This window comes from Schistocerca americana, chromosome 2 (assembly GCF_021461395.2).
Source record: "Schistocerca americana isolate TAMUIC-IGC-003095 chromosome 2, iqSchAmer2.1, whole genome shotgun sequence".
In the NCBI taxonomy this organism is placed as follows: domain Eukaryota; kingdom Metazoa; phylum Arthropoda; class Insecta; order Orthoptera; family Acrididae; genus Schistocerca; species Schistocerca americana.
Window position 1 is genome coordinate 613398749 of NC_060120.1, and position 144179 is coordinate 613542927.

Sequence of the window (144179 nt, forward strand, 5' to 3'; positions counted from 1 at the left end):
TTTGAGCCATACAACGTTTTATACTTAACCTCAACGAGGTCTCAGTCATTTGAAGGATGAGAATGATATAGTCCAAAAGCTACGCTTTTCTCAAGTACGTTTTTTGTGTTAGTTCAACTTCAATTCAACAGAGGAAGCTACTGCGAAAATACTTTAACTTTCACTCACTAGGTGGCACAGTAGTTCATACTTGTTTTCATAAGTGAGAAAGTAGTCTTTTTCGTATGTGACACAACCCAAAGCCCCAGTAAAATGGGCCCGCATCTCGTGGTCGTGCGGTAGCGTTCTCGCTTCCCACGCCCGGGTTCCCGGGTTCGATTCCCGGCGGGGTCAGGGATTTTCTCTGCCTCGTGATGGCTGGGTGTTGTGCGCTGTCCTTAGGTTAGTTAGGTTTACGTAGTTCTAAGTTCTAGGGGACTGATGACCATAGATGTTAAGTCCCATAGTGCTCAGAGCCATTTGAATCATTTTGAACAGCTGCTCCCAGAACCCTAATAAAGTGTACTTCGAGCATGACATGTCGATTTCTTCAATATACCAAGAGCATTATTTGAAATATTGTGAAGAAAATAATGCACTACAAATAAAAGTTTCGAATTTACGAGATATTGACGACATTTGCCCTGTTGTACAGACATTTTCAATGCTAATACAGTTACAGAGGTAATTGAGAGTAAGAAATCACACAAACTGCAACTACACTGTGATGGGTCACCGGATACCACGGGTTCCATACACAAACATGTTCAGAAAATATCCCTGAGAAACCTAAATTTTTTCAGGAATAATCTGGTTCACCAACTGCAGTGCTGTGACCCCGTTTCGTCTCCTCTCTACCTTACTTATTTAATCGTGTAGCTCACACCTGGGAGCGAAACTATGTCAACAGGTCACGTGTTGGATGTCTTCAGTGTCAGTCTAGGTGCCTGCGTCATTGATGACGACGACGGAAGAAAACAGATGGAACATCAGTGGCGGCACGAGGTCTCCTCCGTCAAATGACAGTCAAGCGACCCAAGCCTAACATGGTCATTTGACAGACACATAAACATGAACGTACCGCAGTTCCATGAAATGTTCCCTGTTCCACTCGCAAATAGAGCGCGGGAAAAGCGACTGTCTGTATGCCTCCCTATGAGCCCAAATTTTTCGTATCTCGTCTTCGTGGTCCTTATGCACAGTGTATGTTGGCGGCAGTAGGATCGTTCGGCAGTCAGCTTCAAATGCCGGTTCTCTAAATTTTCTCAACAATGTTTCTCGAAAAGAATGTCGCCTTCTCTCCAGTGATTCCCATTTAATTCCCCGAAGCTACTCCGTAAAACTGCTCGAACCTTCGAGTAACAAATCTAGCTGCCCACCACTAAACCGCTTCTATGTCTTCCTTCAACCCGAACTGATACGGATCCCAAACACGCGAGCAGTACCCAATAACAGGTCGCACCAGCGTCCCACATGCGGTCTCGTTTACAGGTGAACCACTCTTTCTGAAATTCTCCCAATAAACCGAAGTCGACCATGCGCCTCCCCTACCACAGTTCTCACATGTTCGTTCCATCTCATATCGCTTTGCAACATTATGCCCAAATATTGAAACGACTTGACTGCGTCAATCTGGACACTAGCAGCACTGTATCCGAACATTACGGGTTTATTTTTCTTACTTACCCGCATTAACTTACATTTTTACACATTTGGGGCTAGTTGTCATTCATCACACCAACTGGAAATTTTGTCTAAGTTTTTCTTGTATCATCCAACAGCCGCTCAATTTCGACACCTTACCGTACAACATGGCATCATCAGCAAACAATCTCAGATTGTTGCACACCCTGTCAGACAAACAATTTATGTATGTAGAGAACGACAGCGATCCTATCACACTTCCCTGGGGCACTCCTGACAATACCGTTGTCTCTGATGATCACTCGACGTCGAGGACAACATACTGGGTTCCATTATTTAATAAGTCTTCGAGCCACTCACATTTCTGTCAACTTATTGCTCGTGCCGTTGTTAACAGCCTACAATGGGGCGCCGTGTCAAATGCTTTCCGGAAATCTAGAAATATGGAATCTGCCTACTGCCCTTCATTCATTTTTCTCAGTATGACATGTGAGAAAAGGGCACGCTGAGTTTCGCACGAGCGATGTTTTCTAAACCATGCTGATTCGTGCACATAAGCTTCTCAGTCTCAGGGAAGTTTATTATATTCGAACTGAGAACATGTTCAAGCATTATGCAGCAAACAGAGTCACCTGCGCTTTCTTCCAGTCGCTTGGGAATTTGCGCTGGGCAACTCTAATAGCGGAAATGAGTAACCCCTCCACCGAGAATACACACACGGCAATCTCAATCCATCTTTCGTTTCCTGATGGCCCTTGCCTTCTTGAAGTTGCTTATACTACTTGCAGCTCATTGTCGCACTGTAGATCTGCCTGTTAGTTTCTTAAAATGGTTTAAATGACTAAGCACTATGCGACTTAACATCTGAGGTCATCGGTCCCCTAGACTTAGAACTACTTAAACCTAACTAACTTAAGGACATAACACACACATCCATACCCGAGACAGGATTCGAACCTGCGACCGTAGCTGCAGCGCGGTTCCGCACTGAAGCGCCTAGAACCGCTCGGACACAACGACCGGCTCAGACGAACTGCAGCTGCAGCCAGTGAAGCGATAAGATACAGGACAAACAGTTGCAGTTGAGCAAAGGGGCATATCACATCTTTGATAGTTAACTGTTTGCGAAAACTTAAGGTTGCAGATAGAGATAAAAGTGCAATTAGTGCAATCAAACATTCGTGGAAGAAGTGATTAGGAAAAATTCCATTAAACTGGGAGAAGTGGAAACACGTGGCGGCAAAGTGTTAGTGACACAGCAAGAAAACGAAATATCCACGTCCCCAGTAATCGATTAAAAGTTAGTTACTAGCTAAACTAAACACAATACACGAATATATTGAAAGCCACGTAAAGAAGATCAATAACGAAGCGATGAATGTACGGAGAACGTGATTTCCGATTTTTCATTGGTGACAGGACTGTAATGAGATGCATGAAGCCTTTCGAAGCCAGTTGAGAAGCTACTTGAGTGAGAAGTAGGTGATCCGTGGTCTGGGAAGCCGACAGTAGCCAAGAGATCTCGCTGCTCAACTCAGGCCCACAGGCATTTAGAAGAAGATGACACAGCGATCATCACCACTGCATAGTCCTTTTGGCCTAATCGTGCGGTTGAATATCAGGACCTCCAGGATTGCGCACAAGGACTTTAATGTACTATATTATTTGCAGTTTATTTTCAGACAAGTAACATGTTAACCAAGAGATTCTTCTCTATACAATCTAGTTTACTCCACTGTGTTATTCAGTTCCTGTCCTGCGTATTGTACAGTTGCTCTTGCATCATCCGCAAAAAAAAAAAAAAAAAAAAAAAAAACACTGCATAAAGTTATCCGTCACTGTTGCAAATAAGTCATTACTGTAGATCAGGAAAAAAAGTGTCCCTAACTTTATGAGCATGTTGGATGGGAACAGTCCTTTAACGCCAGAACCATTCAACAGTTCATATCAAGCACTGAGAGTTAGGAGGGCGAACTCAGCGCGGTCTCTTTAGCTTTTATTGCTACCCCAGTTCATTTTAATTGAATCAACAGTGGTTTCTTGAAGAAACATTGTACATTAAATAAACAAACACTGTTTTCTTTGCCTTATTTCGCAAATTTTATTGTGGTTACTGCACAATATAGGTTTCGGGTTGTAAGCCCATTTTCAAATAAACTTATGTACTTGAAAATGGGCTTATAACCCGAAACCTAAGTCGTGCTGTTCCAAATCTTAAGAAAATGAATGCCCTGTTGTGTAGTTTTACTTTGTTGAGTTAGTTCTTATTTCCAACGGAAAATAAAGTTTGGTACATTGAACGATAGGTCAGCGGGCCAGACAGGCGAAAGCCAGAACCCCACACCACTATTGTGTTGTATAGTGGGATAGTCTGCATGCCACAAGAGTGAACTCCATAGCCCACTTGGTGTTCCAGCTGTTCAGTAAAGTTTGTGTCGTATGAGCGTTCTGCGGATCAGTGATGCACCTATTTTTGTTAGCTATAATGCACAACGAGGTTGGGGAAGATCACCCTCGGAAAAGACTTTCAAACTGCGGCTAGTGGGTTAGAACACTATTGAAGAAGAATCGGATTGATAGAAAAGAAAACACATCTTGAAAGACTAAATAAACCCAATAGACTGTCGCATTGGTGAACCTTGCTTGGGTCTACGAGGAATATTTTTTCTTTAACTTCGACTGGTCGAGAAATTTAAACCACAGTGAAAAACCGATGAAGCTTCACGCAGACGTGTTGCGCACTGTCACTAGTACGCCCGCCGATCACGGCACGTCACAGTTTTTAGTTCTGGGAAAACAGCGGGAGGGTAAAGATGCCTAGAAGTATGGAACCTCCCGGCAAGTGTGAAGTGCCTGATGAGAGGTTCTGTCTGATTCATGCAGCCCACTAACATAACTGTCATGTGTTTCCCTCTTCACGACAATTCTCAGCCACATTCTGCCCTGCAACAATGATGCTCCTGCAACATTTTCGGTGGGAAATGTTTGATCTGCCTCCACACGGGCTGGACCTGGCTAACTCTGACTCCCGTACCTTCACTCACATGAATCGCTGACTCTGAGGACAGCTTTTTGGAACAGACAACGAACTTCAGACCAGCGTATGGAACTGGCAGAAAGTACAGGTGGCTACCTTTTGTGACGAGGGTACTGGGAAGCTGTACCACCAACCGATAAATGTCTACGTCAGAGCGACGACTGTGTAGAGAAGTTGCTGGAACGTGTAGCTAAAGTTGCAAGTAACGCATTTTTAATTTTCACTGAGATTTCCTTTTCGCGACGATTGGAAGTTGAAAAATAAAATAGCCCTCATACTAATATTCAAATTATTCAGACAAAATCTGGTGTTTGTAAAACTACAATCTGCAAAACTCACACTTTTCTATACTTTTGGAAAGCACTCATGTGAAAAGAATGTACGATATACAAAGGCCAAATCGAACGTTTTGTCACATTCGGTACAAGGTACAAATTAATTAATACCGCGCGTTTTGGCGTGTGCCATACTGCGTTCTACAACATTCACAGCACCAGTGAAAAACTCGTTTGAACTGTGCTTAACAGGAACCAAGAAACAAGGACCGCCAGAATAGACTGAGGGAGAAACATAATCCTGAAAATAAAACTGTCTAATAATAGGAGATAAAGATAGATCTTCGCATTTGGTCGTCGCCTCTCAAGCTACTGCAGTCGGGCGAAAAGTTCATACACAAAACACCTTTCTGTCGGTCTCAATCTGAATGCTCTGTATGAACTCTATGTACAATGGCAGGCGTAGTTTATGTACCTGTTGTCAAATGTTTTATCACAACATATAAAACAGCAGTTACAATACTGGGTTACACCCCTTTCAGATATTATACGTGAAACTTATCCGTTAAAATTGATAATTCCATGAGAAACCTAAACACCAGCGATCAGCTGATTTCTGAAGAAGTGATGAGGTTATAATAAGACAAACAGTTGCACTCGACTCTCGCAGAAGTTCCACACGTCTCATCAAGATGACTACGTGCTGGTTACAGCGTTTGACCTACATCATACGCTTCCAGTTCCCAAATTTACGACCGGGATGTAGTTTTACAAAAAGAAGCTTTGAATCTACAATTTCAGCATACAAAAGCTTAAGGGTAGGAAGGCAATCGTGTATTTATGGGACTTAACAATTGCAAAACGTTAGATTGAAAGTGGTTTCAGTCAATTACTTGTCAAATGCAAATGTTAAGTATGAAACGATTGCGATGTTTTTGGATAGCTGCTTTGGCCAGAACAAAATCTCAGTGTTGTTTTGGCCAATTTATGAATCGTCAATAACGATATAGTCGAAGGAACGAAATATTATTATTGATACCTGGCCATTCGTCCGTCCCGCGAAATCAACACTTACAGGGTGTGAATTTTTAGAAGTGAGAAATGTTCAGTGCAGCACATACAGTAAAGCGAGATTTTACATCCACAGCAGTAACAGCAACGGCGATAAAAAAATGAAACTTGAACTTTATAAGGGACGGGAGTGAACTCTAGGGATGGTTAAAAGGGACCGGTTAAAACCGATGCCGATATTTTAGTTTTGAATAACCGGTATTTTTCGGTATTTGTTTGGTGTAGGTTATAGCTAGTGTTCTTTTTTTATTTTTTGGTAATAGCGGGGTAAAAAAAAAACAGAAATGTTGGTTAGCCATAGCAGCAGTGCTAAAAGTTTTGGTTTTTAAATAAACTTGTTTTTAAAATGGTTCAAATGGCTCTGAGCACTATGGGACTTAACATATGTGGTCATCAGTCAGCTAGAACTTAGAACTGCTTAAACCTAACTAACCTAAGGATATCACACACATCCATGCCCGAGGCAGGATTCGAACCTGCGACCGTAGCGGTCACGCGGTTCCAGACTGAAGCGCCTAGAACCGCACGGCCACACCGGCCGGCTGTTTTTAAAGAACGAGTAGTTTTTATTCGTAAAATTTCCATTGATTTGAAAATATTGCGTCACTATAGACAATGAGAAAAGTGATCAGTGCTATTTTTTAACAATGGGATAGAAACGTGCAATAAATACTTGGCCTGAGAACTGGTACAACATTGCTGATACAATAATGCACTTATTACCATGTTGTGGCCTATCAGATAGAACTCATGCACATTCATTGTGCAAGAGTTGCCACGTCGGCCAAATATGAGAGTTTCTCGGCTGTCGTGGTCGGACATCAGTTGTATTACAGAATGGCACCATACCAGTCTGGAAGTATTTTTCAAAGCGCAGTATCAGTGGAGTAAATTGCTCCATTTACTTTAAAAGATTAAAAACTGGAGGAGCTACATGAAACTTGCGACATCATATAAGGAAAAAACGTAAAACCTAACAGTCCACTCATAGTTTACAATAAAAATACATACTAACTGACCTGCTACTGGTGTCTATATGCACTTATCTGCTTGTAGCTCTTGAAAACGGACAAATTAACACGAAAAATAGAGTTCTTCTACCTCAGTTTTCACCCTTTAGGATTATCGTAGCCAAGGTAGACGTTCCAACGTGTGTGAAATCTTATGGAACTTAACTGATAAGGTCACCAGCCCCTAGGCTTACACACTACTTAACCTAAATTATCCTAAGGACAAACACACACACCCATGCCTGAGGGAGGACTCGAACCTCCACCAAGGTAGACACTAAGCGCACACTCAGAACAGTAGTACAAGTTTATATGCCACCTAGCTCTCCAAATGATGAAGGATTGAGGAAATATATGATTTGCTAAAAGAAATTTTTCAGATAATTAAGGGAAGCGAAACTTTAATTGTGATGGGGGACTTGAATTCGTTAGTAGGAAAAGGAAGAGAAGGAAAAACTGTAGGTGAATATGAACTGGGGTGGAGGATTGAAAGAGGAAGCCCTCTGGTATAATTTTGCACAGGGAATAATTTAATCATCACTAAAACTTGGTTTAAGAAACATGAAAGAAGGTTGTGTACGTCGAAGAGACCTGAAGTCACCGGGAGGTTTCAGATTGATTGTATCATGGTAAGACACAGATTTCGGAACCAGGTTTCAAATTGTATGACATTTTCTGGGGCACTTGTGGACTCTGATCACAGTATACTGGTTGTGGACTGTAGATTAAAACTGAAGAAACTGAAAAAAGGTAGGAAATTAAGGAGATTGGACCTGGATAAGTTGAAAGAACCAGAGCCAACTGAGACTTTCAGAGGAAGCGTAAGGCAACGGTTGCCTAGAACAGGGGAAAGGAATACAGCAAAAGACGAATGGGTAGCTTTAAGAGATGAAGCAGGCACCAGAGAACCACATAGGTAAAAAGACAAGGCCTAGTGGAAATCCATGGATAACAAGAAATGCTGAGTTTAACTGATGAAAGAAGAAAAGGAAAAGAAAATGAAGCAGGCGGAAGGGGATATAAATGTCTAAAAATGAGATTGGAAGGAAGTGCGAAGTGACTAAGCAGGAATGGCTTGAGGACAAATGTAAGAATTTAGAAGCATATATCATTGGGGGACAAATAGATCATGCGTATAGAAAAATTAAAGAGGCCTTTGGTGAGAAGAGAATATCAAGAGCCCAGACGGAAAACCAGTTCTAAGCAAAGAAGGAAAAGCCGAAAGGTGGTAGGAATACATAGAGAGTCTATAAAAGTGAGATGTACTTGAAGGCAGTATTAAAGAAATGGAAGAGGACGTAGATGAAGAGAACTTAGGAGATATGATATTGCCAGAAGAATGTGACTGAGCACTGAAACACCTAAGTCGAAACAGGACCCCGGAAGTAGATGACATTCCGTCAGACCTACTGATAGCCTTGGGGAGCTAACATCGACAGCGCTTTTCCATCTTGAATTGAAGATATTTAAGACTGGTGAAATACCCTCAGACTTCAAGAAGAATGCAGTAATTCCAGTTCGAAAGAAATCAGGCGCTGACAGGTGTGAATATTTCCGAATTATTGGATTAATAAGTTATGGTTGCAAAATACTATCAAGAACTCCTTACAGAAGAGTGGCAAACTGGTAGAAGCCAACTTCTGGGAAGATCAGTTTGCATTCCAGAGAAATGGAGGAACACGCGAGGCGATACTGACCTAAGAAGATAGGTGAAGGAAAGGCAAACCTACGATTATAGACTTGTAGGCTGAGAGAAAGCGATCGACAATGTTTAATGGAGTACTCTCTCTGAAATTCTGAAGAAAGCAGTAGTAGAATACGGGGAGCGAAAGGTTATTTACAATTTGTATAGAAACCAGAGGGCAATTATAAGAATCTAGTGGCATGAAGAGGAAGCAGTGATTGAGAAGGGAGTAGCATGTCCCCAATGTTGTTCAATCTGTACATTGAGCAAGCAGTAAAGTAAGCCAAAAAAAATTTTGGAGAAACAATTTAAGTTCGGGCAAACAAAATAAAAGCTTTGAGGTTTACCAATGACATTGTAATTCTGTTCAAAATGGCTCTGAGCACTATGGGACTTAACATCTATGGTCATCAGTCCGCTAGAACTTAGCACTACTTAAACCTAACTAACCTAAGGACAGCACACAACACCCAGTCATCACGTGTAATTCTGTCAGACACAGCAAAGGACTTGGAAGAGCAGTTGAACGGAATGAACAGTATCTTGGCAACAGAAGCAAAACAAGAATAATGGAATGTAGAAGAATTAAATGAAGTGATGCTGAAGGAATTAGACCAGGAAATGAGACACATTTAACGTGATAGATGAGTTTTGCTTGTAGTCGGTTAAATAACCGATGATACCCGAAGTAGAGAGGATATAAAATATAGACTGGCAATGCCAAGAAAAGCATTTCTGTAAAACAGAAATGTGTTAACATCGAATATAGATTTACGTGTTAGGAACTCTTTTCTGAAAGTGTTTGTATAGAGTATAGCCATGTATGGAAGTGAAACATGGACAATAAACAGTTTAGACAAAAAGAGAATAGAAGTATTTGAAATGTGGTGGCACGGAAGAATGCTGAATACAAGATGGGTGGATCACATACCTAATGAGGAGGTACTGAACGGAATTGAGGAGAAAATAAATTTGCGACACAACCTGACTAGAGGGAGAGATCGGTTGGTAGACACATTCTGAGACATCAAAGGATCACAAATTTAGGGTGAGGGGAGGGGGGAGGTAAAAATCGAAGAAAGAGATCAAGAGATGAATACAGTTAGCAGATTCAGAGGGATGTACGTTGCAGTAGTTATTCAGAGATGAAGAGCCTTGCACAGGATAGAGCAGCATGGAGAGCTGCAGCAAAACAGCCTACCACACTACCGCAGCTGCAACAGCACTGACTATTCGTAATGCCCAAATGGTGGTATAATGTTATGATGTCGATTACAACGTGATTTTTCCGCACCGTTTCAAAAAATTAGAAATAATAGGAGGATAGTGGTGATTTTTTGTAGTACTCAACAACTCATCACGTTTAAAGAAAAGCAGCGAACTGTACACGGATTAAGTTTTCTTTTAATTACCTATTAAAATTAATATTTTAATTCTATGAGGTAATCAATTTTTTTTCAATCCATATTCGATTTATATTAGGTGAAGTATTTTGTCCTGCATACAAGAAATTGATATGAGTTGAGTTGTGCCTGTCAGCACTGATAACTTAAGTCCTTTGTCGTTTGTGCGAGCCGCTCTTGCCTTCCCCTGCACTGAGCTTCCCTGGTGCCATACTGAAGCAGGCAGAATAGGGCACTTCTTCTTCACCTTTCGCTCGCAATAATATTGACGATATGTTCTGAATAATAACTACTGAATAGGAGCCATGGTTATGGCTATGACCTTTTAACATTGTTCACCTGATGAGGCGGCTTAAAGCCGCGAAACCGATCATGTTTTTATAAACAACAATTTTGCCATCTGTGAGCGGAGTTCTCCATAATATCATGCCTTTCAGCAGCTGCAGTTACCCGGAATATAAAATAGTTTGAAACTCCTATGTGCTGAATGGTAAGACTAAAAACTTTTTTACTTGTTGCCAAGAACCCGATCAAATAATAGAATTGAAATCGCCTGCCACTATTAATTAACAATTTCCAACACCCACCATGGTCGTGCATATAATCCATGTTGGGCCATTTGAAGAAATCCCATACGCACAGCCTCCTTTTCTGACAGCAGCTCTTGAATGGGGCTTGGGAGTGCCTGGAAGAAAGGAAAGGAGAGGGTAAGATTAGACAAGATAATCAGAGTTCATCTATGTAACCACTCGTATGCCTTATTGCAAGAGTTTTATGTGTTTACTTGCTGGGGTTATGTCTGTATGTACGATATGTTTATGTTTAAGAAGTGCCAAATCAGAGAGGGTGTTGTTTTTATGAAAGAGGCTCTCAAGTGAGCGTAGAGGAAATATTTTGTTTGTGAGCTAGTTCAAGGAACTTTTGGGTAAAACTTTTATTTGTAATGTCATTAATGATAGTAGAACCTTAGTACTTAGGCTGGCAAGAAAATGCGAGTGCTACATGGTATGATATTCTAATTCTTATGTGAAGACTGTATGTTTGGAGGATGTTAAATTAGTCTATTCTGAGCAGGCTTGACCAGTAAAGAGATTGTCACTAAGTGCAAATGTGTATGTATGTGTGCCTTTTTTTCTAGGTCAGTTTATTCATGAACAAGGGAGGGTAGTACTGGACAGGAAGTCTCATGCCCTGATCTCCATGCAAGAATTACTCCACTGCCAAATGTGACAGTCACATCTGCCCTACACAACAGATACATACCATCACAAAAACGTGTGTATTGGCCCTATTCCAGACTCTTAAATCTACGATGGAATGTCCTATAGAAAGAATCACAAATAAAATGGAATTTTTCCAAAGAATAGGATTGCATTGATTATTCTCCATGACTAACCCAGTGGTCATCATTTTTACTTGTTACAACTACGGACATTACAATGACGAACAGTGCGTAGAGCTAAGGAACAAGGGTTATTGATCAGTGGCACCCAATGCTATATTTATGGCCCAATCAAGCAATTACCCACCACCATCTCTGGACCCAGCACCCTAAATTTTACCCAGACATTAATTTACCTATCTGACCTACCCTTCGAGGTCTACCCACTAAAGACCTGACCTACCTGAATAACATCTCAGACCTGACTCTGGTTGCCTCCCGAAATTAGATGTTAGCTGCACAAAATGGCTACAGATCTGTGGAGAAACAATGGTGAACCAAAACCTCGGTGTGTGGGGCAAATGCTAGTGAAACAAGAAATAACTCTAAATAGCATTGATACAATTGAGGCTGTGAGTGAAGTATAGATCACGAAGTTTAAATATTTATAAATGTATCACAACCAGCGTACAACAGGAATCCATGAGCCCAGATTTTCTTAGGTGGAAGGAAGTGTAACAGAACGAGCCACAGTCACAGCCAAGTACCGAATCTGAGACATCCAAATGTGACTGCAGTCGCTGACCTGCCGATGCAGCACCCACGAGGAGCAGGGTGCTTCCGGAGTTCCACCCACCATGGTGTAGCAAAAGTCAAGGCTAAGTCACTGGCCCTTGTTCGAAATGTTTCCTAGTGACATAGAAGTATGTTCACTTCCACGTAGTCAGCCAGAAGAAGCTACATTTAAACCTCCATGGCCAGCCCAACTTGGTCGAATAGCTGGGCAGTAGTATGATGTCCAGCCCGTGCTGCGCAGCACCATACAGACGATGCTGCCATCACCATCGTTGCCAGCCTCGAACCTCTGTCTCTCGCCAGACCACCCAGGTACCTGAGCAGCTCAACATTCTGCTGCCTTCACGGGGCTTTGATACTGTGGACCAGCTGCTATCATACATGCCAAGATTCCATGGATGACTGCTTCACCTTATGTCTTTGGAACCAGGGCACAGTCTGCCACATTCGCGGTGACAGCCACTGATGCAGAGCCATCTAGCTACAGGCCCGGCAGTGCGAGACGTCCCTTGGCACATCAAGCACGAACAGCATTGTACGGTCTGCACTACAACTGACAAGGTGGGTTGGGAGGTGAACACACTGGGTGATGCAATGTCGGTGTATTTGCCACACTCTCTTGGAATCAACACTAGGAGCAAAACAAACTGACCGAAGTTTCTTGTATCTATTAACTGCCTTCGTTGCCATCGCTGGTAGAGAACCACCACCCACACCAAGCCATCTTAGATATCCAATTATAAATGAGGCCACAACGTAACCATGGAAAACTTCTACAAACTCTAAGACCAGCACCTCCATATTACGCTGTTGGCATTACACATGATGTTCTCTAGGCATTTGTTAAATCCAAACCCTTCCATCGGTTTGTCACAGAGTATAGCATAATTCATCGCTCCAAATGACTAGTTTTCAGTCCCACTGTCTAGTGGCGTTGCCCTTTCCACTGCGACATACGTCGCTTAGCATTGACTATAGAAATGTTTGGCTTATGAGGAGCTGCTCATCTATTTTGAGCCACCACGATGTATGTGTTGCTCAGGTGACATCCAATGACTACCCCACATTCGAATTGACAAGCTTCACCCGACTGACCGCCGGCCGCTGTGACTCACTACTTCACCTTCAATGTTATAAGACAATTACACTTTTCTGTGGGTTTGTACAGCGTCAGTCCGCTTTAGCACCTAATAGTACAGATAAAATGCAGCTCTCACAGCTCTCTCTTTCTCTCTCTCTCTCTCTCTCTCTCTCTCTCTCTCTCTCTCTCTGCATTTGTGTGTGTGTGTGTGTGTGTGTGTGTGTGTGAGAGAGAGAGAGAGAGAGAGAGAGAGAGAGATAGAGAGAGAGAGAGAGAGAGGGAGGGAGGGAGAGAGAGAGACTTTTGGTAAGTCTTCGTATAAAGGAAATGAAAGACGGAAGGGAAGATAGTGTTCAGCCTCTCGTCTACAGTGACGTCACTAAAGACGAAGCACTGCGATCTCCCCTGAGAGTCCACGGTGCTACCGGTTAGCAGGCGTTAGCGACCTGGTTACCGCATTCGATGTCGTCGCTTTGACTGTCAAGTCCTGCCTGCTATATCTCAGCATTACTAGGTAAAATTTTCAGTGATAACAAAACACTATCTAACTGAAGCGCAAGACGAACACGACTGACTGATATGTCTCATGTTGCTTTTCCACCCAGCATTGTCATTTGAAAATTATCCGTCAGCCATGTGAAAAGTTGAATTGTTTATCATTCATATCTTTTGTGTACTTGTGTAAGAATATTTGTGCAGAACATTCGAGGTGTACGCGGTATTACTGCTGGCAGACAAAAACTGCGGCTTATGGTTAACATTTTCAAAATGTCAGGAGATCAGTGTTTCAGTCACAATATGGAAATACTAAAAATTAAAAACGACAGTGATAAATTTCGAAAGGTCAGCAATGTTACAAACTGTAACAACTCAGCCCTTCTGAGGGATTAAATCTGAGACAAAGTTAAAGGCATGTTTCCTTAAAAATTTAACTGGTAATTTTCATTAAAATCTCCCGCGTATGTGAAAACGTCGTGTTACTAAATGTTCCAATGTGCCGGTGTTTAGTGTCGTATATTCAGAATTCTTATACCTACTACTATTTGCATTATCGCATATTTGATAACAGAGTATTCTCTTATTATAAGGTAGCACAGTGTTGAGTTTATGTGCAACACACGCCTTAGCATCTTTAGGCGTCAATGGAGGCTTTCATTATTTTGAAAAAAGATTGACGTATAAATATGGAAGAGAAATAGCAGTAATATGGATTTCTATACGCGGTATAAAGGACAGAGCAGGGTTTAGCGAGACAGGAAGAGAAGTCAGATATTCATCGAATCCGTAAGCTAGATTAACGACTGTTGTTCTGTCACAGGGTAAACCTGTTTTATGTGGCTGTACATGGTTGCCCAAATCGGGGTAGTGAAATGCCGAGCGATCGGCATCATCGCTTGTGAACGACCTCGAAGTTAAGAAATCCTGGGAAAGCCACTGTCCATTTCCCGCACACCCTAAAAAAAAATAATGTCAAGAGGGAGCGAATTTCACCTCATGACCATAGTGCATTTTCATTACGCGACATTACTTTATTTTACAGTTTTGGCTTAATTGACTGAATTTGTCTTTAATTTATGCACACACGACGAGTAACAATCTGTTGGTTACAGGAGAAGGATATCCTGAGAACGGATACTGAAGTTATACCGTCGAATTTAATAATTTTGTTATGAAAAACCATTCACTTCGGATGTATTGTAGACTAAGCCATATAAATTGTAAGGAGACAAGACTAATTCACAGGAATAATTTTAACTACCGTACAGTGCTCAGTAAAGAGAAAACTGACCAAGGACACAGAACAGAAAGCGCACACACGCAAAAGAACCACTTCCCCATCACACACGGAAATATACATCTATGTCTACGTGATTACTCTGCTATTCACAATAAAGTGCCTGGCAGAGGGTTCAATGAACCACCTTCAAGCAGTCTCTCTACCATTCCATTCTAGAACGGCGCTCAGGAAAAATGAGCACTTAAATTTTTCTTTGCTAGCCCTGATATCCCTCATTTTATCGTGATGATATTTATCCCTATGTTTTTGGGTGCCAACAGAATGCTTTCGCAATAGGAGGAGAAAACTGCTGATTGAATTTTCATGAGAGGATCGCGTTGCAACGAAAAACGCCTTTGTTTTAATGACTGCCACTCCAATTCACGTATGATGTCTGTGGCACTATCTCTCCTACTTCGCGATAACCAAAAACGATCCGCCCATCTTTGCACTTTTTCGATGTCATCCGTCAGTCCCACCTGATACGGATCCCACACCGCACAGCAGTACTCCAGAATAGGGCGGACAAGCGTGATGTAAGCAGTCTCTTTAGTAGACCTGTTGCATCCTCTAAGTGTTCTGCCAATGAATCGCAGTCTTTGGTTTGCTCTACCCACAACACTATCTATGTGATCGTTCCAATTTAAGTTATTTGTAATTATAATCCCTAAGCATTTAGGTGAATTTACAGCCTTCATATTTCTGTGACTTACCGCGTAAGCGAAATTTAGCTGATTTCTTTTATACTCATGTGAATAACTCCACATTTTTCTTATTCAGGGTCAATTGCCACTTTTCGCGCCATACAGATATCTTATCTAAATCATTTTGCAATTCGTTTTGGTTGTCTGATGACTTTACAAGACGGTAAATGACAGCATCATCTGCAAACAATGCAATACGGCTACTCAGATTGTCTCCTTTGTCGTTAATATAGATCAGGAACAATAGAGGGCCTGTAACACTTCCTTGAGGAACGCCGGATATTACTTCTGTTTTACTCGATGACTTTCCGTCTATTACTACGAACTGTGACCTTTCTGACAGGAAATCACGAATCTAGTCGAACAACTAAGGCGATATTCCATAGGCACGCAGTTTGATTAGAAGCCGCTTGTGAGGAACGTGTAGAAAGCCTTCTGGAAATCTAAAAATATGGAATCAATCTGACATCCCCTGTCGATAGTACTCATTACTTCATGAGAATAAAGAGCTAGTTGTGTTTCGCAAGAACAATATTTTCTGAATCCGTGCTGACTGTGTGACAATAAATTGTTTTCTTCGAGATACTTCATAATGTTCTATTACAGCATATTTTCCAAAACCCTACCGCAAATCGACGTTTGTGATATGGGCCTGTAATTCAACGGATTACTCCTATTTCCATTTTTGGCTATTGGTGTGACTTGAGCAATTTTCCAATCTTTAGGTAATGATCTTTCTGTGAGCGAATGGTTGTATATAATTGCTAAATATGGAGCTATTGTATCAGCATACTCTGAGAGAAACCTAATTGGTATACAATATGGACCCAAAGCCTTGCCTTTATTAACTGATTTAAGCTGCTTTGCGACAACGAGTATCTTGGCAGTTGTTCTTGATTTGAATTCAGGAATATTTACTTCGTCTGCTTTGGTGAAGGAGTTTCGGAAAACCGTGTTTAATAAATCTGCTTTAGCGGCACTGTCATCATTGACTTCACCGTCGTTATATATAAATAAGGAACAGAAACGCAAAGGCTCTCTTAAAAAACATCACACACACCTTGACACAGAACCCTCAAGTTCCACTCTTAACGAGCCTGCCAAAGGTCCACAAACTTCTCATCCCAGTCAGGCCAGTGTTGGAGTTCAGGGAAGCCCCATCTTACTTACTAGGGAGACACATTCCTACAGGAAACATACATATACGCAAATAACAGAAGCCTCAAAAACACAGCAGACATAATGGAGAAAACTAAGAATGGGAGCATCTCCCAAACAGCAAAACGTATATCTTTTGACACTGTATGTATTGTATTGTATTGTATGTTAACCGGGGGCCTAGAAACGACGGAGAGGCTCCATCCCCGTAGCAGAGGCAGTGGTCCACAACCCCACGACGACTACCGCAGTCCAATTCACCCCTCCGCCACCCCAAACCGAACCACTCTTTCAGCGTTATTGTGCGGTTCGTCGGCCCCCGCTGGACCCACCAGGAAACGTCTCACACCAGACGAGTGTAACCCCTATGTTTGCGTAGTAGAGTAATGGTGGTGTACGAGTACGCGGAGAACTTGTTTGCGCAGCAATCGCCGACATAGTGCAGCTGAGACGGAATAAGGGGAACTAGCCCGCATTCGCCGAGGCAGATGGAAAAGCGCCTAAAAACCATCCACAAACTGGTCAGCTCACCGGACCTCGGCACAAGTCTGCCGGGCGGATTCGTGCCGGGGACCAGGCGCTCCTTCCCAGTCCGGAAAGCCGTGCGTTAGAATGGACATTACATTCATGTACACAAACATACCCTCAGAAGAAACTATAAAGAACAGCAGCTAAATTGCAAGAAATTCCCAGACATACAAATAAATGAAATCTCATCCATTCTTAGGTTAATCACAGAACAAAACTACTTCACTTTCAACAACAATTTCTATTTGCAGCAGGAGGGGCTACCCATGGGGTCCCCCGTCAGTGGAATGTTAGCCAACATTTTCTTGGACCATATAGAGAACGCGATACCAGAAAACTACACACAGTAACAGTAATCAAACAAATTGCCGTTGAAAACGATTACGAAACAGACATCATAAATAAACTCAACAACAAGGTAAAAATGAAACACAAAAATAGCGGCCAGCCACTCAAGAGCACAATCAAAGAATCTGAAAACCCAGAGGCAGTAGACACAGACAACACAACAGACCACACCACATCAGGAAAAAGAGACAGATGGTACACACTAACACACAAAAACAAAACATCACGTAGAATGTGAATCATCTAGAGAAAGAAATGGATCCCAATAACATTCAGAACAAACAACACAGTTCAGAAAAGGCTAAGACCAGTCAGAAAAACCTCTGACAAATTCAGCAACGCTGGAATATATCAACTCACATGCAACTCCTTCAGGCTTAATACATAGGACAAACAAGCAGAAACTTCCGAACGAGGTACACTGAGCACATGAGAGCTCTAATGAGTGACAGTACACATTCAGTTTTCGCAGAACATCTAATGAACGAAAACAATAACGTCACTAATACCGAAAATGATCTACACATTCTGAAACACGACAACAGTCTATACCGACAACTAACAATAGAAGAAAATCACTACTTACAACAGGCTACAATGGAAGGGAAAAATGTAATAAACCAAAACACAACACTTTGCAACAACACACACTTTACCGATCTGAGAGAACAGACCAAGGTCACAGAACAGAAAGCACACACACGAAAAAAAAACCTTTCCCCATCACACAAAGAGATATAAATAAGGGACAGAATTCGTCGTAATTCCTGCTACAGTTTTCATAACCTTCTCGCAACATGCGATACACATCTCGCGACACACGCGAACACCAAAATGGTGTAATGTTCTTGATCATAAGCAAAGTGAGAAAGTTTTGTACTTCTGTGTGTAGAATCAGCTGCATGCCGTCCAACGAAAGTGAGTACACGAATAACTAAGTGACAGCCCAGCACACACCAAAACTGAATTCCACAACACTACCGCAACCCCAAGTGTATAAAGCTTTTAGATTTTAAAAACCCACTGATGATGGTGATATTTGTTGCCGAAACTAGTTTAGGAAATAAATAAGTAAAAAAATAACAAGGTGATTTGCATCAAGACGGAGTCAATCCTGACATTGTTGAAAGAATAATCTCGTTGCTGTGGTAATTTCAGTTGCTGTTAGCGCTGCGGAATGCTTTGTATTATTTTGGATAAGGTGCAATACTTTTCATGAGTTTTATAATACTTTCTGTTTAATAATCATAATAAAAATATAGTGCTAGTAACTTTTCATTCATCTCATGTTTACTGTCCTAAGCAGTTGCATAATGTTTACATTTTCGCGTTTAGTCCACCTAACATCTAGCTTTCCTGTGCAGCTCGTCGGTAGGAAAGTACTGCTTCTTGTCGAGTATTCAGTAGTTCTTTCTCGATAGCAGTTTAGTTACACGTTACTGTTTCTCCGTTGCTATAAAATTAACGTTGTGTCTGATAAATATGAATGCTGTCATAAGTCAGTCAGTCAGGGAGAAATATGAGAGGATTAGAATTTGTTTTTAAATGGTGTGAGTTTAGTGGGGAGGCTAGTAATGTACCAGATGAGGTTCTCCTATGAAACTGAAGATTATGCAGGCGAGACAAGAAAACCATGGAACAGGGAAAAAGGATCTGTGCCTTCAGGGGTAGTTTGACTTTTATGGTCGGAGTACGACGGGTCGGTGGGAACTGAAAATAAGTAAGAACTAAAACCTGAAAGGGGAAAAATTCATCAATCTCGTTGAATTTCAGATAAGCAACCAATTTGATCTCTTGTTTGAAACAGGAACAGAAGAGCCTCGGCTAGATTTAGACCAAAGTAGGAAGCAGCAGATTCATAGGAAGCATCACATTAGGGACAGGTCGAAAGAAAAAAGTCCTGCAGCTGGGTAGCAGATATTGGAGGCGTGTACGTCAGATGCTATAGGAGAAGCTAGGTGTAGAACCCCTGGTCACAAGAATCGTGAAACCCAGTGCCAAACTTAGCCAGGTCACAGAGAACATAGTGGCTTTGAGCACAGAGCTTTACGATAAATATCTGGTACTCATAGTAGAAGGAGCACAGAACAGCCTTCCTAGCGACTTAGTCTATAGTATTAACACATTAGCGGCAGTATGTACTCCCGAAGGCTGACGTTCGATATTTCCACACGCTACCAACAGTGCACTATTGTGTGATGTATTACCTGTCAGCCGGGCGCAACGAACAGCTGTGAATGCAATTTCGTGTTACCCTTCAACGTGGGAGCTTTCTGAATAAACGATCATTACATAATTTGTGATTAATTTAGTGTAAAATAATTTTATGTCATATCTTATAAAGAGAATGGACTTGAGCCACTTTCAAACCATAAGATCAACGCAATAGTAATCTAGGGCGTTTGAATACTACCGCGGCTTCACGGCGACAAATAGGAAAAGCAGCGCCGCCAGTGAAGGGAAGAATGAACATGCGCGCCACTCCACAACGGGAAACAGAAGTAACAACACAGACACACACACACACACACACACACACACACACTGTGAGCGAGTGGGTGCTATTCTGTTATTCTGCGCAACGGATTAATCTGAGATGTACCCTTTTCCCTGTGGCTCCTGCAAGATGCAATTTCCATCCCCACACTACTACAGAAGTCAGACAGACGCTCCTAACGTTCTAAAGAGAAATGCCTGAAAAACTTTCAGTAATAAATATCTTCTGGAGTCGTCCGCTGTAAGGAAATGACACAAAATACACAAAATTTCTTACGTAACTAATGGGATATTTAGGTACTGGAGTAGTGCTAGTTAGTGTAAGAAAAACATGAAACTAACGAAAATTATTATTTATCTTGCAAAAATTCTGAGAAAATCACAATGGCACTTTTAATTATGAATCGAACACGTTATTTCCGGGTTCTTTTCGGAATGTGAAGTTACCTCTTAAGGATAGGATTCGCTAATGAAATTTCTATACAAAGTTTAAGATTGTTATTGACTTGGCAGAATGGCTGAGAGCCGCGCCTACTCAACTTGAATAATCACCCGTTAGAATGTTGCTAGGTACGGTCGAGGCTGTCGCGTGTGAAATGCAGTGAAGTGTCCTGTTGTGGAGGAAATATGGGGCTCGCAAGAGCTGTAACGCACAATACCGTAAGCTGCGGTGGCTGCAGTCTGCGCCGCTCGCTGCTGACAAATAAGATAGCTCTCGTTCTATCTGGATTGACGTTTCGTTTAAGGCGACCAATCCAGAAATCTGTAGCATCGGCGTTTGGCGTTTGCTGTCTCCCTGTGAAAATCTCTGAAACTGTGTGCTATATTTGTAAAGAATGCGTAGGGTGGGCGCTCCCACACAATGTAGCGGAATTTGCTTTTAAGCCGAACACGGGGTCGTTCCCCCTTACACTCGGGCACACGCTGTCCGCTCCACGGGCGGCCGCCAGCCGACGTAGAGAGCTCCCTGTGAAAACCTCTGAAGGGACCGGCGTCCTGGCGTGCGGTGTTTGACTCTCCCTAACTAAAAGCTTTTGTGACCGTCGTGTCTTGAATGTGTGTGTGTGTGTGCGCCAGCCTCGAGTATTTCAACCACGGTGCGCACTTGCGATTTATTAGTTATTTGCATATCGTTTACATGAATTCATACAGCCGGCCGCGGTGGTCTCGCGGTTAAGGCGCTCAGCCCGGAACCGCGCGACTGCTACGGTCGCAGGTTCGAATCCTGCCTCGGGCATGGATGTGTGTGATGTCCTTAGGTTAGTTAGGTTTAAGTAGTTCTAGGGGACTGATGACCTCAGAAGTTAAGTCCCATAGTGCTCAGAGCCATTTGAACCATTTTTTTGAATTCATACAACATTGACTTTATCTTATCGAGTTTGGGTTCGAATGAAGCGTCTTGATGTGCGGAATATGATTGTGAGGGCGGAATATGTAAGCAATGAAGGTCAGGAGACCACGACGTCTTACAACACAAAGACGCGTGCGCGTGTGCAAACACGCATACACACGCCTGTCACTTTTGTGGAGATTTTCAGCTCCGAGAAATATAGCTGTCAGTCACATAAATGAAGAACTGAGTGGGTTGCTGCTCACTGCAAAAAGGTATCATTTATTTGTTTTATGGGGTGGTGCAGCTACTCACGGAGGTCCAGTATGGGCTGTAATTATCGGATGGCAGCGAAACTTTGTAGATATTCTAATGAGTTTATGCGGAACTGATTTACGTTGAAAAACATTTCTTTGACGTTTTCCCCACGTTACGTTCCTAATCAATTATATATGGTAACATTTGTACACGTCTTTATCGCATTCACAGGACCAAATTTGCACCTAGTGGCCAAAATTGGAACTTATTTCTTTCAACGTAAATTAGTTCCTCTTTAACTCATTAGAATATCTACCAAGTTTCACTGTCATACGATAATTACAGCCCTCACTGGATCTCCGTGAGTTGCTGTACATTACTTATAAGCACCTACTTATTTTTGCTGGAAATAGGAGATGGTCATTGACTACCCGTAGGTCGCACCTGAATAGGAAAGGCAAGGTGAGATTTGCTGAGCTTCTAATATGAAGTACACATGGGGACGGAAGCAAGCACATAAGGGAAAATCACTACTGGAGTGAGAGAGGCACTTGAGCCAGGTACAGAGGTAGTTTTGACAAAAAACAGAACAGAATATAACCACAATTTATTTAAAAGTTTACACAATAATAAAGTTATTCTTTTTCTTTTTAATGAGAACGTTAGTGGATTGCAAAACAAGACACATGAGTGGGCTACCTATATAAGCAGAAGACTTTATGAATTATGAAGAGAGAGACGTTTCGTGCATAATTGAACATTATGGAACCAAGCGGATAGAGAAATTAAATTTAAGTGGATATAACCTGGTATAATTTGCTACTAGATTTAACATAGAAAAAGGAACATTTACAGACGTGAACCCAAATCAAAAGATATTGGAACAAGCTGTTGTTGAGTAGACCAAAACCTAGAAAGATGTCCTTGCGAAATGTTACTGCAGAAAAACTTTTCTTGTAGTTGTAAAAGTCTACAGATCCCAGAACACAAACTTTCAGCTATACATGAAAAATCTAGATTCAGTGTTGAGCTACCGAACGTTATTTGGCTATGAAAATTTGGTTTCAGTTGTGAGCTTTCCCAATCATGAACAGCGAGATGGCAGGACCCTGACAGATAACATTTTCATAGACAGAGTTCAGGTCGAGACAGAATGTTTGCCCTGTTGTCAGAGCACTATGTGCTCACGGTTCACTACTAGTGATAATGAACCATACCCAGTGATAATAAACAATGTAGCACCATACAGCTTTGTGACATATTCAGACAAAATTTTGCTAGGAAAGAATTATTAAAAATGAAATAAAAGATGTGGAGTCATAAAACGTACACGGGAAAAGAGGTCTGACGTGAAATTCTATGTATTGTAATACAAATTTCTGCCAATATTTTGAAGTGGCCTTCCTGAAGAGTTGTCTTGAAACTCTGTATTTTAAGAACAAGTCATTGAGGGTTGCAGGTATTAAAACATCGTTTAAAACGCAAAAGGAAGTTTATATAACAAGCGGGAATAGTACAGATCGCTTTTTTCATCAAAATATTGTTAAGGCAGTAGGTCGTTATATTACGAACGCCTGACACTAAGATGATGATTTTAAAAAAAAAGGGAGTTTTAGCTTTCTTTGTGGATGACATATTTGACCTGAATGAAGACGCTTTTCAATGCACTAAGCGTAAAAACAGTATAACTTTTTGAAACAGCTGTATTTCGTATCACACTAACTAATGTAAACCGTATACAAATACATAAACTTATATTGTAACTGTCCCTTAGCATAAAATGACAAAATGATGTTTCTCTGAAAAGTTATGAGATTTTTGTAGCAGTTATTGCTTTTAAGTCAATTTGTTGATTTGCGTACAGCTGCCAGCGTAACCTCTTCGCCTTGCTCGTATCCCTTGAGACATTAAGAGACAACGATCACATATCTAAACAGTTCAAAGTATTTATTGTAAATAAAGTAAATTTGTTTGTTCAGTACCATTTTATGAATCCTCCAATATACACTGACCGACAAAAGAGTGAAACACCAAGAAGACGTGATCGGATGCTAGTATAATTTCGTAAATATACATATATATATATATATATATATATATATATATATATATATATATATATATGTGTGTGTGTGTGTGTGTGTGTGTGTGTGTGTGTGTGTGTGTCGGCGAATATGTAAATGATTAGAGTTGCAAGTCTCTGTGACAGGTAGAACGACCACCAGATCACATTAGTGTTGTTCGTATTTAATGTTGTTCCCAGTCCTGATAGGGTATATAAGGGAAGAGAACACCGTCAGATACTGAGTGATCTCTAAGAAGGACACGGAGATGCTGCGTACTCGTGAGAAACAAGATTATCAGCAGCTGATGCAATCTGTCACGGGCTTATTGTCGCTCTCTGTTTCGTCAGCCGGATGAATCGTGCAATATCCATGTTCTTGCCGCATTCAGATGTGGCAGTAGCCGGATGTTAAACTGCATGTAAACGTGAAAACAGGCATACACGTCGTAAGTGTGCCAGTCCATCACGTCTAATCACAAGGAAGGACCGTCTTATTGGGCACGAACCACATCGTAACCCCGTCTCGTCTGGGCCTGCCTTCGCAGAACAAGGAATGGACGCTATGCAACGTTCTGCGTCATTCTGCACCATCGGAAACTAGCAACAGCCTGCATAGGTAAATACCTCCCCATGTATATATACTGCCGTTAACACCACGACACAAACGGCTGCGATTAGACTGGTACAAATAACCTTATACGTCTCGCAACAACAGCTAAAGAACTTGTACGTAATGTGATGGACAGTCAAACAATTCAAAATCAAAGATGATAAAAACAGTCTACATTAAACTGAGTGAAAGTCCAAATCCGCACTAGCTGTTTATTGTGTTTTTCCCTGTATGCCGACCGGTTTCATACCCTGGAAGTACATCCTCGAGTCATATAAAACTAATATTTCGTGTGACACGACTTAAAGGTGCAAGTACATATAAAAACGTGTGACTCCTTGATAAAACCACGGATGAACCGGCAGAGGGCATCCGATCCGAACAGTGCGCAATCAGTAAAATAACTCCAAAACACTGTCAAAAGACGATCCCAGGCAGCACATGACAATCTATGCCTGATAGGATAAAACCATCGTCAAAAACTGCGGAGGAAACAAAGAATTAAAAGACACACAATCCTCAGGAGTCGTCAACATACTAAAATATATTGGCAGGCGTCAAATAGAACTGATGTTACATAGCTGGCCTCACACTGAATACTAACTGAAAACTAAGATATATTGGCAGGCGTCGAATATAACTGCACTTTACAGCGCTGGCCACACACTGAATACTTTCTTAGTATTGAGTGTGTGGCCAGCGCTGTAATATGCAGTTCTATTTGACGCCTCCAATATATTTTAGTATATTGACGTCTCCCAAGGATTGTGTGTCTTTTAAATCTTTGTTTCTCCCGTGGTTTTTGACGATGCTTTTACCGTATCAGACATGGATTGTCATGTACTGTATGGCATCGTCTTTTAACGGAATTTTGGAGTTGTTTTACTGATCATGCACATTTGAAATAGGATGCCCAGCTGCCGGTTCATCCTTGGTTTTACCAAGGAATGACATGCTCGAGTGGTCCACGGGTGTACTGCAGGTCCATAGTGTCCAACGGGCACAATATTTCGGCGATCAAACATGTCACCATCGTCAGGTACGCTGACGACCTGAGCTCCTGAGGGCAGGCGGCCGTCTTAAAACCCCTCCCCTCGCGAGGCGTTCTCTCCACGGTCCACGCCCACTCGCCAGCAGTCGCTGAGACGCTGGCGTCGGCGTCTGTGGTGGCGTCGGTGTAATTGCCTCGTCCGTGCTAGCCACCCGTTCGTTTCCTTTGCTGAGCGTCTTTTTAATTAGACTCAGTGCTGGTTCCCATACCCTGCTGAGGTTGTAGTCGCAAACTCGGTTGGTGAGTCCGTCCCTGGTACGAATTTCGATAGCCTCTCTAACGACACTGTCCCAGTATTTAGATGCCTGTGCCAAGACTCTGGTATGTTGGTAGTCCACTTCGTGATTTACGGACAAACAGTGCCCTGCGACCGCCGACTTGTTGGGGTACCCATGTCGAATGTGCCTCTGATGTTCTCGGCAACGATCTCCGATGGTGCGCACTGTCTGTCCAATATAAGTCTCCACACATTGACACGGAATCAGGTATATGCCGGGCTTCTGCAAGCCGAGATCGTCTTTGACACTTCCCAATAAGGCTCGTGTTTCATTTGGTGGACAAAAGACAGTTCCTACTCACTGTTTCCTCAATATTCGTCCTATCATCCCCGATAGCGTGCCAGTATACTGTATGTAGGCAGTGGCTATCTCTTCCTCCGTGACTTCTTCCGTCTCCACACGCTGTACTGTAGAGGTGGGGCGGAGAGCGCGTCTCATCTGCCATTCTGAATACCAGTTTTTCTGGAATACAGTTTTGAGGTGTTACAGCTCCTGGGGCAGACTCTCTGCGTCAGAGATGGTGCGTGCCCTGTGCATCAGTGTTTTTAGCACCCCATACCTCTGCACAGGGTGGTGGCAGCTATCCGCATGCAAATACAGGACGGTGTGCGTTTTCTTCTTTCATACCTTGTGGCCCAGGGTGCCATCCGCTCTTCTTTTGACCATGACGTCCAGAAATGGTAATCTTCCTTCTGCTTCGGTCTTCGTAGTGAATTTGATGTTCGGATGTATGGAGTTCAGATGTGTAAGGAAGCCTAGGAGCTTGTCCCTTCCATGGGGCCAGATCACGAACGTGTCATCCACATAACGTAGAAAACAAGTAGGTTTCAATTTGGATGACGCTAAAGCTTCCTCATCGAAGTACTCCGTACAGAAATTCGCGTCCACAGGCGAGAGTGGCCTCCCTATTGCGAGTCCTTCTGTTTGTTCATAGTATTCTCCCTTAAAGAGAAAATACGTGGCGGTCAGAACGTGCTTGAAAAGGTCGGTCGTCTTCTCGTCAAATTTCTGTGCAATAAGCTCAACTGACTCTCGAAGAGGCACCCTGGTGAATAATGATACAACGTCAAAACTCACCAGGATATCTGAGTCTTTCAACTTGAAGTTGTCGAGACGTTTTACGAAGTTCACAGAATGACGAACGTGATGAGGGCATTTACCCACATAAGGGCTTAGTAATTCTGTCAGGTATACGACCAGCAAATATGTAGGTGCCCTAATGTTGCTGACAATTGGCCGCAACGGCACCCCTTGTTTGTGGACTTTAGGGAGTCCATAAAGTCTTGGCGGTACAGGTCCTTGAGGTGCCAATTTCTTGGCGACACCCTCTGTTAAATCTGCGTCCTTGAGAAGAGCTCTAGTCTTGCTCTCCGCCTTCTTTGTGGGGTCAGCGTTGATCTTCCTGTAAAATTCGTCATTTAGCAGGCTCTGCATCTTCTCAATGTAGTCCTTATGGGAAAGAACAACCGTAGCATTGCCTTTGTCAGCCGGTAAGACAACAATCTCACGGCTCTGTCTCAGGTCTCGAAAGGCCGCCCTCTCCCTGCTGGTTAATATTCGACTTGATCGGTTTAGTTCTCGTCAGAGCACGGCAGGTTTCCGGGCGCACTTCTTCAGCTGGTTCAGGCGGTATTCGCGCAGCAACCTGTTCAACTGCATTCACAATGTCCGCTACCGGTGTCACTTCTGGCGTCATTGTGTGGGGAGCCATCGGATACGACGTCGGGTCACAGCTGGTAATGACTGAGGGAACTCTGACGGCACAACCCTTTGTAAGGGGTATCCTATGTCCTCATGCGTTACTTCTCTTGTGACAGTATCGTGGTGCTAGTTTTCAACAGGGAAATACTCTCTATGAACTGTCTACATGATATAGAGGTATTCCTGTAAGGTCGCCAGACCTGTCTCCAACAGAATGCGTGGGATCAGCTCGGGCTACAACTCGTCCCAGTGTCAGTACCATGGAATAGTTACACTAGTTGTGGGCCAGAGTGTGTCAGGAGAGGATGCAACGGCTTCACGACACCCTTCCCGACAGACTCAGAACGTGTATTCAGCTCAGAGGGGGTGCAACGTCATACTAATAACTACGTTCATATTTCCAGGCTATTCATAAATTTGACCCGATTTCGTAAACGCTCCAACAATATTACATAGCCTGCCAACATGTGAAGTTTCGTTTCGTTTCCTGCTCACCTTTTGTGTGACTGACTTTTTCTAGTAACGCAGTGTACTTAGCACACGACGTTCAGTAGCACAGAGTTCAATCTTTGTACTCTGCTCCATGTTCTGGTGAATGGACACTGTTTTCACAGTTCTGATGATGCTCGCCGAGTGCTACTGTGCTGTTAAACCATACACACTTCTTTTAACGTGTTGCAAAATTGCTGTCAGTTTCTCTCATATAGTACATGGAAGAACTGGCGCACTCACTCACGTACACTACTGATGCTGGAAATAGTTTGTTAACACTTTCATTTCATGTTTCAATCTATGTTGTAACAGTCCCCTTGTATAAAATAATACAATGAGGTCTTAAGCAAAACACCTCGCGATTTGTTTCTTATTGTTACTTTTTTTAAGTCATTTTTTTTTTAATTAACATGTCTACTTAAATTTCTGTAAGTCTGCGTACCCTTTAGCTATTGTCTCGTTACTTTAATTACGTGATTTTTTCTCATCACCTCCTATCGAAACTTTCAATAGCCGAGGTGCCACGGAGTAAAAATATATTTTCTTGTACTGTTGCGAAAGGCGTTTAAGGCTAACTGCAGAACAATTCTGCTAACATAAATTTTCGCATAAGGTTCACGAGCATAACAGCAATTAGCGTTCGGTCGTAGGTATAATGCAGTTCTCTGTCTCTATTTGCTGGTGGAACAGGAAAGGAAATGACTAGTAGTGGTGCAAGGTACCCTCGGCCACACAGCATACGCTGGCTTGCGGAGTATGCATGTGAATGTAGATGTAATCATGCCTTGTAAGTGTGGGTTCCAGATTTCGAAGGTATACTTTATTTTTGAATGCTGCTGATCGAGATAAATGAGTGGTGATTTCTTATTTCCCCTCAGTATCGTGGAATTATGGCAGCGTATCGTCTACAAAGTAATAATTTTCAACTTAACCCATAATATGCACTAAAAAATTATTTTCAGTTTCTTAAACAAAACATCTGGCAGACAGTTGCCCATACATAGACCATTTTACTGTTACGTCTCCCACTAAACGCAAAATAAGTGAGGATGAGGCTAAATTCCTCTAGATCAATTAGTTCAAATATTTCACCTGCATCAATTATGCACATACATATTAAGTTCCTCCGAGTGATAACTAAAGCGCTAAGTAAATCATTTGCTTTGATGACCAACGAAATTCATTATACAGCGACCTTAAAAAGCGTTTCAAACTGTTTTGATCATCAAACCCATCTACATCTGCATATATACTTCGCTGGCCACCAAGTGTTGTGCGGCGGAGGGCACTGTTCACGCCAAGTCGTCATATTCCCTCCCTCCCCTCCCCCTACCCCCCTTTTCTGTTCCACTCGTGGATCACGCGAGGGAAAAGCGATTGTCTGAACGCCCCAGTACGAGCTCTAATTTCCCTTACCTTAGAATGCTGATCACTGCGCGATTTGGAAGTTGGTGGTAATAATATAAGCTCTACATCCTCAGCGAAGATCGGATTTTGGAATTCAGTGAGCTGCCTCTTCCGTTTAGCGCGTCATCTATCTGCAAGTGTGTCCCACTTCAAATTTTCTATGAGATTTGTAACGCTCTCGCGATGGCTAAATGCACCAGTCACGAATCTTGGTGCTCTTCTTTGGACCTTCTCAATCTCTAGAATCAGACCCAACTGGTAAGGGTCCCACACAGACGAACAACACTCTAAGACTGTGCGAACTTACGTATTGTAAGCAATTTACTTTTTTGAAGGACTGCGTCGCTTCAGGAATCTAGCAGTAAACCGAAATCTAGAGTTCGCCTTAACCGTTACTTGTGTAATCTGATTGTTCCATTTGAGATCATTTCGAATAGTCACACCCAGATACTTGACGGATGTTATCGCTTCCAAAGACTGGGCATTTATTTTGTACTCGTGCATTAATGGGGGTTATCACCTTGTTATACACCGTAGGTTACACTTACTAATATTGAGAGATAACTGCCAGTCATTACACCACGCATTTATTTTCTGCGAATCCTCATTGATTTGTTCACAACTTTCGTGTGATACTACTTTCCTGTAAACTACAGAATTATCAGCAAACAGTCTGACGCCACTGTCAATACCATCAACCAGATTGTTTATGTTAATCGTAAAAAGCAGAGGATCTATTACGCTGCCCTGGAGCACACATGATGTTACGCTTCTTTCTGTTGAAGTCTCCCCATTCAAGACGACTTACTGCTATCTGTCTGTCAGAAAATTTCCTATCCAACCGCAGACATCATCGGATAGACCGTAAGCGCGCACCTTTTGGAGCAAGCGACAGTGCGGTACTGAATCGAACGCCTTTCGAAAGCCGAGAATAAGGCATCAACGTAGGAGCCGGTATATAGAGCCTGTTGTATATCATGCACAAAGAGGGCCAGCTGTGTCTCGCATGACCGCTGTTTCCTAAAACCGGGCTGGTATCTGCAGATGACCTTCTCAGAGACTAGAAAGGCCATTATGTCAACACAAAATATGCTCCATGATTCTATAACAAATCGATGTCACTGAAATTGGCCGGTAATTATGTGCATTCGATTTTCTACCCTTTTTATACATTGCTATGACCTGGGCCTTCTTCCAGTTCCCTGGAACTTTCCGCTGTTCCAATGATCTCCGATAGATGATGGATAAGAATGGTGCTATATTTGTAGCATAATCAACATAAAATCTTACGCGGATACCGTCTGGGCCAGATGCCTTCCTGGCGTCTAAGGATCTTAACTGTTTTACAATCCCAGATACACTAAACACTATGTCAGCCATCCTTGCGTTTGTTCGATAATTGAAAGGGGCAATAGTGCTGCAGTCCTCTACCGTAAACGAGTTTTTGAAAGCTAGGTTTAGAATTTAGGCCTTCTGTTTATCATCATCCGTTACATTACCCGTCTGTCAGCAAGAGAAGGTATTGAATTATTTGTAGCGTTCATAGACTTTACGTACGACAAGAATTTTCTGGGGTTATTTTTAGAAACTACAGGTAAAATTGCTTTCAAATTCGTTACCCATGGTACAACAAAATGTTGTTAAACGTAGGCAAGAGAGAATTTCTCTCCAGAGTAGATACATAGGTATGTCGCACGGTCAGTCGAAGTCATCAACACTAGGTTCTCTCCCAAAGGACGCGCTGTCTTCCACAATCTGTCTAAGTTCCTCTTAAGCAACTTCTAATTTATTATATTAATTTTTGTAGAAACCAGTACTGTTATCCTTATATGTGAAAGACTTCTCGTCAGTTCTGTTTCCCCTTAGCATCGTTCTACTCTGACGACCGTCAGCTTTACCTAAGCGTCACACCTGAAGACAACTTTACTGCCATCTTCCAAATGGATAACGACATGTCTTCAATGTTCAAATAGGCGCAAAACCTGAACTTCAGTTAGGTGCTGTAAAGCACCAAGTAATTTTAGTATTCTATCAGAAAGTAATTAGTTCCGAAGAATATAAACAGTTGGCTCCTATTCATCTCGACTGTATCTCAGTACCCTAAGAGAAAACAGTGAATAATACGGCTGTAACTTGGGATGAATATCTCAAGTGAGCGGAAGAGACCGTCGTCATATGCAAAGAGACTTCTGCTTGTTTCTATGCCCTCCTTAAATTTCAGAACATATTTCCGCAGTGCGATAAACGTAAACTTTTTCAATCACTCGTTCTATCGAATCTCCACAATTACGATGTAAACCAACGACGGCTAGAACTACCCACGAATACTTATGTACGTCACATCTTCAAGATCTGTATATTTGACCATGTGATCATACATGCAGTTAGAATGCCTGTTGCCAAGCAACCTACATGACTACCACACAATACGGCTACTTCCTCGGCTCCTCAGTGCGGCTGCACACCAGTAGCTCGCATAAGAGATCAACTACCTGTCATCCCGTCACAACTGTAACACAAGATATCCCTTATCTGTTATCTTTGCTGCGCCCACCCACAAAACAAAAACAGTCGCAGGCTCCTTCTCTGTTGTCCGTTGCCTGTTTCCCGCATCTGGAACAAACCACTCTTCAATTTGAGCACAATTCGATGCCCTGTTGCATTTTTAAAAATTATTCAAGCTCTTCCTTCCATCAATCTCATAACTTTCCCTCCAAAAACATAACGTACATGCCCTATGTTCCTCTGTCATATTGAAAAGAAAATGCTCCCATTTTTATCACAGTTACTGTTATTTCTGTATTCGTTTCTCAATGAGTCACGCCATTTTCTTTTCCCATATCTACGTTCTTTGCGTTATACTACGTTCGTCTTTTCTACTCCCATCCACCCCTCCTTTCACACTCCTAACTGATAGCATTTCGCTTGTGGTATATTTAAATCTACATGGCTGTAATTTATCTTCAGTGTTCTACTCTTCATGAACGAATAGAAATTGTTGGTTGTTTTCTGTTATAGATACAAATGGTTCAAATGGCTCTGAGCACTATGGGACTTAACATCTGTGGTCATCAGTCCCCTAGAACTTAGAACTACTTAAACCTAACTAACCTAAGGACATCACACACATCCATGCCCGAGGCAGGATTCGAACCTGCGACCGTAGCAGTCGCGCGGTTCCGGACTGAGCGCCTTAACCGCGAGACCACCGCGGCCGGCTTATAGATACAAATGTTTCCTCTAATTATTTAAGTTTTAATGACTTCTAAATGTTATGTTCTATATTAGATGTACCCTTTAACATGGGTGTCTAATGAAGGTAATGAAAATTCACTAATTATTTATGAAACATCGCTGGAGACAGACAGCGATCAAAATAGTATATTTGAAATTAATTATATAACAAAGGTGATTGGTTTCGATAATGAGATGATCACCTTCAGACCTTCAAAACCAAAACTGATGGACAATGGATGTACATGGAGCCGGAGCCGTTCAATGACGACTATCAATTGCTGAGTACAGAGCAGTTGAGCAGTTGATTATCCTCATTCAACGGTTCCTGCTCCATGTACAGCCATTGTCCATCAGTATGGTTTTTAAGGTCTGATGCTGATCATTTCATGATCGAATCTTGTCACCTTGTGATAAATGTGCAATAGCGATCTAGAATGTTTTGTACTTAATTTGGAAAAATGCACTGCCTGACAAAAAGCTGAAGCACCCGGAAGGGAAATGAAACTTCATGGGCTGAAGGTACGTGAGGTGTGTTTTCAGTATCGAGTCATACTTATAAAGAGCACGGCACCTTGAGCCCACTTATGGATATGACGTTGCGTGCCGTGATTCTGGTGGAAAGGGTGCCATAAAGCTGGTCTACAACTATTGTCACTTTCTGTTGGTCCATCATGAACAGAGGATATTAGATGGTTAAATAATTGTCAGTATCAATTAAATTTTCCATCAGCCATGTAACTAAGATGTTATTTTATTTTATTTTGACGACAACCAGTTTCGGCATTCCACTATGCCATCTTCAGGCCCCGTATGCATCTCTCAAAATAAACAAAAAATGCCATACAGTGCCATACGTCCTCGATTTTTTAAATTCAAACAGTTACACAAGTGCTTCGTTCGAAGACTTGGTAGCAAACAAGAGTTCGAATGAAGCACTTGTGTAACGGTTTGAATTCAACAAACCCAGGAATGGCACTGTATGGCATTATCGTTAATTTTGAGGGATGCGTATGTGGTCTGAAGATGGCATAGTGGAATGCCGGAACTGGCTGTCGTCAATACAAAATAAAATATTATCTTAGTTACGCGGCTGTTTAATAATGTCATTGATATTGACAATTACTGTTGTCACTGGTTCTTGATATCCCGTATACTGGCACAGGGACAGAGTTGATGCCCAGACAATTCATAGGAACTCATTGCATCTATAGACAGGCATTTTCCTGTTGCATGGGAGGTAACATCTGAGCATGTAGGATGCCTGTGATGTGCCGTTGTGCCCCGAGAGTTTATAACACTAGCTACTCGTTTGCTATGACACAAACTAGTTTACCCTCTGAGAGGATTTTTCTGTTTTGACCGAGTGTTTGTGTAATGGATAAAGGGTGTCGGACAGTAATTTTGTATATGTATCCATTAATAGAAAACTAAACAGGCTTTACTTTGGGTTAATGAAAGTAGAAAAGTTCATACAAATGAAAGAATAAACGGTCACCAGCCTAATTAAGCACATTAATTTGAAATATTATGTTTAAGAAAATTGAATATGAGTTGTTGAAGTGACTTTCATTAAGATTCCCTTTGAATAGCACATTGGATGCACACAAATACCGGGCATTTTAAGTTGTGGGTAGCAGTAGTTACCATTAATGCACCAACCAGTAGTCATAGAAAGCGAGATTGCATCCCACTCATGATTCAGTACTGAGATGTTACTACAGGCAATACTGAACTAAAGTTGGGCATGTTAAGGTTTCTAACTTAACTTACATATAAATACCACAAATTAAATAATACTACATATACACTTTTCATACTCCCATTTACAGAAACGTATCAGATTTCTTTAGTAGTGATTATATTCCAAATATCTTTCTAATATGAAAAGAATATGGTGGGAACCCAAAACTGATGCTGTCTCAAAAGGCAATTCTATGATTATTTCAGGAGCAAAGTTCAATTCAACCAAAATTAATGCTTAGCCCCACTTACAATAATTTATGTTTTCATCCTTTAAAGCAATTTACTCAACACTGAGATCGATTAACCTCAAAAAATAATAGTTCATGATAGCAATAAAGACTAAACTACATTTCAAATAAGTTTAAGTGCGTTTTTCATCACCTGTGAAGCAGGTATTTCAGACAGTAACATTTACACTCTCTGGCACTGAATTTTTGCACATTTAATACACAGAAACAAATCACTAGTTAGTTACAAAGACGATACTGGATTTTCTGCACATTCAGGGAGGGATCCTGCTTCGGTTCATGATTAGGATAAAGTTAGGGTTCAAAACATGGGTCTTCAGCACTTGGATTATTATTGGAAACACTCACACAAATTTACTTCTCCGTGCTATAATACGAGGGCTATTCAGAAAGTAGGGAACGTTATGGCATTAAAAAAATCTAAGTACAAGAAATACATTTTATTATATAGCCTACATCCTAATGAGCGACTGACATACTTTTCCACATAGCCACCAAACACATTGAGGCACTTATCATAGCGGTGGACAAGCTCTGAAAGAACTTCGTCGTAAAATTCTGCCGCCTGAGACTTCAGCCAGTGAGTCACGCCCGCCTGGAGTTCCGCGTTGTCATCAAAGCGCTGCACCGCAAGCCAGTTCTTCATCTCGGAAAACAGGTGGAAGTCGCGTGGTGCAAGATCAGGGCTGTAGGGCGGATGAGGGAAAATTTTCCATTTGAATGAATTAAGGAGTTCTTTAGCGCAGTTTGCCGTGTGAGGTTGGGCTTGTCGAGCAAAAACAAAATTAGTGCTAGCCTAGATTTTGAGTGACAATTTCAAACAACAAAGTCCACGAAGCTTGTGGAAAAGAAAGCGAAAGTCCCGTTATTGTGAAGCGACGGTTCGCAACGAATTTTTTTTTTATTACTGTTTCTCTGTTTACCGAGGCGTCAACTGCCCGAAATTTTTCAATTAGAGCATTGTATGGTGCTGTCTTTTTGTCTCGGTCACTATATTCTTTACTTTTAATCTTCTACAAACATGGGTGGTTTCTATATACACTCCTGGAAATTGAAATAAGAACACCGTGAATTCATTGTCCCAGGAAGGGGAAACTTTATTGACACATTCCTGGGGTAAGATACATCACATGATCACACTGACAGAACCACAGGCACATAGACACAGGCAACAGAGCATGCACAATGTCGGCACTAGTACAGTGTATATCCACCTTTCGCAGCAATGCAGGCTGCTATTCTCCCATGGAGACGATCGTAGAGATGCTGGATGTAGTCCTGTGGAACGGCTTGCCATGCCATTTCCACCTGGCGCCTCAGTTGGACCAGCGTTCGTGCTGGACGTGCAGACCGCGTGAGACGACGCTTCATCCAGTCCCAAACATGCTCAATGGGGGACAGATCCGGAGATCTTGCTGGCCAGGGTAGTTGACTTACACCTTCTAGAGCACGTTGGGTGGCACGGGATACATGCGGACGTGCACTGTCCTGTTGGAACAGCAAGTTCCCTTGCCGGTCTAGGAATGGTAGAACGATGGGTTCGATGACGGTTTGGATGTACCGTGCACTATTCAGTGTCCCCTCGACGATCACCAGTGGTGTACGGCCAGTGTAGGAGATCGCTCCCCACACCATGATGCCGGGTGTTGGCCCTGTGTGCCTCGGTCGTATGCAGTCCTGATTGTGGCGCTCACCTGCACGGCGCCAAACACGCATACGACCATCATTGGCACCAAGGCAGAAGCGACTCTCATCGCTGAAGACGACACGTCTCCATTCGTCCCTCCATTCACGCCTGTCGCGACACCACTGGAGGCGGGCTGCACGATGTTGGGACGTGGGCGGAAGGCGGCCTAACGGTGTGCGGGACCGTAGCCCAGCTTCATGGAGACGGTTGCGAATGGTCCTCGCCGATACCCCAGGAGCAACAGTGTCCCTAATTTGCTGGGAAGTGGCTTTGCGGTCCCCTACGGCACTGCGTAGGATCCTACGGTCTTGGCGTGCATCCGTGCGTCGCTGCGGTCCGGTCCCAGGTCGACGGGCACGTGCACCTTCCGCCGACCACTGGCGACAACATCGATGTACTGTGGAGACCTCACGCCCCACGTGTTGAGCAATTCGGCGGTACGTCCACCCGGCCTCGCGCATGCCCACTATACGCCCTCGCTCAAAGTCCGTCAACTGCACATACGGTTCACGTCCACTCTGTCGCGGCATGCTACCAGTGTTAAAGACTGCGATGGAGCTCCGTATGCCACGGCAAACTGGCTGACACTGGCGGCGGCGGTGCACAAATGCTGCGCAGCTAGCGCCATTCGACGGCCAACACCGCGGTTCCTGGTGTGTCCGCTGTGCCGTGCGTGTGATCATTGCTTATACAGCCCTCTCGCAGTGTCCGGAGCAAGTATGGTGGGTCTGACACACCGGTGTCAATGTGTTCTTTTTTCCATTTCCAGGAGTGTATTTCAATGAATTGACTAACAAACTCTCGAGAACATTGACGGGTTATCAGCCATTTTAATGCCCTGTGCGCACAAATACAAACACTAGACTGAGCAAACAGCTGTTTCGCGCCAGATTTGTGGTGATCTCCTGTCCACACGCTCCAACTTGTCTGCGCAGATGTGGTTTGAACCCACAGATTTGAGAGGTTTCGCTCAAACCTCCAACTCCAACTTGCAGGTTTGCACACACCTCACGTTGGTGCAAATCTTCTGTCCACACGCAACGATCTGTCTGCGCAGATGTGATGTGCGCAGACATTTGCGCAGGCAGGTCGTTGCGTGCGGACGGGCCTTAAGATTACCTGCACTGCTTTTAGGTCACTTGTACTCCTTTTTTATGTTTAAGTTAACGCTCAAGATGGAAGAGGAATCTATGTTGAATACTTACGAACGAGCTGATGTTACTTCACACCAATTGAATGTAATCAGTATGAACAAAACTTTGGCACCAGGAAGGGCATCTGGACGCTGACAAAAATGGTTCAAATGGCTCTGAGCACTATGGGGCTTAACATCTGTGGTCATCAGTCCCCTAGAACTTAGAACTACTTAAACCTAACTAACCTAAGGACATCACACACATTCATGCCTGAGGCAGGATTCGAACCTGCGACCGTAGCTGTCACGCGGTTCCAGACTGAAGCACCTAGAACCGCAAGGCCACACCGGCCGGCGGACACTGACACTATCACTGCCAGAACACGTGTAACAATTCCAGCTCTCACTTTTCCTCTCCTCACTTTTCGACAAGGCTTGATAGATGATTTTATAGTTAATTATTATTATTGGTTAGTTTATTAAAAATATTCTTTATTTATTTATTATTATAAATATTCTTTGTGTGTGCTTTTATTTTAATTATGTGGTTTAGTTACTGATTTTAGTTGATTTTAGATTAGTTCCTTATTTTCTTTTATCTTTACTCTTCTGAAAACCTGGAAAATATAAACATTTCGTTTTAAATACCACAGGATAGCAAGAGATCATTCGACACAATTGTGTGCTATGTTGATTGATGAGTCTGAATGATAGGTCAACAATTTAGCAAGTTAATGTTTATTAATTTGGAGATAATCTCTCGACGAATTCTGACCGTGGAAAATGGAAGTTCGCACTATCGTTCCAAACTTCACCTTCGAGCGATCTACGTCTCGTAATATCTGTACCGTGATAATTAACTAATTTCGGTACTGAGATATACAGGTCTTGAATACATGATGTTACTTATTGGGTCTTATTTTGTACAAAAAACTATTTGAACGTTTACTATATACCTTAATGGCGTCTCACGACAATGCAATCTTTCTCCTCCTCTCACACGTCCGATCTCTCCATTTTCTTCACAAAGAGATCCTAAAACAACATCTTTGGTTCGGTAAGACGCAGAGATGCGTCCGGTGCACGGAACGTCCGATTCTCGCAGTCGTTACATGGCGTTCACCACAATATCAATTCGTCGCTTGAAACAGGCCATGTGTGAAAACTATTTTATTACGTAGATTGTATATACCTGTCATTTGGAGTGTAACTAGACATAATGAATCGTACGAGATCAGGTCATTTAAAGCGTACATTAAACAGACATAATTGTTTCTTTAATTCTAGCTGTACTACCGTAAAGTTTCAAATGGCTCTGAGCACTATGGGACTTAACATCTGAGGTCATCAGTCCCCTAGAACTTAGAACTATTTAAATTTAACTAACCTAAGGACATCACACACATCCATGCCCGAAGCAGGATTCGAACCTGCGGTCCCAGACTGAAGCACGCACAACCGCTGGGCCACACCGGCCGGCTACTGTAAAGCTCAATACATGTTATAATACACTTTATGTAGGCTGTGTATTCCTAAGTGTCATCTAGATTCTAACCAGACAGAATGAATGGCACAAGGCAAGATCGTTTAAAGCGTATGTTAAACAGAAGTAACTGTTTTTCTTAATTCTAACTGTACTACCGTATAATTCAATACATGCTATAATGGACATGTAAGAAAGGAGCGGGCGAAATCGCACAGAAAAATAAGGGGAAAGTTGTGACGCATCAAAGAATCTGAAACGTTGTTGGGAAAGAAAAGCAAGCTCTGTGATTACCAAGTGGAGTGTCGGAATAGATACAGTATGTCAGTTCTTTCTGTAGCCAACTACAGCTCGGAAATCGACATGGAAGCTATTGCAAATAATGCTCGACAATCTGATTTGATCCATTATAAATGGTTTTTGAAAGCCTGCGACTGTAAAAACAATATGTTTATTTATAAATAAATTTTTTGCTACCAGTCACGATTTTTCTTTATTTAATCCTCGCACGACGCGTTTAGGCAAACGATTTCCATTTTCAAGTGCGTTTTCTGTGTGTATTAAGCCATTTCTATTGATGTTGTCAATGTGTGAGAGTCTGCTTGAGTTCGTTGACTTAAGTTTCCTAATGGTCCATTTGTGCAGATTTTCGGACACACTAAACACCACACACAACTTGTACACATATTTTCGATTTGTAAAGTGTACCCCAAAATCATATGCAGGTGATTTTATGTATCATTCTCGATTTTTTTTCAAAAACTGTTCCCTAACTAACGGAATAAATACGTGTTATATACTGGCGTGCTAATTTTTTTGACTCAACAAATCCTATGCGACTCCTTGCTTTGTAAAAGAGGCAAAAAAATCCATTTATAACCCGCTGGGGCCGGCCGGTGTGGCCGAGCGGTTCTAGGCGCTTCAGTCTGGAACCGCACGACCGCTACGGTCGCTGGTTCGAATCCTGCCTCGGGCACGGGTGTGTGTGATGTCCTTAGGTTGGTTAGGTTTAAGTAGTTCTAAGTTCTAGGGGACTGATGACCTCAGATGTTAAGTCCCATAGTGTTCAGAGCCAATTGAACCATTTAACCTGCTGCACTTATATAGTAATTTATCGACCTTAATCTTGAATTGTGTAAGTGACGTATTACCTAGCAGATGTGAGGCACTTTATCACTGGTACTCCAAACTGTACAAAGTCTTCCCGATAAGTGTTCTAAGGAACGTCTACTTGACCGACTGTATAAATAGACGCCGAAAAGCTAACCTGTCATTTCATTTCAAGATGAAACTTGTGCTTGCTTGTCTCCTACTCGCAGCGACGGCCGTCCAGGTGAGTCACCACATGACGAACTTGTCTTTTGTTAACGAGATAGAAAATTGTACAGAATTCTAGAACACGTTTCGTCCTAAAATATTACTGTCCCTTAGGCTGTATGACTGTGCTATCAAAACCAGCTTAGATTACTCCTCGTTGTGACATCACGAGCGTACCTGATGGTGCCTCCTCGTTCTAAACAGCATACAAGTATCTACCGTTCCAAAAAGCTTCAATCCAGTCGCCTACATGAAGGGACATTGCGAAAGTGCATGCTTTAGTTACTAAACCACAGAGTGCCACAAGATTTAAAACCTTTCGAAGACCGAGAAGCACTGCTGGCATCTATCCACAGTTATCTGTAGGCTTCGGGTTATCTGTAGGCTTCGGTATCTCTTGAACGAAGAGACTGATAAGTGTCTCAAGGTTGTTGAAAAAACATTGTTGTGAAATGTAAAAAAGTTTGTAGAAATGTTATTGTTATAGGCAGTAAGTCGCAACTGACCGTAAATGCCGGCCGCAGTGGCAGAGCGGTTCTAGGCGACCCAGTTTGGAACCGCGCGACCGCTACGGTCGCAGGTTCGAATCCTGCCTCGGGCATGGATGTGTGTGATGTCCTTAGGTTAGTTAGGTTTAAGTTGTTCTAAGTTCTAGGGGACTGATGACCTCAGCTGTTAAGTCCCATAGTGCTCAGAGCCATTTGAACCATTTTTTGACCGTAAATATAACAAAATGCGAAGAAAGAGAGTAAACATCATCGAATCATTTGAGTACAATAATAAAACGACAGAGCCAGTGACAGTGAGCAATGCTCATTTAATGCTACAACACTAGTTAACAGAGGTAAGTTACAGCCGAGCGTACGGAAAAGGCATGCCACGACATCTGTCTGATCCTGCATGAATTCTGTCAGAGTAGACATCCGTCGCAAATGGTCTCAGTAGTTTGACATTAATTACGTTCATGAAGAAGAAAAATACACATGGACAGTTCAGTATTGGTAGATGTGACGAACAGTTTCGTTCTTCAAACAAAATTATTCCAATGCTCAAGATATAAATGTCAAATATAGCCTACGTTCGGTTGTCAAAAATACTTTCGTCTTCATTTTGCTTCCGTGTATCCGAATACCACATTAGAGAAATTCCAAACTACTAACAGGCCGAATTTGGGGATTACATCCCTCCAGTATTCTCCACACCTATAAAATCTTGATCCGAACCATCCTCTGTTATGCCAGATCCGCCCCACCCAATTTCTGTTAAGTCCCTCCAGATCCTCGAACGCCGTGCACTCCGTCTCGCTTTCTGCATCCGTTTACCTTCCTCCACGTGGATCCTCTACCATCTAATCAAATTCCCACCTCTCCTTACTCACATCAAGCACCTCTGCATTTCTTACACTATCTGCAAACTAGATTCCAAGCATCACCAACCCTTGTATGCTGCCGTGCCTACACAAACACATCCCTCTATCCTCACATTTACACACACACACACACCATATCCTATGTCAACGCAACTTAACCAACTCCCTCTCCCAGACAATGACATCCGACAGGGTATTTATTTCTCCTACCAACCTGAACAATTCCCCATCCATCCCACGCCACGTCAGGGCTCCTCTCTCCTTTTCCCCCCTACACCCACCAGTGTCCCTTTCTTCTTGTGCCATTAGCTTCCCTACACACCATTACTCCTCCTCATCCTCTGTTCTCCCACTGTCTGCTTCCCACTATCCGCTTTCCCTTCTACATATCATCCCCATAGTTCCCCCCCCCTAACAGACCACTGTCTCCTTACCCCCCCCCCCCCCCTTTCCCGCCTCTGCCCCCCGACTTCTCTCCTGAACCTCTATGGAACATACTCGCTCCTCCCTGGATACTGTTTCACGTAGCGCAACTCCTTCAGACGTTAGGTGAAAGTGGAATGCTCCACTGTTTTTTTCGTAGAAGAATTTCACGTCATCGCAATGGTGGTCTTAAATTGTACATGTTTTTCGGCGTTTTAGCTGTCCGTCATTAATCTTTTTAACTAAAAACGTAAACAGTCCTCACACTTTTATCATTCTGTCACCTCTGTTATTTTTTATGAATACTCTCGGCTGAAAAGCGGAGTATTGTATCTTTGACAGGCCACCTCCCGCCCGTAGGAGGATGAAATAACAGTAAAGAAAAAAAGAAAGATAGTAATCTTATTAATATGAAACACTTGAAAACATTGGAGAGCATGCTTAAACATAAATGAAATGACTAAGTGCCCCAATGTTGCCAAAGTTCTGCTCGATTATAGTTATCTGTCAGTATTGTCGACAGCCTTTTGCACTCCGGGAATGAAAGCTGTAACCAGTGCTACCAGGTGTCATGGATCCTCTTTCGCCGGATGAAGTATACAGGTTCCTTTTGGAAGGAACCATTTCGAATTCGCCCTTTATCGTTTTAGGTAGCAAAAAACCTAAAAATGGATGGTCAAACGGTTTCAAATCTCACTCTTGCCAAAAGCGAATCCAGTGCGTGAACCACAGTACATCGGTTCCTGCTAAATTTTGTTATGTTACATATCCAACTTTAGTATCAAAATCATTGATTATATCAGTTATGGCATAAAACAACCACAAGAAAGAGTTACAGAAAGCGGAATGAAACCATGAACGGATGGAAAAACTACTTCATAGTGGATACAATATGTTTTTTTTTGTCGATTTCAAGTCATTGACTTACTACTGTACATCCCGTTGGTTATATTGTGTTTGTCATTTTGGTTTTTTTAATTACGTCTGTCTGTATGTTACAATTCTCACATTGTCATATGATATTTGTATTTCTGTTCTTTGACTATTGTTGTACTTATTGTATGATGTACGGTGTTTGCCCTTTAATGTTTTGTCATAATGTTGCTGTATAGTGCTGTTTATAATTCTGCTCCAATGTCAGTGTCATCACTGCCGTTGACTGGCTGGTGTTTGTCTAATTGCGCTTTTATTTTACTGTAACAGTCTGTTTATGTGTTAACTTCGTAATTTTGTGTTATTCTCCTTTTTGGCAATTATGTATCTTTGGCACTTTATAACCGTTTTAGCTGTATGGTCGTTATAACCCAAAGCCAAAATAAAGAAATTAAAAAAAATCATTCACGTATGATACAAGTTCACTCGTTTAATCTTCTAAGGTTAGCAGTGTAGTGCTGTCCACTAATAAAAACTACATGCCAAAATAAAATGTTCCACTAACGGCTAGAAGTAATACGTTATGTGTGTTCACTACAAATGGAGAAAAGATACGTAAATAGTAATCTAAAACGTAACATTCATAAAACTATCTCATCGACTGTAGGAGTATGTAGTTTAACTTGAAGAATACTGTACGTTTCATATTCAAAAGAAATCTTCGAACATCCGCAGTTATTTCAGTTAAACGAAGCAGTTATCCACTACACGACTCCATTACCAATTATTACCTTATCACATTCTCTCACATTTAGTTTTTGGCGAGTTCAACTTCAAATACACGTCACTAAGAAAATTTGGTAGCATGTTGTCAAAACCTTAGAGTTGGCGCGGTTCTTACGGTCAAAAATCGTGTTAAAGAAAAGCACTGTATGCAATAACGGAACTAAAACAACGATTCATGCTTGAAATAAAAAATAAATGGGTGTCAGCGTTGCATAGAAAATTTTATATTGTTGCCGATAAGTCGAAGTTTGTTTTAGAACGATTGATACTATATCTAGTAACATAAAATACGATGAACAGCAACTCAAGCAACAACTGCAAAATACACATCACAGTGTTGAACCCTCGATTAACATAACACAGATGAGCCAACAGAAGTCGAAACAATCCCGAAGAGGAAAAACCAGAGATACTGCAATATGGACATAAACATTTCGATACGAAATTAAAATAATGCAGTAGTTAACTTACAAGGGTAAATAAATTGCTTAACGCAATAATACCAAAATTATGTATATTTTCATTGTTCACTGCGCTCTGGTGACTCTGCTGTGAAATACGCTTTTAATATGCGATAGACTACAATAAGGATTAAGATACGATGGCGTGTCAGATAGCGACAGCTTGAAAAGTTCATAGCTTTGCCCAGAAAGAATGGAGTCTCAGTTTTGAAAGTACTGCTGAAACCTCCCTTTTCCTAATGGCCTACTGGATTTCGATATGATCGCGTATGCCTAATGAAATCTTACAATGAGTAAGGCTATCGTTCTCGAAGGAAAGTAATACCTGTACAACAGACACTTCTGAAGGAAGAATCTGATCTAAACCTAATCTAAATACTGAAGATAATTTTGAAATGGATAGAATATAGTGCAATTGCTCAAGAACCACACAGACTGCAAAAGGGTATCGCATAATGTTTAATACACAGAAAATACTGCTAATGCAAGAAAACTAATTAGCTAAAAAGGGGTAACTAAACGGTCGCCAGCCAACTAGGGCAATGAATCTCCAGAATGTTAAGAAAGGTAATGGCAAAGAAATTTAAGCAAATAATCACTAGCGTGGCAACAGAAGGTTCTAAAGTTTTTCCACAACACAGCAGTTCATGAGAAAATAAATGAATCATAAAGTACTGAGTTTGCAGTTTCTTATTCTGAAATATTAAATTTTGAAAACAAAGTTAGATGAAGTTACTGGTTAAACAAATGACTGGCTTAACTTGAACTTCGTTATGAAAAAATTATCTTCAGTAGCCTCAGTGTAACGTAAAGCAAAACTTAGAAAAAGGCAAGCTGTTTACTTTTGATTACTGAAATATTAAGCTAAATACAGAACAAATGAAATTTCGTACTCTTAATTTGTGCTGTATCTTTAGTTATTAGCTTTGCCAGTGAAAATTTACGTTACTTCAAGTGAGTGAAGTTAATACTCAAAATTGTAAATTAGTTAAGGCCCTGTTATGCAATACAAGACTGAACAGTTACTGAGGCAGAAAATTTAGACTGAAATTGGTCATTAGCAAACAAACAAAACTTGCAATAAATAGTTAACCAATTTTCATATTTTTACGACACTCAGTGACTGCGTGGAAAGGAAGGGACCCCGGCCGATAATAATGTCTGAGGACAGTGACAAAACAGGAACCCTACAAGTTTTAACTATTGCAGGTTACTATTCAAGTTAGGCACACTTTGTGAAAGAAATTCCACTGGGTAATGCCTCTACAGTGTTAGTTATATTTCGCCACTTTACAGTCTTATAATGTTGTAGATGTGCGTTGACGAAGAATCTACCTGACGACAATGCTGAGCGGCCATTGTTGCTGCTGTTGGTTGAGAACCACGCGTCGTCTCCAGCGCCACGGGTAATTATGGGACAGGCAGTAGTTAGAACTGGAGCTTCCTCCACCTGTCCACTGCTACCCAGCTAACAATGCTCGCGGTTTAACGAATTAGGTGCGCCTACACTGTTGCGATCATAGCTGCACACCGCGTCCGCGGAAGCGCGCCACAGAAACTTCCACACTCTTTCATGACTCAAACTGGTAAGCTTGCTCTCTGCTCGCAGCGAAACAGAGTCCATACGCAAATATGAACAATGGCACAGCTACTGCCATCTCATCGTTGCTATCGATACATTGGCTATTGCCCAGCAATTTACAATACAATGCTTTATATATATTCACCAATAAATACACTATTACGTCCATTACATAATAACTATAGTGCGTGTAACAAATCCTACAGTTGCGTAAGAAGTACAAGTTATCGACGGATATTACACGCCTACAATGTTTGAAAAAAATGGTGCAGAAGGTACTTTATTTGCATTTCTGGTGTTACACAGCTTTATTCGACGTATCCTCCCGCCTGCATCCCCCAAATCGATGCATTGTTACAGTGTTAATGCCTCTCTCAAAGTCTATTAAAAAATAAATGTGTGGCACGATCATACCTGTTCTCAGCAGCACGTTTGGCGTCTTCAGTGTCGTCAGAATGACGACCCTTCGATGTTTCTTCAGGCTAGGAAACAGATGGTAGTACAAAGGAGTCAGGTCTGGTGAACAGAGAAGGTGGTCGACCTATTAGGAACCCAGGATCTCGGTTTGTCCGTCACAATTTCCGATGTGCGCGAGGAGCACTCTATTGCAAGAAAAAGATCACACGAAGATTTCCTTGCCATTTTCTCTTAATTGCCTCCTTTGTCTGGTCCCTGGTTACTCTACTTTCTTGGAGCGAGTAGTCCGTTGTCCGAATACCTAATTTTTCCCAGAAAACTGACGCGACGACCTTTTTGGCCTGAATATATTTTTTCTATGCTGTTCTGCAGCTATTCATTGTACAAAATGCATTGTAGTGATAGCCCACCCCAGCTCCTTTTTTGTATATGGTTTTTATTTATAGCTGTCCGCCTCCGTCGCTGAGTGGTCAACGCTACTCACTGGCACGTGGGGACCTTGGTTTGATTCTCGGTAGGGTCGGAGATTTTACCCGCTTACGAACTGGATGTTGTGTTGTGCACATCATTATTTCACTATCATCGACGTTCAAGTCGCCAAACTGCTGTTAAATAATATTTGCCCTAGGCGGCCGAACAACCCCGGACGGGGTCTCCCGGCCAATAATGTGCGTTGTTTAGCACTGGCAACGGCCTTGCCGCAGTGGATACACCGATTCCCATTAGATCACAGAAGTTAAGCGATGTTGGGCGTGGCCGACACTTGGATGGGTGACCATCCAAGCCGCAATCCTCTGTTCCCATTTTTCTGAGCGCACTCAGACTCCTGATGCCAATTGAGGAGCTACTCGACCGAATAATAGCGGCCCCGGTCAAAGAAAACCATCATGACGACGGTGAGAGCGATGTGCTGACCACACGCCCCTCCTATCCGCATCCTCAGTTGAGGATCACACAGCGGTCGGACGGTACCGATGGGCCACTTACGGCGTGCAGACGGAGTGCTTCATTTAACACTACCGGTCTCGAGCATGGCTCATTTTCAAGCGGTACGCAGCAAGACCGCAAATGCTATTTTTCGGATAAGATGTACTTTTGTTTTATGATCAGGGGCGAGCAACATGTATTCGTCTGAGGACGTTGCTGCAGCGTATATGAAGTGTAGCGGAATTAAGCACCGAAAAGTAGGCAAGGGGTTAGTGTGGCGTTAGTGTCTTTATGTCGAGCGTGCGGTAAATACGGAAACGTCAACTACGGCGACGTTATTATCAAATGTGGCCAAACAGGACGAACATGGTGTTATTCTTTCCTTGGGTGACGAAGGGGAAACACCAGTAGGCATCCATCGGAGAATGACGAACACGTATGGAGCAGTAAGTCTATCCAAACCATCATTATGGAACGGTGCGACAAATTCCTTGCTGATGGCGATTCAACGCAACACGTCGGTCGATCTGGGAAGGATCAGGAATTACGCCTACTCAAGAGGAGGACACTCGAGCGCATGCCCTATAGTCCTGATCTCTCCCCATGCCATTATCAGGCTGAAGGTCCCTTTAAAAAGGCCTTGAAGGATCGACGAATCCTGTCGGACGGGGACGTGCAGCAGACGTTTACGGACTTCTTCACGCAGCAGGACACGGCGTCTTATCAAATAAGTATCTTCTACATGGTGCGACGGTGGGACGATTGCGTCAGTGCTCACGGCGATTTTGCCTGATTGGTTTACCGATTCTGCTCTTTTGTACTACGAACGGAAACTTTCTAATAGTCCCTTACATATTTGTACATGGTCCTTATATTATAACGGCCATATACAAATATAACATAGAAGTGCATCCTATTTGAAAAAACAGCGTTTATGACTTATTTCGTATGGACCAGGACGATGACATAGAATGGCAAGATGAGTAAAGTTAAATAAAAACGTTAAAAATTTTATTGAGCTCGTATCAATATAAAATCCGAGTGAACTAAGAAATGAGAACAAAACGAAAGAAAACACTCTCCAAGCTTAAGTGGAAAGCGGTGCAAAGATAGGAATGCGATCACGAGCATGTGTAACATTACACGTGAATAGGCAATGCAACGAACCAACATAAACACCAGAGTAAGTAAATCGCTGTGTAGGGACTCGAGAGGTCTAAGAAAGCGCCGAGTGGTGGCGCTAGGAGCGGAATAGAAGTACATAGACATACGTTTAATAAAATAGAGGGGGAAGCGGTTAAAATAAATACAGATAACATCATAAAAAATAAACAGGTTGGATTTTGGACAGCCAGTGGTAATGATACACGTAAAACTAAAACTAGGTATAATACTTAAAAAGGAAGGGTAATATAGAAAAGTGGAGTATATGAATGTGCACTAAACCACCAAAGAAACTGACATAGGCAAGTGTATTCAAATACAGAGATCGTGTGTAAACAGGCAGAACATGGCGCTGCGGTCGGCAACGCTTAAATAAGATAAGTATCTGGCGCAGTTGTTAGATCGCTTGTTGCTGCTACAGCGGCTGGTTATCAAGATCTAAGTGAGTTTCAACGTGTGTTATAGTAGGCGCTAGAGCGATGCGATACAGCATCTCAGAGGTAGCAATGAAGTGGGAATTTTCCCGTACGACCATTTCACGAGCGTGCCGTAAATATCAGGAATCCGGTAAAACATTAAACCTCTGACACCGCTGTGGCCGGAAAAAGACCTTGCAAGAACGGGACCAACGACAACTAAGGAGAATCGTTCAACTCATTCAACGTGACAGAAGTGCAACTCTTATACAAATTGCTAAAGATTTCAATGCTAGGCAGTCAACAAGTGTCAGCGTGCGAATCATTCACCGAAACATCGTCGACATGGGCTTTCGGAACCTAAGGTCCACTCGTGTGTCCTTGATGACCGCACAACACGCTACTTTACGCCTCTCCTGGGCTCGTCAACACCGACATTGGACTATTGATGACTCTAAACATGTAGCCTGGGCGGACGAGTCTCATTTCAAACTGTATCGAGTGGGTGGACGTGCACGGGTATGGAGACTACAACATGAATCCATGGATCTTGCATATCAGTAGAGAACTGTCCAAGATGGTGCGGCTCTGTAATGGTGTGGGGCGTGTGCATTTGGAGTGATATGTGACCCCTGATATGTCTGGATACGACTCTGACAGGTGACACGTATGTAAGCATTCTATCTGATCACCTGCATCCATTCATGTCCAGTGTGCTTTCCGACGGACTTGGACAATTCCAGCAGGACAATGTGACAACCCACATGTCCAGAATTGCTACAGCGTGGCTCCAGGAAGACTCTTCCGAGTTTAAACACTTCGCTGGCCGCCAAACTCCCCAGATATGAACATTATTGAGCGTATCTGGAATGCCTTGCAACGTGCTGTTCAGAAGAGATCTCTCTCCCCCTCCCCCCCCCCCCCCCTCCCCTCGTACTGTTACGGGTTTGAGGCAGCCCTGCAGGACTGGTGATGTCAATTCCCTCCAGCACTACTTCAGATATTAGTCGAGTGCATGTCACGTCCTGTTGTGGCACTTCTCTGTGCTCGCGAGGGCTACATGATATTAGGCAGGTGTACCAGTTTCTTTGGCCTTCAGTGTATAGTAAGAGTATAATAAAGTAAGCAAAATTAAATGCTCAGCATAAGAAAACCATTGAATAGTGAATTTAAAATTTTTGAGACGAAAGGAAGGTGTTACCGGGAAAAAAATGTAGACGGGAAGGAGGAGGGAGAGGGGAGGAGAAGGGAAATAAGGAATGGAGGGAAGTGAGTAATTTGTTATTAAACACCAGAAACGCAGTTCACCTGCAAAAAGTAGCAGACTTAGTATTTAAAATTAGAGCACGATCGTAGTGTTTGTTGGAATATCGTTTGAATTGAAGCAAGTTCTCTATAATTATCAATATTGAACGGCACAGATACCTTCATTCATTCACTATATGACGCAGTGATTTCGTGTTGTGTACGTATACCTCAACCGCAAGCTGCATAATTACGTGTGTGTGCAGGACGGCCACGGCAGATATGCTCGCCGCCTGCCCGCTTCCGTGGGCAGTGGAGCGCGGGCGGTCAGGCCGATCCACTACGTGAAGATGGACAACGAGAAAGGTGAGTGTCCTGGCTGGCAGCAACAACTCCTCGCCACAGCACAGGCGTGGGAAACTGTACTATAATAGGAAAGAGTAACGTAAAGTCGCACGACATAGTTCGCTGGGAGACCCCAAGGGATAAGTTCAGCCAGCAAGTCGGAAAGGGTTGACTTCCGACGCACATGTGGCCCCTTTCTTGCGGATACACTATGTGGTCAAAAGTATCCGGACACCTGGCTGATAATGTTGGAATTCAGTATGACGTTGGCCCACCCTTAGCCTTGATGACAGCTTCCAATCTCGCAGGCATAGGTCCAATCAGGTGGTGGAAGATTTCTTGGGGAATGGCAGCCCATTCTTCACGGAGTGCTGCACTGAGGAGAGGTATCGATGTCGGCCGGTGAGGCCTGGCACGAAGTCGACGTTCCAAAACATTGCAAAGGTGTTTTATAGGATTCAGGTCAGGACTCTATGCAGGCCAGTCCATTACAGGGATGTTATCGTCGTGTAATCACTCCGCCACAGGCCGTGCGTTATGAACAGGTGCTCTATCGTGTTGAAAGATGCAATCGTCGTCCCCGAATTGCTCTTCAGCAGTGGGAAGCAAGAAGGTGCTTAAAACATCAATGTAAGTGAGAAAACGTTTAGGAAATGTTACCAATTACGTTCAAAGTTTATTGGAAACCGCTAAGTGCTCTCATTAACAAACACTGGGTGGATGTAGTAGTCTGAGTAGTTTCCGTTCCGATTTGAGCAAAAGCTAGTTTTTCACGCATTTAGATGACGCCATATCTCCTGAATTATGTGTCGTACAATGATATAACTTTGCTGGTACGGTACATTCAGCGGTACTACCTACAAAATGAGTTGCGAACAGAGTTAGTAGTAAAGTAAAAAATTAAAAACTTCTTACGTGTTACGAAGTTTTATTGCATGAACAGCAAAAATGTTCGATAAACTTTATTCGTTTCACCATTTTGGGGGGAATGTCAGCGAGAAAAAGATTCGTATAAAGTTTGTTGGAATTCCCTAAGTCTTCTCACTCTGGAATACTCGGCGAGTAAAGTCCATGTATTTGCGCGCCATCTGTTACGCTGCTTCGAGACATATACACACTTTCTAGCTGTTATACTTGTCTTAGGTACTGTGTTAGATCTTTAACAAAAGATTCTACGTCTTAATGAGTAGTTTACGAAAGCATTTTTCATTTTTAAAGTCGGTCAATACTTGTATAAAAATGAACATGAACAGTCACAACAGCAAGAAACTCCTTTTTTTTATGAGGTTACCGGTTTCGGTCTGTTTCAGACCATCTTCAGACCTGCCACCATGATAGTAGCCGGTGGCGGTGAAAAGAGCAGGCGTTATGTTCCACGAACTCCCCAAGTGCATGAAGATAGCGTTCGTGGGGACATAGCGCTTTCTCTTTCTACCGCCACCTGCTACCATCATCGTGGCAAGTCTGAAGTTGGTGTGAAACGGACCGAAACCGGTAACCTCACAAAAAAAGAAGTTTCTTGCTGTTGTGACTGTTGATGTTCATTTCTACGCAATAAAAAAATCGCTGTTCTCCAAGAGTATAGTTCTCAAAAATTACCAATAATTTTATGAAATAATGAAAATCATATTTTTTGTGGCCCCATGGAAACCATTAGATAGGCAACCTGCAACTGGCACCCTGAGCTGTGAACCGGTTTAACTGTTTAGTACTATAGATCTCGCACTTACGTTTACACTGCTCTTGTTATCAATGTGTAACCTCTTGCTGAAGCTGGCTACGTAATGTCACGAAGTCGGCACTAGAAGCTTGGTCTGTTGGGAGAAGTCAACAGATGTCTTAAGACAGGAAAAGAAAGTCTGTAGTTTTTGAGTCATAGACCGACGAAAACTAGGCGAGTCACTGCCACGAAGAACATAGCGTATAGAAATTAAGATCGACGCCATGTCGATAGTCGAAAACGTACTAGCGTGTTAAGGAGCGAACGATACGTCTTGCATGTAACGTTACATCAGATCAGTACCGACGAACAAAGACAAAAGTGTCTCAAACATAACGGACACAATCAGATTACCGATTCAAAGTCCAGGTTCAAGTTGTATTTGAGAATCGGAGTACGGAGGTTCGAATGACAAGCTACGTACCACTCCTTCAGCTGCAGGATGCCATATTCATCCCGTAGCATGCCAGCGGCCATCCCCACATGATGTTTTCGAAGTACGACTGTTAATATTTTTAAAAATATCGCGAATATGATATATCGATATGTAAAGGACGTAACTATCGCCCCCCGATATATCGAAAAAATAATCTATATACCAGAGTCGATGGAAAAGATATCGACGTACCGGCCAATAAAAATATCGGCTGCACGTTGAAAATATACTGCCGGTTTTAGAGCTGTACATTTAAGTAATGATTTATTATTAGATGTTCTGCACGTCAACAAGCTAGCATCCTGCTTATCTCCACTGGAGCAAGAATTCAAAGGAAAACGATGCTGGTTCACGCTTGGCGACATTCACTTTGCTAATAATGGCAACTGCATGTAAGTGGCACAATAAAAGGTGATCGATAAGTATATCGTTCCGCTTCGTCACAAATCGAATTTGTTCGGAAACATCATGTCGACTTCTCTGTGTTTCCATTTCTGCAAACGCCAGGACTTAGCAGTGGCAGTGTTAAAATTGTGTGGTGAAGTTAAACGATGCAGTTTCCGTTGGTAGCGCCGAGCGTCGATTACGTCAGTATTTTCCCTTGCACGTCTCTGCCCACAGCAAAGACCAGTCCTGTAATTTGGATTTTTATTTATCATTTTCAGCAACTGTTTTGAAGGATACTGATCTGAAGAAGCAGAACACTAATTGCATTAAAAATTGTTTCAAGATTTTAAACATGGCTGAAACAGCAACAGTTGAAATTCTTTAAGTTCATACCCGTGGTCTATGGGTAGCGTCTTTGATTCATAATCAAAACGTCTTCGGTTCCGGGTTCGATCCCCGCCACTGCCTAAATTTTGATAAATAATCAGCATTGGCGGCCGAAGACTTCCGGCATAAGAAGTCAGCCTCATTCTGCCAACGGCCTTGTCAAAGAGGGCGGAGGAGCGGATAGGGGTTCAGGGCACTCTCTTGTCCTAGGGGTGGGAAATTGTCCCTAAAGGCGGAAGAATCAGCAATGATCAACGACATGAGGATGCAGAAGGCAATGGAAACCACTGCATTAAAGACACTTAACGTGTATCCACAGGACATGTGGCCTGTAATTGAAGAAGTGTCATGATGATCTCTCCATTGGCAAAAGATTCCGGAACAGTCCCCCATCCGGATCTCCGGAAGGGGACTGCCAAGGGGGAGGTTACCATGAGAAGAAGATTGAATAATCAACGAAAGGATAACGTTCTACGAGTCGGGGCGTGGAATGTCAGATGCTTGAACGTGGTAGAGAAACTAGAAAATCTGAAAAGGGAAATGCAAAGGCTCAATCTAGATATAGTAGGGGTCAGTGAAGTGAAGTGGAAGGAAGACGAGGATTTCTGGTCAGATGAGTATCGGGTAATATCAACAGCAGCAGAAAATGGTATAACAGGTGTAGGGTTTGTTATGAATAGGAAGGTAGGGCAGAGGGTGTGTTACTGTGAACAGTTCAGTGACCGGGTTGTTCTAATCAGAATCGACAGCAGACCAACACCGACAACGATAGTTCAGGTATACATGCCGACGTCGCAAGCTGAAGACTAACAGACAGAGAAAGTGTATGAGGATATTGAAAAGGGTAATGCAGTATGTAAAGGGGGACGAAAATCTAATAGTCATGGGCGACTGGAATGCAGTTGTAGGGGAAGGAGTAGAAGAAAAGGTTACAGGAGAATATGGGCTTGGGACAAGGAATGAAAAAGGAGAAAGACTAATTGAGTTCTGTAACAAGTTTCAACTAGTAATAGCGAATACCCTGTTCAAGAATCACAAGAGAAGGAGGTATACTTGGAAAAGGCCGGGAGATACGGGAAGATTTCAATTAGATTACATCATGGTCAGACAGAGATTCCGAAATCAGATACTGGATTTTAAGGCGTACCCAGGAGCAGATATAGACTCAGATCACAATATAGTAGTGATGAAGAGCAGGCTGAAGTTCAAGACATTAGTCAGGAAGAATCAATACGCAAAGAAGTGGGATACGGAAGTAATAAGGAATGACGAGATACGTTTGAAGTTCTCTATCGCTATAGATACAGCAATAAGGAAAAGCGCAGTAGGCAGTACAGTTGAAGAGGAATGGACGTCTCTAAAAAGGGCCATCACAGAAGTTGGGAAGGAAAACATAGGTACAAAGAAGGTAGCTGCAAAGAAACCATGGGTAACAGAAGAAATACTTCAGTTGATTGATGACAGGAGGAAGTACAAACACGTTGCGGGAAAATCAGGAATACAGAAATACAAGTTGCTGAGGAATGAAATAAATAGGAAGTGCAGGGAAGCTAAGACGAAATGGCTGCAGAAAAAATGTGAACACATCGAAAAAGATATGATTGTCGGAAGGACAGACTCAGCATAAAGGAAAGTCAAAACAACCTTTGGTGACATTAAAAGCAACGATGGTAACATTAAGAGTGCAACGGGAATTCCACTGTTAAATGCAGAGGAGAGAGCAGATAGGTGGAAAGAATACATTGAAAGCCTCTATGAGGATGAAGATTTGTCTGATGTGATAGAAGAAGAAACAGGATTCGATTTAGAAGAGAGAAGGGATCCAGTATTAGAATCGGAATTTAAAAGAGCTTTGGAGGACTTACGGTCAAATAAGGCAGAAGGGATAGATAACATTCCATCAGAATTTCTAAAATCGTTGGGGGAAGTGGCAACAAAACGACTATTCACGTTGGTGTGTAGAATATATGAGTCTGGCGACATACCATCTGAATTTCGGAAAAGAATCATCCACACAATTCCGAAGACGGCAAGAGCTGACAAGTGCGAGAATTACCGCACAATCAGCTTAACAACTCATGCATCGAAGCTGCTTACAAGAATAATATACAGAAGAATGGAAAAGAAAATTGAGAATGCGCTAGGTGACGATCAGTTTGGCTTTAGGAAAAGTAAAGGGACGAGAGAGGCAATTCTGACGTTACGGCTAATAATGGAAGCAAGGCTAAAGAAAAATCAGGACACGTTCATAGGATTTGTCGACCTGGAAAAAGCGTTCGACAATATAAAATGGTGCAAGCTGTTCGAGATTCTGAAAAAAGTAGGGGTAAGCTATAGGGAGAGACGGGTCATATACAATATGTACAACAAACGAGAGGGAATAATAAGAGTGGACGATCAAGAACGAAGTGTTCGTATTAAGGAGGGTGTAAGACAAGGCTGTAGTCTTTCGCCTCTACTCTTCAATCTGTACATCGAGGAAGCAATGATGGAAATAAAAGAAAGGTTCAGGAGTGGAATTAAAATACAGGGTGAAAGGATATCAATGATACGATTCGCTTATGACATTGCTATCCTGAGTGAAAGTGAAGAAGAATTAAATGATCTGCTGAATGGAATGAACAGTCTAATGAGTACACAGTATGGTTTGAGAGTAAATCGGAGAAAGACGAAGGTAATGAGAAGTAGTAGAAATGAGAACAGCGAGAAACTTAACATCAGGATTGATGGTCACTAAGTCAATGAAGTTAAGGAATTCTGCTACCTGGGCAGTAAAATAACCAATGACGGACGGAGCAAGGAGGACATCAAAAGCAGACTCGCTATGGCAAAAAAGACATTTCTGGCCAAGAGAAGTCTACTAATATCAAATACCGGCCTTAATTTGAGGAAGAAATTTCTGAGGATGTACGTCTGGAGTACAGCATTGTATGATAGTGAAACATGGACGGTGGGAAAGCCGGAACAGAAGAGAATCGAAGCATTTGAGATGTGGTGCTATAGACGAATGTTGAAAATTAGGTGGACTGATAAGGTAAGGAATGAGGAGGTTCTACGCAGAATCGAAGAGTAAAGGAATATGTGGAAAACACTAATAAGGAGAAGGGACAGGATGATAGGACATCTGCTAAGACATGAGGGAATGACTTCCATGGTACTAGAGGGAGCTGTAGAGGGCAAAAACTGTAGAGGAAGACAGAGATTGGAATACGTCAAGCAAATAATTGAGGACGTAGGTTGCAAGTGCTACTCTGAGATGAAGAGGTTAGCACAGGAAAGGAATTCGTGGCGGGCCGCATCAAACCAGTCAGTAGACTGATGACAAAAAAAAACTGATGACAGCCAAAACAGTTGCAGGATAAAGGTTTATTAAAATTCTTGACCACGGTTTCGGTATATCTAAATATACCTTCATCAGGAGTAAAACACACTAAAATCACATCCTGCAATGGAGATTCATAAAACAATTGTGCCAAAGGCGTCATCAGTAGTTAAAACATCATCTCTATTTATACAACATAATTATGGACAGAGGGTCGATGCGAACACAGCTTAGCATCAGTACTTCGCCTATGAATCTCCACTGCACTGATTTTAGTGTATTTTACATCTGATGAATATATATTGAGATATACCGAAACCATGGTTAATAATTTTAATAAATCTTTATCCTGCAACTATTTTGGCTGTCATCATTTACCGTAAAAATTGTTTTTTATCGCAACTAGAGTGCTGTTTCTTCACATCGGAAATCTTGTTATTTCATTCATCACCGCCAGCCTCCCAGTGCATTCGGACTACTTCTTTCTACCACCTAACCTTACTCCACACAGTCAAAGAGGAAGACTGGACGTGATGAAAACTCAAAAAGTAGTAAGACTTCTTGGCACAGTGAAAGTAAAATTATGTTCTACTGCAATTTCAGAAGAACATTTCCAAATATTTACAGAAAATTGCAAAAAATATATAATATAAAATAAAAAAATTGGGATTCGATTTTGCTGATTCGAATCAATATATCCATATATCGCTGAAAATGATGTCGCTGACGTATATCGATTGTTCTGGAAGAAGTGTCGATATATCGATATTCTATCAACAGCGCTAGTCCGAAGCTATCCCTCGAGTCGCAGCCGCTGAAAGCAGAAATATGTGCCACACATAGTGCCGCAACTCTGTGCCGTATTCCGTACAGCTGGAGGGAGGGATACTGAACTTCACTGATGAATCCCACTTGCATGGAAGTTCGTTTATGTCAAGAGCAGGTAAATCTACTAGAACTAAGTATTATTGTAATATTTTTACTACAGTCTATTATCGCCGCGTTTGTCTTTACAATGTTAACCAATTTCGTTCATATTCCGAACGTTTTAAAATCCATTGTAGTTGCAAAACAGCCTGTCGTATTTAAGTGCTGTCTGCAGAATAAGAACGAAACCTGTTATAATTTTACGCAGAGACCAATGTGCCAATGGAATGCAACAAAAATATTCAAATAACCATCACCCTTGTATCTACATAATGATTCTCGAGGCAAACTGGTATGGAGGAGAAACGGTAACCGTTATTGTAACAGTCCATAAGTGCGGAAACAATCTGGTGCTAGTGGGGTTTCTAGTATGGAGTCTAATCACGTTAAGGTTGTGTTCGGAACTTGGTACTGCCCTCCATTCGGCGATTAAGAGAATTACAAGGCCTCTTCACGTATGACATATACGGCTCAAGACATTCTTGTCACAGGGCTATCAAACTGCGTAGATGTTCCACCCGCTGCTGCAAATAGAACAATATCTATAGGATTAATACTGGGCGATTCAGTGGGGTACTCTAGTTGCGACAGGGTTCCTGAATTTTCGACAAACCAGGAACATATACATGGAGCCTTGTCAACATGTCTGTTGTCATCCTGGAAGGCTGTAGTAGTTAAGGCGACTACTGCAGTGGCCGTGACTCGGGACAGCAACTGACGAGGCAGTTGGCTGTCCAATAATTATGTGTGATTAATTTATTGCACAAAGCGTTACACCGGTCCGGAACATGAATGCTACTCGTCACATGAAACAGAGAAGCTGCGCTTTACCCCTGGGTGGCGAAACAGCGTGATGACCTGCGTTCCTGCTGGACACATGGATACCAACAAAGCAATGCAATCCCTTGTCTCCGTTCTAACATATCTGACGGCCTTATTACGATGCGCGCTGCCTCCTGGGGCAGCCAGCTTCTTCCACAGTGTTGACATAGCCTTCTGGCTACGAAAGGGTAACTCTGCTTTGAGGCAGATACGTGACGATATACACTCAAGAGCAGCTGAATTACACACGTCTACTGAACAATGTGTAGTAACTCCTGTTATACTGATGACGGCAGCAACATGTCGTTTAATGGACTCTATGGTACGCTGAAAGCATTCACAGGCCTCGTGCTCCATAATACAGTAACGGAAAAAATTAGTACACCCTTTATAAAGGTTTGCAGTTCACTCAAGATTTATTATTGCAACAGTGCTTATGGGGTATATGAAATGATTACATTTGCAGATCAACAGCACAAGCGGTTCTTAGGTACCAAGTATCGACCCAGGCCACAAGCATCGCATCGGGACCATCCGACCGCCGTGTCATCCTCATAAGGATGCGGATAGGAGGGGGGTGTGGTCAGCTCATTGCTCTCACGGTCGTTACGATGGTTTTCTTTGGCGGAGCCGCTACTATTCGGTTGAGTAGCTCCTCAATTGGCATCACGAGTCTGAGTGCACCCCGAAAAATGGCAACAGCGCATGGCGGCCTGGGTTGTCACCCATCCAAGTGCCGGCCAAGCCCGACAGCGCTTAACCTCGGTGATCTGACGGGAACCGGTGTATCCACTGCAGCAAGGCCATCGCGTCGTGCTGAAACATCTATTATTAGTATTTGCTATAGCCTCCACGGCTGGCAATGTGGCGTTGACTCTGGCATCCAGTCGATCGTACAGATGGCGGATATTGTCCTGGAATACGGTACTCCACTCGTGCTCGGCTTGTACATGTAGTTTTGTAAAAGTTGTTGACTGGGTCGGACGAGTGTCTTCTCATCGCACCATGTCCCACACGTGCTCGGTTAGAGACAAGTCGGGAGATCGTGCTGGCCAGGCAAGTTCCTGTAGGTCTTGCGGAGTACGTTGAGTTTCACAGGCAGCGTGTGGGCGAGCATTATCCTGCAGGAATAACACATCACTTTCCTGTTGCAAGATGGCTCTAAGCGCTATGGGACTTCACATCTGAGGTCATCAGTCACCTAGATTAGAACTACTTAGACCTAACTAACGTAAGGGCATCACACACATCCATGCCCGAGGCGGGACTGGAACCTGCGATCGTAGCAGCAACGCTGTTCCGGACTGAAGCGCCTAGAACCGCTCGGCCACATCCTGTTCCAAGAACGGCAGAAGAACGGGTCTAACAACATTCTGCACTTACCGAGCACTGGTTAGTGTCCCCTCCAGAAAAAACAAAGGTGAACGAGAGCTGTAGCTTATCGTACCCCAGACCATAAAGTCAGTGTGTCTTGGACGAATGCACTCTATGAGACAGTATGTCTACGACGTATTCGTAAACCACCATCACTTGCGTGCAGGCAGGATCAGCTTCATCGTTGAAGACCACGGCGTGACATTCCAAGTGATCCTCTGACGGTACCAGTCGAGGCGTGCACGTCGATGCTGTGATGTGAGTGGAAGACGGGCTAAAGCGTGGCTTGCCGTAGTCCTACTGCTAATAACTGGTCCACAACAGACCGTGTTGACACGTCTGGGCTCACAAGCCGTCTTATCTGTGCTGTGGTAGCTGTACGATCTGCCACTGCTGCCCTAACAATACGACGATCCTGGCGGGCAACTGTGCTGCGTAAACGTCCAGAACGTCCTCTACGGGTGTGGGAATGTTCACGTGATTGCTGATACCAGCATCGGCGCACAGCTGACGCAGCACGTCCAACTTGTATGGAAGTTCTCCGAAAGGACCGTCCTGCTACTCAGAAGGCTACTATTTGAACCCTTTCAAACTGTCCTAGTTGGCTGTACGAGTGTGTCTCCGTGGCATGGTTGCTTTCTTGCTTCACACATTTGCAACACATCGAGCCTTCTGTCTGTGAGCATTCCCTATTAAAGGGTAGATACAGATGGCGCTCTGGTAGCTATGCCGTCACACTATCTGTTGGTAGACATATTGAACTATTATCAGTACATATACTATCCTCCACATGCCATATGCAGTCAACGGATCGAAATCGACGTCGTCTTTCCAGGTGTACTAATTTTTTCCGGCAATGTAGTTCAGTCGTCTTCGACTACTCATGGAGAATTGACGTTCTCAGTAGAAATGAGCTCAGGCGCTAGCACACGAGGGCTTGCTGAAAAGTAATGCCTCCTGATGGCTCTCGATGTTCCGCAATAATCGAGTCCATCAACATGAGGTGGCAAATATGAGGTAGCCAAGGAGTTGGAAACGTGGGTTCTACTATGCCAAGACTGCTTGGTAGCTACAACAGGAAAACACAATTAATTGGCAGGAGTACAAAATAAGAAAGTATTTATTACTTAACGTTGCTGTAGTCCATGATCAGTTGGTTTACAATTTTAAAAGACGCGACTAGACTAAGCGTCTGTAGAATGACATAATTTACAAGTCACAAATCTTGCAGTGATGAATTAATCTCTCGTAATCTTGACTGTCGTTTCCGATGAATTTGAAGACTAATTTGGAACGGAGCTACAAAGACTTGATGGCAGCAATGACTGAGCTGCAGACGATGACTAACATCGGCGCTGGCTGACCACTGAGCGCGGCTACGAACTGTAGTGTGGCACAACTGCGCTACTCTCCTGCTACACATGAAGTGGCCTAGCGACGCCTCGCGGCGAGCATAAGTACTGCGACTAGCTGTGTACTTTTTGGCTAACACAGTCGTTCTTCTGTTCCGTTTATCGAGAGAATCGCATCCGATGGATCGATCTCTCAGGCGGCGGTGTGGTCAAATGACTGACGACATCACACCTCCGAATTTTTTTTTTTTTTTTCTGTTCTCAATACCGGTTAAGGTATTATATGTCATTCATACCTATTACTCGGTCAACTGTCCCGCTTTTCTGACGAATGATGCAATCCTCTGCCGCTAAGGGCTCCGAACTGTAGCATTTAACATGGCGAGGTGTAACTTAACTATGTCGGTAAGTGAGGAGTAGCGTGCTGCAGTCGAGTTTCTAACAGCCTGAAACATGTCACCAATAGAAACCTGTAGAAGAACGACATCTGCGTACGGTGAAGATCCTATCGACATCGGTAATGTGCGACGTTGAGTTCTTCTTGCTTGTAATGAAGAGTGGTGCTAGCCTCAAAATGTATGACAGAGCTCGGAGTTGACAGCATACAACAACGAACGAGACTCATCGCAGTCTGAGTAATTAACTCATCAGAGTAATTCGTCGGATAACACAGACACAGCCTCACGTAACTGTGGCGTCTCACGAGAACGTGTGCAGGCCATCGCTGCAGAACTGCTGCCCAGAAAAATGTGTGCACGATGGGTGTCTCGAACGCTCACTCCTGGCATGAAACAAAGGAGACTGGGCATCTGTCAACAATTTCTTTTGCGTTCTGAGCATGACGGGGATGGGTTCCTTAAGCTGGGGGTCGCCATTTTGACCACGAAAACAAGAGAGCATCAATGGAGCTCCGTCCACAAAGCATCACCGATGCTAAAAAAGTTCAAGACCATGCCATCAGTAGGCAAAGTCATACAGTGTTCTGGGATGTTCAAGGAGAGTTACATTTGGAATTCAAGTCTAAAAGCACCTTTATAATTTCTGAAAGGTACTGTGCGCTCAGAAAACTCAAAGCCCGAATTGATGAGTTCGTCAACACATGATGCACCCTCTCCGTCAGCATGGCGATGCCAGACCACACAGTGAGGTTAAACGCCCACCTCTTCCATTGCAGCACAGCCAGTCCGGTCACAGAACGGTCAGTCGGGACTGACCGTGCCAGTGGCGTAATTTCGATACTGTATGGAAAGATGGAGGTCAACACACCACTCTCCAGACCGTTGTCGTAATAGCAGATCTGGTCCTGTTACTAATGGATCAAGTACTTCCCCAGCTGGCAACATGAGGTTGCTTCAGTCCACCCAATAAGGAATTATACCTGACAGTATCGGAAATCTAGCTCTGATTCGAGGCATGGCTATTGGCTACGCTGAGCATTCAGCTAAGGAGGCGGACCAACTATTCTACTGGTATGAAAACTGAGAAACACCCAGAAGTACTGTCATTCCACATACAGACATGCAGAAAGGTTGTTTTGTTGTTGTTGTTGTGGTCTTCAGTCCGAAGACCGGTTTGATGCAGCTCTCTATGGTACCCTATCCTGTGCAATCTATATTCTTCGGAATCTGTTTAGTGTATTCATTTCTTGGTCTCCCTCTATGATTTTTACCCTCCACGCTTCCCTCCAATACTAGATTGATGATCCCTTGATGTCTCACAACATGTCCTACCAATCGATCCCTTCTTCTAGTCAAGTTCTGCCATAAATCCCTCTTTTCCTCAATTCTATTCAGTACCTCCTCATTACTAGCGCGATCTATCCATCTAATCTTCAGCATTCTTCTGTAGCACCACATTTCAGAAGCGTTTTTTCTCTTCTTCTCTAAACTGTTTAACGTACATGTTTCACTTTCAATACACTCCATACAAATACTTTCAGAAAGGACTTCGTGACACTTAAATCTCTATTCGATGTTAAGATTTCTCTCCTTCAGAAAGCCTTTCCTTACCAGCGCTGGCCTACATTTTATATCCTCTCTACTTCAACCATCATCAGTTATTTTGCTTCCCAAATAGCAAAAGTCATCAACTATTTTAAGTGTCTCATTTCCTAATCTAATTCCCTCAGCATAACCCTATTTAATTCGGCTACATGCCATTATCCTTGTTTTGATTTTTTTGATGTTCGTCTTATATCCATCTTTCAAGACACTGTCCACTTCGTTCAACTGCTTTTCCAAGTCCTTTGTTGTCCTGGTAGAAATACAATGTCATCGGCAATCTTCAAGATTTTTATTTCTTCTCCCTGGATTTTAACTCCTACTCCAAATTTTTCTTTTGTTTCCTTTACTGCTTGCTCAATATACAGACTGAATAAAATCGGGGATAGGCTACAACCCTGCCTCACTCTCTTCTCATCCATTGCTTCCGTTTCGTGCCCCTAGACTCTTATAACTGCCTTTTGGTTTCTGTACAAATCGTAAATAGCCTCCCGCCCCTTATGTTTTATCGCTGCCACCTTCAGAATTTGAAAGAGAGTATTCCATTAAACATTGTCAAAAGCTTTCTCTATGTCTACAAATGCTATAAATGTAGCTTTACCTTTCCTTAACCTACTTTCTAAGATAAGTCGTAATGTCAGTGTTGCCTCGCATGTACCTACATTTCTCCGTAGTCCAAAGTGATCTTCCCCGAGGTTGGTTTCTACCAGTTTTTCCATACGTCTGCAGAGAACGCGTGTTAGTATTTTGCAATCGTGACTTATTAAACTCAGTTCAGTAATTTTCATACCTGTCAGTACCTGCTTTCTTTGGAATTGGTGTTATTGTATTCTTCTTGAAGTCTGAGGGTATTTCGCCTGTCTCATACATCTTGCTCTCCATATGCAAGAGTTTTGTCGTGGCTGGCTCTCCCAAGGCTATCGGTAGTTCTAGCGGAGTGTTGTCTACTCTCGGGGCCTTGTTTCGAATTAGACCTTTCAGCGATCTGACAAATTTTTCAAGCGGTATCATATCTCCCATCTCATCTTCATCTATGTCCTCTTCCATTTCCATAATACTGCCCTCAAGCACGTCGCCCTTCTATAGACCCTCTATATTCCCCTTCCACCTTTCTGCTTTCGCTTCTTTGCTTATGACTGCTTTCTGAGCTCTTGATGTTCATATAGGTGGTTCTCTCCTATAGGCGGCGTTTATCTTACCCCTAGTGATATATGCTTCTACATGCTTACATTTGACCCCTAGCTATTCCTGCTTAGCCATTTTGCACTTCCTGTCGATCTCATTTTTGAGACGTTTGTATTCCTTTTCCCCAGCTTCATTTACTGCATTTTTATATTTTCTCCTTTCATCAATTAAATTAAATATTTCTTCTGTTACCCAAGGACTTCTACTAGCTCTCGTCTTTTTACCTACTTGATCCTCTGCTGCTTTCACTACTTCATCCCTCAAAGCTACCTCTGCTGCTTTCACTACTTCATCCCTCAAAGCTACCCATTCTTCTTCTACTGTATTTCTTTCCCCCATTCCTGTCAATCGTTCCCTTCTGCTCTCCCTGAAACTCTGTACAACCTCTGGTTTATTCAGTTTATCCAGGTCCCATCTCCTCAAATTCCCACTTTTTGCAGTTTCTTCAGTTTTCATCTACAGTTCATAACTAATAGATTGTGGTCAGAGTCCACATCTGCCCCTAGAAATGTCTTATAACTTAAAACCTGGTTCCCAAATCTCTGTCTTACCATTATATAATCAGTTTGTAACTTTCCGGTGTTGCCAGGTCTCTTCCACGTATACAGCCTTCTTTCATAATTATTAAACCAAGTGTTAGGTATGACTAAGTCATGCTCTGCGCAAAATTCAACCAGGCGGCTTCCTCTTTCATTCCTTACTCCTAGTTCATATTCACCTACTACTTTTCCTTTACTTCCTTTTCCTACTATCGAATTCTAGTCATGTATGACCTCCCTTCACTATCTGAATAATTTCTTTTATCTCATCATACATTTCATCAATCTCTTCGTCATCTGCGGAGCTAATTGGCATATAAACTTGTACTACTGTGGTAGGTGTGGGTTTCGTGTCTATCTTGACTACAATAATGCGTTCACTATGCCTTTCGTAGTAGCTTATCCGCGTTCTTATTTTTTATTCATTATTAATCGTAGTCCTGCATTACCCCTCTTTAGTTTTGTATTTATAACCCCTTATTCACCTGTCCAGAAGTCCTGCCAGCGAATTAACTAATTCCCACTATATCTTACTTTAACCTATCCATTTCCCTTTTCAAGTTTTCTAACCAATCTGTCCGATTAGGGGATCTGGCATTCCATGCTTTGATCTGTAGAATTTCAGTTAAGTTTCTCCTGATAACGACGTCCTCCTGAGTAGTCCTCGCGCGGAGATCCGGAACCCAAGAAGCCGCCATCATCGTTTAACCATACAGTAAAGCTACATGCCGTCGGGAAAAATTGCGGCTGTAGTTTCCTCTTGCTTTCAGACGTTCGAAGTACCACCACAGCAATGCTCTTCTGCTTGATATTACAAGGGCAGCTCGATCAATAATCCAGACTATTGCCTCTGCAATTTCTGAAAAGGCTGCTACCCCTCTTCAGGAACCACATGTTTGTCTGGCCTCTCAACAGACACCCCTCCGTTGTGCTTGCACCTACGGCCATCTGTATCGCTGAGGCACGTAAACCTCCCCACCAACGGCAGGGCCCATGGTTCATGGGAGAGAACGAAAATATTCCGTCATTATTAACGTTTATATTGGGTACAGCTATAACAGGGTCGAAACCTGGTGATGGATGAAATTTCCTACAACGGAATTTGGTTGGTAAAGGAGTAGAGACATAAAATTCCTGATCAGATTCAAATCAAATTCCTCTCAGCACTATGGGACTTAACATCTGAGGTCATCAGTCCCCTAGAACTTAGAACTACTTAAACCTAACTAACCTAAGGACATCACACACACCCATGCCCGAGGCAGGATTCGAACCTGCGACCGTAGCGGTCACGCGGTTCCAGACTGAAGCGCCTAGAACCGCTCGGCCACACCGGCCGACACCCTGATCAGATTACTTGACGCAAATGTCCTGGCTTACAGTTAAAACCTCTCTACAGAGTCTCGCAAAGTGACGCATGTCATACAATTGAAGATGATTGGTACAGCGGATGAAGGATGGGGACGTTAAAGTCTACGGCGTCCCCCTTGATATTATTCGGGAGGAGTACACTGCGTGCCAACACCAAGTTTCACGTTCTCCATTTTCTCCTCAGTACATCACACGAACATAACAGCATACTGCACACACACACACACACACACACACACACACACACACACACGCTTTGCAGTCACCTGCACTCGACAAAATATACTAATTGCCATTCACCACGTCGAGAGGTTATCGTGCGCACAGCAAGAGGACCCTTCATGATTTTCCCTTTGTATCGACATTGTTACGTTACCGGTGCTAGAAAACACCGCCAAAATAAGGAGTACAGTTAGATACAAGCATTCCAGATAGTAGTAACATGTAAAAGTATGAACTGAAATATCATAGCAAGCTCACCGGAAAGAATTTGCCTCAGACGTAGCCAACCAATTGGGATCATATCTGGCAGGTCGCCTGAGTGCAACTTAAAATGAAGGACTCTAAGACACCGCAAGACAAAAAGACGATGCACCACAAAGGAAAATCGGTAGATGTGATGTACATATAGACACAAACGAAATATAACAGTTTCAGAAAAATTGGATAATTTGCTCAAGAGAAACAGATTCGCAAATTGAGCAAGTCATTAATGCGTTGGCACACCTCTGGCCCTTATGCAAGCAGTTAGTGGGTTTGGCATTGATTGGTAGACTTGTTGGGCGTTCTCCTGAGGGATGTCGTGCCAAATTCTGTCCAATTGGCGAGTTAGGTTATCGAAATACCGAGCTTTAATTTTCTCCAACTCATTAACACACGCCGACAGAACGCACCAGCATGCCACATGCAACTCTTTCTCACAGGAGATATTCAATATTCCCTCCGTGGGCATTGATACGTGCATCAACCAGCCGTCATAGCGAATCTCGGATGCACTGATGTATCCCTGGAGTATTGCGTACGGTTTTCCATAATACGTGCACGGAGACCGAACATCTTGCAGTGGGGTTCCATACACGAGAACTTTCAAATGCCCTCACTTTTTGGTCCAAAGGGCGTGGAGCGTGGAGGAAAGGCAATTGGATCATCTCGGCCTATCCATCTGGCACCGGATCTGTTACTTAGAAGGCCCCAGACATTAACACTAGAATGAGGAGCTGCTCCGTCGTGCATGAAGCACATGTTTTGTCGCACAGCTTAAGGCTCGTCTGCTAACAGATCAGGTAGAACATCCTCTACGAAATTACGATAACTTTACCGTTGAGACTGGGTGGAAGATGTGAGGCTCTACCAGTCACCAACAACGTCGGCCCAAACACTGACAGAAAATCTTCAACAGTTACATGAGGACTGTGTGTGCCCATATGTGCCGATTGTGAAAAATTTACAATCTGATCTCGCTGAAACGACGCCTCAGCTATGAACAGCACCGTTGCACTAAAATTAAGTTTGACACTTTGTCGAATAAATCATTCACAGAACTGCACCCACACAGGAAAATCAGCTGCTGGTAGTGCCTGCACAAGCTGTAAATGGTAAGGATACAGTTGCCCCATGCAACACTCGTTAGACAGTCATATGGTCAACATTCAGTGTTGCGGCTACATATCTTTTACTGACACTAGGGCCCACGCCAACTGTACGAATAATTGCCGCGTCCCGTTGCGGTGCCCTCGTCCTTCTACGCCTCTCCCGGTCGCGAGTATCAGCCATAAATGTCCCACATTCCCTAATACTACAATCAGTGGCTTCAAACGTTTTCCTGTCGGGGCACCCTCGTCCTGGAAATCTCTTCCGGTACAAACGTTAGGCGCGAGCGCCATTACCGTTAGCTAATCCACACATTAAATGGACATCTGCCATCTGTGCATTTGCGTGCACTGCCACTGAGCGAGCCGTGTCTGTGATTGACTCTGTGTAGTAACCCGTGTGCTTGCAACGGTCGTACTGATCCCTGAAATAGCTGACGTTACCTGTAAACAAGCAATGACGTGCGTCGCATGGCAACAGGGACATGTAACACGAAACACTGGCGGCGCACAACGTAACCAGACGTCACCAAGAGTGCATATTCCCCATGATTCTAACGTAATGGTCCTGTGTGTTTCCCATGATTAATGAGCTGGAGACAATGAGTTGCAACATGGAAACAAAGCGTTTCCAGACTCGTTTCCATATGACATAATTTCTTCGTCTACGTGTGAGGAATGTGTCCTACAATTTGTGCCGTACATTTTTGTTATACCCTGTATTTTACTAATCGTGTAATTTGGGAGCGAGAACAACAATTATAATTGACTATAAAAACAACAGGAAAACAAACCTCAGAATATACAGGGTGGTCCATTGATAGTGACCGGGCCAAATATCTCACGAAATAAGAGTCAAACGAAAAAACTACAAAGAACGAAACTCGTCTAGCTTGAAGGGGGAAACCAGACGGCACTATGGTTGGCCCGCTAGATGGCGCTGCCATAGGTCAAACGGATTTCAACTGTGTTTTTTTTTTTTTTTTTTTAAATAGGAACCCCCGTTTTTTATTACATATTCGTGTAGTACGTAAAGACATATGAATGTTTTAGTTGGGCCACTTTTTTCGCTTTGTGATAAATGGCGCATTAATAGTCGCAAACGTATAAGTACGTGGTATCACGCAACATTCAGCCAGTGTGGATGGTATTTGCTTCGTGGTATTTTACCCGTTGTAATGGTGCTTGAATTACGTAACCATTACGGCACCTCACCTGAACCTTTCGATACCAGCAATATTCTACTGTGTTTCTGTAAAATAGTTGACATATTTCTGTGACAACATTCAGATTTGATTTCATTAATGTAGAGGTACTTCGATACATCGATATGTATATATTGCAATGATATTATTCTTATGTATATTCTTTCTTTTGTCACTATGATCTTTGACGTACTTGTAACTCTGATTTTTGGGCGCGTAAGCGGTTACTAGAGAATCAAGCTTTGGTCGTCATGTTAAAAAGACGCAAATTGCAGTCAGTTTATGAAATGTGAACTTTAACTTTAACAGTGAGGAAGATATTTTCAAGTATGTTTTATATTGTGAAGTGATGTTTTGGAACTAGTTACGTGATATTGCAACAAAAGTAATAAAAAAGAAGTGTAACTTAAATTCCGAGTGCTGATTACTTTTTTACACCGTGTTAAAACGGACCGTTTACCAATTGCGGAAAAGGTCGAAATACTGTTGATGTATAGCTATTGTGATCAAAATGCCCAACGTGCGTTTGCTATGTATGCTGCTCGGTATCCTGGACGACATCATCCAAGTGTCCGGACCGTTCACCGGATAGTTACGTTATTTAAGGAAACAGGAAATGTTCAGCCACATGTGAAACGTCAATCACGACCTGCAACAAATTATGATGCCCAAGTAGGTGTTTTAGCTGCTGCCGCGGCTAATCCGCCAACCATAGCGCCATCTGGTTTCCCCCTTCAAGCTAGACGAGTTTCGTTCTTTGTAGGTTTTTCGTTTGATGCTTATTTCACAGGATATTTGGTCCGGTCACTATCAAAGGACCATCCTGTATATCCACAAATTATACGTACATACAGCTGTTTGCAACTGCGTCGCATGTGTACAGCTATGCACGGGAAATTATCCTTGAGAGTATAGTCTGTAGATTTTAAGATACTATTGGCATACAATTGCAAATTACATCATTCTTTTCTGTTCATTTATAGTTGCATGAAAGAAAATAGTGCGTATCATGTTCATATTTATAAAATAGTGTCACATCGAAGTGTCAATACGGAACTTCTTTACGAATTTCAGGGAATAAACCATAATCATGACAAGAAATGTCTGAGTAATATATTTTATACTGATTGCAGTGATAAAGACGTGGATAGTGTCACGCCTCGAAAATAGTAACAAAGTAATTAGTAGCAAAGTATAACTGACTCTATACAGTAAACCATAAAATTGTTCTGAACACTTCAATTGAAAGGATTAGCAAAAGCATAATATGTCATTTTGCAAAACTTAATATTTTGCAACCCAGAATTAATAACAGAATGTCAGCATAATTGAAACTGAAATAAAATTATAAAGCATAAAAGTTTTGATACTAAGATGCTTAGCATTAAGCACTGCTGTAGATGAATGCATCGTGTTTGAGGAGAAATGGCAGCCCATTCTTTCTCTCAAGAGCCGAAACCAAAGAAGGTAGTGGTGTAGGACGCTGGGGCCTGCAGCGAAGTCGACATTCTGACCTTTCTCAGAGGTGTTCCGCTGGGCTGAGGTCGGGACACAGGGCAGGTTAGTCCGTTTCAGTAACGTTATCCTCCATAAACTACGGGCTCGCGAATGCTGATTTATGACAGGGTGACACAAATCATCATCGTTTCCGAACTGTTCCCCTGCTGTACGCATTACACAGTGCTGCAAAATGAGTTGACATCCTTCAGTATTCAACTTTTTCTGAAGCGAAATGTGGGGACCACACCTACTACGAGAAGCATCCTCATACCGTAACACCCTTCCTCCGTACTTCACCGTTGGTACTACACATCTACCCTTTGGGAGGACAAGGTGTCAACTAACACTTAATTCGTTTGGTGTAAATTGATGTCAAAGAATCATTAACTCATTATTTACTTGTTTCTACACGTAGAGCTATGGTTTTTTGATGTGGTATTAGTCAACGTTTGTCACAATGAACTGTAAAGAATATTTACAATAACACTGTAATGAAAGTTCAACATAACTGTGTTAACCTTCTCCCTAGATCATTCTTTGTAAAACTGATGTTGCAAACAACCTCTGAAAACTACAAGAAATCGGTATCTGATCATGAAGCTTCCTGGCAGATTAAAACTGCGTGCCGGACCGAGACCCGAAATCGGGACCTTTGTCTTTCGCGGGCAAGTGCTCTACCAGGATCTGAGTCGTGTTTGGGTAGCTCAGTCGGTAGAGCACTTTTCCGCGAAAGGCAAAGGTCCCGAGTTCGAGTCTCGGTCCGACATACAGTTTTAATCTGTCAGGAATTTTCATATCAGCGCATACTCCACTGGAGAGCGAAAATCTCATTCTGGAAACATCCCCCGGGCTGTGGCTATATCACGTTGCCTTTCTTCCAGAAGAGCTAGTTCTGCAAGATTAGCAGAAGAGCTTCTGTGAAGTTTAGAAGGTAGGAGACGAGGTACTGTCAGAATTGAAGCTGTGAGGACTGGTCGTGAGTCGTGCTTGGTTATCTCAGTCGGAATGCGGCACGGTAGCTCACCGTTTTCGGTCAGAGAGTTTAACTGCCCTCTGTAATAAAAAAAAAAACTGAGTTAATGGTTCAACGCACTTGAATATGCGTTATGGGATGTCCATCCCGAACAAATAGAATTAGAGGAAAAACGGTCGGTAGAGCATTTGCCCACGAATAGCAAATGTCCCGAGTTCGAGTCTCGGTCCGGCACACAATTTTAATCTATCAGAAAGTTTCATATCAGCGCACACTCCGCTGCAGAGTGAAAATCTCATTCTGGTATCTGACCATGCTGCTCAAGACCTCACGCACTTTCACTCGTCACTTACCTCAACCCTTGTTTTTTCAATCAATTCATAAAACCAAATTTCCTTTTCCTTGCTTTTTCTTCCAAAATTGAACAATTTACATGGTAAATATTTCCTCTGTTTAAATCCTAATGTTTGTTAGGATGATAAGATTTGGTTTATGAAATCTAATAATTATACTAACACTCAACTTTACTTATCATTACTTACAAGAAAAAAAATAATAAGAAATTAAGTGCCAACTGCCAAACAGAAAATTTCCATCCCAACGAATCAAACAAAGTGATATCAGCTGGGAATTCGGGGTTCTTCTCGCTCAGCTGTATCTCCACAGAATGAAGCTTGAGTAAGTTCTGCCTGTAGCAGAAATCAGGTACAATATTGTCACACTAACTAGTCAGTTTATTCGATTTTGTGAGTCGGAACGCTGTCATTCCGAAGCTTCGACATGATCGCAGGTAACGTTCTCAAGGCACTCGCCAAACCCAAAACCTTCCATCGGATTGGCACAGGATATAAAGTAATTCATCACTGCATACCTCTAGTTTACAGTCACTCCCTGTCCAATGGCATCGTTCTTTACACTACTTTAACTGTCGTTTGGTACTGACAACAGAAATGGACTTGTGGGGAGCTTTTCGACTATTGTACATTTTGTATCTCGCCTGGAAGGCGGCGCGTGGGTCTGCTCCTGAAACCTGATTTTTTTTTCCTTTATTGAATTTCGATTTCCCCCAAAGGAGGCGATAAAACGGTGACGTAAATTGTAAAACGGCGGAAAATTGTGGAATGTTGAAACATAAAACAAATGGTGAGCGATGATAATAAAATACACAGCAAGCAGACAGGGAAAAAAGTAGACAGACAATTAAAAAACATGGCGACAGTCTGGTATCCGTTCGCAACAGATATAAAAATCACACCCAGCGACAGTATGATGTCCGTTCGCAACACTTCGGAAAATACGCACAACATTTAACAATCACTGGAGACACTGCACTAAAAAGTCGGCACGAAGATGACACACCACAGCCAAGGGCAGAAGGGGGCGGGGGTGGGGGGCGGGGGGGGGGGTGGGGGGGCATGGGGTGAAATCTGACAAAGAGGCCGAATGAAAGGAAGCGAGTAGGAGCAGGTGAGGTAAAGCACGTCGGTACTGCAAGTAGAGTAAAAGTGGTTTTCCTATAGTCCAACCCGAATTACACACTTGAATACGTAACTTGGTACAAGTGAGCACATAGGTGTGCACCCAAAGTCCAGATAAAAAAGTCTCAATAGCAAGTTAAGCTAAAGCGATGGTTCTCGGCCATCTGCCCTTCATGAAATGGGCGAAAAAGAGCGGCGCTCGTTGAGCTGCACAGAGTCGGCTAGAGGGCGCTGTGGTGGGCGAAGATCTTCCGCTCTCGTAGTGCCAACCTACGCTGTGGCATCGGAACTATGCACAGTCACTGTGTTAAGTGGACTAATGGTAACACTTTGGAAATCACGAATGACTCCTTCCGCTAATTTCATGTGATTTTTTTTTTACAACCACCTTCTGCAATGCTCCACGATCCCTGTTCTTTAGCGCATGAGACCTGCATAGTCTTGGTTCTGCTGTGGTTGTTCCTTCCCATTTCCACATGACAGTCACATCACCAGCAGATGACTCGAATAGCTGCAGGCGGAGGGGAGGTTAGTGTTTAACGTCCCGTCGACAATGATATCATTAGAGACGGAGCACAAACTCGGATTAGCGATGGATGGAGAAGGAATGCGGCCATGCCCTTCCGAAGGAACCGTTCCGAAATTTCCCTTAATAAATTTAGGTAAATCACGGGAAACCTAAATCAGATTGTCCGGACACGGGTTTGAACGTCGTCCTTCCTTCAGTGTGCCAACTACTGCACTATCCCGCTCGGTGACTTTAGTAGCTTTAAAAGGGCTGACATTTTCGTTACTCAGGTGGCATCAAATGAGTAGTCCACGTTCGAAGTCACTGAGCTCTTCAGAGGGACCCATTCTGCTGTAACTGTTTCTCTGCTGGCTTCACGATACTCCGCGCCTCCTTTTATACTGGTAGTTCCATCACTCATGACACCTAGCGTTCAGTTCATGGAGGTAAAAATAAGACGAGTTGTCATCACGTCACAAACTTGTAGCCGACCCAAGTGATGATCCACCATGTTAGCTACCCCAAAACATTCGCTTCTGTTGGTTTGATTCCGTGAAGTCGTGAAGTGTTTTGATAAAAAAAATGCCGGCTTGCGTCGCTTACGGGAGTACTAATCGTTCTGATTGTAGTCTAAAGTTTAAACAAATCACATTTCATTCGTAAGTGGACTTATTTAAGAGCTATTTTCTTATATACACTTGAAATTCTGATGCATTGTAAAGTTTTATAGTATGGTTTTATTTCTGTGATTTGACTTTAGATTTGCTATCAGTCCAATGCGAAGAGCTCTGTGGAGGTGAGCAATACACTTGGTTTTCAGTGTTTCGTTATTCCCAAGTAACTGAAAAGTCCTGGCAAGAAATATCCTGGAAATGGGAACTAATGTTTTAAAATGCGATAATTTAATATAAAAGTAATACAACTACATGTAGTTAATCAAAACTTCAGTAAAATGCGTGGAACACCTGTTACAGTAGTTAAACAGTAAAATGCGTGGAACACCTGTTACAGTAGTTAAATTATAAGTACTTAAAGAGTTACATATTTGTTAAAGCAAAGTTCCCTACCTATATCCAGGCTATTTACATCATTACATTAATCACTGTGTTGTCGTATTACCCTCTAAATTGCTGTTATGAGCCACACTGAATGTCGCTTGGTAGGTACAGCTTAAGAACAAAGCAGATGTGTAAACTACAATGAGCCTGACAACCTTAAATTCCGTTCTTTTCCTTCGTAATTAACGAATCTTTCACTTTGTTGAGATGACAACTGGCTTGATTATATCACCCTTGCATATATCTAGGGGACACCATAGGAAGTTTCTTGCAAACTTGAACATTTAAAATTTGTATTTGACTTGAAAATGCAACGAATACAAATCGGTGCCTCTAAACTATCAATCATTGCTTTCGTAGTTCTGGCTTTATCAATTATCGCCACAAACACGATGAAAGTGAATAGAAATGGATTACGAAAGCACGTTCTTCGTACAACATACTCCTCGGTTATTCGAAGTGTATAAATTAAAAGGAATTACAGTAATGAGGCCAGAAGCGTCATATTTTCGTGTCGTATTACGGTATCGAATACGAATACCAGAAGAACGTTTGAAGTTGCGTTTCTTATGCTGCGTTGTTGACTAAAACAGAGTAAATTTTACTATATAAAATAAATATCGCGTGCACAAGACAGAAATAACGAACAAGAAGCAACTGTAAACACTTGTCTGCTAATGTTTTTGGGTATCCAAGATGGCGGCAGGCCCCGCCCACTGGCTTTAAAACAACGTACAGCGTTAAGTCTGTAGCGCCATCTCCCCTTATTGTATCTCCATGGTTCAACTCCACATTACTTAGATTGGGCACACTGAAGTGAAAGACTCCTGCAACAGTGGCCTCTCCTTGTCCGTTCCAGATGAGGACACGCGCATCATCAGTGGCAGCGACGCCAGCCTGGGCCAGTTCCCGTGGCAGGCGGCCGTGCGGCTGGACGGCTCCGCCTTCTGCGGCGGCTCGCTCATCACACACCACTGCGTGCTCACAGCGGCACACTGCGCCGACGGGTACGTCTGCTCTTCGATCTTTCCAATGAACCATCTCTTCCGGTAAATTAAGTTTGAGATTTGTTTTTCTTTTCTGAGCTTCGTTTCACAAGCTTTATTTTGTATTTTTATTTTTTTCTTACGATTTTTTTGACTGGAATACTCTCTTTCAAATTCTGAAGGTGGCAGGGGTAAAATACAGGGAGCGAAAGGCTATTTACAATCTGTACAGAAACCACATGGCAGTTATAAGAGTCGAGGGACATGAAAGGGAAGCAGTTGTTGGGAAGGGAGTGAGACATGGTTGTAGCCTATCCCCGATGCTATTAAATCTGTATATTGAGCAAGCAGTAAAGGAAACAAAAGAAAAGTTCGGAGTAGGTATTAAAATCCATCGAGAACAAAAATAAAAATTTTGAGATTCGCCGATGACATTGTAATTCTGACAGAGACAGCAAAGGACTTGGAAGAGCAGTTGAACGGAATTGACAGTGTCTTGAAAGGAGGGTATAAGATGAACATCAACAAAAGCAAAACGAGGATAATGGAATGTAGTCGAATTAAATCGGATGATGCTGAGGGAATTATATTAGGAAATGAGACACTTAATGTAGTAAAGGAGTTTTGTTATTTGGGGAGCAAAATAACTCATGATGGTCGAAGTAGAGAGGATATAAAATGTAAAGTGGCAATGGCAAGGAAAGCGTTTCTGAAGAAGATAAATTTGTTAACATCGAGTACAGGACGTCGTTTCTGAAAGTATTTGTGTGGAGTGTAGTCATGTATGGAAGTGAAACATGGACGATAAATAGTTTAGACAAGAAGAGAATAGAAACTTTCGAAATGTGGTGCTACAGAAGAATGCTGAAGATTAGACGTGTAGATCACATAACTCATGAGGAGGTATTGAATAGAATTGGGGAGAAGAGGAGTTTGTGGCACAACTTGACTAGAAGAAGGGATCGGTTGGTAGGACATGTTCTGAGGCATCAAGGGATCACCAATTTAGTACTGGAGGGCAGCGTGGATGGTAAAAATCGTAGAGGGAGACCAAGAGATGAATACACTAAGCAGATTCAGAAGGATGTAGGCTGCAGTAGGTACTGGGAGATGAAGAAGGTTGCACAGGAGAGAGTAGTATGGAGAGCTGCATCAAACCAGTCTCAGGACTGAAGACCACCATAACAACAACAACATTTTTTTAGACAGCAATCTTTCAGTCAGCAATCTTCAGTTGACCAACACAATTTTCTATCTTGTGCTAGAGTCTTGATCCCTATGTAACTAACAGGCCGAACATTTTGCAAAATACATTTTGAATTTTCGAGTCTTTGTCTGCCCCTGCTGTTTTCCCCTCTATTGGTCCTTACAGGTCCAGATTAATTACCCTTGGACTTAAGGGTCTTCTTCATCTGCCCCGTACCACTTCCCCCATTCCATATTTTATCTGTTAACTTCCGTGCTTCAATCGATAAAGGCGGAAGCCTTATAGGATAGCTTTGTTGTACGTCTATTTGTCTGCATTTCTGTCCGACTGCTAAAAATCTTTTTTCGCAGGAACGGAAAGAGGGACAGAGTCGAAATTTATGCCACATACTGAGGTCCACAATCCCTTGGCGGTATAAGAAATTGAAACATCTAAGTCAATGCAGTCAAAAGATACCGCCATTTATGTCAAATACACTACTGGCCATTAAAATTGCTACACCAAGAAGAAATGCAGACGATAAACGGGTATTCATTGGACAAATATATTATACTAGAACTGACATGTGATTACATTTTCACGCAATTTGGGTGCATAGATCCTGAGAAATCAGTACCCAGAACAACCACCTCTGGCCGTAATAACGGCCTTGATACGCCTGGGCATTGAGTCTGAAACATCCTTTTAGAAAAATTAATGAATTACTGTGCTGGTAAACCCCTTACGTTATTTGATTTTCAAACAGCTGAGCAGAACTGAACGTACTCAGACATTTCTCCCTTTACTTATTCTGATCAACACTAAACTGACACACAATATTTGTTTAGCGCAACGCAGTCTCACTATCAATAATCCCTACAAAAGAATGGCCCTGACTAACAATAACCTATACCTTTCATGAATCACTTACCTCACAAAAATCACCCCAACTACTGCAATACAGCGTGCGCCAATACTGCCAGCTGAATAAAAGAAGGCACTAACTACTGATAGACATAGTTAGCAAATGAAAGATTTTGATAGAGAACAAACAATGTACTTACCTTAATAATGTTCACAAGTCATCATATATATATATATATATATATATATATATATATATATATATATATATATATATATATATATATAATCAGTTCATGATATCCAGTATTACAAATTTACTCTTTCTGATGGACACATGTCCAGATCGTCCGCTCTCAAAATTCTACCATCTCTCTCCCCACATCCACCACTGCTGGCGGCTTATTTCCAGCTGCGCAACGCTACGCGCTGTTCACATCCAACTGCCCAACACTACAATAGCGAATATTCCGACAATGCCAACCAGCCACAGACTGCACATACCACACCCAGTGATTTTCATACAGAGCGCTACATCTACATCTACATTGATACTCCGCAAGCCACCCAACGGTGTGTGGCGGAGGGCACTTTATGTGCCACTGTCATTACCTCCCTTTCCTGTTCCAGTCGCGTATGGTTCGCGGGAAGAACGACTGTCTGAAAGCCTCCGTGCGCGCTCTAATCTCTCTAATTTTACATTCGTGATCTCCTCGGGAAGTATAAGTAGGGGGAAGCAATATATTCGATACCTCATCCAGAAACGCACCCTCTCGAAACCTGGCGAGCAAGCTACACCGCGATGCAGAGCGCCTCTCTTGCAGAGTCTGCCACTTGAGTTTATTAAACATCTCCGTAACGCTATCACGGTTACCAAATAACCCAGTGACGAAACGCGCCGCTCTTCTTTGGATCTTCTCTATCTCCTCCGTCAACCCGACCTGGTACGGACGTTACCAACATAAAAACCTAAACAGCCTACTTACAAGTCAAACAGAGCTTGGATGGCGTGTACAGGTACAGCTGCCCATGCATCTTTAACACGATACCACAGTTCATCAAGAGTAGTGACTGCCGTATTGTGACGAGCCAGTTGCTCGGCCACCATTGACCAGACGTTTTCAGTTGGTGAGAGATCTGGAGAATGTGCTGGCCAGGGCAGCAGACGAACATTTTCTGTATCCAGAAAGGCCCGTACAGGACCTGCAACATGCGGTCATGCATTATCCTGCTCAAAAGTATGGTTTCATAGTGATCGAATGAAGGATAGAGCCACGGGTCGTAACACATCTGAAATGTAACTCCACTGTTCAAAGTGCCGTCAATGCGAACAAGAGGTAACCGAGACGTGTAACCAATGGCACCCCATACCATCACGTCGGGTGATACGCTAGTATGGCGATGACGAATACACGCTTCCAATGTGCGTTCACCGCGACGTCGCCAAACACGGATGCGAGCATCATGATGCTGTAAACAGAAGCAGGATTCATCCGAAAAAATGACGTTTTGCCATTCGTTTACCCAGGTTCGTCGTTGAGTACACCATCGCAGGCGCTCCTGTCTGTGAAGCAGCGTCAAGGGTAACCGCAGCCATGGTCTCCGAGCTGATAGTACATGCTGCTGCAAACGTCGTCGAACTGTTCGTGCAGATGGTTGTCGTCTTGCAAACGTCCCCATCTGTTGACTCAGGGATCGAGACGTGGCCGCACGATCTGTTACAGCCATGCGGATAAGATGCCTGTCATCTCGACTGCTAGCGACACGTGGCCGTTGGGATCCAGCACGGCGTTCCGTATTACCCTCCTGAACCCACCGATTCCATATTCTGCTAACAATCATTGGATCTCGACCAACGCGAGCAGCAATGTCGCGATAAGGTAAACCGCAATCGCGATAGGCTACAATCCGACCTTTATCAATGTCGGAAACGTGATGGTACGCATTTCTCCCCCTTACACGAGGCGTCACAACAACGTTTCACCAGGCGACGCCGGTCAACTGCTGTTTGTGTATGATAAATCGGTTGGAAACTTTCCTCATGTCAGCACGTTGTAAGTGTCGCCACTGGCGCCAACCTTGTGTAAATGCTCTGAAAACCTAATCATTTGCATATCACAGCATCTTCTTCCTGTCGGTTAAGTATCGCTTCTGTAGCGCGTCATCTCCGTGGTGTAGCAATTTTAATGGCCAGTAGTGTATTTTGATATTTGATAACTTATTCATCAAAACCTAGCTACTTCTCATTGACCTAGAATCACAAAATTCGGTAAGCAGCGGTTTTTCACCGTACAGTTACAGGAACAAACCGAACGGGTGGATTTGTAGTTATATCACCCAAACAAAGAAGTTTTTCACATTTATTATCTAACTGTTCGTCTGTCCATCCGTCCGTTAAGAGCCCTTTTCCTCAGAAACGGGTAGCGCATCGAGTGAAAATTTATGTCACATACTAAGGTACATAGTCCCTTGTCGTCGAAATAAACGCAAGTTTCTAGGTCAACCAAATCAAAAGATATGGCCATGTATGTCACGTGTTTTAATACTCGCAAACTCATTCATCAAAACCTATAAAGTACTTCCCCTTGGCCTAGAATTATGACATTTGGCAGGAAGAAAGGCATCACGGCAAAAGTGAAGATTGGTTCAAATGGCTCTGAGCACTATGGGACTTAACATCTGAGGTCATCAGTCCCCTAGACTTAGAACTTCTTAAACCTAAGGACATCACATACATCCATGCCGAGGCAGGATTCGAACCTGCGACCGTAGCAGCAGTGCGGTTCCGGACTGGAACGCCTAGAACCGCTCGGCCACCACGGTCAGTCAAAAGTGAAGAAAAAAATCCGAAAATCGTGAATTGGTAACTATACCACAAGGAAAAAATATTTGTGTCTTATTTGTTGTCCGGATGTCTGTCCATCCATCTTAACAGACGGAGCCCTTCCTCTCAGGAACGTCTAGACGTATCAAGTTGACATTTATGCCACACGCTGAGATCTATAGTCCTTGGCGGTGTAAAAACCTTAAGCTTTAAATCAATTAAATCAATACATCAGCCATTTATGTCATATATTCTCACTCGCAAACTCATTAATCAAAATATAGGGTAGTTATCATTGGCCTAGAATCGTAACATTTTGCAAGAAGGAAGGCTTCATAGTACGAGTAACGAGAAAAAATGGAAATTGTTAATTTATAGTTATACACACGATGAAAGTCATTTGTTATCCGACTGTCTTTGTCCGTCCGTCTGTTAAGATCTCTCTTTCTCAGGAACGGGTAGATGTGTCAAGGTGAAATTTGTATCACATACAAAACAAACTCACTCTTTAAAACCTATAAGGTTCATTTACTGAAGAAAGCTTTCTTGGTCTGTGATAGTCTACTTCCGATAGCTTTCTTACTCCGACCTCTTTGACGGCACAGTTACCAGTGAGGTGTACCCTCAGAAGCTTCAGACATCCATTTTTCCTGCCATCCGAGACTTGTATGGAGACGGAAGAGTTTACTTTCAACAAGATGGTGCCCCAGCCCACTACCAAAATCGTGTTAGGGCGTATCGCGACGAAAATCTACCAGGAAGATGGGTAGACCGTAGAGGTGCTGTGGAGGATCCACCACGTTACCCAGACCTAACTCCTCTGGACTTTTACCTGTGAGGAACACTAAAGGACGTCGTTTATCAACAAAAGCCACGCACATTGGACGAACTTCGAGAATCCATAGTAACAGTTCGGCGGCATCGTTTGTGTGTGGATGTTAATGGTGACCATTTCGAACACCTACAGTGATATCTTTAAGTTGGACTTTAAGCTACACTTTCACCAAAAATGAGGCAACTCCGTCAATTAGTTTGCAAGTTATGGACTTTGTAACCTCCCCACCGCAATTTTTGAAAGAAAATATTGCAATACTTAATAGAAATGGGAGCCAAGTGTAACGTCCCCACAATAATTTTGAAAAATTATAGACAATATTATTTAAGAATGCTAATGGACATTGCTCTATGCGTAACCTGCCCACAATGAAATGTACTGACAATGGCAACAAAAACGTGAAATTCGCAATCTGACTCAAATATAAATCCTTCAAAATTAAAGTCCATTCAGTGACAAGAAATTTCAATTAAACCGAAATATTGGTCTTTGGCCCTGTGTAAAACAATCAGAATTAAAGTCTTACCTCAGAATAAATAGATGTCACATATCTGCTCTTGTTGTTGCGCACCGCTCGGAGGAACTGCATTGCAAATAATAATATTCTCCTTTTTTTTTGTGATTCTAGTGAAATTTTTTCTTCAAAAGAAGTGGAATGAAATGGGAAGTGCAACGAGATCTTTAGTTCAATAAAAAATTAAATTTTTGAAAAAATGCTTTTGAAATAAAAAATTATTATTGGGGAACTTGTTGGAGAATAATTACAATAAATAAAATTTTTCATTATCTAATGATTATATTAATTAACAGTATACCTTATTCCTCATCTTGACCATTGTTGCCGACCGCCTACATCACACAACCGCACTGGGCTGCTACTACTGACCGACCGCTCTGCATGACGACTACAGACTGAGTACTGCTCTCAACTAGACAGAGCTACAGACTCGCAACGACTGACTGACTGCTACTCTGCATAGCGACAACTAACTCGCAAAGACTACTACTGACTGAGAACCGCTCGCAACACTCGCGCGGTCAAGCGCATACTCTCTGGTCACAGATGCTACAATGCCTCGCCATCGCTGCTGCGTTACATACGTGTTTCATAACCCTCCACTCGGGGGGCAAAAATTTGGCAGCGATGGTGAGTCATTTGGACTTGCCAAGCGCGGCAAAATTTTTCTTTAATTAACAAAATCCTACAACTTACAGAATATTTAAATGTTGTGCACACGCACTAAGTACAAAATATATCAGACAAGGACAAAATGTGAATACTAAACATAGTAGCAAATCAGAAAAAAGTATATACAAACTTTTTGACAGATAAAGTGCACAGGCACTGAAAAAATTCTTTAGCATATGCAGAACAAATAAACAGACTGGCAAGAATAATTAGATGTAGTACATAAAGTAAATGTTGTGCACACGCACTAAGTACAAAATATATCAGACAAAGACAAAATGTGAGTACAAAACATAGTAGCAAATCAGAAAAGTATATACAAATTATTTGACAGATAACAAAGTGCACAGGCACTGAAAAAATTCTTTAGCATATGCAGAATAAATAAACAGACTGGCAAAAAATATTATGTTGACAAGTGTACATGCACTGAAAAATGTCTTTAGCATTTTCACAACAAATAAACATAATGGCAAAAAAATTCATGTCCAAAGTGCACATGCACTGAAAAATGTCTTTAGTATTTTCACAACAAATAAACATAATGGCAAACATCATGTCGACCAGTGACATAAGTGTACTCACACTGGAGTTTAGCGAATCGAAAAATGTATAACCTATGAACATAAATGTTGTTACCAAAAAAATTTTTTCTTTATGTGACAAGAATCAGGATAGGAAAGGGAAGGATTGCATCATGGTTGTAGCACTTTAGATTGCACACAGCTGCTCTGAAAGTCCATATCTTTCCACAGTAGTACAACACCAAGTGACACAACTTGAAGTTCTTTTCCCATCAGAATTTATCAGTGTAGCCAAGACACTGAACTGTCGTAGTAATGTTCCATGTTTTCATTTTGGCAGTACATTAGGTACACCAAACAGTGGGACCATAATAATGTCTTCATCGCTCATGGTGGTGGACAGCATGTCGTGTCAACACCACACTCTTACAAGGCACACCAACGTAGAATTAGTGCAAAACCAAATATAGTGCTCCATGATCACTGGGATAAACAGGACAAATGGACATTGCAGTAATTCAGGGTAGTCAGCTTATGAGGTGAAGGACATCAAGTCACATAATATTGACAATTACAGTCTTCATGAGTAGTTTGTGGCATTCACAGCCTAGTTATTGAACATTTCTGTACCAAGTATGTAGTATTACAGAAAAATGTTCATTAATTGTTTTACACAGAATCAGTAGCCTTCTTTTCCTGGTTACAAAGCATTATGAAATAATCGCATTCTTTTCAGTTACAGAGTATAATCAAGAATCATTAACCTTCTCCTAATTACAGTTAATTAATCATTTGTCTTTAATTAATCATTTGTCTAATTACAGTTAATTAATCATTTGTATAATTACAGTTAATTAATCATTTGTCGTTAATTAATCATTTGTCTAATTACAGTTAATTAATTAATCATTTGTCATTTCAATATACTAAGAATTATTAGCCTTAATTAATTACAAAGCATTATTAAACAGTACCATAGTTAATTAATTATGTGTCATTCCAATCTATTAAGAATCATTAGTCTTTTCCTAATTACAAAGCATTATGAAACAGTCACATTCATTTCCAACAACAAAGTATCAACATTGAAAACAAGAGTTAATTAATGGCATAATTAATAACAATTTCGTTGATTGACATTAATTATTGGCACTCAGTGGCCATCAAGTATTGAATAGAATAAAACATAGTTCATCATTCAGTATTATTCAGATCATTACAAAGTCATTATTAAAAATCAGTTAATTACAGTCAAATCATTAGTAATCACAGGCATTACAATAAACAGTGGCAGTTATTAGCTAGTGACAAAGCATTATTTTGAATATAGTCTCATTAAGAGGTCATTACTCGAGTGACATGCTATTCAGAGTTGATCAGTATTATTCAGAATTATCATAAACTAGTGACATTATGTGGGACTGGTAATACATTTTTTTGGTAGCAATGCATTGCGTTGGGATCGATAATTAATTGCTGAGGCATAATACTTTTTGCTTTTGACCTATTGCTGCAATTGAGGATAGGTAACGTCATTCGTCATGAGTCAGCTGTAACAAGATTATGTAACAAGGCAGTACATGTGATCACATTTATAAATGATAAACACAAATGGGTAAAAAATATAAAAATGCAAGTACTAGAACAGGTATAATAAGTAACAGGTTTAGTAAGTGTCATGAAAAACTTCTCCTGGAAAAAATACAAAAACGGATTATTGACCTGAAAGAAGAAACGCACACTATGCTGAAAAGTAGTGAACTTCGAATTAACAAGTAGTGAAATGTGTATAAAATGTGTTCCATAGCTGTCCTTTCCAAAACTTTCCGTCATCCTACTATGCAATGTAACACCTGCTGTCAAAGCAAACTGCAACAAATACTTAAATAACTACGTAGCATAAATACATAACTTCAACATTATCCTCATCTGTAAAGAAAAAACTTCATTATCCATCACTTCATTATCCATATTATCATAACTTCATTATTATCACCACCTGTAAAGAAAAACTTCATTATTCATAATACCATTTCCTTCATCATTATTCATCAGTATTCACTATCATCTGCAAAAAATCACTTCATTACTCATTACATAACTATTCCTTATCTCTAGCATATTTCATCACTAAAAATAAGATGTGTAGTTCTCTCTGACAGCCTGCATCAATCACCTTGTATTCTGAAAGAAAAAATTAGTTAAGACTGCTATTCTTCGATGAGTATAGTATATTCTTGTTAATGTTTGTTAATCCTGATCCATTTACTCTTCCTCATAAAGTTATTGCATCTCCTTTCGTTTATTCCGTAGGTGAAATTCCCATTTATGTTAAATTTATTTCTTAGAATCATCATTCCTTTCTGAAATTGATGAACAAAGATTAATGTCTTGCATTTAAATCCTATACCCACTAAATAATGACTGGTTTATGGTGACACAATTAACCATACAGCATAACATGACAGAAAACGTAATATGTCCAAGACATTGACAGTGTTCGGATGCGAAAAAATGTACACAGAATAATACAATGCAGTAGCAAAAAAAAATGTGAAACAGTCACGATGTTGAGATGTCATAAGGCAAAAAAAAATGTCAAAGTCGACTGGTGTGTGTTATATCTTAACTATTTCATAGTGCATACAAACAAAACTGGAGTACAGTCATATACACAAAAAAAATGGAAAATGTGCACGGTCTGACGTGTAACGACAAGAAAAGCGACCTGCTAACCTTACCTTGCCGGGCACTTGCCAAGAAAAAAAATACGATAATCATCAATAAGTAGTCACATAAATATAATTGCAGAAATAGTCGTAAATGTGTAAATTCATCTGGAAAAATATGCACGGTCTGATGTGTAACGACAAGAAGAGCGACCTGCTAACCTTACCTTGCCGGGCACTTGCCAAGAAAAAAAAAATACGATAATCATCAATAATTAGTCAGGTGAATTAATTGCATTAGTAAATGGCATCATAGTGTGTTGAATCATACAGTGGTTTCACTCAATAAACGGTTTAATGTTTGAGATATGGTGATTGCCTTTCGATTTTCTGGTTCTCAAAGTTTCGACGTGTACAACATTGGGGTGAGGGATGCTGCGAATCCGATACGGACCTGCGTATAGAAGTTCAAATTTACTGCACTTACCTTTTAATTTGCTGGATAAATAGTGTGTACGTACTAATATCTTCTGTCCAACGTGAAAGTCGCGGCGTGTACAAACCTGTTTTTGCTGTCTTCTCCGGCGCTCTGCGGCACGTTTGATGTTGTTCAGCGCAATGTCAATTATTTCGTGGTGTCGTAGGCGACGATTTTTGGGGAATTCTATTAATTCTTTAATTTTGTTCGGTGGTTCAACGTTTTTCAGTATAACAGTCGGAGATAGCATAGTGGATTCATTTGGAATGGAATTAATTACATCTTGGAATGAGAGTATGTGTGTATCCCAATCAATATGTCTTTTGTGGCAGTATATTCTGCACAGCTTACCAATTTCCTTCATTAATCTTTCACAAGGGTTCGAAGAAGCGTGGTACTTGGATATATAGATCGGAGAAATGTTTCTAGCTCGTAACATGCGTGTCCATACACTACTACGAAATTGAGATCCATTATCAGAAATTACTTTCATTACATGCCCTACATGAAATAGAAAATGTTTTACAAATGCTTTCGAAACAGTTATAGCAGTAGCTTTGCGTAATGGAGTGAAAGTAACAAATTTTGAAGTGAGCTCAACAGCGACAAAGATGTAGCAAAAACATGGTAGTGAGGTCGGACATGTTCTTTTGTGTTCCGATTCTACTTTGTTACTATCCGTAATAGTTTGCACGTGTCAAAATTAATCATTTGCTGAAAAACATTTGTTTGTGTTTTGTGAGTGTCGTAAATTGGTAGTGACAGCAGAAGACAACACAGCTGACGGACAGAAGCATTAGCTCGTACAGCTGACCAAAGCATGTGAAAGAAAAAAAAAGAATACTATGTCTCGTAATGACGACGAAATGAAATTTTCAAATGCAACTTGTTGAATGTACATGACGCTGAAATTTGCTTTGCAGAAGTTGGTTGCGATGTCTTGCTGATTGTTGCCGAGAGAACGCGATAGTGCGTCTGCTATAACATTTTGTGTACCGGGAATATGAACAATCGTAAAATTAAATTCTTGTAAATATAGTTTCCATCTACTTAATCTGTCGTGAGTAAATTTAGCTGAAAGCAAAAATTGTATAGCTCTATGGTCTGTGTAAACGGTGGTATGTCTGCCATAAAGAAAGTGCCGAAATCTCGTAAAAGCCCATACAACACATAATGTTTCCAGTTCTGTAACGGAATAATTTCGTTCAGCAGGTGACAAAACGCGACTTGCAAATGCGATGTTTTTAATTACTGTAGAACCATCTTCTTCAATTTCCTGAAAAATATGTACACCTAAAGCGGTGTTAGAGCTGTCAGTGGCAATGGAAAAATTTCTGGTGAGATCTGGGTGCGATAAAAGTAGAGCATTCAATAAAGCATGTTTCAAATAACATTCTCGTGAACAAAATTCTGCGTGTCAAAAGTAATGTTTGCGTTACTGTAGTATGCAATCTGTGCTGTATCTGGTTAAATTCTATCGTTCGTCCTGTTATTTACGGGAGGATGCTGTGGCATATCCACTATATGAACTGTTCTGTTATTTCTTACTGACGTGTTACGCTATGGATGACACCTATTGTCTGTTCCATTCATGATTATTTGTTGTTGCTGATGTTGTTGCTGCTCATAAGATCGACTGTTATTAAATGTACGCTGAAAATTGTGCTCATCATTCTTTTTACGTCTGTCCTAATAATCATTCCTATACGGTGTATTGCGATAGGAATTGAAATAGAGTGTTGTCTGTACGTAGTTATTTCTTTGCTGCCATGCGTTACTATTTGTCGGAGCTGAGACTATACATGCACGCGGCGAAACATTAAAGTTTGGTTCACCTTGTAGACTGCATTGTTGGTTAGGTATGCTAAGCGGCTGACTTTCATGCTATTGTGGTGAAAAACATCTATTGTTACAAAAATATGGTTCCGACTGCTCAAAATTTTATACATACTGATGATTACGATTTTATCTGTAATTAAAATTACGGCGGTACTGGAGTGCCTACTGAAAATTGTCACATTCGGTAAAAGATTTGTCGTATCCGGTTTTCATTACATACGTTTCTTAATACTAGGTAGAGCAATAGTTAAAGAGCAGTTTGGATAGATATATAGGATAGTAGAAGAGAAGGCAGCAGTGCAGAAAACTAAAGATGAAATAGCACTACTACAGCTCGGGGCCCTATGCTCGCTACGGCACATATTCATTAAAGCGTAATGAATCCCCTGAGGTCACTTACGCACTGCAAATAAATTTTAGCTTTTGCGTTGCAAGCAATAGCGGAAAAATTCCAAAAGTAAATAGTTGTATCCATGTTAATTCAAGTTTCCTTATTACGGGCAATGCTGATGAAAATACAAAAATAAATTGTCGCATCTGGTTCAAAGCTAGCTTTTGCATTACAGGTAATAGCGGTGAATGTACAAAGATAAATTGTCGTATACAGTGCAAAGCGTGTACCTGTACGCTGTCATTATTAAGTTCTTTACATTTTCTTACAAATGCAAACTGCTTATTATCAACGTTCTCGTCACTGAATTTGAGAACACGTTCGGGTTTGTGTGTGAATCTGTTCGTCTCTGTCATTTCGGTTTTCAAGTTGCGTAGCTTTTCAGATTTTAATTCGCGTGGCTTTTCGGATTTTAAGTCGCGTAGTTGCTGTAAATTGCTCACATTATACACGCTGCGTGAGTCTGACAAATGTTCATAAAGTGGCGTCTGTTGTGGTATGTTATTAACTGAAATGTTTTTCATCTCTGTTACTTCTTGTTGTAAATTTGATAACTTCCGACGTAACGTGTTGTTAGATGAATCGATTTCATTAATTGTCAGCTGTAAATTTTGAAATTCATGCGTTTGGATAAATGAAACCGGTGCAGTATCGTCTGATTTATTGTCATTAGCATTTTCGATAACATCAATACGACTGGCCAATTCATCACATTTTTCAGTCAATATCTTAACCTGATCATCGGTTTTAGAATCAGACGCATTAATCTGTTTTTGCAACTTGCGCGTAGTTTCGCTCAGTTTTTTAACATCACCTTTGATAACATCACAATCCTGTGTTAGATCTAATTGTTCGAATCTATCTGTCACTGTTTGAATATTTACTGTGTGTGTATCTGTTTTTGATTTAAGGTCAGAAATTTCATCCCGTAATTCCGCGTTCAATTGTACTATGGTATTAATTTTGTCGGACACTGCAGTAATATTATTGTCTACATACGTCTTCGCTTTCGCGAATATTTTACGTTTGTCCTCTTGTCTTTGTGCAGTGATTGTTTCCATGACTTGTCGTTTTACTTTGTTTTGATCCTGAATAAATCTGCGGAAACGCGTATCACTGTTCTGTATGTGCTGATTAAAGCGCTCGTTAATCTGAGTGTTCTGCTGTTCGAATTTCGTGTCTATCTTTGCGTCCATAGTGCGCGAAAGTTCTACCGTCATTGCTCTAAACTCGTCCCGTAATTGTGCAGCTTTTTCAGAGCATTGTTTAGCGACTCCGCTAATTTCGTCTCTGAGTGTATCTGTCGCGGCTGTTTGCATTTCCCTTAATTCTTGCGCAACAGACTTTATTTCTTCGCTATTTTTTTGTGAACAAGCCTCAATTTCCACGCGCAACTGTTCCTTAGTGTCATGACACTGCGCGGCAACAGCTTTAATTTGTTCACTAAGCTGCCTCGAATTGTCGTCAAATTTTTCATTTTGTAGTCTGACCTGTTCACTAAGTTGCTTGAGGTTTTCATTTTGTTGTTTGTTATCTTCCCTAAGTTGTTTGAGATTTTCGTTATTATTGTCAAGTTTTTTATTTAACTGTTTATTCTGCTCACTAAGGTTGTCTTGTTTTTCGTTCTGTTCGTTCTTAAACTGTAGCATTATTGCTATAAATTGATCCAAAGTAACATTACCTACTCCATTATCTGTGCTGTTTGATTGTGTACCTCGAATTGTCGCGCTTTGTGTGACCATTTGGTCATTCTGCAATTTACAAAAAGGATTATCAGTCGGACCTACACTGTCACTCACTATTTCGGAATTAAATAAATCCGTCGTACTTTGTGTATCCTGTTCATTTTCATTAGACAAATTTGTCTGTACATTACTTGGATTTTCTAAATCGGGTGTGTTAAGCTCGGCAGCGCTCATTACTATAGAGCATTCTGCGTCATCAATTGTCGTCAAGTTAACAGACGAGACAATTGAGTTCGTTTGTTCATCATTAAGGTGAAAGTCATCATTAGTGGTTGGAATGCACTGATTGTTAGTGAACGCAGGATTGTCATCATTACGTTGCGTATCACAATTACTATCGGTCACGTTGTTTAAGTCGGTAATTTCATTCACAATACTTCGCGATACACTATTCACAGTCTTTCGCGGCATTTTTACAATAGTCAAAATTTTTCACAAAACAAATCAACACAATGCAAAAGCAACACACAAATACAACAAAGCAACAAATTGCCGTTGACCTGTAGAGAGAAAGTCACAATATTATTAAAAGCGTAGCGCCAAATCCTAATTATATCTAAGCAAACAAGAGCAGATATCTGACTGTTGCTCAAAAGACTCTCAACGAAATACGATCCTGGACTGGGTGTCGCCAAGTGTAACCTCCCCACCGCAATTTTTGAAAGAAAATATTGCAATACTTAATAGAAATGGGAGCCAAGTGTAACGTCCCCACAATAATTTTGAAAAATTATAGACAATATTATTTAAGAATGCTAATGGACATTGCTCTATGCGTAACCTGCCCACAATGAAATGTACTGACAATGGCAACAAAAACGTGAAATTCGCAATCTGACTCAAATATAAATCCTTCAAAATTAAAGTCCATTCAGTGACAAGAAATTTCAATTAAACCGAAATATTGGTCTTTGGCCCTGTGTAAAACAATCAGAATTAAAGTCTTACCTCAGAATAAATAGATGTCACATATCTGCTCTTGTTGTTGCGCACCGCTCGGAGGAACTGCATTGCAAATAATAATATTCTCCTTTTTTTTTGTGATTCTAGTGAAATTTTTTCTTCAAAAGAAGTGGAATGAAATGGGAAGTGCAACGAGATCTTTAGTTCAATAAAAAATTAAATTTTTGAAAAAATGCTTTTGAAATAAAAAATTATTATTGGGGAACTTGTTGGAGAATAATTACAATAAATAAAATTTTTCATTATCTAATGATTATATTAATTAACAGTATACCTTATTCCTCATCTTGACCATTGTTGCCGACCGCCTACATCACACAACCGCACTGGGCTGCTACTACTGACCGACCGCTCTGCATGACGACTACAGACTGAGTACTGCTCTCAACTAGACAGAGCTACAGACTCGCAACGACTGACTGACTGCTACTCTGCATAGCGACAACTAACTCGCAAAGACTACTACTGACTGAGAACCGCTCGCAACACTCGCGCGGTCAAGCGCATACTCTCTGGTCACAGATGCTACAATGCCTCGCCATCGCTGCTGCGTTACATACGTGTTTCAACTTGTAAACAGTGTATACATTTTTTGGACTTCTCTGTATATAAAAGGCAACGTCCAGACTGACTGCCTCATCATCGCCCAGCCCAAACCGCTAAGGACAGAAACATAAAATTTGTAGGTGTTGATCTCATACAGTAGGCGTCGTTCAAGAAAGGATCTTTCGAAATTCCACTCCTAAGGGGGTAAAAGAGGATACGTCGCTACGAAGACAGTTTTGAAGCTAGACCAACAAAAATTAGTATCTGGTTTCTCAGTCATAGATAAAAAAAATACGTGATTCAGTATTTTCGGAAATTTAATCCCTATGGGGGTGCATTAGTGGACGAAGATTTTTTAAAGTAAATCATTATTAAAGAGCTACTAAAGTATTTTAAGATACATCAACCAAAACTCGTATGTGATATCTCGGTTACGAATAAAAATACGTGGTTTATTGGTTTTGGAAATTCAACCCCTAAGCTGATGAAACAGAGGATAAAACGTTTTATGAGATATTTCATTGTTAAAGCATTTTTAAAGCTAAATCTATGAAAATTGGTATTTGGCTTTTTTTTTAGAAATAAAAAGATAGGTGTTTCACTCTCTTTGGAAATTCAATTCTGAAGGGGGTCAAAATAGGGCATGAAAAGTTTTATGAAATTATTTCATTATGAAAGAACTTTCAGAGCTAAATTTATGAAAATTTCTATTTAGCTTCTCTGTTGGAAATAAAACAAATACGCTTTTCACCTCTTTTTGGTAACAACTCCGAAGGGGATGAAATTTTTAAAGAAAGCATTTCATTATATTAAAAAAAGCGTAAGAGTAAATGTACTAAAATGGTATTTCACTTTTCAGTTAGATATAAATAAATACGTATTAGAGGTGAAAAAAGTTTCTATGGGAATATCAGCACGAGAACGCAAAAGGCTTGATTAACAAAAACCATTCGGAAAAGATCATGTTTCTATGGCCTTAATTAACGTGAAAAATTTTGGAAGGTTTTGCAATTTGTGAACACTATAAAAATTTGATTAAAAATACAAAAATTTGTGCAAACAATAGAGTCTACGCGAGTGAAGCAGTGGGGGCTAACCTAGTAATGCATAAAATCAGAATGTGTCACTGGCCCATTAGTAAACACATCGCTCTGTAACGCAAGTTGGTCCGTATACGAACATTACGTAAACGCCCGCATCTCGTGGTCGTGCGGTAGCGTTCTCGCTTCCCACGCCCGGGTTCCCGGGTTCGATTCCCGGCGGGGTCAGGGATTTTCTCTGCCTCGTGATGGCTGGGTGTTGTGTGCTGTCCTTAGGTTAGTTAGGTTTAAGTAGTTCTAAGTTCTAGGGGACTTATGACCACAGCAGTTGAGTCCCATAGTGCTCAGAGCCATTACGTAAACGTAGAACAATAAAGACGTTTTCTCGTAACTTCTTTTGTTTTATGCTACCATAAAACTGACGTTCTGATCATCTCCACCTCTCCACTTGCACATCACATCCAGGAAAGTCGGTGGTCGCAAAAATGTGCACCATTTGCGATCTATGACAATTTAACCCATTATTCGCTGTCCCTGTGTCACTAGAAGCCGTTCTAACAGTTTCGTATTCCATTTATATTCTCTCCAGTAGATCCGGAGATGACATTCAGTTCCATTCATTACATTTCATCACTGGATAAGATAAAAGCCAAATGATCACGACAATTTCGCAGTGCTTTCTTTCGTTCTTTATTCACGTATTTATTCAAGACCATTTGGTGTAACGTGCCTTTTGTCCACAGGGTCACGGATTTCGCCATATCCCTGGGAACGCTGTCGTCCGCTCAAAACGCCGAAGGAGCCGTCACGGTGACGTCAAACCACGCCATCGTCCACCCCGACTACTGGTCCGACGGCAGCACCACCGACAACGACGTCGCGGTCGTCCACCTTTCCGAGATGGTCATGCCAAACGGTAAGGCTCACAACTTGCGTTACAGCTGTCAACAATTAGGCACTAATTTGTTTCTTTTGAACTACTCGCACAGCACTTATTTTTTCGTTGGTCCAGACTGGGATAATATTTGAGAGTTGTTTTATTGTAATAAGCTGGCTACGCTACTAGGGTTACTGAAAATGATGATACAGCTGCTTATAGCTGTAAGAATACTTATTTTGTCAGCGTCTTCTAATGACTGTATGTCAAACTACAATGCAGCAGACCTAAGCTGTGTCATTGCTGGGCTCGAAAAGTAAGTCTTAAGTGGACGTGTCGGTTCAGTATCCGGTAGCTCTTTTCAAGTCATGTTGTGGAAACCCGTCAGGTCTTTTAGCTGGTTTTGCGAGGTATAGTGTTTGTTCATTTCCTGTCCACCAAAAGGGGACGAATTCGAAGATTTCTATATAGCAAAATGGCTCAAATGGCTCTAAGCACTACGGGACTTAACATCTGAGGTCAGCTGTCCCCTAGACTTAGAACTACTTAAACCTAACTAACCTAAGGACATCACACACATCCATGCCCGAGGCAGGATTCGAACCAGCGACCGTAGCGGTCACGCGGTTCCAGACTGAAGCGCCTAGAACCGCTCGTCCACTACGGTCGGCTCTATATAGCAAATAGTACATGAATACCTTATTTCCCTCCATTGAACAATATCCGATCCTCTACTTCGCTTTCAAATAAACTAAGATACATTCATTATCCAAACTATTCGTGAATGAACAAATGAATGAAGCCGAAAATTTTATTTCCGAGGAAGTTACACACTGTGCAGAAACTGTCTAACATTGCTACTATCAGAATAGCTACATTTTACATCGATAGGTTAAATTTCCTTCGAGTGGGTAGAGCATTTCGCTTGAATTGGCTTGTTAAATGTAAAAAGTTCAAGTTTCGTAATAGCTATCATCAAAGTGATTGATTAACATTCACAGTCAGGGATACCCTTAAGACACCCAGCCACAAAATCTGTTATATGAAAAATATACACGGGTACATATACGATAATGTAACTTTGACTGTTTGAGAGAATATTGAACTAAATTTTGCACATGTTGTCATTACGTTATTGGCTTTTTTCCAATTTTTTTGTCAAATAATTTGATCAGGACGTTGCTGGACCTTTTGGAACACACGCTATCTCATGAGGAACATTTTCTCAAATGTTACTTTACTTCTTAGTAATTAGACAAACAAATCGGTGTACCCGTTCTTTAATATCGGTCTTAGAACTCCCCCAAAAAAATTTTAAGTTTGTGATGTGCAGCAACATTTATTTCACAAAAATTTAAATAAATTAGAAGGTAATGCACTTTTAAAAATTTTGTACCACAGGAGGTTGTGTTCTAGCACATAAAAAGTATCTAGCGAAGTTCACCTTGTTATCGGCAATAGTTCAGGAGAAAATATTCCTTATGGAATGAAAAATTAAAGTTGCGGGAAATGCAGAAAAAATATTTTATTAGTATTTATGCCAGAAATTAGTATCTTAATGTTGGCCATAACATATGGCCTTTTAGTTCTTCACGTAACTCTTTTCTTCTAGTCTGATCCTTCTGATGTGCCCTTTTCTCAATATCTTTCACTGAGATTTCAGAAGACGCAATTCGCACATCATCAGTCTTCAATACCTTTTCAGTGAAGCAACCTGCATCGAATCCTAGTCTCGTAAGTGTTCCGACTCTTCCAGTGCTGCCATGACTGACCACCAGAGAAGCGTCATATGAGGAAATTTTAACAACAGTAGACGAACGAAATGTTGCTTTTCGGCATTTCTTATAAATGAGAATATTAAAGCTTTCGTTTGTGTCATGTGTTCCACAATGTGTGCATTTCTTTAATAAATCGTAAGTAATCGCATCACAGGCTTCTGCAATCTGTATATTTCTTCTCTGATGGCATGAATTAACAAAATATCGGAAACAAGACAGACTGATGATTTTTACATTATACGTAGTATGAAATAAAATCTGAAAATTGAAGACAATATTTCTAATGTACTACAGAAATATCTGCTTGCAAAAAAAAAAAAAAAAAAAAAAAAAAAAAAAAAAAAAAAAAAAAAAAAAAAAAAAATTGCGTTCTTCACCAATTTTAGATACATCCCCCCCGTAACGAATACGGATAGCTGTGGCTGCTACAGCATCATCTCCCAGTGACAACCGTAACTGAGCAGACTAAGTGGTGTGGAAGTAAACAAACATTAGTGTGGAAAGAACTTCGCACTACTTCTCACACTTATCAAATTGTCAAGATTTCTTTTTTTTTTCCTTCACCATTGCAACTATGTGACACTCTTCTTCCAAACAAAAACGAAATACAGTTGTGTGTTTGTTTACTTGCAGACGTAATAAACGTCATTCGGCTGCCGTCTGCATCCCAGGTGAACGACACGTTCGCCGGCCTGACAGCGGTGCTCAGCGGCTGGGGAAAGCTGTCTGACGGTGAGTGATCGACCTGATGCACGTTTCCGTGGTGAACAGCTGGCCTTACCTTAGCCGAAGCAATCTGACCTTTGACGACAGCAAATCATACGTAAACGTAGCAGCCATCTAGCAACGGTAACTACTAAAATGTGTCTTACTTTCGTTTCTCTGTTGTGCAGAAAGCAACTCAGTGAGCCCCACGCTGCAGTTCACTGAACTGACCATCATCGAGAACTCCGAGTGCGAGGCTGCTTTTCCAGGCGCCATAAGCTACGACCATATCTGCACCAAGGGGGCTACCAACGAGAGCCCTTGCAATGTAAGTTACAGTTCACGTTTACTTCTTGTTTTTACAGAATTTGAAAATCTGAGAGCCATTTACCTGCTCATTTAGAGCAGAGCGAGATCGCTAGCTTGCGAGACAAAGAGATGAGCCTCAATTGAATCAAATCTGCACTGCGGATCAACGATGCTTTGGTTGCCGTAAACATTTTAATCTCAAAGTGTAAACAGCACAAAGTGATGTGACGACCTAAAACGGAGGGATTCAAGTGTGAAGCATTGTCGGAGCCACCCACCATGCACATTTCTATAGGTGCTCCAGTTTACACAGCAGCGACTAGTCTGGCCCTACTTGTGGTTCAAAACTTGTAACGCTTACTGAAGACATAAGGCTGTCAACCAAGAACCCGAACACAACCTTAGCAAGTACTCTTCACACGAAAGCTGAAAACGCCTAAAAGTTATTCACAGCTAACAGTTTGTCTTAATCTCAAAAAGACTCATATTATGCAATTTCAGACGAACAAGAATTACCTTCTGGCATCAGAAGCAGACTTTTATGGTAATACACAAAGTGAAAAACTAAGCAAACGTCCTCGAGATTCAGCCTTGACGTACACTAATCAAAAACCTCAGTTCAGCATGTTTTACCCTGAGAATCATCTGTCATTGTGTTTTCCTATAGGCAAGAGTGTTGGCTTGTAATGAATTTATCACGATTTGTTGTTGTATAAAATTATCTTCTGACGCAGCGCACCTACAGCAAGTAAAGTGTTTATTCACCAGAAAGGAGCAGTAAGACTGCTGTGTACAGCTGATCGCACTTCCTACAAAAACATTTTTAAGGTTTTTTTCAGTTCTTATTCACTTCATAATATACCCACTCATTAACAGGTTTTGTTCCTAATACCAACAAAAAATGTTTCAACTTAATTACGAGCTTGTATTTACTGTCATCTACACAGTCATCAAACACAAAAACGATTGTAATATAGTCTCTAGTTTCTTTTTTTACGGTTCAGAGTGGGATTATGTTCTCTAATATAAAGCTATTCAACAAGCTCTAATTTAGTATACATAAAAAACTGGGAATCCCGACAAATTCAAAAGAAAATCAAAGACATATCTCATTAGCTATTCTTTCCACAAATTATCTGAGTATCTAGAGTCAAGGAGTGAAACGATCTTCTAGCTACATGGCAAGTAACAGTGTTCCTTGCTTACTTGCGACAGTAACATCTAAACAGGACTAGCATTTGTAGATATAAGTAAAACGAATTCATATGTAACCAAGTAGATATTAAACTATCCTCAGGAGATAAATAGTAGCTATGCAATACAAGTGAAGAAGCAGCATCTCTTTCCAAAATAGAAACTTTCTCTAATTTTCTCTCCAATTTATTTGATGAAGCTCCACTGGTGTAAGCATAAATAGTAATAGTTCATTGTTAATACAGTTAACAGATTTTAGTTTCTATGTCATGATTGTCTTTTGTTAACCCTAGCAACATCAAGTGCGCAGGGGGGGGGGGGGATTTATGCCCACCTGTTGTAATCTAGTCAGTTCCGTTACATTTTAAAATTTTGAAAAAAATATTTATTGTTTTTAATGAATTCTTCTACCCGATTTTTGCGTCAACTTAACCCAGTAGCAGTAGTTGTCACTTTTCCCAATGACTGTCACATTCAACATTTTCAGTTTCAGGACCACATTTACACATCTACATCCCTTTAAAATTATGTTTTGAGTAAAATTCAACAATAATTAACGAATTTTGCATTTTTATAATTTTTATAGTGGGCGTTAAGTAACCCCTCTTCGATAACAGACATTATTGAAAATGCTTTCATATTGCTAACAGTGTGCTGAAATATATTTCAGGTTCTGTACCCTACTTACGCACCAGTATCTCTTTAAAAAATATGTTGTTAATATAAGTCAACAATAACCACCGAATTTTGTTATAGAAAATGTGTTGGTATTGCTAGGGTTAATGCAGACCTTGACTCTTTCTACACACTTGAAGGTTTTCGTTTCAGATAGGGAATCCAGAACCCGATGAATTAATCAATCTTCTTCACTGACTATTCTGGTTGTGGTTTGCAAGTGGTTTCTCACACAGTTTATGTGAATGTTTGGCGACATTCCAATGCCCAGCTCAGGAATACAACACGCAAACAGTTAAAATACCAATTTTTCGTGATTTGCAGGCAAATTGCATACACGACTCCGTCGCATTGCATTAAAGTGATGAAGTACCAGCCTCCAGTCTGGAGCGTAAATGTCAGAATCAGTATGAGAAATGTCTCATCACGTTTAACTCTGTAATGAATGCGAAAACTAAAGGCGACCTAGAAGAGGTTGGATATCACATCTGCATTTGTGGAACTGCGTCGAATCACGGCGAGGATCAATTCAATCACTTCAAGCTACGGAATCTTCTCCTTTATTTAACTTGTGCCGAACTATTGATCGCTGTATTTAAAGTGAAACAACTGCTCTAATTTGGACTTGCAAGCAACACCAACGTCTTGTGAGATTTGTCGAAAACCTAAAAGCGTCATGTTATGTTAAGAAATGTCAGAGGAAAGAAGGTTTAGCTGCTGCATTGTGGCGGTGCGTGGTACGAGGAGGGGGGGGGGAGGGGGGGAGGGGCCATTCGGAAACTAAGGAACGACCGGTCGCGATATCGAAATCACTCTGGAAATCGGATGAAGATTTGCAGAGATGTTTTGGGCAGTGTCTCTAGTGGGAGGACATAGAAGCAATTCAGAGGCAGGCTGCTAGATTTGTTACTGGTAGGTTTGATCAACACGCGAGTGTTACGGAAATGCTTCAGGAACTCGGGTGGGAGTCAATAGAGGAAAGGAGGCGTTCTTTTCGTGAATCGCTACTGAGGAAATTTAGAGAACCAGCATTTGAGGCTGACTGCAGTACAATTTTACTGCCGCCAACTTATATTTCGCTGAAAGACCACAAAGATAAGATAAGAGAGATTAGGGTTCGTACAGAGGTCCCTCGATCTCTTTGGGAGTGGAACAGGGAGAGATGTTAGTTGTGGTACGAGGTACCCTCCGCCACGCACCGTATGGTGGATTGCGGAGTATGTAGATATAGATGTAGATGCAGTATGCCTGCACACAGCGTTACATCGCTGTTCTCAGTTCTGAGTGCACAGTAAGCGCGAAAAAAGAACTAGAAAATATTGGTTCAAATGGCTCTGAGCACTATGGGACTTAACATCTATGGTCATCAGTCCCCTAGATCTTAGAACTACTTAAACCTAAGTAACCTAAGGACAGCACGCAACACCCAGTCATCACGAGGCAGAGATAATCCCTGACCCCGGCGGGAATCGAACCCGGGAACCCGGGCGTGGGAAGCGAGAACGCTACCGCACGACCACGAGCTGCGGACAGAAAATATTGTCTCCCGCCAAGTATTGGTACCTACCAGGAGATATCGCCTGATTTCGTGCAGCCCCACCTAATGTAACTGTCATGCGTTCCTTCTTCATGACATTTGTTGGCCGGACACTGCAGGAGCAAAGAGGATCCCCCTGCAGCGTTTTCGAAGGTTAGTGTTTGATCACCCACCATTTAGCCCGTACGCGGCTCCCTCTGATTTTCATCGCTACACAATGAGCTGCATTTCCAGCACAGAAAATTGTCGGGAAAGCAAGAGAGGCTGCGTTCTCTGACGAGGGTACTGGGAAGTTCGTACAACGCTACGACAAATATGTAAGTCGGAGCGACGACTACGTAGATCAGTAACTGGAAGATGCAGCTACCCGTTGCAATCAAAACACTTTTGATATTCATTGTGGCTTCCACTCCGCGACAGCACGGACTCACTTTTCGAATAGCCCCCGTATTACTAGAGTGTGCTATGTTTTTGTTCGGTCGTTGCCACTTGCCTGACACTGGCCGCGTCCCGTGCGCAGGGCGACAGCGGCGGCCCGCTGGTGATCCAGGAGGCTGACGGCCAGTGGACGGAGGTGGGCGTGGTGTCGTTCGTGTCGGACGACGGCTGCTCGCTGGGCTTCCCGGCGGGCTACGCGCGAGTCACCACCTACCTCGACTGGATCAACGAGAACGCCATCCACGACGGCCTCCGGCAGTGAGTCTGTCTGCGGGTGAGAGGGGGCGCAGCGAACTCTGGGCGCACTATTTCTCATTTCTAGAACGCCGCGGCGCTCCCTGTTAACCGTAGCTTAATTATGATGTGGCAATGTATACAGATGATTTAAACCAGCAATCAATAAAGACGCATATAAGTTGCATCAAGCAATCTGTTCTATGCCATTACCAACATCCACAGTATGTATTACGTCACAAACTATAACTAGACCTTCACCTGAGAAGAAATACACTGTATTAAAATTCTACAATAATATTTATGTTTTGTTGTAATCCAACTTTCAGCTTTCTAGGCTGCTGTCAAACAAATTAAGACAGTCCTCCCAACAGAGCTTCTAGCTGTACGAACACCGTTATTACCAAAGATACGTGACATGTAAATACTATAGGTCTGTACCAAAAACTCAGAATGCGAATGCTTCAGTTTCACATTAGTGCAAAACAATAAATATTATGTAATGATATACCGTATTGTTTAGACTAGAGATGGGTCGTTCGCGAACTAACGGCTCCAAAGAAACGGTTCACCAAGATGAACGGAATGAGCGAGGAACGAATTCTAGGGAACTGTCTTTCGTAGTTCACTTCGGTCGTGACTTTCAACTTATAGTTCCAGGGAACGGTAAACGGTCGGTCTCGTTCGCGCAACGGCACGTCGGCCGGTCTCGTTCCAGCCTCGGTCCCGTTCCCGTCTGTCTCGGTCTCGGTCTCGGTCTCGGTCTCGGTCTCCCTCGGCCGGACTCGTCCTTCCTCGCGTGGCCAGTCGTTGCAGTTCCACTGCCGACTGCTCGTAGTTAGTTCATTATCGACTTCTTCGTTTCGTTCGCTGCTCACACCCATTATAGATCTGTTTCAAACCTTTTTTGTACTCTGAACTTCTGGTTCTTTTCGTATTCTATTCAGTATCCACGACCGGTAATTAAAACGTATTTTATAATTACGTAAATTACATAAAAACTACATGATATGTAAGACATACTTTTTTTCAGGTAACAAAACGGCATATCAGCTTACTTCACTATTTCGATAAACAGCAGAAGAAATACTTGTAAAAAGGCAAGACCTTTCTTGTTATTACACATGGAAGGGAAGTCGGCACGGCACACACGACTGGCCATTTTCCGTCTTTTTTTGATCCAAGGTAAAAGGGCATGTTCATTGTTATGGAAGGCAGACCGACGTACAGCCGAATGAAGCCCACGCTCCATAATCGAGTGTCTGGTGTCAGATTTTGTAAAGAGAATATGATAACTTCTACAATATTATTTCTGGTACTGGGTAGCGCCCGAAAAATCAGCCCCGAGTACTTAAGTGCTCATTGTAGCCCATCAATTGTCATCTATTGTTTCGAAGTTGTTGTTTGCATTAGATTATTTGTTATTTCCTCACTGTCTAATTATTACATGTTTATCTGCTCTGCTCGTAGCGGTCGAGCAGTCTGTACTCCGAGCCGGTTTTTCGTGCGCCACCTTCTATTGTTTCACTGCGATCAGCCACATAAAGCTATAGTTGGCTAAACGAAAGGTTTTGCAGAATCACGAAAATTACAAGTTGTGAGAATTCTGTTATGAATAAAAACTCTGTACTCCAGGGAGGAGGCAAGTGCCCCCTCTTAGCGCCTTCCATCTTCAGTCACCTTGCGACTTATTTTCGATTTTTCATAAGAACCATATACCAAGCACAACTGAATGATGAACGAGTAGAAATAAACGGTTCCCAAGAAAGAGCTATCACCAGTGAATTAGTTCCGAAGGATGAACGAGTTTGTCCATCCCTATTTCAGACTCTAAATATATGAGTATAAATCCGTAAACCCAATGTCTGACAGACCTAAACTTATTGAACTACACAAGTTATACAGATATTTGTTGAAAAGTCCAATACCTAAACGAACTGAAGCTGAAATACATAAAAGAAGGTATGAACCCATAAACTTTACATTATATTCTACTCGAAGATTAAAGAATATAAGTATAAAGGGACAAACAGAGTGTCAAGTGAGTACAGGTGCAGACTGCTATGCATATGGAAGAAATCCAGACGATGGGGAATGTAACAACCTGTGAAAGAAGAGGCGGAGGTAATGGACAATGCAATGTGAGGAGAGAGACGACCACCTGTCTGCTGCTACTGTAGGAGTGGTAAATAAACACAACAGTATTTCATCATTAAGAATTAAGTCACGATGCTGTAACACAACGGATAAGTACGTTGTAGCACACTTTGTTTACCTTTGTGATGTCACGTGATCTAGATCGTTGGCATCCCATGACATCAAAGGCCACTACCCTTGTCAATGACATCACCACTGTGACATCATAAGCAACACCCTCTTTCTCCATGACATCACCTATACGACAGATGGCAGAAGATTTAAAAATTAAAGATGACAGTTGGTGGGAAATTTAAAAATTAAGATTATGGGAATTTCAAAGTTAAATAAAATTTAGAATATTAAAAGCTGACAGATGGTGGTAAATTTAAAAATTAAGATTCAAACTATGACAGAGCAAGACAGCAGTAATCGATTGCTTATCAAAACTTCCCACTCTCTCCCTCCCTCCCTCCCCCCGCCCCTCTCTCTCTCTCTCTCTCTCTCTCTCTCTCTCTCTCTCTCTCATTCGCACACACACACACACACACACACACACACACACACACACACACACACACATACTCACACTAAAACACACACACTCACACTACAACGGAAGTAGTGGGACAAGGCCACTGTCACCCCACTTTCCATTGTTGCCAAATATATTGAATATGGCGGATCCTAGATGGCGGCGATAGATCTCGCAACATCGCAATGACGTCATAGCGAGAAACTCCAATTTTGGAGGGAAAATAGGTCAAATGAGCTACCTCCACTAACCTGAACCCCTTCCCTCCCCCCTCTCCCCCCCTACCCCTCCCACAGAAAATGCAGAGAAGTTCAAATTTTGGTGGAAGAAAGGTCACCTGGGCTACCTCAACTAATGGCGGGAAAATAGGTCACTTGGGCTACCTCCACTAACCTAAGTCATCCAACCACCACCTGTTCCTTGGAATTGGAGGGAAAAGGGGCAGTGTTTGCTGGGCTGCTGGAAAGGATGGATGTAAGTCTTTATTTTGCATGCAGGATTTATTATTTAAACAATTTGAGGCAGTAGCTCCATCCAGTGTGTTCACCACGAGGTCTAGAGTCCAACTGACCTAGTACAAAATACTGCCACCAGAGGGCACTGTTGTCACTTCTGTGACGTAATCCAAGATGGTGGTCTGGGGGGGGGGGGGGATGACGCGAAAAGGACTCAGCCTGTGCTGGGCTGCTGGGGAGGGGATCAGTGTATTTTTTTATTTTGGAACAATTTATTTAGTGATGGATTTCACGTAGTTCATTTATTACACTGATAAAAAACACCTGCCCTACCGTGCTTGTGGTCATGCTACATAGCCTACAGACTTGCAAACTACTGGTAAATTATCGAAATAATGCAGTACACTGATGTACAGACACGCAAACAACTCGTAAATTACCGAACTAATGCATTGCACACCCTACAGAGCTGCAAACTACTCTTAGATCACCGAAATAATGCATGCTCTGCAGACACGCTCAATGTCGAAATAATCCATTGAACGGTCTACAAACACGAAAACTACTCGAAAATTGTCAAAATAATACATCTAAAACGCTCTGCAGACGCGCTTGCTAATTGTAAACTGTCGAAATAATTTAGCACATAGCGTACAAACCTGCAAACTACTCCCAAATCACCGAAATAATTCAGTACACTGATGAACAGACATGGGAACAACTCGTAAATTTCTCAAAAAAGAAAGCACGTAAAAGGCTCTGGAAACAAGCTCACAACACTTAAACAGCAGCAAATAATCAAGTGCACAAACGCTCACTGCATGTAAAATACGCTTTCGAAATATCGTCAACAGCAGCGTGTCAGAGGCTGCAATGCACGCACATGCCAACGCCGTTGTGAGCAACTGCCGGACAGACAAATAGAGGGGCACGACCTAGTGCTGTCAGGCCACTACTGCATACAGCCACTAGGTGAAACTCGCATCTGTTTTCGGTATAGAGTTAGAATTCTTCGAGTGTTATCCTGATGTCACATGTCTATGTGGATAAGAGCCAAGTCACCCTCGGGACGTGCATGTGTTTACCATTGCTGGCGCGATGCCTCTCTACCTGAGGTACAGCAAAGGCCTAATTGCTGAGCGGAGGAGGAGGAGGAGATTAGTGTTTAACGTCCCGTCGACAACGAGGTCATTAGAGACGGAGCGCAAGCTCGGGTTAGGGAAGGATGGGGAAGGAAATCGGCCGTGCCCTTTCAAAGGAACCATCCCGGCATTTGCCTGAAGCGATTTAGGGAAATCACGGAAAACCTAAATCAGGTTGGCTGGAGACGGGATTGAACCGTCGTCCTCCCGAATGCGAGAATTGCTGAGCGACTCACCCTCGCAGATGCAACTAAAAGGTTCTCAATGCTACACTGGCGTCACAGGTTGTGCTATAGAAATCTGTTGCAATGCTTCCCAGAGTAGCACAGGGTCCATTGTTCCTAGCTAACAGAACATGTGAGACGCCTCCAGCCGTGCACATGTTTATGTGACTGACGTCTGCCTGCAAGACCAGTGGTAAGCGAGAGATGTCTGCACAGCGGATCACCTGCGCAGGCACAGCTAAATTATTCTCAATGTTATACTGATGTCACATGTCAATGTAAATAAAAGCCAAGTCTACCTCTCGGAAAGTGCTGCAGAAATAGTTAACGGTCGCTTTTGTAGCAGCTTTCGTGATGTCTCAGCTTCTCTGTATGGAAATTCTTGTCCTAGAAGTAGCTGTTTACGAAAATAGCCCAGAATAACACCTAATGCATTCTTCCTGAGGTCCTAACGAGGCACCCCGTCTGTCAAGTGTTACCCTTCCTGGAAATCGCACGTCCTGCTTTCAACATACGTCTCAGTAATGGTAAAAGTGCTATGTAGAGGCTCTCACGTCCCAGCACAAAGGATGTCTTGCAAATGAATGGAGCATTCTGAAACCGTGTGTGAAACTGATCTCCCACCCGGCAATATATCACCGTGTACTATGTCGATCTAGTAAACATATAATTCATATTCTGCATCATACAAAATCAACCCTTTTCCATCATGCATACAGCTATCGACCGTCAGACACTCGTACATATACCGCAAAGACAGACAGCATAAGCACATGCATCGTAGGCATACTCCTCGCTGTACTAGATATTTCCCGTGAGGTCTGGTGGTCATCCACCACAGCCGACGGTCACAAGTCATGTGCTCCAGATGCATGACCAGAGCGTCCTCAGAGGACCAAAGCCACTCTCAGGCCTATTGGACCAAGTCGGGGTCGGTTCCCCTCAGCACAATGTCGTCACCGTTTCTGGTCCCGACCTGGTTGCTTGCTTGTTTACTACACCAATCTCCAAACGCTGGTATTACAAGAACACTTGATTTTCACATCGTTTGCCTGAATATTATATCATTTATGCGATACATCTCAATATCAAACACATAGCAATATCGCTTGCATAGCAGTATCGCTCACACAACATAATTCCGAAGATATAGACTGGGAATTATTTCTCTAAAAACCCGAAACTTTAGCGAGGTGGAGCATGTTGTAAACCACTGCGTAAGTAGAAACTTATCTCATCTGCGAAAACTAGAAAAAATAGAGGAAACTGATATTTCCACTTGCGAATACCAATGTCGGTGATGTAACAGATTCCAAATCATCCCTATAATTTACAAGGTCAACTAAGGTGTTTCTTTTATCTACAGAACCAGTAAACGTGTCTTCCACCCGTCTTTCACCTGCTAGATGCGCACACCGCAATCGATGATCTCTCAATTAAATAAAGACAGGAAATGCGGAGAAGCAGTCAGTCAAGCAATTTACGTGGGAGGGAATAGGGCTCCAGTGCATAGACGTGTCCATATTGAATCTTCTCAAATTTTCACACGATCACGAAAGCTGTCCAACACATACTAAGTAGTAGTTCACCATTCGGCCATCTAGAGGACGACACGGTTAATTCAGCTACATTTCTGCATCCCAACAGATCTTACTGTTCGGACAGCTCCTACCGTTAGCCGGAAATCTGAATCATTCCCCCCACAGGCCACCACCAGCGCGCCACGCATCCCTAGACAGAATTATCCCAGGAAACCAGTCACATACATATTTGATCGCTCTACTCACAATTAAACGCTACGATCGCGATCTCAATTGGACGACATTCGAGAGTGAGCAAAGTCGGAAATACACCCTGCTGACGGTTGTGACTCTGGAAACAGAAATACCTGCACCATTCTTATGACTTAACATACTTTCCCCTTTGCTATCACAGTATTCCAAATCCATACCATCCTTATGACTGGACAGAGCTATTTCCTTTGCACATGTCGGAACACACACACATACTTTATAAGCCTGATGCTCATAGCGAACCTATCATGCACTCCCTACTATTAAGCATAATACTTCGCCAATAACTGATTGCTGGCGATACGAAATAATACTGAAAGAAATCAGCGATGGGTGGACATGTCTCATCAGTTTTCTTGCGAGTGGTACCACTGTGCCTTAGAAAGAGAGGTGTAATCGTCTTATAAACCTCCAGATGTTAAAAAACACGATCGAAACGGGCATATTACCATCACAATCGGTTTGGTTCTACAGGTGCACACAAGCATCCATGTTAAAAGCTATAACGGCTTTATAAATCGAGATATGGTATTACCTCTGAATGAAGTGGTTTTTCCAGACAACTACTGCGACACAGAATATCGAAGGTGATCGCCGGAGTGAATATTATCAGGCCAACAGTGCCGTTACACGTCACCGACGGTGCAACCTCATGATAAAATCACTGAATTTACAAAGTGATTCGGCTAAGGAACGTGGAATGAAGCTGGCATTTGCATCTCCCTCACGCCGCCGCTAAATGCACTCCTGGAAATTGAAATAAGAACACCGTGAATTCATTGTCCCAGGAAGGGGAAACTTTATTGACACATTCCTGGGGTCAGATACATCACATGATCACACTGACAGAACCACAGGCACATAGACACAGGCAACAGAGCATGCACAATGTCGGCACTAGTACAGTGTATATCCACCTTTCGCAGCAATGCAGACTGCTATTCTCCCATGGAGACGATCGTAGAGATGCTGGATGTAGTCCTGTGGAACGGCTTGCCATGCCATTTCCACCTGGCGCCTCAGTTGGACCAGCGTTCGTGCTGGACGTGCAGACCGCGTGAGACGACGCTTCATCCAGTCCCAAACATGCTCAATGGGGGACAGATCCGGAGATCTTGCTGGCCAGGGTAGTTGACTTACACCTTCTAGAGCACGTTGGGTGGCACGGGATACATGCGGACGTGCATTGTCCTGTTGGAACAGCAAGTTCCCTTGCCGGTCTAGGAATGGTAGAACGATGCGTTCGATGACGGTTTGGATGTACCGTGCACTATTCAGTGTCCCCTCGACGATCACCAGTGGTGTACGGCCAGTGTAGGAGATCGGTCCCCACACCATGATGCCGGGTGTTGGCCCTGTGTGCCTCGGTCGTATGCAGTCCTGATTGTGGCGCTCACCTGCACGGCGCCAAACACGCATACGACCATCATTGGCACCAAGGCAGAAGCGACTCTCATCGCTGAAGACGACACGTCTCCATTCGTCCCTCCATTCACGCCTGTCGCGACACCACTGGAGGCGGGCTGCACGATGTTGGGGCGTGACCGTAAGACAGCCTAACGGTGTGCGGGACCGTAGCCCAGCTTCATGGAGACGGTTGCGAATGGTCCTCGCCGATACCCCAGGAGCAACAGTGTCCCTAATTTGCTGGGAAGTGGCGGTGCGGTCCCCTACGGCACTGCGTAGGATCCTACGGTCTTGGCGTGCATCCGTGCGTCGCTGCGGTCCGGTCCCAGGTCGACGGGCACGTGCACCTTCCGCCGACCACTGGCGACAACATCGATGTACTGTGGAGACCTCACGCCCCACGTGTTGAGCAATTCGGCGGTACGTCCACCCGGCCTCCCGCATGCCCACTATACGCCCTCGCTCAAAGTCCGTCAACTGCACATACGGTTCACGTCCACGCTGTCGCGGCATGCTACCAGTGTTAAAGACTGCGATGGAGCTCCGTATGCCACGGCAAACTGGCTGACACTGACGGCGGCGGTGCACAAATGCTGCGCAGCTAGCGCCATTCGACGGCCAACACCGCGGTTCCTGGTGTGTCCGCTGTGCCGTGCGTGTGATCATTGCTTGTACAGCCCTCTCGCAGTGTCCGGAGGAAGTATGGTGGGTCTGACACACCGGTGTCAATGTGTTCTTTTTTCCATTTCCAGGAGTGTATTTCTCCAGTATTTGTAAAACATTCTATCTCGATGCCACATCAGAGGTTTGGTGATGTATAGACTGGGTTATAAGTGATGGTTGATAGAGAAGGATCACAAACAGTAAATGGTGTGCTGATTTTGGCCGTAAGAAACGTACACTAGCTTTTCAGATCTCTAGTCCTATACTTTCCGGTAGAAATAATGTCTATGATTTGGAATCGTGTTTCCATTCAACCACATACCTGCATTGTATCCGATAGAGAAATCCGTTAATGATTACAGCCATTAATTAGTAAATCATATTTCTGGCATTCTCATATCCCAAAACGATTCACCTTTTTCGAACCAATCTGGTACAGTAAAATTTCATATAGTCCCTATACCTCTTGCAACTGCTGCCATGTCTGTAGCTTTACGCTTTCCAGTTCAAGTCGGAACTGAGCAGAAGTCTGAGAAAGCTGTATCTACCACCTTCTGCAACCCGTGTAGAAACAGAGTGACCTGAGTTAGTGCGACGGGACCATGTTTCGACGGTGAAAATAGGAACAAGTTGTCGTAGCTTCGCCAACAGTGTATGATGTGTAAGGTCAGGGCCAAACGAAGCCTGTCCACTAACTACATCTGGTAGAGAACTTGATAAGATTTTTACTGCATCTCTCTCCTCCCACATATCGAAGACAAATACCGTCTGCATGCCGGCATTGAGCACATGTGACGATCCTATTAAATATACAGCTATTGATACATTGCACAGACCAGTGTAAAGTTCTATCACCTGTACTGTTGGAGGATGACCGTATTCCACAAACTATACTGTAAGTTGCAAGAGATGCTCCCTGTGACCCTGTGTCATGGTTTGAAACATTGTTTTTTTCTGCTGTAACACACTTTGTACAGTGCCATACATTTTGTTTTTTCTGCCACGATTTTGATGTCTGTGTCAGGTTCTAAACTGACATTAACAGGTTCTGATCCATTGCTTCTCACAGAAGACTAGGTGTCGCACTGTGTAAATCATTTTGTTACTACTGCTACCATAACAAACAACACAAACTGGATGATTTTAAATAAAAAACAGTTACAACATAAAGGAAACTGGAAAAGTTTGGTGTCATTGTGGAGAGTTTCCAAACTGCTGTCCGAAATTGATTGACGACTTCTACATTTAAACTCATCTGTCACAGTGATGGAATACGTGATGGCTCTGCATTCCATTTCGACTGATTCCTCATATAGCAGTCATGTACGCTATCACTGTTTCGGTGCTAGCCACCCCCAGACGGTGTTGCCCCTCCACCAAAACTCTTTCTCCATCTCAAACAAGCGATGGCAGTCAGTCATTATGTGGTAACCAACAGTGTACCAGTGGACGGATGGGATGGAAAAGACACCGTTGATGTACTGTAAAAATAGGCATCACAGTTGATAGTGTGAACAATTTTAGCGATTTTGCAGTAATTTCAACGCCAACCATGATGCGACAGCATATTTCCCAGTTTCATTGTCATCGCTAAACCACCCTTTCCCTACTTTGCGAGTATCATTGAGAATGTAGATAGATGACTGCATGGTACATCCATTCATTGTTAATTCTGGAACATATACGTCATCAAAGTATACCAGACAGTGCTCTACATATTTCTAGCACCTCGAGCATAGTGCTTAATTTACGATCTATCTCTATGCGGATGGGAGTCACAGAGCATTCTCACAGTCTTAGGATAAAATTAGAGACTGAAAGACCCTCTTGCACTGTCTCTGACCAACCTGCCCTGCAGCACCATTAGCGACTTAATCTGCAGCCGCCCAGAAGTAGAACGCTGCATTCCACGTCTTGTGAATGAATGGAGCTTCCTGAGCCCTCGCCCATCCAACTGCACAAGATTTCTCCAGATGCGCCCATGTCGAGGAGGTTAGCACTCACTACCGGTGTATAGTAACAGATTTGAAAGTGTTGTGACATAATAGCAGACATTCATGAAAAACAAGAAACAGGTGATTTTTATGCATGATGGAGCTCCAGACGGATGGAGCTCGAAGCATTTTATGTAAATCAACTACGCTATCAATTTTAAAGTATTGTTCTAGTGTCTGGGATCAGTACCAGGATGGTATTGGTACGAGGGAACTTAAACACATACACTCCTAAGGCTACACGGTTCTGCACTTAATACAGGCTATAATGTTAGATCGCTTGAGTTTCCGACCTATCAGTCATATGGAATGCAGCGCTGTTAATATTCCAATGTAAGAAATATATTCCCAGCGCATGACATACATCCATCTATCAGGTTTCCCTACGATAAACTATGGTAACAAACTGTAAAACGAAAAAAACTACTTCCTTAAAACATTGGCTCTGTGTGATACATGCACAATATACAGGGTGTTTCAAAAATGACCGGTATATTTGAAACGGCAATAAAAACTAAACGAGCAGCGATAGAAATACACCGTTTGTTGCAATATGCTTGGGACAACAGTACATTTTCAGGCAGACAAACTTTCGAAATTACAGTAGTTACAATTTTCAACAACAGATGGCGCTGCGGTCTGGGAAACTCTATAGTACGATATTTTCCACATATACACCATGCGTAGCAATAATATGGCGTAGTCTCTAAATGAAATTACCCGAAACCTTTGACAACGTGTCTGGCGGAATGGCTTCACATGCAGATGAGATGTACTGCTTCAGCTGTTCAATTGTTTCTGGATTCTGGCGGTACATCTGGTCTTTCACGTGTCCCCACAGAAAGAAGTCACAGGGGTTCATGTCTGGCGAATAGGGAGGCCAATCCACGCCGCCTCCTGTATGTTTCGGATAGCCCAAAGCAATCACACGATCATCGAAATATTCATTCAGGAAATTAAAGACGTCGGCCGTGCGATGTGGCCGGGCACCATCTTGCATAAACCACGAGGTGTTCGCTGTGTCGTCTAAGGCAGTTTGTACCGCCACAAATTCACGAAGAATGTCCAGATAGCGTGATGCAGTAATCGTTTCGGATCTGAAAAATGGGCCAATGATTCCTTTGGAAGAAAGGGCGGCCCAGACCAGTACTTTTTGAGGATGCAGGGACGATGGGACTGCAACATGGGGCTTTTCGGTTCCCCATATGCGCCAGTTCTGTTTATTGACGAAGCCGTCCAGGTAAAAATAAGCTTCGTCAGTAAACCAAATGCTGCCCACATGCATATCGCCGTCATCAATCCTGTGCACTATATCGTTAGCGAATGTCTCTCGTGCAGCAATGGTAGCGGCGCTGAGGGGTTGCCACGTTTGAATTTTGTATGGATAGAGGTGTAAACTCTGGCGCATGAGACGATACGTGGACGTTGGCGTCATTTGGACCGCAGCTGCAACACGGCGAACGGAAACCCGAGGCCGCTGTTGGATCACCTGCTGCACTAGCTGCGCGTTGCCCTTTGTGGTTGCCGTACGCGGTCGCCCTACCTTTCCAGCACGTTCATCCGTCACGTTCCCAGTCCGTTGAAATTTTTCAAACAGATCCTTTATTTTATCGCTTTTCGGTCCTTTGGTTACATTAAACCTCCGTTGAAAACTTCGTCTTGTTGCAACAGCCCGCATCTCGTGGTCGTGCGGTAGCGTTCTCGCTTCCCACGCCCGGGTTCCCGGGTTCGATTCCCGGCGGGGTCAGGGATTTTCTCTGCCTCGTGATGGCTGGGTGTTGTGTGCTGTCCTTAGGTTAGTTAGGTTTAAGTAGTTCTAAGTTCTAGGGGACTTATGACCACAGCAGTTGAGTCCCTAAGTGCTCAGAGCCATTTGAACCATTTTTTGTTGCAACAACACTGTATTGTAGGCGGTGGAATTCCAACACCAGAAAAATCCTCTGTTCTAAGGAATAAACTATGTTGTCTACAGCACACTTGCACGTTGTGAACAGCACACGCTTACAGCAGAAAGACGACGTACAGAATGGCGCACCCACAGACTGCGTTGTCTTCTATATCTTTCACATCACTTGCAGCGCCATCTGTTGTTGAAAATTGTAACTACTGTAATTTCGAAAGTTTGTCCGCATGAAAATGTACTGTTGTCCCAAGCATATTGCAACAAACGGTGTATTTCTATCGCTGCTCGTTTAGTTTTTATTGCCGTTTCAAATATACCGGTCATTTTTGAAACACCCTGTAGCTTTCCACAGATGTTGAGCGTCCACTGTTCACATCCGATTACGGTTCAGAAATTTTACTACGCCCACATCAGTCCTATATAAAATGATCATTAGTAACGGATAATACCTCTTACAAGAAAACAGATAAACGCATAGGAGCAGCGTCCGACATGTGAAATTACAAGTCATGCCACCACTAGCTTTGTAAACTGCACGTATGTCAAGCAAACGTATACACAGGGATTGCAGTATCTCACAAACACCTATCGCTAACTTAGAATCATCTTAGTTATGAAACTGAAGTTTCGATTTTACACCCAAGATGCGACAGGGGGGTGGAGTACATCGATTAAATCTTCGTTCATTTCGAGGAATGTGTCGAAACAGGATGGTCACGTTTCATCACACATGAGATGGAAGTCCTGTGATGACCGAGAGGTTTGCCGTTAACGATCGCCAAGTAGACAGCACTCTAAATCACATGCAGAACACTTGGATGTATACAAGTCGAACGCATGCTATGTTATGCGACTGATGGATCCTGAAAGAACAGAGGAAAAAATGGTCAATTGACTTGCAGCAACATCTCATTCTCTAGAATGCATGATCCGTCTGCCATTAAACCGTACCTCGTTACAGGTCCATCTCAATCGATCACCCTGTCCACTCTCTGTTATCCTTTAACGCTGATGCATGTGAGTTTAGAGGCAGATGGTTCTCTGTCTTCCTGAAAAGCGTCAAATACAGTAGTCAACTCACGTATATCACTTTTACCTAAATAGACATACAGTAGAATGCTGGCTCGACGGAAAAAAATTGACTGTTTCCTTGCTCCGCTTCGCTTTCATGTCGACGTTTTCTCAGTTTCCTCTTTCTGTCGCATACTTGTTAATTACAAGTGAATGTGTGCTGTTATTTCAAGGTGCTTACTTCTACCCTGCTTTGATAAACGTATCTTGGGAGTGGAACGTAAATGCGTGATCGAATTTACCAGAACTGGTTTGGGTCATCACCTGTAGACTGGAGACGATCGCGCACTGTTGCAAAACAGTTACTATTTTATTTTAATTACAAGTTTCAGAGTTCTTTGCAAATGTGTTAACCGCTGTGTATAGAAATGGATATAGCTAGAGTTCATTACATCATATGAGCTATACGGCGCAAGAAATACGTTTAAAATTTAGTACTATATTGAGTATGATATAACTCTGGTGCAATGGCGCTAGTTACCTCACCTGCTGTTGCAGGTAGCCATATTTATAGAAAAAACACTCAAAAGTGTCTCACAATTCGCCAATAATTGCTTAATCTCTTAATACCACAATGTGTATCAACACACTTCTCTACGAAAACTTGTAGGAAAACTGTTGGTCGCAATATGCACTGGACTGGTGGAAACGATCAAGTCCTAACAGTTGCACTAAGCGGCCACTTGCTGCCCAGAAATCAAATCACACGGAACGTTACGAACTCGTGCCCTGGAGACGCAGGTCTTCACCCGATTCGACAGCCTCGTCCAGTCTCGACACCCAAGACCAGCTTACTGTGAATTTTCCCAGCTACTTCTGTTAGCTTGCTTGCTTCCTATCGGCTCTCGCTATCGTCTCTTCCCTACCACGCCACTCTGCCCTAGTAACGTACATTACATTAAAACTTAATATAGTTTTTCGATCAATCACCCAACAAAAGAGTTTCATAATAAATCGTGCTCAAACATGTATCAGAATGATAACAAACACAGCGTCTTTGAAAAATAGCTTCTGATAAAACATTCAGTTAACACGAATATTCTGTTGCTAACATTATGTAAGGGTATTGAAGCTGAGGAATAATGTGATCTAGTTTCGAATGCTGTGGTGTATATGTTTGTTAGTATAATTTGGTGCAATTTCCAACTGAGCCGCTCGAGGCGAGAGCTTGACCTGTAAGTCAGTGAAGATGCGTCGGTGCCTGCTGGCTAAGCCTCATGGGCCGAACCGTCTTACCTGCCAGTGTACTGCTCCAGCCGTTATCAGTCTTGATCACTCTAAAAGGCATACACAGACATCTTCGGTACAATACCACTCCTTTCAGCTTTTCGAATTGGAAGTACCACAGTCCCCTTTACACACAGACATTCTGTCCGGCAGTGTTTCCAAAGGAGCTGCCACCAAAGTTATCTAAGCTGAAAACCCACTGCTTAAAATTCATTGTCTTAAATGCTTTATATACAGTGCACCCCTCCAGGACCCTGTAACACATAGAAACCCACAGTAAGGAATTTTCCGGTGATCGTTTGTGTGGCTTGGAACGTTTAAGTTACTCAGAACCTCCTTCTACACACTGTAATTGGAGATGAGCTCATAGTAAAAGACAGGTATTCACAATGAAATCTCTCAAAGGCTTAATGTATTCACACCCTTTATACGTCCACCATCTGGCATAGGGAAGGATCAGACCCGAAATACGAGTCCGGTCATGCTGATTTAGATTTTCCGTCGTTATCTTAAATTGCATAAAAGGCGATATGATTCCTGTAAAGAGGTCATATCTAATTACTTTATCAATCTTCCAGCAACTGAGTTGCAGCTCCCACTCTAGTGTAGTGACTTTTTCGTCCTTCCTAAACTCTAACTACATACTGGAGCAGGCAAAAACAAGGTACCTTTTTTCCGAAAGGGTATTATGACATGTATTTAAACAAATGGACGTACCTTTCTTTTGTATACACATGTGCGATATACCTCTCTTTTAAACCAAGTTATGCATATTCCAGCAGCATTTATTTTCACTCTCGTCTCTCCTTCTCCCATGTTCTGTAACGGGTCAGGTGCAGAAAGTGCAACATTATGACCCTAAGTATATTGTAACAGGGCCTGTCATTTATCGCATGCACTCAATTAAAGTACCCCAAAGTACAAAGATGTTGACACTCTTAATATATTTCTCCTATCCCGAACAAAATTTAACCATTTCATCATAGCAGCAACTGAACACGTCGGTCTCGTCCTTACCTGTTTGACTTCCAAGAGTAATTTTAACTTCATTTCGACAAGATGGTTCAAATGGCTCTCAGCACTATGGGACTTAACTTCTAAGGTCATCAGCCCCTAGAACTTAGAACTAATTAAACCTAACTAACCTAAGGACATCACTCACACCCACGCCCGAGGCAGGATTCGAACCTGCGGCCGCAGCGGTCGCGCGGTTCCAGAATATAGCGCCTAGAACCGCTCGGCCACCCCGGGAAGCCTTCATTTCGACACTATATTCCTTTAACTTTATACAAAGTATTTCTAAATGTTGCCAAAAAGTTCTTGAGATATTGTAGATAATGTCTTGGGAACTAACTGAGAACAAGAATTCACATCTGTATATCTCATCCGTTGTCCCATCTGAGCTTATGGAGCTCGAGAAGCAACGACTACATGGCCAGTACTTGTCACCATCTTCGCCGTCGTGCATTGCAGCCATCAATCGATATTCATAAGTAACAACGTAGGCTTTAAAAACTTGGCTGTTATCTCTAATGGGGGACTAAGGCGCTGCAGTCATGGACTGTGCGGCTGGTCCCGGCGGAGGTTCGAGCCCTCCCACGGGCATGCGTGCGTGTGTTTGTCCTTAGGATAATTTAGGTTAAGTAGTGTGTAAGCTTAGGGACTGATGACCTTAGCAGTTAAGTCCCATAAGATTTCACACTCATTTGAATTTTTATTTGTAATGGAAAGGAAAGTAAACGTAAGTACAAACGTAAAATAAAATTAGCCAAAATAAAAAAAAGTGAAAATATGTGTAGCTAATGCTACAAAGAAACTAACAAGTTAACAGGAATTTTACGAAGTGACAAAATTTGGCATTGAAGCACGCCAGACACCACTCACTTCAATATGCGTCGCCTAGTACTGATTTACATAGGTCAGTGACTGAACAACTAACGTGTTCGCGCGATAGTAGCTACTGAGTTATTTATAAAAACTATTCAGTCAGGCGAACTCAGGAAAGTGAGAAGTGGTCGAATAGAACCACCCCAGCTTACTGATCAATGTATACCTCTGTCGGTCGCCTTTGCTTGCGGTTACTACGTCTTTTGTTTAGCGATTAAAGGAAAACTAATTTTATTGAAGGCCTCCCCAATCATCTTCAACGGCGGCCGTTAGCAATTAACCTAATATTTAAGATAAACAGTAAATTAATTGGCTTGGCGCGTCAGTACTACGTACTATGCATTACTAACCATGTAGTAATTAATTCTACACAAGTCACATTGGAGACGTGTTGTGGGAGGTATTTCGGGTACCATCACAATTTTCCTCCATTCTTGACACATTCGTGAACGCTGCACGAGAAGGACGAGCTGCAATTTCTCTGATTTTCCTGTGCGGCCATCTTGCAAGATGTGTTTGATAAGAAGTAATGTGTTACTCGAGTCTTCTTTGAACATATGATATCGTAATGTTAACAGTAAATCTCTCCACGCACTATCTGTCTCTGGAGCCGGAGGAAGGTCTGCGTGATGCTGTTGCTAAATGGACCTGTGACAGAATGGATCCTCTATGTCGCTTCTATTAATTTGTCTGGTAGGCAACATAGACTGATACACAGCAGAATAAACCGAACGGGGGCTTTGTAAGTGCCGCGTCTTTCGTGAATGAATTATAAGTCCTCAGTATTCTTCCATTGGAGTTCAGTCTGACATATTCATTTTCTACAAATATTTTCTTTTTTTCTAAAATGTTTCCACTTTGAACTGTTAGTGACGCATACTCCTTGATAATTTACGGTTGTGACTACATTCATTCGCTTATCTCCAAACGTGTAATAGAACAGTGAGGGATCTTTTCCCGTTGAATTCTACCAATAATTTATTATAAATGACTCCCACTAATAACCTAGATTCTCAAATCCACAACTCGATCCAATGAAACACCTCGCAGCTACCTCAATGAGTCAGTGTCGCCACCTTCATCTTGGTCAAAAACAGTGTAGCGCCATATTGCAAACATACGCATATCTGTGGCTGTCAAAGCGTCTGCCAATGCTCGTCGATGTCGTGTCAACACTGTCACCACAACTGTTTCAGTGCCAAGTGTCTACCCTCAGCTCAGGTGCTGTGACGTCATTCCCACGGTATTAAACAAGACATACGTCAGAGTTACGACGTAGGTTAGATATCAAATAAAGTTTTCGAAGTAAATTTAACGTATTTATATGGCTAGTTACACAGATAATTCAGTGTGTCCAAATGTCATCGGGAATGCCTCAAACTGATGGCTCTAATCGCATGTAAGTCGTGTTTATAATATTCTGATGGAACTGGACTGAAAGGTGGTGGAAGAGGAGAAAACAAAAAAATCAAAAATCATTAGAAAATGTCAAAATAAAAAACAACGTTGCCGTGATGTATATCAAAAGATTCCGTTTGCTCGGAGCATTACGCAACTAAAATTGGAGTTTGTCTAGGAAAGGTATTATTAAAGTGATCGATGTTTTGTCCTCCCGTTGGCCGTGCAGTCTAACGCACTGCTTTCCGGGTTGGAAGGTGTGCCAGTCAACGGCACAAATCCGCCCGGCAGATTAGTGTCGAGGTCCGGTGTTCCGGCCAGTGTGTGGATGGTTTTTAAGGCGGTTTTCCATCTGCCTCGGCAAATGCGGACTGGTTCCCCTTATTCCGCCTCAGTCACACTATGTCGGCGATTTCTGGGATTGCTGCGCAAATACTTGCTCCAAGTACGCGTATACCATAATTACTCGATCACGCAAACATTGGGGTTACACTCGTCTGGTGTGAGACGTTCCCGAGAGGGGGCGGGGTGTCCACTGGGGGCGGAACTGCACAATAACCCTGTGTCGGTGTGGGGTGGCGGAGGGGCGAATAGACTGCTGTAGCCTGTTGTGGGGCCGTGTACCACTGAGGCAACGGCTGGGACGAAGCCTCTCCGTCGTTTCTAGGTCCCCAGTTCAATAAAATACAATACAATACAATATCGATGTTGTAATTAATAGCTTGTAGAGCATTGTCTTTTAAGTCAAACTAGTCATCAGAATTAAGGCATCAGAATGAAATTTTTACTGGATAGCGGGATGTGCGCTGGTATGAAACTCTGTAGTAGATTAAAACTGTGTACCGGACCGAGACTCGAACTCGGGAGTTTGGAAGGTAATTGATAGGGTATTGACGGGAGTAAGGCTGTGAGGAGGGATCGTGAGTCGGACTTAGATAGCTCAGTCGGTAGAGCATTTGCCAGCGAAAGGTAGAGGTCCCGAGTTCGAGTGTCGGTTCGGCACACTCGATTAATCAGCCAAAACGTTTTAGAATTGAGGTATTTCGACCTCATGTCAAGTTTTGTAGGATTAGCTAATGGGATGCATCTCTCAGAAAACCTTTTATGTTACTGAAAATGAAGGGTTATTTTGATTACCAATACAAGTCGGTAAAACTGGTGATAATCTCTAAAAGAGATGCCCACATTAAAACTTGAGCCACATGAAGAAAGCTAATACAGCAAAAATATGTAAAAAGATCGATATGGAAAGGGGTGGATAATTTCAAGCTATTTTGTTGAGTGGCCGAAAGAGTACATCAGAACCAATTTCTATTGCGGGGAATTTAAGTCATCCCTCCTGTGGCCCTCATCTTGTCGTTGGTAGGGGGCTTCAACCCAGTGATCCAGACTTCCTTTCCGTGGAAGTCTAGTTTCGATAGCTTACTGAACGGGAATATGTGAGGGAAAGCTAAGACTGCCCTACTACAGAGAGAAAAAGTTCGTCAGCAGTGGTGAAAGTATTTTCTGTAGGGTAAGAATACCTGGAACCACAGTTCCCTGTTCTCCAGGAATAGAGGCTTGGTAAGAGGCCAGTAACATTTACTATTAAAATAATTAACCATTGACGAGTTTCAGCAGATAATAGTTGGATGGATAAACATTATGTTGACCATAGCATGAAAAGGCATGGGAAGAAAGTATATGCAACATAGGACAGCTTAAAGATAGAAACTTGGAATATCGAGGAACTCGTCAATGAAGAACTTGAGTTGGTTCAAGAAATGATGCACAAGAAAATAGATATATAGTAGCTGCAACAGAAAAGAAAATTCAGGTGATCAAGGATAACTAGTGACATGATGATGTCTTACAACGGAGTACCGCAAGGTACCAGAGCGCAAGCTGGAGTGGCTATACTTACGGACAAAAAATGGGCGTCTGAAATAAATTATTAATGAAGGCATAATGCTATAAGATTAAAGTACAACAGACGTTACTTGAGAGTTGTAGTAATGTACGCAACAGAAGAATGAAAGGAAGAGAAAAGAAAAGAATTTTTTTCTTCTTTGCGTAATGAAATAGACAGCCAATACAAAACTGACTTAATGATTTTTTTTTGTAGACTAACGTAAGAGGAGGGAACAACCCTATAACTAATCTGACGAGCACCCAAGGAAAATAGAAGTGGACAATATTTAAGACAAATTTGCAATTTTTAATAACTTGAAAATTACTAGCACTTATCATTAAAAAAAGAAGGTATTCACAAGTACACATGGTCAGCTCGAGATGAAAGACTATTAATTGATTATGTAATAGTAACAAAAATCATCACTGATAACGGATACAAGAGTCATTAACTGATTATGCAATAGTAACAAAATGAATAACCAGTGATAAGTGTTACAAGAGTATATCAAGGAAGCTGTATCTATCCCCACGATTATTCATTAATTTCTAAGATGAATATGTTAACAAGGTGGAGAAATAGCAAAAACACTCACACACATAGAGAAACATTTGAAGTACACTTATTAAAAGACATAAGCATACAAACCTTATACGAAAAGGATTAAATGAACAAATGCCAACGAAACCCACTAGTGAATATATTAATGAAGAGTCTTGAAATAACATTTAAAAGATGTAATAAGAGGGGATAAAGAACGTGGAATGGAAAATAATAAAGAGTGATAAGAGAGGAAAAGTAAGCATATTTAAAATATCTACGAAGAAATACGCTAAGATGAAGAGTAAAAGATACTTGAAAAAGAGTAATTGCTAAGCGAGAATGTAATGGACCAGGTTGTCGTGATAAAAGTGAGTACATCCACCAATGTAATTTTACTCGTAATGTGGACAACTTCCCGAAAACTGGGCCCCTGTAATTGTCCATCTAAAGCATGTAAATGAAACCATTGCAAACCTGAAGATGCGTCTATACTGGTGTGACACAGGTAGTTACGAATAAAGCACCCTCACACAGCTATTGGAAATACCACATCATTCTTGACTTTTTGATTGTTATAATTTTTTATAATAATTTAGACGGTTATTGCGTGTTAAATGTTGTTATCGTTATTCATAATGCCTTTTAGCTGTGGCTGATCTCCACAGACAGTTGTCTGTAAGTATATAGCACTCCACCTGCGGATGTACAGACATGCTCAAAAGTATCCGAACGACCTGAATTGAATTTCGCCTGATTCACATGCAACTCGCATAACGCAACTGTCTAGCAGGTCCTCTAATCGCTTCTCGGTACAGTCGTTTGACTAGTGAAAATGGTTCAAACAAGTCACCACTAGAAAACACTGTTCCATGTTGCAATAACTCAAGATGTAGAGTAATAGCACAATACTAAAAATATCAGGGAACACCTTATCATAGGTAATACTATCCTTAAGGATTGTAAGCTCACATTTATTACAACAAATGACCTACCTGTAATATTACTACTCTCATTATCACGTCAGATAGGTAACGTACGTAGCAAGTTCGTCGTATTAATGATTTAACCTTCAAAATATCGTACCGTACTTATTATTTAACACAAAATGACATTAAAAATTTAAGTTATTCACGAGCAGCTAGTTGAGAATATATATTAATTTCAAATGACACGACGAACCGTCTCGTTCTGTATATGGATTCCAAGCCAGGTCATGCAGACTAAGCGAAGATTTCGTGACTGACGGAAACTAACAGGCATTCCTGACTAGGCCTACATGAGAGTGATATACCTCGATTTTAGACAGTATCAGTTAGCAAATATCATCTTTAAATTCCATAATGTAAACATTTTTAACGGACGCGAATTCCTACCCAGCACCTATTGTCCCTGTTAACAAACTGCGAGAAATGTTAAAAATTGCTTCTTCACGAGTAACTTACTTGAAATGCCGTGAGGAAAAACTTTGTGGTGGACAGGGGTTCGAACCCAGAACCTAACTGGATTTTTATCGAAATACAATCAACTGCGACATATCGGATTTTCTCGGCAGTAGCTAGATGTTTTAACTGAAATGACAAGACGAAACATTAATTTTTTCCATTCTAGGATTCCAACTCGGCACCTAATGCTGTTATATTCCAGAGAAAACGAACGTTAAATGTGGGTTTGTTACACCGGCAGTGACATGTGAGCATGTTTGAACTAGAAATAACATGACAAAGACTTCAGTACTGACTGGGGATCGAACCACAAATATATCGTTGTTGACTACACACAAAGAGACGTCAGCTACCGAATTTTTCTCCACCAGTAGCTCGGAATAGAACCTAGAGCTTACAGTGATTACGCAAATAATTCTGTGTCTCACTGGGAGTCAAACACGTCGGATACCGATAGTGTTGACAACGAATGAAAATACATTAAAAATCAAAATTATTATCCACCAGCAGATAGGTGTTCTCATGCTAGAGCTTGATAATACATAATGAAATCTTTAGTGCCGGGCCAGGATTCAAACCCATTCATGTGCAGTATGTGGAGACGTTGAGTAATCTGCAGTTTTGAACAAACAACAAATTGTAGTCGAGCTGTATTGTCACTAAGGGATCAAATTCCGCGTTAAGGGCGGTCTGAGTTGCATTCCCGGTTCAGAACCAATTTCATCGTCATACAGATGCTGAAATGAAAGATGGAGTAAGTATTCAAATGGTTCTGAGCACTATGGGACTTAACACTGAGATCAGCAGTCCCCTATAACATAGAACTACTTAAACCAAACTAACCTAAGGACATCACACACATCCATGTCTGAGGCAGGATTTGGACCTGCGACCGTAGCGGTCGCGCGGTTCCAGACTGAAGCGCCTAGAACCGCTCGGCCACAACTTCCGGCTGAATTAAGTGTCCTGTGACCCTAAATAGCGTTTGTTTCGTCACTAGAAGTTGAAACGTCCCCTTTGAACAATTATACATGACTGTGCTTAAACTGACACACAATGTTTTGTTAGCGCAACGCAATCTGACTTTCAAAATTCCCTACAAAAGAATGGCCGTGACTAACATTAAACTATACCTTTCACAAATCACTTACCTCACAAAAATCTTCGCTGCTCAAGCTACTGCAATACAGCGAGCACCACTACTGCCAGCTAAATAAAAGATTCAAACTATGGAAGGCACTAACTACTGATAGGGATAGTTAGCAAATGAAAGATATTAATAGAGAACAAACAGTGTATTTACCTTGATATCATTATGTATAAATATAGCAGTTCATGAAAAATTACAAAACTCCGCCATCTCTCTCCCCACATCCACCACTGCTGGCGGCTCACCTCCAACTGCGCAACGCTACGCGCTGTTCACAGCCAGCTGCCTAACACTACAATGGCAGTCAACAATGCAAACTAGACACAGACTGCACACAGCACAGCCAGTGATTTTCATACAGAGGTGGCGTTACCAATAAAAAAACCTAAACAGCCTACTTACATAGCCCCCATGCTCCCCACAAAAAATTTTACAAATTGGTTTGGGCAGTGGCCAATACAGATTTGAAAAAATTTTTCATAATTACAATAACAAAGAAATCAAATGCACACACTTATTGATACAATGTTGGTCAAAAGCTAAAATTTTGTCACAGTCCATGAAGACAGTCCTGATCATTCATCATAATAGTAATTACAGTTTTTTTCGCAAAGTCTCATTAGTAAAAGAAATTGGACACAGAAGTAGTGGATTTCCATGCAGTCTTGAAGAAGTAGTGTTGTCCTTCCAACGGAAAGACAGCGCTGACGCTCGACATGCACACAGGTAATGTGCCACAACAGAGCAAACCCACAGCAGAGTCATTCGACGTTTTGAAGAATATTGGTAGGTAGGTCATCACAGAGCAGACCCACTGTAGTCCTGGTAGAGATTACGGTATTGGTGGGCCACCAGAGGTGCTGACCTATTGCAGTCCTTGTAGAAATAATGGTATTGATGGATCATCAAAGATGTAGACCCACTGTAGTCCTTGTAGAGATAGCCAGCAGCCATCTGTTGTGACTGTGCAGGTGCACAATCACCATTGAAGAGTCTTGCGGATAATATAGCAAGTCCATAAACCACCACTTGTGCACTCACGAAGTTTTTGGAATTGTCCTTAGAACCAACAATGCTGTTATCCAGTCCCTTGCTGAATTATTAACACATGTGCAAACACTAACAGTCCCAACTTCTCACATATTGTCCATATACTATGACCAACAGAAACGTGTGCAGTGAAATGTAACTAACAAGTTAATAATATCATGAACTGGTGACAATTACAATTTTATAACATGAGAATACAATAACAAAGGTACAAAATACATCATTAAAAACATAACAATACAGATAACATTTGTAGTACAGGCTTTACAAAAGAATCGAACTAACATATACATCAGTGGAATGATGACATGAGTACATACATAAAAGATCACAATAACTTTTGAAACATCAACTTCACACATGAGCATTAACACAAAACAGAATAAATAATGTCTAAACATCTTTACAAAGTAAATAACACATTATTAATGCCAATTGTATTTGAGGATAACAGTATTCCTCATCATAGTGAATGTAACTTAGTATTAGAAGAGAAAAAAGTTCTATGAAACAGTACACAGAGACAGGAAGAAAACAAATACACAAGGGTACACAAACATATAGTGGGATAATACAAAAGGAAAAGGACAGGGTTTGTTTTACTGCAGTATTTTGCAAACAAAACTTTCTTTGCTTCTTGGAGATCTCCCTTCATTCATCATTATTCCCAAAAGTCCTATCTAAGCCTGCCTTCTGTATTCTGTTCACATCCTCTGTCAAAAATAGTTTTTCTCCACTGTACAGTATCCTTCTATTTCGCCCAAACCATTTTCATATAGCTTCTCAACACATTTCTTCCAATTCATCACAACTCATTCTCGTATATAGTCTACCCCCTCTTAAGCTAACTGAAATCTACTGAGCTCAGATGCTAAACTAAGGGACGAGGCAATGCAGCACCACATAAAACAATTAACCCAAATAGCAATGACAAAAAAAATGGAAATTTGCAAAGCAAGCTATAGTAAATCTAAATTACCAAGCAATGCAACATTACAACTAATATGAGCCAATGTGCAGCAACAAGAAAAATAAATGAGTAGTAAAACTGGCTTAGCAGAGTAACACAAAGTCACATTCAGTAACACTATGGCTGGCAAACAGCAGCTTATATCTAAACATGACATAGCTCAAGCAGGAAAAATAGTACACTAAAGATAACAATGCAGATAAGGGAAATGTATAATCACATCTTAATGTCTAAGTAATTAAAGTGGTGCACCACAACAACTTATTGTAAAAAAAATATTACCATGTCCTTGAAAAGAAAATTATGTGTCCAGTTACTGTTACTAGTCCCTTCTTATTGTTCTTTCCTTTCCAAGTGCTCCTTTTTTTTTTTTTTTTAGAATGTGGATTACAAAATTATCATTTAATAGATCTGTTGACAGAAAGTGTTCACATTAGCAAATGCATCTAAGTTTATTTTATAAAACTAATGCTGTAACACAGCTGGAAAACAGGTATCAAATGAAATAAGCAATTACGCAAACCAAAGCATACAAATATCATTCAATAGTCATGTGACATTTCATAAGTTAGTAGAAATTCTCTCAACTCTCGTAGAAAGACGCTTGTCGTAATCAAGTGTGCAGATGTAAAAATATTTCTCGTCATTTCATTAGGCATTTCAGTAAATATCATAAATTACGAGCTCCACAGTATGCTTTCAACAAGGAAATGTCAATAGCAAGGTTAATGGAAGTAATGAGGGAGTCGCATTTGCAATATTTTCTCTAAAGGAATGTCAATGGCGAGGATAAAGGCCTGCCTTTTTTCTTTTTTTTCTACCTGTGCTTCCGGAAAGGCACACCCTAATGGCTTGTTCTCCAGGTGTTTGACACAGCTGTGTGCCCACGACGCATTACGTGCAGGTGGTCACTTAACTTTCTTACGGAAATATTTACGACACCAGTTTCCGCTACAGTGACAGTCTCACACAAAAATATTTCACAGGTCAAGAATTAGCGTTGCAAATCTGTAGAAAGAAAATCCTATAAATATAACAGTGTCCAAAAAATTTTCGCCGGCATTGTGATACATTCACGCATTTACACACATTTCATAACTCTTAAAGTACGATTCTCGGTTTCCAACATCCTGTTTCACAAGTCAAGAGTCCCTACCCACTATTCATTACTCCTTACCTTATTACACATATACGTATCCATCGACACTCGTCAATATTTCGTCATTATAAATATGAAGCATAATCAAATAACTCATATAGCCTCAGCCTATTAATCATAAACATACCTCAGCAGCATAATACACATCGTCGTCGTAAAAATAACATCATAAGACCTCACTCAAATCTCAAAATCGTCGTAGCTTCCTCCAATAATTAAAAAAATTCTCTGCTCATGTCAAAAGTGTCATCTGCCTCAAACGTACTTTAAAAATCATGAATCCATACCAAATACATCATTCAAAGCTCTCATAGTATCACAATGGTTCCAAAAAAAATATGAACAGTTTACAAAGTACAGACAAAATACAATTTCGTAAGTGTGAAGTTATCCAACTGTGTAATTACATAAACATCTGTCACTGATGTAGTAAAAAAAATGTTTATCTCTCAGTTAAATTATCAGATAGCTGTGTAATTTGTGTGTTAGAGAAATATGGTACCGATGTGTAAAGTTGTATAAGCAAATACCATATTAGCTAGGGTTCCTTGTGGTTGCCAAACACATGGTACACAAAGTAAGTGTGTAACCCCCTGAGGATAAATGTAATTATACTCCCAGGTGTTACAAATTACAGCAATGGAATGAAATGTATCACGGAAAACTTTCTTTGTAATTAAAAAAATCTTTATGAATAAGTGTTTTAAGTATAAGATTAATCACTCAAATGCGTGTACTGTAGCGCTAAACTGTGCATCTTGTCGCAACATAATCTCTGTGGAAGTGTCGTAGTTATCGTCCTCCGAAAGCTAAGTTCTGCAGAAGTCAATGTACTTACCACATGATAAACAAAAGTGAAATGCTTTGCGTATATATATCGTAGTTATTATGCTTATTGGCGTGATGAAGAAAGTACTGTACAGTAACGTATTGTTATGCCACGAAAAAGGCTGTCTCATTGTTGTTATACCACAAAAGTTACTACTAAAACATGTTTTTCTTCCTAGAAGAATTCAGAAAACTGTGCAGATATAAAACAGATACACCGCAAAAGCAACAATGTAAATTATGTCACACATTAGTAGTGTCGTAATATAGCCGTGTAGCTCTCAAAGAAACCAAATACTAAGTCATCTTTAATCTCACAGAAAGTACTTTAAATCCCAAATGTATTTTCAAGTAAACCAAAATGTTGCATTAAAATCTCATTAGCAGTACTGGTAAATGTTCTAATTGTGCAACTAACAAGCAAGAATGTACACACACAATTACACTGTGTCGTCTGTTTGCAATAACAATGCATTCGTAATTTCTGTTTAAATAAGTTCTCTTGGTTCTTGACTGGATATTTAACTTCAAACATTGTTACATGTTAACAGATTCATAATCTGACAAAGCATACTAGAAATGTGAAGTGAAAAGTTTTATGGCAAAGACAAAGTTAAAAAGCAGATTATCTTCCTAGTGCACAGAGTTTCAACTTCGAAGCAATTATCATGTTGTATACATCGGTAAAGAATGCTAAAATTTTTCACAATGTTAGCGTCTATGTTATTTTTCTCTGAGCCAGCCGGCGCACGTGGGTGCCTGCGGCGCGAGTCATTGTCTGTCTCTTTGTTGGCGCGCGTTGTTATTGGGATTAGGAGACCTAACTTCTACGAATTCGCCTTGCCGAGAGGGCCCAGCTCTGTTAGAATCCCGCCAGTTCTGATGAAATTCACGTCAGTCGTTTTGTCGGTAGTTTACATAGTTTCTTGTTTGTCGGTCATGTGGTGGAGAATTTCTCCCTGAGTCGTAACTGCGCGCTGAACTGTTGCGTCTGAAGTGATAATAATAGTTCTGGTTGTCATATTGTCTGTTTCTATGATTGTCTCTGTCATATTCATTACTACGGAAATGCGATCTTTCTCTGTAACTATTACTACTCTGCCAACGGTTGTCATACGGGTGGTGTCTGTTTCGGTCACGATTTGTGTTGTGAGAATAGCCTTGTCGCGTCCAGTTATTACTTCTTTCATCGCGGAATTGCGACGGATGTGACCTGTAATTGTTTTCCTGTTTTCGCATCCGGCGACTGTCTGTGTCAATTTCTAATTCTTGTAAGAGTCCCTGAAAAGCTTCAATGTCGTCTTTGCAACGTCCTGCCAAAATAATATGTCGTAAATGTTCAGGTAATTTGATTAAGCAAATGCGGATGAGTTCTGAGGGGCTGTATGGGTTTGACAGGTACTGATTCTTGTGCAACATGTCTTCAAAATATTTCACAAGACTGGAGAATTCAGATTGTTCGAAATGTTTCATCATTATGATGCCATGTTTTACTCGGTCTTGTGTGGCTTGAGACCAATATGCTGAGAGGAAGGCATGGTAAAATTCTCCTTCACTGTGGCAATCGTGAATGACCGATCGCATTCTTACAGCTGGTTCATTCTCTAAATAGCCACACATGAATTCTAATCTGTGTTCTAACGACCAGTTGGGAGGAAAACAATGAGAGAATTGATGGAGCCATGCTTGTGGATGAATGTCGTTGCCAGAATTCTTAAATGTTTTGAATTTACGTGTAGTAATGAACAGCTTATAGTCAAAATCATCATGTCGGCAAGTCGCATGTCGGTCATTGTTACGTCATTTCGGCGGTTCCATCTCAAAATTCGGCGTACCTTGCCAACTTCTTTCACAATTTCCGAAGTGCCCTGTGTTGTTATTTTGTGTCTGTTCCGTATTTCTATGTCCCTCTTCCCGTATTGGGGCGCGAGTGTCCTCTGAAACACGTAATTCTTGTACTACTTGTGCCAACTGATCTTGCACTTCCCGGATTTCTCTTTTGTACTGTGTATTGATTTGATTTTGATTTTGTTTGAATTTTCTAATTTGTTCATACTCTTCAGTGTCCGTGAAGGCTACAGGTGTTGTGTCATTCAGATCATCATCTACCTTTGTAGATAAATTAGTGAACTGATCCGAAAGTTCGGCTACTTTCTCCAATAGTGTACTTATTTCCTCAGTGTGTTTTCCTGAGCCAAGTTTCAGAGTATCTACTGTGTCCTTTAAGTTTTCCTGAGTTTTTGCAAGTTGCGTAACCGAATCAATAGATGCAACTGAGTCAAATTTTGCTTGCAAGGTCTCATGATTTTCATGAACAATAGTTTGCAGTTTTTTTTATGGCTGCTTCGTGATTCTGTAATGCATTTTCATGCCGCGAAAAAATAGGTTGAAAATGCTCACAAATTTGCGTTTTTACGTCATTACAGACTTTTTGACATTTTGATTCAATGTTATGTAACTCAGTAGTTAAATCTTCACGTGTTTGTTCAAGAGTTTGTTCCAATGAGTCTAACTTTCTAAGACTTTGTTCCATTGTGTCTAACTTTTGAAGCTTTTGCTGTGTTTGTCCCATTTGTTGTATTAATTGTAATAACAATGCATTGGTGTTTGAAACATGTTCCTCAGTGCTTTTTGGCAGTGAATTTGCACCGGAAACATTCACATTTTGACAAGCAGAAAATGTGTCTTGACTTATTTGAGAAAACGGTGAGGATCCAAAACCTGAATCTACAGTATTTGCGAGATCGTGTCGTGTCATTTCGGCTTCCTGAGGCGAGCTATTGCCGACCGTTCGATCGATAATGCTTCCCTCTTCACTAATTGTTTCACTGTCCACGCCATTGTTTGACGCCCGCTCCATTTCCCTGTGCACAGTTACCAAATTACTACTTTGAACATTAGTAAATTCATTACTCGGTGGCGCTGATAAGCTACGCTCGTCATCACTATTATTTCTCAGTTTAGTTTGGAGCCTAGTGTTACGTTTTTCACACGCCATAATTGTCACAATATTTCACACGATAACACAGAAAAGCACAATTTGAAGTGCAAAAATAGGAGAACACATTAACATAGCACTGACTGAAAATAATATCTAGTTAATTGCAAGCGTAGCTGCGAAATACTTGGTGCAAATCTATATGCGTGCCACAACTGTTTTACTGTACAACAATGAAAGGCTACAACTACAAAGGAGATTCTCTCTACAATTACGCGCTAGCAATAAACAAAAGCTACACTAAATACACAAACTACAAGAAAAATCAGAAGATTCCAGTTAGGTATCCTAGGCTAAGGGTCGACATATGAAACGTCCCCTTTCAACAATTATACATGACTGTGCTTAAACTGACACACAATATTTAGTTAGCGCAACGCAATCTGACTTTCAAAATTCCCTACAAAAGAATGGCCCTGACTAACATTAAACTATACCTTTCACAAATCACTTACCTCACAAAAATCTTCTCTGCTCAAGCTACTGCAATACAGCGGGCGCCACTACTGCCAGCTAAATAAAAGATTCAAACTATGGAAGGCACTAACTACTGATAGGGATAGTTAGCAAATGAAAGATATTAATAGAGAACAAACAATGTATTTACCTTGATATCATCATATATAAATATAGCAGTTCATGACAAATTACAAAACTCCGCCATCTCTCTCCCCACATCCACCACTGCTGGCGGCTCACCTCCAACTGCGCAACGCTACGCGCTGTTCACAGCCAGCTGCCTAACACTACAATGGCAGTCAACAATGCAAACTAGACACAGACTGCACACAGCACAGCCAGTGATTTTCATACAGAGGTGGCGTTACCAATAAAAAAACCTAAACAGCCTACTTACAAAGTAAGTAACTAATGTAAGAAACGGTACTGGTGATAGAGCTTCTACATGTTGCCACTCCTGACTTTATTGTGGTTCTACCTAACGTCTACTTGGTAGAGAAGGAATACCATGTTTAATGTGAATTTCAGACCACATTGCCAGTATACCTTCTTCACTTGGTGTAGAATGAGGAGAATAGAATATGTCTCTCCCTATCAACAATCATCGGCAGAAATTGGATTGGACGAAGACCCTAAGTATATGAACCTACCATGTATCCAATAAACTACCAACCCAGCTTTCTATGACTCATTTTCCTATCGTAACACCATTGCGCCACACTGGATGAGATTTCTGGCATACAGTCTCCCTGTAGTGGTTAGCAGCATGTTCAGTACATTCATCTACTTGGTTGACCGAGTCGCCATGAACTAGCTACCTCGGCTACCCAGTGCATACGTTCGACTCTATTTTGTAATCACCAAAAAAAAAATAACTTAACTGCTATCTACACAACACTGCCAACAATGTAAAATGCAGAAATTTAAATGGGAAGTGTTCCTTTCCACTTGAGCTACTCTGTTGCGCTATCTGTTTGTTGAAAACGTCGTGCAGTGCAAAAGAAAAGCTGTAACTTTGTCTGTCTCTCAGAAGTGTAGATCCGGCTATATGCATTATCTCACAGCACTGTGCAATGCCGAAGTTCTGGAGGAACTGTTGTTGACTTCTGGAGTTGCTGCAGTTCTGTGTCAGCTAGTAGCATATCGGTAAGCGTCGCGCACACTAGATAAGACGCCGCAATTTCGAGTACATTCACTGCTAAATTTTTTTAAAAGCAATTCTGCTGTCTGTTGAAGTTATCAATCTAATGGAACTTTGAACATAATTCCCTTCGCCTCTCAACCCAAAATAGTCACATGAGGAAAAAGGGCTGACTTCTGAAACATTTTAGTTATTTTCAGGTTTAATAGACGGCCAGGCAGCAGATGCCTCTCGAAACTTTTATATTATGTACGGGGAGAGAGAATCATGCCAAAATACGTCCAAAATGTATTTTCTACATTAGCTGTCGCGTGGTAGTGGCATTTTATTCTTCTTCAAACCTTGTTTGACAGCTTTAACTCGGAACAAGTTTTCTACATGCATGTAATCAATAAACTGCATGTGCATTGTCAGACTGTTATAGGTAGCGTCAGTGAATTCACATATATCGTTGATGATTAATTTCTCTCTCATGTTTGCTATTGTTTTAACAACACTAAAAGAAACCTTACGAAAGTTGTGCACTGTATTATAAGAAATGAAATAAAACTACCCACGATAACCTTACCTTGAAAGTCTGTTTTAATAAAACTGAGTGAGAAAGAGAACTAGCAAACAGTCTTCGCTACTATAGGTTACTTAAACTGGTGTCTCTCTGTGCTCGAATTTATTGATTTTCTAATTGATTTTCTAAAATATTCTCTGTCATACACAACTTGAAACAGGTCACGTCGACCAGATCATATGGAACGAACTGACAGCGACGTATATCATAAGGCAGTAAGATCTCTTGGCTTTCGGTTTGGCAGTATTCGACAGCCATTTCTAGGCGCAAGTAAATGAAGAAAGCAGCGTGTTTTTGTTATCAAGTAACGTCTTCATAAATTACTTTAGTTTTAATGTAATCTACGAGTATTTGCTGATGTTTGACATTAACATGTAAAGGATTCCGTAGACAGGGAAAGAACCTGATATTCGGCAACTAATTCTGTAACGACCAAAAGGCATTAAATGATCTTCAAGCATTCACAGTGGATTTTCTCAAACTAAGAAATTTGCTGAATTAGTGAAAATTTCAAAATGCCTTCACATCGAGGCTATGATGCCTAGAAAAGTCTTTTCATCCTGCTGACATGAGAACAGCATAATCTCCGCATCAGAAGCTTGCTTCTACTTAACCATTTAACAGACTCGCATTTTTTCCACCGTGACTAATTTTGTAAGCTAAGCACATATCCGTTACAGCACACTCTTGGGTCTGGGAAATGTGGCCACCATGGTCTGGTGGAACAAACTATCACAGGTGCAATGCGAGGGTTCAGGCATTTATTTTTAAGAGGCACAAACAGATTTACTTTACCTCCGGTAACCTCAAGAGAAAGACGTTATAATACAGAATCAGCATTAAACATCACGTACCTTCATTATCAACTGGGCAGAGCCACTTTACGTTGGGAAATGACGTAGGCGGCAGTAATGGTAAACAGAAATACTGTCGCCAGTAAACTTACTTAAATTAGAAAATGTTATTTTATTTGATGAATCCATAGCCATTTAAAGGAAAAGGGCTCCTATTTTATGTGTACATGATTGGACTAGAGACGTTGAAAAAATTGGCGCTGAACTCTTTCGAGAGTCTGAATCTCTCGGAATAGTTCAATCATTTTGTTCCTTTTCCCAAGACTGAAATCTTCTCTAGGTCTCCTCCAAAGGTAAGTGTGTGGGTCCGAATCCTGATCCAGTACAAAAATATTCATAATTTCATTTCAAGCCCTATCACGTGCACACCGGCCTGCTAGTGAAAATTAACGTGTATTTTTAATGTCTGTTTATTTGTTACCAACAATCACAATAGGTGTGGTTATTTCTGGTAAAACACACACACATTTTACTGTTTGTGAGTAAGCAATTAACACTTAAGCTTTATTCGTGGATGATAAAGAAGGACGGGGGGTGTGCGGTTCGATTGTCGCTCAAGCACAAAAATTTGTATCCTTATTTTAAATTCAAACACCTAGCAGCTGGTAAGAAAAATCGATATGTAATATTCGATTTTACTTTGCTAACAATCCGATTACATGTGGGGTTCGTATCTCTGTCACAGAACTTCGCATCATTTGCTTCATCTTAAAATGCATGCACACTTCGTTACTTCTGAATGGACCTATGTCAGACATCTTTCGTGGTTAGTTAACAGGGACGAAAGGGTCTTGATAGGAGTCCCAGTTTATTACAAAAACTGTGGTCTTTTATTTTCAAGTTTAGATTTGGTTACTGATACTGGCGACAATTTTGGTAATTCATGACTCTTCATGGCTAGTCAGCAATATCATATGATTAGATTAGATTACAGTTGATTAGATTAATACTCGTTCCATAGACCATGAATACATTTCGTAATGATGTGGAACGTGTCACTTGAATGAAAGATTTCTTTACATACCATGATTCAATTTCTTTACAACCATATTTTACTCTCTCTCTCATTCCTTTTATTTTCATTTCTCTCTCACTCTCTCTCCCCCTCTCTCTCCCTCTCCCTCCCTCTCTCTCTTCTACACACACACACACACACACACACATTCTTTTTTTTATTTGTTTGTTGTGCTCGACTATCGGCGTGGTACGAAAACGTCTGTGAATGAGTTTCTTAGTTTTGAGTACACTTACGAAAGAAATATAAAAACAACTATGAGAGTTACTGATTTAAGATGCTTAGTTTGCAGGTAGTTCTGAGTATTATTAGAAACTACGCTCCAGCCCCTAAGCCTAGTTACAGAAATGCGAATCAGACGCATTGCGTATTCCAGGCCGTAGCAGCCGCGTCTTTGAGACGCCAGCTATGGTCACTTCCCAGGCCGCTGTAGGATCACATCAGTTCGTCTTCTTCCTGCTGGTACTGTAACTGAGATTTGGCAACAAGGGAAGGTATGTTTGGCAGCTCTGTGATCGATGAGTTACTTCATGGTGTGCACGGAATTAAGCCTCAAAGTTCACTTGATTTTTCCAGTCATTTCCATTGAATAATCTGAGTTATTATCGCTTGAGGTGTAACAAAGGATCGTAAATTTACTGTTTTCAGCTGGGGAAAGTCGTTGCACGTGGAAATCGCAACTAATCTCGTCTTTTAAATAGCGGTTTACGAGTTCTAGGGACTATGGGCCTCGTAAGAGAAACCCAAAACAAGTACCTCCTCGCTAGCTCTGTGGTAACGTGCTGACCTGTGAAAATTAAACCTGAAAATAACAAAATGTTTCAGAAGCCAGCCCTTTTGCCACATGCGACTATTTTGAGTTGAGAGGTGAAGGGAATTATGTTCAAAGTTCCATTGGATTGATAACTTCAGCAGACAGCAGAATTGCGTTTTAAAAAATTAAGCAGTGAATGTACTCAAAGTCGCGACGTCTTATCGAGGGTTAATTTAATGTCGTGTGACTAGGGCACCCGTCGGATAGCCTATTCGCTGGGCGAAAGTCTTTCGATGTGTCGTCACTTCGAAGACTTGAGCGTCGATGGGGATGAAATGATGATGATTAGGACATCACAACACCCAGTCACTTAGCAGAGAAAATCTCCGACCCAGCCGGGAATCGAACCTGGGCCCTTCGGATTGACATTCCGTTGTGCTGACCACTTTTTTTTTTTTTTCAAGGGAACCACTTTTTTATTTTTTATTTTATTTTTTATTTTATTTATTTATTTATTTATTTTTTTTGTTTTTGTAACCAATGTCAGGCTTACCACCTTTGCTGACATACATTTTGTTGTACGATTGCATAAATAGTGTCTACAAAGTCCATATGTTAACAAATAGTGGCTAATAAGAAAATTAATTAATTAAGGAAATGAATAAAACTGAAAATGTCCAAATGAAAGACATGAAGACATTGCGGATAGTACAAATACGAAAGAAACATGCTCCTGTAGCAATGAAATTAAATTCGTGTCGGCTGCGACACCTGCTCACGACCCGACGTTCGATAGAGCAAGAGAGCCATCTATCGACTCGTTCTCCAGACGTTGGTGTAAGACTGGGTCGTCTTCTCGAAATTAACTAAGGGCCCGTAAGTGTGATCGATGTCTATCTCGGCTTCTTCGTCTATCTCATCTCTCACCCGTCACACCCCATCTGGCCGGCGGGTCGGTAAATGTAAGTCGCAAGTAATTAGCGAAGTCCTGCCAATATTTCTTATGCTGTTGCAACTTCGTGTGTCCATCCAGGAGAAAATGCCAAAAATCAATTTTGTCCTTTTCCGATTCGTTATACACGTAGCCCACCACCATTCCCCGCACCCATGTCACTGCATTGGTTTTTTGGACCGGGAAATGGGGGAAAAAAAGTGTGCCTGATGAAATTGTGTGAGGGGCGGAGCGTAACAGGAACGCCAATATCTGTTGTGCCAAGTGCCACACTGGAGCCGTCCCACTACATGCTAAACGATGTTCATCAGTGTCCACTGTTGCGCAGCCTAAACATAGTGGAGTGTCTGCCAAATGAATCGCGTGCCGCCGTTGATTCGTTGCGAACTTCCTATTTATCACCACATACCATGTTGAGCGTACCGACGTTGGGGTAAACGTACCGCATAACGCGCTCCGTATAACGCTCCATATCTGTCGCCAGTTCTTGTCTGGGTACTTCTTTTCCAGGGTATTCCTGGGGCACCGGCGCAGTAAGAGTTGGTACACGTCTCGCGTCGGTGGTAGTCGTGTTGTTGGGAAGGAATCTCTGACATAGCTAAGCTCCAAAAAAAAAAAAAAAGACTTGAAATGTGACAGCTTCGGTGAAATATGGCCCACATTGACTGGGGGCAGCATTGAAGTGGGCGCTAGTACATCGGCCAACGCACCCGAGATATTGCGAAATTGTCCGCGCCACTGTCGGAAAATCGTACTGACGAATAACGCCCGTGCCTTTTCATATACGTTCACTTGACCAAGTCCATCCTCTCCAGGTGGTAGCGTAAGCGTTGTGTATCGGATCCTAAACAGGTGTCCCACACTCACGTAGGTTCCGAAAGTTGCTTGTATCCGTGATGCCATTGTGCGCGTTAAAGGCAGGACATGCGCTACGTGAGTGAGTCTCGGTGCTAGGTATACGTTAACATAGGTCACCCTCTGAATCATATCCGACGCTCTTAATTTCTGTAACAGCACCATTGTCCGCATCAGCTTCAATATGCGTCGGTAGTTATCCGCTGCTGTCCGCTGCACATCCGTGTGGAACGTAATACCTAGGCATTTTATGGTCTTAACTAAGATGAGCGGGCCTTCCTCCCCCGGTTGTAATCCTCGACCGACATTCATGCAGCGTGATTTTTGTAGATTAAGCACGCTTCCTGCCGCCATCCCGTATCGCTGTATCCATGCCAACGCCGTACGTACTTCTTCGCCTGTCCGTGCCACCAGCATCACATCGTCAGCATAAGCGCGGCAATGAAAGGTCAGTTGTGGCAACGGCACTCCCTCCAACCGTCTTCGGAGACCATATAGACAGGGTTCCAAAGCCATTGCATACAAAAATATCGAAAGGTGGCAACCTTGACGAACTGACCTTGAAATAACAATGTAGTCAGTGCCCCGCCCATTCACCGAGACCTTTGATCGTACGCCGTGTAACAGTCGCATGATCACTAGGATGAAGGCCTGTGGGATTCCCAATCTGCCCATCACCGCATGCAAAAAGGTATGATCCACTCTGTCGAACGCATGATCGAAGTCAATAGCGACGAGTGCCCCACGCACTCGACATTCCGCTGCTAATGCGATGATATCTCGGTAGTCACCGAGCGCCGTATGTACGTTACTCTTACCGCCGAGGCAAGTTTGATCTACGAGGAGTCTATCAGAAAGTGAAGACCGCAGGCGAGCCCCAAGGATGCGCGCGAAAATCTTATAGTCGCAGTTCAAGAGAGTGAGTGGTCTATAATCCCCTGGATTTCTGCCACCGCGTGGTTTGGGTATTGGGATAATGATACCCTCCGTGAATTCGGCAGGTATCGCAGTCTGCGGTAACAGGAGTTCGTTGTACATCTGAATCCAGGTCCGTCCCATGAGGTATGCAAAGGCGCGGTAAAATTCAATTGGGAAGCCGTCCTGTCCTGGGGACTTGTTCGGAGCCCCCCTGGCAATTGCGTCTGTCAGCTCGTCCACTGTTATCGCTGTGATGAAAGTCTCTGCATCCAGTGGTGGTCCTCTATCTGGCATTTCCGAGATGACATCATGTAGTGTCTCGTGGTTCACATGTACAGGTCCATATAACTGGCGGAAATAGTCGGTAAACACATGCGCAATATCACGCTGGTGCACAACTTGCTGGCCAGTTTCAGAGATTAGTTCCCTGATCAATGTCCTGCGTCGTCGTTGGCGTTCACGTACCACGTGGTGCATGGAGGGGGTTTCGGCAGCAACTGTGTCCGCCAATCTCGCCCGGACCATTATACCTTCCATTCTTAGTCTCGTCAGCTGTAATAACTTGGCTTTTATCCTGCGCATGGCCGTGTGCCTTTCCGGCGATGGTTGTTGGGTCATCAGCTCCCTCAGGGCTGTAAAATAAAAATCAGCCGTCGTGCTGTTCCACTGCGATTTGTCCTGCCCGTATCGTATCAACGTTCTCCGTAACGTTGGTTTTGCGCATTTAATCCACCACTGGAGAACCGAGGTGTATGCTCGTTGGCGGCGAACGCAGGTCTCCCAGGCCGCCTCTATCGACCGGTGACATTCAGTGTCACATAAAAGTGCACAATTCATTTTCCAGTGACCCTTACTCCGCCATATCTTCTGACGCGTTAGTGAAATCGTACAGACGTACGCCATATGATCCGTAAAAGCCGCTGGCCAGATTTCGGCATCCAGTATCGCCGTCCGTAGAGCTCGTGTCACATACACTCTATCAAGTCTACTCGCCGAGTGTCCCGTGACAAACGTATAACCCGGTCTGTCACCATGCTGCAGTTCCCAGGTATCCAGAAGCGCCATTTCGGTAATCAACGCACGCAGTTCCATGCATGGCACATAATGAGGTACTTGGTCCTTTTTGTTGACGACACAATTAAAGTCGCCGCCCACTATATAGTTATCATAGCGTCCAGCGAACAACGGTGCTATCTCTTCGGTGTAAAAAGTCTCCCTTTCTCTTCGTTTTGTGGAGCCAGATGGTGCGTATAAATTGATGAAACGAACGCCGTCGACAGTGATCGCTATGCCACGTGCCGAAGGGAGAGACACGACGTCCTCCAGTCCTATTCCTTCCCTGGTGAGAATCGCCACACCGCATCCACTTTCATCGTGCACTGAATAATATGCCTCGTAACCGTAGAACTCTGGCGGCGATGTGAAACGCGCTTCTTGTAGGAGTACAATATCCACGTCCGCAGCGCGTAACATATCTTTCAGCATTTGAAGTTTAAGCGGTGTCCGTATGCCATTAATGTTTATCGTGGCAATGCGGTACGCCTGGCTTGTGTTCATCAGTCGTAGGGCGGTGTCATTAAGCGTCTATCTGCACCCCCGGCGCTCCTCAACACACTAAGTTGTTCAACATTTCCCGACCCCTCCCGGCCTCTGGCCAGGACTATTCTCAATCGTCGCGTTCGTATTTTCATCCTGTTCCTGTTGGTCCATTTCTTGCGCCCAGTCCCCCAGCATATTTCCGGAACTGGTCGAAGGATGGGAGGCAACGTTGTCATCGCTCTGATGTTGGACAGTTGTCATCTTCACTTCCGCCTTCCGGTCACCAGAAGGAGAGTTCAAGTTATCGTCGCTGTGTAGTTCCTGCATCGTCATCTCGGTGTCTGTTGAATCCACTGGTCTCAGGTCGATACTGTCGTTGTCGTCCACTGTCCCCTCGGGACTATGGCTATCGTCAGCAGAAGTCAGTCGACGCTTCTTTCTTCTCTTCGGCGACCGCTGTTTCCGTTGCCTTCCTTCCGCATCGGCTGTTTGGGTTGCGTAACCTCCGTCTTGGGCCTGGCCTATCACGCTCTCGGTGGAAGCACTGGCAGCCACCACGGATGAGCCTGGAGCGGCCGTCAGCTGCATCTCTTGTGTGGTGTCCTGTGTCTGCTGTGGTGGAACCGGCGGTCGGAGTTCCAGTTCGTTGGTGTCCATGTTCTCTATAGGGGGCAGCTGCTGGTGCCCATCGGAAATCTCCCTCACGTCGCCTCTCAGGGCTTCCACAAAGGTCAACGGTAAGACAGTCGTCTGTTGTGGCGCCTGAACGTCATCCCGTGGAGTTTGCGCTAAACATCGCTGGAGGCATTCCGAGCGGACGTGACCTTCTTTCCCGCACCGCGAGCAAGTGCGAGGTTGCCCATCATAGATTATAATCGCTCGACAACCTCCTATATACAAATAAGAGGGGACGTGCTTTCGCAGTTCTATCCGTATTTGTCTCACCCCATTTAAAACGGGGTACGTGGTAAAACTCGTCCATTTTTCGGCCACATGGGATAGAACTGTACCGTATGGTCGAAAGGCGTCGGCAACAAGTTCAGACGGGACCTCAAACGGAAGTTCGAAGACTCGTATAGTGCGGATCCCCATTCCCGCGTGATCGAATGTAACCGCACCAACATTCCCTTCGGCATGACAGAAACGATACCCGTTCGGTGATCGTTGTAGAAGTCTTTCGCAAGCAGCCTCGTCAACAAGCTTGACATAGACGACGATTGAAACGAGCGATAAATTGATTCCCACGATTTCTTGTGGATCGATTTTTACCTCTTCTCTGAAGAAACGTTCAATCTCGTGTGCCTTTGGTCGTGCATAGTCGTTCGCAAAACTGAACTTCAAAGTCGTTTTTCTGCACGAGTGTGCCATCTCGTTCTAGACTCACGACACCGCACACGCGAACCGCTCCGGCGTAAACAAACAGGCGCGCGCACCACAGCGCGGCCGGCAGGCAACACGGTCCGCATTGTGTCACTGCCGAAGGCATACTGACCACTCAGCTACCAGGGGCGGACTTATCTAGGGCGCACGACGCTTACCGATATGCTACTAGCTGGCACATAACTACAGCAACTCCAGAAGTCAACAACAAGTCATCTAGAACTTCGACATTCCACAGTGCTGTGAGATAATGCACATGGCCGGATCTAGACTTCTGAGAGACAAAGTTACAGCTTTTCTTTTGCACTGCACGACGTTTTCAACAAACAGATAGCGCAACAGAGTAGCTCAAGTGGAAAGGAACACTTCCCATTTACATTTCTGCATCCTACATCTCGAACGTATACACTGGGTACCCAAGGCAGCTAGTTCATGGCGATTCGGTCAACCAAGTAAATGAATGTGCTGAACATGCTGCTAACCACTACAGGGAGACTGTATGCCAGAATTATCATCCAGTGTGGCGCAATGGTGTTACGATAGGAAAATGAGTCATAGAAAGCTGGGTTGATAGTTTGTTGGATTCATGGTAGGTTCATATACTTAAGGTCTTCGTTCGATTCCATCTTCTGCCGATGATTATTGATAGGGAGAGATATATTTTATTCATTTCGTTCTACGCCAAGTGAAGAAGGTATACTGGCATTCTGGTCTGAAATTCACATTAAACATTGTTGTGGACTGACAAGACAGCCAGTCCACAGTGACGGGTAACCGAAAGGCACGCGCTTAAACTCACGCAGGCTGGCGTGAGGTCTGAAACAGGATACGTAATGAATGCTATAAAGAAAAGTACGTAGCTGCTGGAATACTTAACTTTAATCCATAATTGGTGAACATTGGTCTTGTTACTGTACATGCTTCATTAGATACATAGCAAAGGATAAATGGCGCCTTGCTAGGTCGTAGCAATTGACTTAGCTGAAGGCTATGCTAACTATCGTCTCGGCAATTGAGAGCGTAATTCTCAGTGAACCTTTCCTAGCAACGTCGGCTGTACAACTGGGGCGAGTGCTAGTACGTCTCTCTAGACCTGCCGTGTGGCGGCGCTCGGTCTGCAATCACTGATAGTGGCGACACGCGGGTCCGACGTATACTACCGGACCGCGGCCGATTTAAAAGGCTACCACCTAGCAAGTGTGATGTCTGGCGGTGACGCCACATTCCTCCCCCACAAATCGGCGAACGGTTGTGTTATAAGGCTTCCGCCCGCCGTGGGGAGGACCCCATGTTGACGTATGCGACGAGGTGGGGAGCCTAACAACAGGCGAGGCTGTGCCACCCGCACCCTGCCATTCGGTCCGAGGGGAGCTAGGAAACGCCTGAAAACCTAATCCAGGGTGCACGCCAACGTGCGGGGTATGCGCCCGAAGATAGGCAGGAGGGGCCGTAGGGTCGACCTCCATCGAGTCGGAGCACCCGACTGGCGAATACGACATCTGGTCCGGAGCGGGCAAGAGTTCCATGTCGGAGGACAACTGGTCACGGGAAGCGATCGGCGGCGCGTGACCCAGGGAGGCGCCCGGCGGCTGCAGCGAAGCGTCCACTGCGGGCGGCGCCGGCGGGAGAACAGGCGGCGGCGGCGCGTCGCCATGGGGCAAATTGGAAGGTAGCGTCGGTAACACCTGGGGATGAGGCGAGCCAGTAGATGGGTCCCCAGGGCGCTGACCGGACGGCACCGTCGCTGAAAGCAGACGGGGAGCGGCAGAACCCGTGCGACGACAGAGGCGCAGCTGATTGAGATGCCGACGCACCTCACCAGAGGCCCCCAAAACCAGATACATAGCGCGGCCGAGGCAGCGAAGAATGCGCCCTGCGAGCCAACGCCGTGAACCTCGATAGTTGCGATAGTATAAAACGTCGCCCGGAGCAAAAGCAGTTGGCTGCCGCTGCACGGGAACCTGATGCGGCGGATGTAGCAAAGACATCAAGGTTCGATGAGGACGACCGTGGAGCAACTCAGCCGGCGAGCGACCTTCTCGGGGCTGAGAGCGATACGAAGACAAGAAGAGGAATAACGCGTCCTCCCAAGAATGCGACTCTTTCAGCTTCAACATCTGTGACTTGAAAGTCCGGACCAATCGTTCAGCGGCACCGTTTGACTGAGGCGAAAACGGCGCGGATGTCAGATGTTGAATACCATTGGCCTTGCAGAATGACTGAAATTCTGCGGACATGAATTGTGGGCCATTGTCGGAAACAATAGTCTGTGGAAGACCTTCAATGCAAAAGATAGCGGATAACGCTTGGATGGTGGCAGATGAGGTCGTGGAAGAGATCCGAACAACAAAAGAAAAATTACTGAAGGAATCTACTACAACCAACCATCGAACATTCCAGAATGGACCAGCAAAATCGATGTGCAAGCGTTACCAAGGGGAAGTGGCTTTTGGCCATGCAAAGAATTTCCGCGGTGGTGCGGATTGTTGTTCGGCACACGCCATGCAAGAAGAGCACATAATCGTAATCGCAGCATCGATGCCGAACCAAGTACAGTGCTGACGAGCAAGTTGTTTCGTTCTCACTATACCCCAATGTCCTTGGTGTAGAAGCCGTAAGACAGAGGACTGTAACGAACGCGGGACCACGACTCGGGACTGATCATTATCAGAAAGCAACAGCAAAACACCACGTCGAACAAAAAGTCTCTCCTTGTGAGCAAAAAATCCGCGAACTAACGGATCCTCGATCCGTGACTTTGACAAGGGCCACTGCGTAGCAACAAAACGCAAAACTGTAGTAAGGACAGGGTCAGCAGCTGTGGCTGTAGCTACACGACGAAAATCAATCGGAAACGATTCGACCACGTCATCGGTTTCCGAATCAATGAACATGCAAGCAAGTTCGGAAGAATCGAACGCTCTATCCTCAGCAAAAGGCAAACGGTACAACACATCGGCGTTTCCGTACTTAGCAGTGGACCGATACAAGATATCGTAGTGGTACTGCGAGAGGAAAATAGACCAGCGAATGAATTTCTGCGCTGTATGTGGAGGTACAGGCTTGTTCGGATGAAAAAGCGTTGTCAAAGGTTTGTGGTCTGTGATGATGGTAAAGTGACGACCATACAAGAAATCGTGAAACTTTGTAACACCAAACACGAGAGCCAAAGCTTCCTTCTCGATCTGTGAATAATTTCTTTGCGCTGACGAGAGCAATTTGGACGCAAAGGCAATAGGGCGATCATGCGAGCCATCTTTGTGCGCAAGCACAGCACCGATCACGAAATCCGATGCATCTACCAACAACAAAAGGGGTTTCTGGGGATCGAATGGCGTAAGGCAAGTATTTGAAAGCAACGCCGATTTCAACTGGCGAAAGGCGCGTTCGCATTCCGTCGTCCAGACGAACGGAACACCTTTACGGCGTAAGCGATGAAGCGGAGCTGAAATGGAAGAGGCTTACGGCACATAGTTAGTATAATAATTAAGTTTTCCCAACACACTCTGTAGCTGCTTCAAATTCTGCGGCGAAGGCAAGTCTTGTATGGCATGGAGGTGCTCTGGACTCGGATGTATGCCTTGGGCATTGAGTACATGGCCCAGATATTGTAAGTCACGAGCAAAAAACACACATTTGTCCTTCCGCAAGCGAAGACCATTTTGTTGCAAGACCTGAAATAATGTTCAGAGGTTGGCTAAATGTTCTTCTTCTGTCTTT

At 42.3% G+C, this 144179-nt stretch overlaps 1 protein-coding gene across 1 annotated transcript; it reads left to right on the forward strand.

The window, feature by feature from the left end:
• The first annotated feature begins 40156 nt into the window (after positions 1-40156).
• Positions 40157-100352, forward strand: LOC124596330 (collagenase-like). Its single transcript, XM_047135433.1, has 7 exons — positions 40157-40210; positions 50124-50223; positions 75195-75342; positions 93158-93330; positions 95703-95801; positions 95963-96102; positions 100010-100352. The coding sequence occupies exons 1-7, from the start codon at positions 40163-40165 to the stop codon at positions 100187-100189; spliced, it is 888 nt and encodes a 295-aa protein (XP_046991389.1). The 5' UTR covers positions 40157-40162; the 3' UTR covers positions 100190-100352.
• Positions 100353-144179: the final 43827 nt, after the last annotated feature.

Bases quoted from the DNA above. Each gene is read 5' to 3' on its own strand.
- LOC124596330 (XM_047135433.1), top strand. From the start codon at position 40,163: ATGAAACTTGTGCTTGCTTGTCTCCTACTCGCAGCGACGGCCGTCCAG. The intron at 50,224-75,194 runs GTGAGTGTCCTG...TGTCCGTTCCAG, and splicing joins GAAGATGGACAACGAGAAAG to ATGAGGACACGCGCATCATC. The intron at 93,331-95,702 runs GTAAGGCTCACA...GTTTACTTGCAG, and splicing joins CGAGATGGTCATGCCAAACG to ACGTAATAAACGTCATTCGG.